A 136,033-nucleotide genomic window follows, 5' to 3' on the forward strand; every position below is an offset into this window, starting at 1 on the left:
CCACTTCTGATCCAGCTCCCTGCCAACGCACCTGGGAGAGCAGCAGAAAGTGGCCCAAGTCCTTGGGCCCCTGTACTCACATGGGAGACCCAGAAGCAGCTCCTGGCTTCAGACTGGCCCGATGTGGCTGTTGTGGCCATTTGGGGAGTAAACCAGTGGATGGAAGATCTCTGTCTCTAAATCTGCCTTTCAAATCATTAATTTAAAAAAAAAAAAAAGCCCACCAATGGTCATGAGCAGCAAGGAAGGAGCCAGGGGCCGCCCAGGCCGGGGCAGACGCTGGCGCCGTGGGTGCCTGGGACCGCCCAGGCCGGGGCAGACGCTGGCGCCGTGGGTGCCTGGGACCGCCCAGGCCGGGGCAGACGCTGGCGCCGTGGGTGCCTGGGGCCGCCCAGGCCGGGGCAGACGCTGGCGCCGTGGGTGCCTGGGGCCGCCCAGGCCGGGGCAGACGCTGGCGCCGTGGGTGCCTGGAAAGGACCCCTCAGGAACCAGGAGCTGTGCCATCAGAATAGCATCAGGAAGCTGGCACGAGTGAGCTGCCAACGTCATTGTCTGCTTGTGTGTGTGTGTGTGTTTAAATAAGGATTTACTTACTTGAATGGCAGAGTGACACAGTGAGAGTGAGAAAGAGGTCTCCCGTCTGCTGGGTCGATTCCCACATGGCCACAATGGCCAGGGCGGGGCCAGGCTGAAGCCAGGAGCCGGGAACATATCCGGGTCTCCCATGTGGGTGGCGGGGGCCCCAGCACGCAGGCCATTGCTGCTGCCTCCCAGGCACGCTGGCAGGGAGCGGGACTGGAAGTGTGCGAGCAGCCAGGGACTTGAACCCGGCACTGCACACAGGACGCCTGTGACTCCCCTAACGGTGACTTTCTAGTTGTGGTGAACGCGCCCCGATGAGGTTCACGCTCAGGGAGGCCGAGCCAGACCTCGGCTCAGGGGCCGCGTGGCAGAGGCCAGTACCGAACCACAGGCGCACGGTGAGCCACGCTCACCAGGAGCGGATACCCCAGAGGGTGGGAGAACACTAGAGCAGTGGCAGCATCCCAGAGGGGTTCTGAAGTTTGAAGAGGAGTTCATCCACCGGGTGTGACAGGGTGTGACAGGCCCTCCAGCTGTTTTATGAAGTTTTATTGGAAGACGGCCTTGCTCACCACTCTCACCTCCTTGGCCCATGGCTGCTTTGGCTGCAGCCTCAAGGCAGAGTGGGCACACCTGGACACAGAAAACCTGCGGTACTCATCACGCGGTCTTTTACGGAAAAGGCTCGCCCTTGGGGCTGGCACTGACACAGCAGGTCAGGCCGCCACCCTTGGGGCTGGGCTGTGGCACTGTGGCACAGGTCAGGCCGCCACCCTTGGGGCTGGCACTGGCACAGCAGGCCAGGCCGCCACCCTTGGGACTGTGGCACTGTGGCACAGCGGGTCAGGCTGCCACCTCTGGGGCTGGCACTGGCACAGCGGGCCAGGCCGCCACCCTTGGGACTGTGGCACTGTGGCACAGCGGGTCAGGCTGCCACCTCTGGGGCTGGCACTGGCACAGCGGGTCAGGCCGCCACCCGAGGAGTAGTTCAAGTCCCCGTGCTCCGCTTCCCACCCCGCTCCCTGCTCACACCTGGGAAAGCAGCAGATGATGGCCCAACTGCCGGGGGCTAGGGCCACCAGCAGCCAACAGGGTCTTTTTAGGATTTTGTGCTTTATTTATTATTTGAAAGGCAGATGTTGAGAGAGGGAGAGACAGAGAGACATTTCTTCCGTCCACTGGTTCACTCCCCCAAATGGCTGCAACAGCCAGGGCTGGGCCAGGCAAAATTAGGAGCCAGGAGCTCCACCCAGGTCTCTTGTGTGGGTGCAGGGGCCCCAGCACCTGAGCCATCTGCCGCTGCTTCCCCAGACACATTAGCGAGGAGCTGGATGGGAAGTGGAGCCGCCGGGACTCGACCCAGCGCCCACACGGAAAGCCTGCGCTGCAGGTCGCGGCTTTTACCGCCAATCCGGGCCGGCAGCACGGTTAGGAAGACCGGTAGGGGGTGGGGGGACCAGGAAGGAGAGAATGAAATGAGGGGGCCTATGCCGCGCACGTGCGCGGCGGGCAGTGAGGAGTGGGCGAGGTCGGCTGAGGCCTGCCCCTGTTCTGTCGGCATCACCGAGGCACTGTGGGATCCGTTTCCTTCCAACTTAGCAGATGCTGGGGCTTCGAACACTCGGAGGAAAATGGAACCCAGAGCCAAGTTTCTTTAGGTGCAAAAAAAAAAGAACTCCAGGGTCAAGTTCTCCCCACGCGTACGGCGTGCACTCGGCCGTGAACGGCGCCCTCCGTACTGAGCATGCGCAGGCTGCTCTGCGGGCCGGCCCTCCCAGGACAGGACAGCCCGGTGGCCAGGACGCGCGTGGACGCCGCCTCGGGCGTCGCGAGCCCTCGGGAGCGGGGGCGCGCGCTGAGGGTCCCGGGCTGGGCGCCGTGCAGCCGTGAGCGGCAGGCTGGTGCGCGGCGGCAGCACGCGGCAAGGTCACGGGGCCCGGGGTTCCGCGGCCGCTGGGCCCTTCTGCCCCCAGTTCCTTGTTCCCTGTTTTTCGGCCACGGTCCCGGGACACGGCAACCCGGTCTCACGTGAGGAATTGAGACCCACGCGGAGGCTGGAGCTCTCGCAGGGGATGAAACCCTTCCTTCGGCGCCGGGCCAGCACGGCCCCGCAGGGCTCCGCCAGGGAGGCGCCAGCCTGGCCGCTAAGGGCCCCGCCCAGATCCCACGGGAGGGGGGATCCACGAACACGCGAGGCGCCGACTCGGCAGGCAGCGAGGCGCCGCCCCGGCCGCCCGCGGAGACCGGGGCTCGCGCTGAGTCAGAGGGGACACAGGGACAGCGGCGGCCAGGGGCGCTGTGGCTCTCCCCCGGGGCTCCGACCCCCGCACAGTGCCGGGATCCAAAGGTGTACGTGGTGCCGGACGGGCCGCACAGACCTAGCGAGCCTGCCCCGAGGCGCAGCCCACGCGGACTGGGCGCAGACCTACTCAAAGCCTTGTGCAGCCCGAGGTGGAAGCGACCCACACGCCCAGCACAGAAGAGAAACAAAATGCGGTTCGCGCGCGGTGCAGCTTTACCCCGCCGTGACAAGGCACCGCCGGGCGGATGGACCTCGGACCGGTGCTCCAGGCTCGGTGGGAGAAGCCACACCTGTGTGACCATGGACAGGACATGTCCAGAACAGGCAATTCGGAGACCGGGAGCACAGGAGGGGCTCTCGGGGGCTTGGGAGTGGCTGCTGGTGGCAGCAGGGCCTCCTTGGAGGGTCGGAAGGTTCCGGAGTCAGAGGGACCTGGGGGTCCCACAGCACTGTGCATGCACTAAGTGCCACCGAGACGTACAGTTCAATGATGGATTTTATCGTAATCAAATCTGAGTCCATACTGTCTGATTTCATAGGAGGAGCCTCCAGAAATCTTACAGGAAAATGTTTTTTTTTTTTTTCTTGGACAGGCAGAGTTAGTGAGAGAGAGAGACGAGAAGAGAGTTATAGACAGTGAGAGAGACAGAGAGAGAAAGGTCTTCCTTCTGTTGGTTCGCTGCCCTAATGGCCGCTACGCCGATCCAAAGCCAGGAGCCAGGTGCTTCCTCCTGGTCTCCCATGCAGGTACAGGGCCCAAGCACCTGGGCCATCCTCCGCTGCCCTCCCGGGCCACAGCAGAGAGCTGGACTGGAAGAGGAGCAACCGGGACAGAATCCGGCACCCCAACCAGGACTAGAACCCGGGGTGCTGGCCGCTGCAGGCGGAAGATTAGCCTAGTGAGCCACGGTGCCTGCCGGAAAATGCGTATTAAAAAACAAAACATTGCACTTCAAAATTCTTTTGTGGCCATGGAAACTTCCATTTTTTCCCAGGATTCTTCTGCCATCGCCTTGTGCACATGAAATTCTAGAAAACGCAAACCAACCTGTAGGGACGGAAAGCTGGGCTGCGGAGGCTGCTTCAGGGTGGGGGCAGGGAGGGGTGACGAGGAGCCCTGGGAGACAGCTTCGGGTGGCAGCTGGGTCACCACCTCGGGCCCGGGGGTGGGCTCGTGGCTGTTTGCACACGGCCCAGCGTGGCCGACCGCACACTTCCAGCACTCTCCTGGGGTACTGCTTCAAGAAGCATGGGGAACACGGAAGGACCCATTTCCCGTTTATCTTTAGTAAGAATGACGGAGGGAGGGAGGGGGGAGGGAGGGGAGAGGGGGGAGGAAGGGGGGAGGGGGGAGGAAGGGGGAGGGGGGAGGGAGCGAGAGCGAGAGCGTGAGAGAGATCTCCCTCAAATGCCTGCACCAGCTGGGCCAAGCTAGGGCAGGAGCCAGGCACTCCCACGTGGGCGGCAGGGACCCAAGTACTTGAAGCGCCACTGCTGCCTCCCAGGGTGCATCAGTAAGGAGCTGGAGTGGGCAGCAGAGCCAGAACCTGACCCTGGACACTGATGGGGGCGCAGGCACCCTTGAGATGGCCTTAGCCGTGGTGCCAGGCGCCCCGCCCGGGAGCTGATCTCTCTAGGACGCCCTGCTCTGGTTTCCACAGGCTCACCCCTTGGCTCTGCAGACACCGCAGGGAGCGAGCGGCTGGGAACCCGCCGGTGTGCCAGGGACTCAGATGAGCCATGCGGTGCTCGCCGCTCACCTGCGGTCCCAGCGCACGGACATTCCCTGGCAGTGCCACCCGGCCACACGCCCATCACAGCCACACCCAGGACACACACGTCACCCTGGGGTGGCAGGTAAAGCCGCTGCCTGCAGTGCGGGCATCCCGTACGGGTGCTCACTTGTGTCCCAGCTGCTCCACTTCCAGCCCAGCTCCCCGCTGACGGCCTGGGAAAGCAGCGGAAGATGGCCCAGGTGCTTGGGCCCCTGTACCCTTGGTGGGAGACCCGGATGGAGCTCCTGGCTTCGGCCCAGCCTAGCCCCAGCCATCTGGGGAAGTGAACCAGCGGATGGAAGATCTCTGTCTCTCCTTCTCTTTAACCTTTCCTTTCAAACAAATAAAGAAATCTAAAGCACCCGTAGGTTTGGTGCACAAAAATCTTGAAACCCGTGCACACTGGCACGCTCACACATGTGTCTGCTCACACGTGCACACGGGCTCCCTCCCCCCACGAGCACACACACGACTTGTGGACCTGATGGCAGAGGCCCCCTTCAGCTTCCAGCCCGCAGGCCCTGGACTGTCTCCCACCCTGGCTGCCTGGACACACGAGCGGGGCTCCCACGGCGCACCGGCTTCCTCCCCCGCGGCAGACCAGCCCTGCCCTCGGCAGCTGGCCTCTGCTCCCACTGCCTACGCCACCCGCCCTGCAAGGGGCCAGCGGGCCATCGCCTGTTGGGCCCCGCAGGCTGAGGGTCGCTTCTGAGTGTCAGGTGCCCCGAGCCCTGCTGGGGACAGGGGCTCCCGGGTAGGGGAACAGACGCGCCCCTGAGGGATCAGGGCTGATGGGGACATTGAAGGACCGGCAGCACCGCCCCCCAGCCAAGAGGAAGTAGATAAGGCTTGCTCAAGGTGCCATCAGCCAAGACCAGGGCTGGCAGCAGGGAGGGGGGAGAGCTAAAGAGAAGGCCTGGTCCCCTCTCCCTGGCAGGGGTAGCCAGCAGCTGGGCCACTTACAGGCGTCCCCGCAGGTCTCACCTGACACCATGCACTGCGGAAGTGCCCCCCCTGCCCTCGAAGCCCCCCAGGCCCACCCTGAACTTGCCCCCACCAGGAGACACCGCCAAAGCTCTGCTGGTCCCACCTGCCGGCTGGATAGCCCACCTGGCCCCTCAGTCCTGGTCTGGGACTCCGCAGCCCTGGGGACCCAGTGCCTCTCTCCCTGACCCTGTGCAGGGACACCCCCCCCCCCCCCCGGCCTCCAGCCTCTGCTCACTCTGGAGCTGTCCCTGGAAACACCAGTGTGGGTACAGACGACCCTGGCACGGAGCCCCTTGTGGGTGCCCAGTGCCAACCCTGAATCCAGCCCTCCAGCCCTGTCCGCACGCCGCCCGGGAGAGGCCGTCCCCAAGCAATAGCCGCACTGGGGGGGAAGGGGGCAGACTTCTGACAACACACCTGGCACTGCTTTCCTTGCCCAATACCCCGACAGGCATGGAGGCCTGCCACCCCACGCCCATCCAAGGCGCGCGGTCGCCTCGTCTTGCACCAGGTGTGGACACTTGCGTGAGCCCCACAGATGCTCTCGGGCCAGTTCTGCTTCCACGCAGAACCTCAGGACGCACTGTCTCGCCGACAGCATAGGCCACAAACCGGTGTCCCCTGCCCCCACAGCCAGGGACACGCGTGCTGCGGTCCCTGGAATAGGATCTCCCCTGTGGTGGAGCCGGGAGCTGGGGCCCCGGCCCCCGCTAGCGGATCAGTACTTTCCTGTGGCCCAGGGTTAACGATTTTCCGTCTGCCACCCACGGCCGCTTTCCCCCGTGAGCTGAAACAGCACCACCCCGGACGGCCCGGGATCCAGAACCGCGAGCCCAAACGGACTTCTCGGCTTCAGAAACGACAGCTGGAGGCTGTTACAGCAACAGAAGGTGGCCTGCGGCTCCACCCTCAGGGCTGGGCCCCGTCCCCTGCTGGCCGAGAGAACCCCGCTCAGCTGTGTGTGAGACTGCCTCCCGGACGGGCCCCACCCCGGGGACAGGTGTCTCCCGGCCGGCGTCCTCGCCAGCACCGGGCATTCGCACTTCTCTCCATGATCTGCAGTCACCGGTGAAGATGAAAACGACCTCATCACTCGTGTTCCCTCCACTATCAGCCTGGGTTCTTTAAAAATACTACGAGCTGTTGAGCAACTGTTGCTGCTCTGGCACAAAACGCGGCTCACGTCCGCTGCGCCATTCTCCTCCTCCTGAACTCTGAGCGTTTATCTTACTTTTCCACAAAAGCTCTTCCCACAGGAAGGCAGCTCCTGCTGTGTCACTGCACTTTTTTTAAATTTAGGGGTGGGCCTTGTAGCTCAGCAGACTAAGCTGCCCCCTGAAGCACCCCCATCCCATAGCAGTGCGCCTGCGTCAAATCCCGGCTGTTCCACTTCTGGTCCAGCTCCCTGCTAACGCGCCTGGAAAGCAGCAGGAGCACAAGTGCTTGGGTCCCTGCATCCACGTGGGAGACCTGGTTGGAGCTCCTGGCTCCCGGTTCAGCCCTGCCCAGGCCCTGGCTGTTACAGCCATATTCAGAGAGTGAATCAGCAGATACATCTTTCTTTCTTTCTCCATAACACTATCTTTCAAATAAATATCTTAAAAAACAAAAAAAGATTTACTTATTTATCTGAAAGACAGAGTTACAGAGAGGCAGAGGCAGAGCGAGAGATGCAGAGAGAGACAGAGAGAGAGGGAGGTCTTCCTTCCGCTGGTTCACTCCCCAAATGGCTGCAAGGGCCAGAGCTGGGCTGATCCGAAGCCAGGAGCCAGGAGCTTCCTCTGGGTCTCCCACGTGGGTGCAGGGGCCCAAGGACTTGAGCCATCCTCCACTGCTTTCCCAGGCCATAGCAGGGCGCTAGATCGGAAGTAGAACAGCCGGGTCTCACACCAGCACCCATATGGGATGCCAGCTCTGCAGGCGGTGGCTTTACCTGCTATGTCACAATGCCAGCCCCACATATAAGTCTTAAAACAAACCAAGAAACAAACCGAGCTCCCTGCGCATCACCCTGGGAGGCAGCGGGTGATAGCTCAGGTGCTGGGGTCCCTGCCGCCCGCGTGGGAGCCCTGGGTGGAGCTCCTGGCTTTGGCCTGGCCCAGCCCTGAGCTGCCACAGCTTCAGACAATGTTCTCCGACCACGCCTTCCTCTCGGGCTTCCCCGGGCACACTCCTCATGGATCTCAACGAAGCCTGGACCTGGAAGTCGGTCACAATGCGGCTGAAGGTCCCTGGTGCAAGTGGACATGAAACCTGCAGCCGGGGAACCAACGGAAGCAGCGCAGCGGCCTGGGGTCCCTGACAAGAGGCCGTTGGGGGTCAGGGTGGCAGAGCCCGACGGTCGCCCCTCCACTGCCCGGCCCTGTGGCTTTGCCTGTCCTGGACGTGGAGTCGCACGTGGTGTGGCCTCTTGCGTCTGCTCTCACTCAGGGTCAGGTTTTCGAGGTCCACCCACGTGGTGGTAGCAGGTGTCGGAGCCTCACTCCTTTTCCTGGCTGAGTGATACTCCACAGGGAGGAGCGATGCGGCTCAGCAGGTTAAGCCGCCACGTGGGACGCCCGGATCATCTCACCCGCGCTCCCAGGGTACCCAGCACCTGGCTCAAACACAAACAGGAAGCAAGACGCAGCCCTACGCAGATAGGGCCGGCCATCGAGGATGTGGGTCCCCATGGTCCCCATGTCATGACGCTGGAAATCACAAACAAAAAAAAAACCCACCAACAAATCCTCACTGAAACACGGGAGGTGAAACAAAACATCCAGCTGGTGACTACAAGGCCCACCAGCCAGTGGGCATTTTTTTTCCTTAGGTTGTATTTATCTACTTGAAAAGCATAGTGACAGAAAAACAGACAAGAGACAAACAGAAGAGACATCTCTCGTTATTTGGGTTCACTCCCCAAATGCCCACAACCACTGAGGCTGGGCCGGGCTGAAGCCAGGAGCCAGGAGCTCCATCTGGGTCTCCCACGTGGGTGCAGGGCCCAGGCACTCGGGCCGTCACCTGCTGCCTCCCAGGAGCATTAGCAGGGAGCTGGGCTGGAAGCAGAGGTGAGACACAATCCTAGGCACTATGACATAGGACAAGGGCGTCACACGTGGCGGCTTAACCTGCCGAGCCGCATCGCGACTACCAATGGAGTATTACTCAGCCAGGAAAAGGAGTGAGGCTCCGACACCTGTTACACCACGTGGGTGGACCCTGAGTGAGAGCAGCCGGATGCAAGAGGCCACACCACGTGCGACTCCATGGACAGGACAGGCAAAGCCACAGGGCCGGGCAGTGGAGGAGGGGCCGCCAGGGGCTGGGGGAGGGGCACGGGGGTGGGGCGTGACGGCCGAGGGGAGGGGGTCCCTTCTGGGGCGACGAAGGCGTTCTGCAAACAGAGGGCATGGTTGCACAACACGGAGAGTGAGCTGCAGTTACGAGCGGTGAATTCTGCTCCGCGTGCATCTCGCCACAATATAAACGAACACTCGTAAAAAAAAAAAAAAGTCGCACCACGACAAACAAGAAGGCTATGCCAGAGCAGCTCTGGAATGCTCTCTGCGCTCTGAGAAGCCGTGGTTCCCCAGCTCTCACGCTCTTCTAGGGAGGGGGCACAAGGCAAAGAGGCAGCGCCAGGGGACAGCGTCGTGCCGCAACCGTTTAGGCTGCCGCTTCTGAAGCGGGCATCCCGTATCCGAGTGGTGGTTCGAGTCCCGGCTGCTCCACTTCCGGTCCAGCTCTCTGCTAGTGTGCCTGGGAGGCAGCAGAGGAAGACCCAAGCCTGGGGCCCCTGCCACTCATGTGGGAGACCCCGAAAGAAGCCCCTGGCTCTTGGCTTTTACCTGGCCTGGTAGCTCTGGCTGCTGCAAGCATTGGCGACTCCCAGGCCCGCCGGGGCCTCGTGCAGGCAGAGCGGGGCTGCCGCCTCAGTCTGGCAGGGGAGCCGGCGTAGGCCGGGGGTGATGCAGAGGGGCCTCCGGGAGCGCTGCGTGGCTGTTTCGTTTATATAAGGCCATAATTTGAAGCCGCATGTTTGGCGGATGAAATCATCCTCTAGCTGAGAGCAGGCGGAGGCTACGGCTGCAGCAGACGTGGGCCCGGGGCTTGGGTGGGAGCCGGCCTGTGTCCACGCTCACCTGCGTTTCCTTGCGCCTGCCGACGCTTTTTTTTTTTTTTTTTTTTTTTTAAGGGCGGAAGTTACAGGAAAGATGGGCGCGCTGATGGACAGGCACAGAGTCACAGTCGGCCAATCCGTGCAGCTCCGGGAGCCGACCTGGGGGACAAGCGACTCAGGAGCTGCCTGGTGCCCGCGTGGAGAAGGCCCTCGCTGGGGGGCGGGCCAGGAGGAAGAGGCCCCGCCCATGGCCCCGGAGCTTCGCCAAGGTGGGGCTGGCTGGAGTCCCCGCGCATGCAGGACAGGACTCCGTGGGAACTGGGCGCCCTGCAGAAGCACCGCGGCCCAGGGCACCATGAAGCTGCCTACAGCGCCCTCAGCGGCGCACAGATGGGTCGATGAGGGCCTCCCCACACCCGTGCGGGCCCAACCCTCGTAGCGTGGCCTTGGAAACAAGGATTTCCCAGACGTGAGGAGCTACGATGGGGTTGCCCAGGGTTAGACCGGGTCCCAAAGCCAATGACAGGTGTCCACACACGAGGAGAGGGACCCAGACCCACAAGGAGGGAAGTCGGCACAGGGAGACGGGGGCGGATACTAGAGTGAGGCGGCCTCCTGCCAAGGATCCCCAGGACCCCGAGGAGACGGGAGGACCCTCCCCCACAGCCCACCCACACCTTGGTGTGCAACCTCCTGCCAGAAAAAAATCCTGTTTTTTTTTTTTTAATGACTTTTTAAAAGTTTTTAAATTTATTTGAAAGGCAGAGAGACGGAGAGAGACCCATCTGAAGCCAACTTCCCGAATGCGCACAACAGCTGGAGCGGGGCCAGGCCGCAGCCAGGAGCCGCGTCCCAGTCTCCCACATCAGGGCAGCCGGGACCCTGCGGCCCAAGCCGTCCCAAGGCATGCGAGCAGGAAGCTGGCACCTGGGCGGCCCAGGGGGCAAGTGCAGCCTGCCCCACGTTCCTAGTGTGTCAGCACACCTGGAGCGTGGTCGCCCGCCACGGCAGGCCCAGCGCAGGGCTGCCGGCCATCAGCAGGCTGCAGGAGCCCTGGAGTGGCCGCAGCCTTCCTTGAACACCCCCAGGAAGTGCGCCCCAAGGCCCTCTCGCCATTGCTGCCAATTCCACGCCGGCAAGGCCTCTGACCGCTGCTGTCTGTCGAAATGCGTCTCCTTACTCCCCACCCACATCAGCCCCAGGACGTCCCATCACCATCCCCCACCCCCAGGCATATGCCGGGGTCACTGCTTCCAGAACATTCCAGCCACCAGCCTCTGGCCCCTGCTCAGTCCCCTGCCCCTCCAGGACGACCCCCATCAGCCTAGCGTTCCCCTCCTGTGACGTAGTGGGCGGGCCCAGCCTCAGAGAACACGGGACACGGGGAAAACCCACGGCCACGCGCATCCCGGGGCCGGCCTGCCCCAGGGGACACTTCTGGCCACCCCGGGGAGTGGGTGCTATTGGCATCTGGTGGGTGGAGGTGGCTCAGGATGCTGCCCGCTGTCCCATACTGCCTGGGACGGTCCCCAGGGCCAAGAATGAGCCAGGCCCTGGGCCGGGAAGCAGGGGCCGGGAGCCCCCGAGGGCCGGGCGGTAACTGCGGACCCGGAGGCAGGAAAGTGCCCAGAGGGGACAGTGGCTGGGGCCTGCGCAGCACCGGAGCGGTAGCACCGGGAGCGGGACGTGCCCAGGGCTTGGTGAGGGCGGACATGGAGCCTGGGAACAAGGAGCCCAGTGTGGCCTGCGGGCAGGGGGCGGGGCCGAGGGAGGGAAGGTCAGAGCCAGCAAACAAGGGACGGGGTGTAGATTTCCGCGCCAGCCCAACAGGGGAGCCCTGCGTGGGGGGGGGGGGGGGTACTGAGGCAGGGGCACCAGGACCCAAATGGGTGCACGTGGACCATGGGGGAGGGGAAGATGGTCCAGGTGGAAGTGGGGTCCCGGGCGGAGCTCACGGAGGCCTGGATCAGGCCCAGCAGGCAGGTAAGCTCTGGTTACAGGCAGGGAGAGCAGAGCCACAGGGCCCCGAGGGAGGCCAGGCCCTCATACCCTCCCAGTGACCTGTGGCTCAAGAAGAAAGACGCCACAGAGCCCCTGGGGTCCCGGGGGCTCCTTGGGCTGAGTGCCCAGCCTGGGGCGGCTGCTCTGGTCCTCAGAAAACCCTAAGGACGCAACCCCAGGGAACCCTGGCTTTCACAGGCCCCTAGGGACACCTCGCTCGGGGACCGGGTCTGCCCCACAGGCTGCTGGGGGGGCAGCAGCTCTCCCGCTGGCCTCTCTCCTGAACCCTCAGCGGGCCAGCGGCTACAACAGGCTGAGCGTCCCTTACCCAGAATGCCCAGGGCCACAAGTGATTCAGGCCTTTTGGGTTTGTGTGATACACCTCGGGGATGGGACCCACGACTGAACACAATTTACGCCTCATACAGCCCTCGTACACACAGCCCGCAGGCAATGTCCACACTAGCCTCAGTGTGCTCGTGGTTCAGAGAGAGGCAACCAGCTAAATCTTTTAAAAAACAACTATTTACCTATTTAAATGAGTGACACAAAGAGGGAGGGAGAGGCAGAGAGAGAGCGAAGCGAGAAGGAAAGACAGGAGCCTTCCACCTGCTGGCTGGCTCCCGCGATCTCTGACAGCTGAAGCCGGGAACCAGGAGCTCCATCTGGGTCTCCCACGTGGTCGGCAGGGGTACAGGGCCGTGGGCCAGCCCACTGCCCTCCCGGGAGCATTGGCAGGGAGCCGGAATCAGAAGCCGAGCACTGGGACCAGAACCGGCTCTCTGACACTGGGTGCTGCTGTCGCAAGTGGCAGCTCTACCCGTGCTGCCACGACCCCACCCTTGCGGTGTGTGTCCCGAGGTCAGGCGTGGGATTTTCTCCGTGGGGCACCGTGTTCTGTACTCAGAAAACGTCGCATTTCAGGGCATCACACGTTAGGGAAGTTCAACCTGCCTCCCTTCCAAATCTACTTGGAGACCTCGCACCAAGCCCCCCCGCCCCCGCTCTCCTCACCAGCGCTCCCCCTGGACTTCAGAACCTCTCGGGGCTCCACGCGCCCTGCCCGAGATGCACTCTTGCGCCCAACGCCCGCCCAACACTGCTGCAACGTGAGCAACTCATTCCACCTCTCGTGATGGGCAGCGGCTTGGGTCCGCAGGGCTTGCTCCGGGACCCCCGATACCAAAATCCGCGGATGCTCAGGTCCCCTCCAGCCCACGCCCGCGTCCTGTCCCAGGACTCAAACTCTCCCTACAGGGCCTGCAGTACCTAACGCGGTGCAGCTGTGACAGCCCCAGCGGCTGCACAGTGCTGTTCCGGGAGCCATGAAGAGGAACGGGAGTCCCCGCGACCGCCCCAGAGGTAGAGCGCCGACTGTATGCACAGGTGTGTGCACGGAGTACAACCTTAAAACGTTTTCACTGTCTTGAAAAGAAATGCGGTACCCTTAGCCAACGCACTGCTTTTCCCAGTCACACCGGACCCCCGTAACTGCTCTGTATGGGTTCCTGGTCCGCACCTGTGCCACTCTGCCTGGGCGGCCAACTCCAGCCCCGTCTGCCCAGCGCTTCCGGCCCCCGCGGGGCTGCCTGCTGCCACGAGCTCACCGCGACTCCTCTTCCAGACCTCCCCTTCCTAGAGTGATTGCCAAGGTCACCGCACATGGAAAAGCCAAGGGCTTGACACACAGTATCCCAACTGGCTTTTCCTGTCCCTGGAAAGCCTGGCACACTCTCAAAAAAAAAATTTTTTTTAACTTATTTATTTAAGAGGCAGAGAGACAATGAGAAATAGAGAGCAGCCATCCACTGGCTCACTTCCCAAATGCCTGCAACATTTGGGCAGGGCTGCGACCCAAGCCTGCAGCTGGGAACTCAACCCCAGCACTTGAGCCATCGCCCGCTGCCTCCCGGGGTGCGCACTCACAGGAAGCCGGCACTGGGAGCTGAGCCTGAACTGGTACCCGGGCATGATGGGGTGTGGGCGTCCTGACAGCCGAGCCACAGGCCAACCCCCCCCCAAGACTGACACTCGCACCCCCAGCAGTTGTCGCTGGCTTGGCAACGGCTGGGGAGGAGGAGGGGCTAGGCTGGGGCTGCTGGTCAGTGTTCAGGGGTGCACGGGACGCCCCCACACCCGACAAGCCAGCCCCAAATGTCAGCACTGCTGAGTGTGAGAAACGATGTTCAATTTCAACAAGAAGAAGGAAAAAAACAAAAACCAAACCAAGGGGCTGGCCTGGTGGTGCAGGGGGTGGGACACCTTGGGCCCCAGCCACCCATGGGGGAGATCGGGATGGAGCTCCTGCCTCCTGCCTTTGGCCTGATCCAGCCCTGGCCATTGTGGGCATCTGGGGAGTGAAGAGCTCTTCCATCCGCTGTCACTCTACCTTTCCAATAAATAAAAAGAAATAACCTTAAAAAAAAAAAAGATCCCTACCTCACACCTGAGGCTACCACATAAAGACCCCTACCTCACACCTGAGGCCAACCACCCTCGGGGGCAGCTACTTGAAAGGCAGAGAGCTCAGGCAGGCTGACGGAAGTCTCCCATCTGCTGGCTCGCCTCCAGACCTCTCCAACAGCTGGCACTGCTGGGCCTGGCTGACACCGGGAGCCAGGAGCTCAGCCCAGGTCTCCCGCGTGGGTGGCAGGGACCCCAGGCACTCGAGCACTTGCTGCCTCCCAGGGAGCGCGTTGGCCTGGCTCCCCTGGCCCTGGCACGGGACAGTCACCAAGAAGCCCGCCCCAACCCCTCAGAGGTCCCCCGCCTCCCGTCTCGTTCACTGCGGGACTGCTCCCGTGACGCCCACGGGCCATCCTCCTGGCCTGACCAGCGAGAGCTGCTCCCGCGCCTCCTCGGTTTCTGCACCTGGCTCCCGGCCATCACATCCTCCCTGCGGAATGAAGTGAAGGCCTCCCAGAACCTTTGCTCTTTCCAATCACCTGGGGCAGCAGAGGTCGCTGGTCCATTAACGGAGTGGCTCCCGGACGCCCCTCCCCCGGCCACGGCAGCGCTGAGGACAGAGCCCGCCCCCCACCTAGTCCTGTCTGCAAGCTCTGTCCACCGGGCACACAGGGGGTCCTCGGTCTGACCCTCAACACAGGCAGTCTCCAAAAAGCTCATGGGGGACCGAGGGCAGACTGGGTGTCTGCCCTGGTGGTCCAGACGCCCCCTGCCCCACATCAGAGCTGCTGGGTTTGACCCCTGACTCCAGCTTCCTGCCGGTGAGCACCCTGGGAGGCAGCAGTGGGCGCCAGCCACCCAGCCACCTACGTGGGAAACCTGGATGGAGCTCCTGGCTCCTCACTCTGCCTGGCCCAGCTCTGGGGCGTTGGGGAGTGAACCAGCAGACAGGCACTCTTTATCAAATAAAGAAACAAAATTTACCAAATGTTCAAGATGAAGAGAAAAAAAAAAAAAGAGGTAGGGATTTCAGAAAGTCTTTGCCCCCAAAATAAACTGATCTTTTAATTCCACTTTCCGTGAACTTTCTGAAGTCCCCTGGCAGACTCCCTTGTAAAATCCTAGCCCCGCTTCCAGTCACCTCTGAAGGTAGCCCAGGACCCGGAAGGCTCCCAAACAGAGAGACCCCAAAGCTGCCGTGGCCACTGGACCCGCCTGCCCCAGAAGTGCTTATTTCAACACGTGACGTGAAACAGATGAGCCTGCTCTGAGTGATGGCTTCCCACGAATCCCGCTTCTACCTCCAAGTGACCTGTGCCCCTCACCCAACTGACAGGCTGAACCGTGTCCCCGAAACACACCTGCCGGACTCCTAAATGCCAGTATGTTTTAAACAAAAGATTTATCTATTTGAAAGCCTGAGTGTCAGGAAGGGGTAAGGGGTAAGGGGTAGCGGGAGAGGGGGAGAGGGGGAGAGGGGGAGAGGAGGAGAGGAGGAGAGGAGGAGAGGAGGAGAGGAGGAGAGGAGGAGGGGGGAGGGGGGAGGGGGGCGGGGGGCGGGGAGGAGGAGGGAGGGGGAGAGTCCATCTGCTGGTTCACTCTCCAAATGCCTGCAACAGCCACAGCCAGGCCAGGCCAAAGACAGGAGCCAGGAGCACCACTGGGGTCTCTCATGGGGGTGGCAGGGGTCTGAGGGCGTGGGCCATCACTGTCTGTGTCCCCAGGCCCATCAGCAGGGAGCTGGATCAGATATGGGATGCGGGTGTCCCAGGTGGCGGCTTAACCGGCTGTGCCATGACACCAGCCCTGCGCGCTTTAGAAGGTGGCGGTATCTGGAGACGGGGTCTTTCGTGGTTCAAGTCCAAAGTGAGGTCCTGAGGGGGGATCCCCGTGGAAGGAGCCAGGCACAGAGGGAAGGGAAGGTGGCCTGAAGACAGAGGGAGCAGACAGCCTCATCCCAGCCAGGACAGAGGCCCCGACGGGACTGCACTTGCCAACACCTGGGGGCTGGCCGCCGGCACGGGACATAGCGTGTTCCTGGCACGTGGCCACCCAGTCTACAGTACCGCGTCACGGCTGCCCTGGCACGGTCCCACTCAGCCAGCGCAGCCATGAAACACCCGGGGCCGGGCTGTCCCCTCCACATGCGAGCCGGGAAGTAGGGCAGGGCCGGGAGCGGCGGGCTGACTCAGCCCGGGACAGCTCATTCCCTGCGCCGCTGAGCCCACGGGGCCTGCCCTGAATCACCCGCCCCAGCTCCCCTGGGCTCGGGCTCAGAGAGTCCCGCCTGGGAAGCGTGCGCCGGCCTGAGCCCAGAGGCTCCGTCTCGGGTGGGCTGTGCGGAGACAGGGCCCTTTGTTCTGCCCCGCCGGGGACAAGGGCCTGTCTTGCTCTGGGTGGGGGCTGCCTGGCACAGCTAGGGGGAGGGGCACTGGGCACACAGAGGGTGGTGGGCAGTGCCCACGGGCAGCACCCAGCAGGGGCCGACAGTCCTAAGGCCCCCCTAAGTGTGCCGTCGCCTCTCGCGGGGGTGAAGCCGCAATGCCACGGGCAGGGCAGCCACGGGCAGGGCAGCAGCAGGAGCCGTGATAAGGCAGCACGAAAAAGCTGCGTCTCCCCCCGGTGGGGGCTTCTGAGGACAGGACGGCCGCCTCTAATCTCGGGAGGGAGGCCAGGGCCTCGGGAGAGGCAGGTGAGTCCCTGCATGGAGACAAGAGACAAAGGCGCCCGCTGTGCCCGCGGCTTCCTCCTCCGCTGTCCAGCCCCGGGGGCCAGACGCGTGGTTCCTCCTTTTTATCTGACCCGTTCCCTCCCGATGAGAACCTGCCTGCATGGCAGAACCCGGGGCCGTGCGCCTCCCTGGGCCCCGCCTTTGTCGACAGAGACCCCAAAGGCCCGCTGGGGTGAGGGTGGGCCTGAGCAGGAAGCCGGGGTGCACAGCGCAGCGCGGGAAGGTGCTCTTGGCTGACATGACTCTGGGGAGGGGATACCATTGGCGCCTAATGCATGCGGGGGCCAAGGATGCTCCGCGCGTCCTAAAGCGCCCCAGACGCTGAGAGTGATTTGAGAGATGGCACTGTGGAGACGTCACCAAGAGGCTTCCAGGAGCCACCCGTGGAGCCGTCCCCTGCTGGGGCCTGTTTCTGTGTTGGGAACAAGGACCCTCTTGGTGGCAGCTGGGGCAGTTGGAGGGGCTGGACAAGGGGCCTGCGCTGTGGCGTAGTGGATAAAGCTGCCACCTGCAGTGCCGGCATCCCATGTGGGCGCTGGATCGGGTCCCAGCTGCTCCACTTCCGATCCAGCTCTCTGCTGCGGCCTGGGAAAGCAGTGGAAGATGGCCCAAGTCCTGGGGCCCCTGCACCTGTGCAGGAGACCTGGAAGAAGCTCCTGGCTCCTGGCTCCGGATTGGCCCAGCTCCGGCCATTGCGGCCATCTGGGGAGTGAACCAGCAGATGGAAGACCTCACTCTCTCTCTGCCTCTCCTTCTCTCTCTGTGTAACTCTTCAATTTCAAATAAACATATCTTTAAAAAGAAAAAAAAAAGAGGGGCCGGACGTGCCCGTGCCTCCACCGGGGACAACATGGAGCAGAAGCCTCGGCTCACGCCGTGACCCCCTGACCACAGGCTGGGGCCGTCGCCTGTGCCTGTCCAGGTGCGGTGTGCAGTCAGCCACCTCTTCCAGGGAGACCTGCTGGCGTCACCCTCCTCTCAAAGCTTGCACTGGCTGTCGCTGATTCTGCCCCCTCTGGCACGGCACCCACGGCTGCCCTGAACACCACTCTGTGCGTGTGTGCGTGCATGGGTGTGTATACGGGGGGGGGGGGGGCACTAGACTGTCCCTCCTCCAGGGCCGTGTCGCCCCGATCCATGGAGTCTCCAGGCTGGACCTGAGGGAGGGTCCGGCCCTGGGATTTCCCACCAGAGGGTGGAGCCTACGTTTTGGGAGCTGGTGCACCTGGTCACACGGAGACCCCAGGGAGGGGCCACGCCGGAGATACAGAGGTGAAGACCAGGGCTGGGCTCCATGCAGGGAAAGCACTGGGAGAGGGCTCTGTTCACTCTGCACCTGCAGAGAGACCTGGGCGGGGCCAGGACTCCCACCACAGTGGTCCCCCCAGGAAACCCTGAGAGGCGGCGGCAGTGGGCCGGGGCATGCCCCACAGACAAGGGGTGCAGCAGGCGGGGCTGTGCGTCCTGGGCCAGCCCGCCTCCCGTCAGGGCCACCACGCTCACATGCAACCTGTCCAGGTTCTCCCACAGAACGCGCTGTCCACCTGCCACCTGCTCCAGCAGACTCCAGGGAGGGGAGCAGAGAGAGACCCACCCTGATCATCAGACCACCGGCTTGGGGCCCTGGCCACAGCAGTCCGAGGACCGCCCATCAGGCGGTAAAACCACACTTCCAGTCGCCCAGGTCACTCCGGCTGCTCCAGGCCACCTTAGGATTGCAAGGATGACCTGGCCAGGAAAGGCCCTTGGGAAGACGGCAGGGGGTGGGAGCAAGAGGCACCTTCCCTCGAACACCCTGGGTTTTCGGGGCGCCCAGGAAGGAGCCCGGGCACGTGGCCGCCTCTGCTTCCCCAGGGCTGAGCTCACAGCCGCGGGGGAACACATTTCCTGTAGGGCGTTTTATCCATTTAAGTCCAGGGATGCGACTCAGGGGAGGTGGGGGCGGCACAGCTGCTGGCTCCCTTCCCAAACACAGTTCGGACCCCGCTGTGGACCCTGATTCTCATTCATCCCTCCCGGGGGGCCCCCCCCCAGTGCAGCCAGTCCTGGCTCAAGAGCAGTTTCCAAGACAACGGGTGTCGCATCCAGGGTGCAGGGACCCAGCCCCAGGCTGCGAAGTCAGGAAGGGGAAAGGGGGGGCGCCCGACTCTCCAGGGCTGCACCCCAGCATCAGCCCGGGGTGACTGCGCCTCCCGCATTCTCCCCCTCCCCACACCCACCCCGGGCCGCCCCCGGTTCCCGCGGGGTCTCCCACCCCCCTGTTCCTCCCATCCAGCCCCCACCGCGCCCCTTCCCCATAGCTGGCTGCCCCACAGTGGGCTCGGCACCGCACGCACCCACTGAGCGCCCACTGGGTGCCGGGTGCCAGGCGCCGCCATCGCGGGGGCGGACGCCCCCAGGCCGGCCGGCGGGGCGCCCCCTGCCCCCAGCCGCACCCCAGCTGTCCCCCCTCCCCCGGCAGGGGCCTCGCGAGCCCCGCCCCCTGCCTTCCTCCCTCCCACCCCGTTTCCTGCGACCCCCCAACTACCACCGAAGCCACGTCCTCTTCGGAGAAGTTGCTCCAAGCCACAAGACGAAAGCTCCCCCCGCCCCCAACGGTCGCGCACTCAGCCCCCCTCAAGCACCACCCCCTTTCTCCTTCTGCCCGTCGCTTCCACCCCGTCTCCTGCAACCTTTCCACGACCCCCGGCCCCGTTTCCGCCCCTCGACCCCAGCCGGCGCGGCCCCCACGACCCCCTCACCTCCGGCCCTCCTCCCGCCAGCCCCCGGCGCCCGCTTCGAGCCGGAGCGCCCAACCCGCGGCCGCCCGGAACCCACCTGGGCCTCGGCCGCCGCGCGCCGCCGGTCCCCGGCCGGGTCCCTGCCCGCACTCGCGCCGCCGGCCCGCTGCTCCTCGGGCCGCTCCGCCCCGCCGCGCCCGCCGCTCCCCCGCGCGCTCCCGCTTCCGGGTTCCGGAGGGGCGGAGCCGGGGCGTGACGCCAGCGCGCCTTAGGGGCGGGGAGCCACGAAAGCCCCGCCCCTTCCTGCCGCCCCGTGCCCCGCGGCTGCAGTCGCAGCTTCCCGGGGCGGGCGGGCCAGACCAAGTGTAAGGGGGGAAGGGGGAGGCGCGCGCGCAGGGAGCGCCCACCTCGCGCTCAGCCGGCGCTCGCGCCCTGCGGACACCCCTCTCGGGCTTCTCGACATGGCCCGACCCGCGGCGAGGGGCCGGGCCGGGCCGTGAGGAGCCGGCCTTTGAGTGGAAGGCGGGAAATGGATTCCTCAGGACGCGGCGGCGCCGGGTGAGTGGCGACGACGCGGGTCTGGATTCCTGGAAGCCCGAGAGGGCGGCCGTGGCCGAGGTGGCTGAATTGGAGGGCGGAGACCCTTGGGGCTGGGCCACAGCCGATTCCCTCGGGGCCGCGGCGCAGGCTTCTGCGCATGCTCGGGAGCGGACTGCTGCCGGGGCTGCGAGTTCGAAGCCCGCGGCGTCCGGGGGGACGCGGGGTGCCCCGGGGCGCGCGGCTCAGTCTCGGAGCGGGGCTGGCGCCGTGGGGAGCAAGAGCAGACGGGGCCCTGCCCAGGACCCTCAGGGCCGCAGCGTCGTCTCCCGCTCAGACCCGGCCCGGGCCCGGGGCCCCCGCGGGGCTCGGCCGTCCGCGTGTGGAGGAAGGCGGCACGGAGGCCTCTGACGTCTGGGGGCTGCGGCTGAGCGCCAGCGCTGGCCCGCACAGCTCCTGCCCCGTGGCCCCGTGGCGCTCGCTGTCCGTGACCCTGCGGGGCGGCCCAGCCTCGCCGCTGTCGCCCAGGGGCGGTGCTGGGCCCGGGCTCCCGCCGGGGGCTCCTCTGGGGCTCGGCTGTCCCCGCGGAGCCGTGACCCCGGCGTCTCTCTCTGTCTCCCAGGAAGCCCTCTGCGGCCGCGCCCGGCACTCCCGGTGCTGCCAAGCCCAGAGCAAGACGGGCACAAGGTGAGCCCCGCGGGCCGTGGAGGGCAGAGCTCGCGGCTGTCTCCCCTGGGCCAGGGAGGAGGGGCTGCGGCTTCCTCACCCGTCGCCCCGGGGTCCTGGGTCTGGTCCTCCAGCCCCGCGGCCGGGCAATGTCGGGGCGGTGCTGGGGGGTCCCGTTCAGCCCCGGGGGTCACAGGCTGGGTGCCGAGACCCAGAGCTGAATTCCGGATCCTAGATCAGAGTGCGCGCACCTGAAAGTCAGAGACAGAGCGATCTTCCCTGCAAACGCCTTCCACGGCCAAGGCCAGCCCGGTGGAGCCGGGAGCTGCATCCAGGCCTCCCAGGAGGGTGGCAGCGCCCGAGAACTTGAGCCCAGCGAACGGGTTACCCGGAAGCCGGGATCAGAAGTGGAGCTGGAACTTGAAGTCCAAATCCAGGCCTCCACGCCCAGGCCCTGCGCCCCAGGCTCCCCTGGCTCTGGGAGCGCAAACCCGGGGCTCCGGCCACGGTGCACAGCGCCCCCTGCCTGCGGGTGCTGGGTCTCGTCCCAGGGTCTCCCAGGTTGGGGGTCACACCCAGCACACGGGAGACCTTACCGTGGGCCTGTGGCTGTACTGGCGGGAAGTTAGTCCCGATGAGCCCCTGGCTTGTCGCCCTGGCCCAGGAAGGCTGTAGGCATGGCCATCACAGGAGCCGTGCGGGCGGGCGTGCAGCGGGGGGTCATGCCCCTTGGGTGCCCTCCTCCCCAGCTGGGGTCCCTGCGTCCAAGTCCCAGCTCCACTCCGTTCCAGCTTCCTGCGGCTGCACCCCGGGAGGCCGCGGTGACGGCTCGAGGACTTGGGCCCCTGCACCCACAGGGGAGACCCGGATGGAGCTCCTGGCTCCTGGCTTTGGCCTGGCCCGGCCCTGGCTGCAGCAGACATTTGGGAAGGGAACTAGCAGATGGGAGTTCTGCCTGTCCGTCTGTCTCCTGCCTTTCACGTGAAGTGGAGCAAACACAGCGGACACATTGACTTTCTGGGAACGCGAACCTACCTCGCTTCCCCACGGTCTGCGGCCGCAGGAGCCGCACGTCTGTCCTGTGGGTCACAGCCGTGGCTGACGGGGTCAGGGAGACCGCGAGCAGGGCGGCCCCTCCATTGCCATCCAGGGCGCACCTGACACCCCACTGGTCCTGCCGTGGCCTGGGGGGTCCCCGACCAGGCCTCTGCGCTCACCCTCCCCGCAGACACGGCTCCTCCCACTCCGGGTGCCCAGGGCGACTCCCCAGCCCCCTTGAGCTGTGGGTGTGGCCCGGGCTGCTGCTCCGGGCTGAGGGCGGGGGCAGCGCCGGAGGGGGCAGTGCCTGGACCCCAGCTCAGGGCAGGCTGGGAGAGGAGCAGCGGCAGCTCTGTGCCCGTGGCGGAGCGGGGAGGCCGACCGCACTTGCTCGGGCGGGGGCTGGGCACAGGGGGGTCTCCGTGGGCAGTGTCGCCGCCCTGTTGTGAACCCGCGTGTGGCCCGCGCAGGGGGAAGAGTGGTGGAGTCCCGGTACTTGCAGTATGAGAAGAAGGTGGCCAAGAAGGTAACGACCTCCTGTTCCCTGTGAAGCGGCTCGGGGAGACCCCGGGGTCTCTGCCCAGCGCCCCCCGAGGGTGTCAGCCCCTCCCGTGCGGGACGTTCTGCGGCTTCCGACCCAGCGCCCACCTGCTGGATGCCCAGGGTCCGCCCGAGCCCAGCTGAGTCTTGATGCACAGCTGGCATTAAAAAAAAAGAAAAGAAAAAGAAAAAGGCTTCGGTTCCTCCACCCGCGGGGAAGACCTGTGTGAATTCCACACTCGGCTTCGGCTTCGTCCAGCCCTGGCCACTGTGGCCATCTGGGGAGTGAGCCGAGGGTGGGAGACCTCTCTCTCTCTCTCTCTCTGCCTCTCTCTCCCCCCCTCTCCCTCTGCCTCCCTGTAACTCTGCCTTTCTAACAAGTAAATAAATCTTTAAACCCTGTCGGTATTGGAGACAGCACACAGGAGCTCAGGCTTGCCCTCCCCCCCCCAGTGTTAGGGGCAGAGTTCCGTCCCGGGGGGCAGGAGACAGTGGACGGTGAGAACGCGCCTTGTCCGAGGCTTAGAGGGAACAGTGCACGACCCAGCGCCGCGCTGTGTTGGTTTTAGTGTTATTTATTCATTTATTTACCTGAGCAACACAGGGACAGAGCAGAGAGCTCCCAAGCCCCTGGGGAATCCCCAGACACCCGCAGTGCCCGGAGCCGGGAGCTCACGCTGGAGCAGGGGCCCAGAGCCCGGAGCCGGGAGCTCACTCAGGTGTCCCCCAGGGAGCAGGGGCCCAGAGCCCGGAGCCGGGGGCTCACGCAGGTGTCCCCCAGGGAGCAGGGGCCCAGAGCCAGGAGCTCACGCAGGTGTCCCCCAGGGAGCAGGGGCCGGGAGCCAGGAGCTCACGCAGGTCTCCCCCAGAGAGCAGGGGCCCAGAGCCCGGAGCCGGGGGCTCACGCAGGTGTCCCCCAGGGAGCAGGGGCCCAGAGCTGGGAGCTGTCACCGCGGCCTCCCGGGGGCTGCTGGGGCAGGAGGTGGAGTTGGAGCTGTGCCAGGTGTGGAGCCCGGGCTCTCTGATGGGAGACGCGGGCGTCGGGACCCCCGGGCTCCACTCGGCGCCCCCACTGCCTGCTCTGTCCCAGGACGGAGCTGCTGGAAACAGATGCCGTGACGCTGGGATCGCTCGGTCGTCCCAGTCGTGTGTGGTACACGCACGGAGCTAAACGCTCATCTCTGCCTCTCTGAGGTTTTTTTAAGATGCATTTATTTACTAGGGAGAAAGAGAGGGAGAGCTTCCATCCACTGCTTCATTCCCCAAATCCCTGCGCCAGGCTGAAGCCAGGAGCCGGGAGCTCCATCCGGGTCTCCCACGGGGTGCAGGGGCCCGAGGCGCGGCCTTCCTCTGCAGCCTTCCCAGGCGCCTTCGCAGGGAGCTGGGAGCCAGGGTTCGAGCTGTGCGCTTGGCGCCAGGTCAGAAGCTCAGCTTAACCCCCTGTGCTCGGTGCCCGCCCTGACGGACTCCTGGGAGTAGATGTGAGGTCTCCTGAGGGAGGGGCCTCGCACCACTGTTTGCTTCCCATGCAAACAACTGTGGTGGAGGCCTTAGTGCTGCCTGGGAAGCATGGCGACAGCGCCCCCATGTGTCTGGCATGGGGCACAGTTGAGATCCTTGAAAGCCGTGTTTTGTTTTGTTTTGTTTTGTTTTGTTTTGTTTTGTTTTTTTGACAGGCAGAGTGGACAGTGAGAGAGAGAGAAAGGTCTTCCTTTTTGCCGTTGGTTCACCCTCCAGTGGCCGCTACGGCCGGCGCACCGCACCGATCCGATGGCAGGAGCCAGGTGCTTCTCCTGGTCTCCCATGGGGTGCAGGGCCCAAGCACTTGGGCCATCCTCCACTGCACTCCCGGGCCACAGCACAGAGCTGGCCTGGAAGAGGGGCAACCGGGACAGGATCGGTGCCCCGACCGGGACTAGAACCCTGTGTGCCGGCGCCGCAAGGCAGAGGATTAGCCTATTGAGCCACGGTGCCGGCCCGCCGTGTTTTCATTTTAAAATAATTTCTCATGAGTTTATTTTTAATAATTTCTTTAATTTTGTATTATTTATTGGAGAGGCAGAGAGACAGACACAGAGTGCTCCATCCACTGATTCGCTTCCCAAATGCCCTCTGCGGCCAGGACTGGACCAGGCCGGAGCCAGGAGCCAGGAGCCCAGTGTAGGTGCAGGGGCCCTCCTAGGGTCTACATTAGGAGGAAGGTGGAGCTGGGGCCCAGGACCGGGACTTGAACCTGGAGAGCAGGACGTGGGACGGGACCCCTTCATGCTGAGCCGTGCGCCCGCCTGTGTTTGAAGTCGCGGTGTGGTTTACACGGCTTGGGTCCCTGCAGCCTGGCGGGGACAGGGATGGAGCTCCTGGCTCCCAGCTTCAGCCTGGCCCAGCCCAAGCATGGCAGCCATGTCAGGGAGTGAACCCGCGGATGGAAGGTTCTCCCTGTCTCTCTCTCGCTCTGTGTCTCTCTCCTGTCAGAGAGGTAGGGAGATAAATCAGAGATAAATAAGAAAAGCCTAAATCTGGCCGGCGCCACGGCTCACTAGGCTAATCCTCCGCCGGCACACCTCCTTGCGGCGCCGGCACACCAGATTCTGTCCTGGTTGCCCCTCTTCCAGGCCAGCTCTCTGCTGTGGCCAGGGAGTGCAGTGGAGGATGGCCCAAGTGGTTGGGTCCTGCACCCCATGGGAGACCTGGCTCCTGCCATCAGATCAGTGCGGTGCGCCAGCCGCAGCGCGCCAGCCACTGCGGCCATTGGAGGGTAAATCAACGGCAAAAGGAAGACCTTTCTCTCTGTCTCTCTCTCACTGTCCACTCTGCCTGTCAAAAAAAAAAGAAAAGAAAAAGAAAAGCCTAAATCTTAAAAACAAGAGAAAAGTGCCCTGGGCGCCCTGTGGCCCTCGGGTGGACAGAGCGGACGCCGCGCCCGCTGCCCGTGCCGTGTCAGCGGCCTCCGGGAGATGTCCCAGGGTTTCCTGCGCGGACGGACGGTCGCGTCTGCAGAACGCAGGGTTCTGATGTTGCCTTTCGGCCTCTGGGCCTTTTCTGGCTTATTCTAGAAGGTCCCCTGGGAGGGGGAGGTGTGGGCGGGGCCTTGTTCTGGCTCCTTCCAGGGGTTCTCCTTGCTGTCAGTCATTGTAACTGTGGGCGGGGTCTCCTGCATCGCTCCCTTGCTTCTCTGTAAGTTTGGAAGGTGAATTCCTGTATAAACTGGCTGCTCCGAAAGCACGTGACAGCCAGGGCTGGGCCAGGCTGACGCCAGGAGCCCAACTCCATCCGGGTCCCCCACGGGGCGGCCGGGCCCTGCTGCGCCTCCCGAGGTGCCCATCGGCGGGAAGCTGGAGCGGAGAGCCAGGCTGGGACGTGAGCCCAGGCTCCCCGCTAGGGGCGTAGGCGTCCCCAGTGACCCTGACCCGCTCTGCCGATCGCCCGCCGTAGGCGTGCCGTCCCTGCGGAGGTGACCCGAAACCAGTCCCTTGGGATCGACACCCACAGGCATCTGGTGACTTCTGTCCTGTGCGCACGAGATAAAGTCTCAGAGCTCTAACTCTCCCTGCCCGAGAGCAAGGGCAGACTGCCCTGCGCCGCCCCCAGCAGGGCCCCCAGGAAGGACGCCGGTCGTCCCCTGACGGTCCCGTGTCCCCTCCCAGGCTCCTGCCGCAGACACCACGAAGACCAGCGGGAAGGCGCCCGAGGGCGGGAGGAAAGCGGGCCTGCCCCAGAGGAGCCGAGGTGCTGGGTTGGGGCTCCCTCCTCCTTCCTGGGAGGGGTCAGGAGGCTGGGGGGCAGGGCGTGGCAGGGATGCTGGGAGGGGTCACTGTTCCTGTGTGGCTGTGGAGGAGAGCCGGCTGCCACTGTGCGCCTCATTGGCATCGGGCCGATGGCCTGCGGTGGCGAGAGCATGAGATACCTCAGTGACACGGGAGGCCAGGGATCCGGGGCAGCCCGCGCCTTCCCATGACCCCTGTGGCAGGAGTTCACGTCCAAGTCCAGCGGTCATCCCTCCTGAGGGCGGCGCCCCCGTGATCCTCACCCTCCCCGGCCCCTCCCCTCGGCGCTGCCTCGCTGGGCCCCCACTCGTGAGCCCCCACCCACAGCCCTAGCTGGTGCACGAGGGGCACCCGCGGGGGGGCACCCACCTCACCCAGGGCTCCCTGGCGGGTCCTCAATGGCCGACAGATGACAGCGGCGTCGGGAAGAGGGACCTGCAGTCCACCATGCTGGAAGGGCACGGCGCGGCCCCACCCGACCTCGACCTCTCCGCCATCAACGGTAAGAGCTCAGCTGGCTCCCCTCTCTGCCGGGTGGCCGCAGACCGCGGCGGCTTCCGGCACAGCCGCTCCCCAGCCAGCCCCGGCGGCCGCGGCTCAGTTGACGAAGCTCGGAACGTAGCCGAGCGTCCAGCAGAAGCCGGCCTTGGAGACGTGGGCTTGGGTTTTGTTTTCCTGTTAGACGTATTCATTTAGTTGAAAGGTAGAGTGACGGGGTGGGGGACAGTTAGACACCTTCCATCGCTGGTTCACTCCCAGAACGGCCACAGCAGCTGGGACTGGGCCAGGCTGGAGTCCGGAGTCCGTCGGGGTCTCCCACGTGGGTGGCGGGTGCCCGCCCCTGCAGCTCTGTGGGCCCCTACAGGGAGCCGGAGCGGAAGCAGAGGAGCCAGGACTTGAACAGGCTCCCAGGGGAGGGGGTGTGGCCGCGGTGCCCGGGCCCCCTCGCGGATCTGTGCCTCTTCTGTGCCCCTCTCTCTCAGACCGAAGCACGCTCAGGAAGACCCCCCAGCTGGACAGGTCGCTGTCCAAGAGGGCGGAGTCGGCCTCCTTCTCAGCCCCGAGGAGGAAGGGCCCGGTGAGTGACGCGAGGCCATAGCCCACATCTGCTTGGCTCCTGCCCAGGGCCTGGGGCACCCGGGGGCCTGGGGCGCCCAGAGCCCAGTCAGCCGTGCCGTTAGCACAGCCGTCGGGACCTCAGCTGTTCTAGATCGTTCCGAGTTAGTTTCCCCGAGTGCACGTACGGTGGGGGGCCAACCTGGGGTCTTGGGTCCATCTCATGCCGGTGCTGTGTCGGGCAAGGGGTCACACAGGCGCCTGCCCTGGTGGGGCCGGGGCCCAGGGGACGCAGGACGCTGTCCTGGCACCAAGGTGGCGGCGGGGTGGGCCGGGGCCCCTCTGAACCTGGTGGACAGCTGCTGCTGCCCTGTCCCTCTGGAGGGGAGGGGCAGGCCCGCGTCATCGCCACTGAGGGGCCTCCTCCCCCCCAGGACCTCTGCGAGGAGATGGAGCTGATGGAGTCGCAGACGCTGCTGCTGACCCTGCTGGCCGTCAAGGTGACCGCGGCCTGGGCCGGGCGAGACGTGGGGGGCGGCCCCCCTGACCCGGGCCCGCGCCTCTGCCCCCTCTCAGATGGAGCACGGCCTGGCCCGGGCATGACGCGGGGGGCGGCCCCCCTGACCCGGGCCCGCGCCCCTGCCCCCCTCTCAGATGGAGCACGGCCTGGCCTGGGCGTGACGCGGGGGCGGCCCCCCCTGACCCGGGCCCGGGCCCCTGCCCCCTCTCAGATGGAGAATGGCCTGGCCCGGGCGTGACGCGGTGGGGGCGGCCCCCCTGACCCGGGCCCGCGCCTCTGCCCCCTCTCAGATGGAGCACGGCCTGGTCCGGGCGTGAGGCAGTGGGGCGGCCCCGCTGACCCGGGCCCGCACCCCTGCCCCCCTCTCAGATGGAGAACGGCCTGGCCCAGTTTGAGGAGCAGGCAGAGCGGGATTTGCTGCGCCTGGGCCGGGAGCGGGAGCGGCTGCGGGAGGCGGCCCACGGGCTGCGGCGCAGGCTCCTGGTCTCGCAGAAGAAGAGGGAGCTGGCGGGAGCACTCACCACCCAGGTCAGCCGAGGGCGCGGGGTCCCCGGCGGGCGGGAGGGGCTCTGTGCTGGGCTCTGCGGCCCCACGGGGTCTGGGCCATGAGTGGGTGCACCCCCACGGAGCACAGGGCGCTGAGGACCAGGGCGGGCCCCCTCTGTGTGTGCAGACACGACTGCCCCTCCCCTCCTCGGATCCCGGGGACAGGACTGGAGAGGTTTGGGGAGCCGGCGCTCGGCCAAGGCCAGGAGTGCCTGGGGTCGACTCCCGGCCCCGCCCCTGACCCCGGCTCCCTGCTGGGCCTGGATCCTTGGGCAGCAGGCCGGCTCCAGCACTGGGGTCCCTGCCGCCCACCTGGGAGTCAACTCCAGCCTGTGGGCATCTGGGGAGGGACCAGTGAGGGGAGATTCTCTCTCTCTCTCTCTCTCAAAAATGCAAATCAAGGCCGGCGCCGTGGCTCAACAGGCTAATCCTCCGCCTTGCGGCGCCGGCACACCGGGTTCTAGTCCCGGTTGGGGCACCGATCCTGTCCCGGTTGCCCCTCTTCCAGGCCAGCTCTCTGCTGTGGCCAGGGAGTGCAGTGGAGGATGGCCCAAGTGTTTGGGCCCTGCACCCCAGGGGAGACCAGGAGAAGCACCTGGCTCCTGCCATCGGAACAGCGCGCTGCGCCGGCCGCAGCGCGCTACCGCGGCGGCCATTGGAGGGTGAACCAACGGCAAAAGGAAGACCTTTCTCTCTGTCTCTCTCTCACTGTCCACTCTGCCTGTCAAAAATAAAAAAAAAAAAAAAAAAAAGAAAAAAAAATGCAAATCAAACCCACTTGTGTTGCAGAACTTTGTAATCCTTGTATCCTTTGGTTGGAATATGCATTTCCCACACTTTTCTAATGATGTATTTATGAACTTGAGAGGCAGAGTTACAGACGGAGAGGGAGGGACAGAGAGTCCCCCATCCACTGGGTCACTCCCTCCCTCCCCAAGTGGCCGCAGTGGCGGGAGCCAGGCCTGAGCCCTCCCCGCGGAGTCTGCGTTAGCCCAGGGCCCCCGCCCCACCCCCAGCCCTGGGCAGGAAGGGGGGGTTCAGCGTCTCCGTGAGCTCTGGAGACGCAGGGCTCGGAACAGGCCCCTGTCGCTCACCCACACGGCCATGGGGGCCCAGACCGCACGGGCGGCAGGGCAGGGCAGAGGTGGCCTCGTTAGCGCGCCGCGAAGGCACAGGCGTGTTTGCCAGGCGCAGCCTGGGCCGTGCCCGGGAGTGGGAGGTCCAGGGCGCCCAGCGCAGCCTCAGAGGCCCCCAGGGGCTGGCCGGGTCCGCCTTCTGGGGAGCCCGGGTGCTGGGAGCGCGGACAGTGACGTCCTGTCTCACGGCCCCTCCCTCCCGCGCACAGACGGAGCTGCTGTGGCCCTTCGAGGCGGCGGCCAGCCGCTTCAGGGACGGGTACACGGCGCTCGCTACGGCCCTGGACGGCACCCGGCACGAGCTGCCCGTGCGCTCCGTCCACCTGGAGGGCGGCGGCCGGCGCCTGCTTGGTAGGAGCGATGTCGCGGCCATGGGCGGCCTGGGACAGGGCGGGGGGCGGCGTGGGGGCCCCGGGTGCTGCGCTTCGCCTCTGTCGTCCTTGTCATCGCGGGCAGAGGGCGCTGCGGGCGGCCTGGGCCCCTCTCTCCGGCGCTGACGGCCCCCTCCCCTCCAGATGCCCTGCAGCCTGAGCTGAACACGGCCCAGCGCCTCCTGGGAGAGCTCGGGGTCGGCAGCGCAGAGCCCACGCAGGCACTGGCCTTGCTCAGTGAGCTCCGGGGCCTGGCCGTGGAGAAGGACCTGGAGCTCCGAAGGTATCCCGGGGGACCCTTCGCGCCCACGGGGTCTGCTGGGGCGGGCGGGGCCCTGTGCTCTTCCCACCGCAGTTCTCACCCAGGCCGGCTGCCCGCCCCGCCCCCACGTCCAGCTCCCTGCTCGGGCCCCTGTCTGGACGCCCAGCGCTCTGGGCCGCCCGCGGTGGGGGTCTCCACCCCACTGAGGGTCTCTGCCCGCTGTGGGGGTCTCCGCCCGCAGTGGGGGTCTCCGCCCCGCTGAGGGACTCTGCCCGCGGTGGGGGTCTCCTCCCGCAGTGGGGGTCTCCGCCCCGCTGAGGGTCTCTGCCCGCGGTGGGGGTCTCCGCCCGCAGTGGGGGTCTCCGCCCCGCTGAGGGTCTGCGCCCGTTCTCTCCCAGGAGCTTCGCCCAGGTGCTGGAACTGTCGGCCGAGGCGAGCAAAGAGGCCGCCCTGCTGAACCAGGGAGCCTGGGAGGAAGCCCAGGGCCCAGCGGCCCCCAGCCGCTGGTACTTCCGCGGGGACGGCGCCCACGGGGAGCGGCCCCTCTCCCAGGACGAGCCGGGGCCCCCGTGAGCCCGCCCAGCGCCGCCCCGCCCGGAGCCCTGGCCTCGCCTGGGGTGCCCCGGACAGTGAGCACTTTATCCGCTGCCGTCGGACCGTTCTGTTTGCCGCGTTGAAATAAAACTGTTCTGCACTGGAAACGCGGCTATTGTGCGTGAGCCCGGCTGGGCGGGGCGCTGCGTCCGAGTCCCCTGGGTCCCGACCCCCGGTCATCACGGGGCACAGCCTGCAGGTGAAGACTTTGTACGGTTAAAAAAGTTACATAGAAGGGCCAGCACCGCGGCTCACTAGGCTAATCCTCCGCCTTGCGGCACCGGCACACTGGGTTCTAGTCCCGGTCGGGGCTCCGGATTCTGTCCCGCTTGCCCCTCTTCCAGGCCAGCTCTCTGCTGTGGCCCGGGAAGGCAGTGGAGGATGGCCCAAGTGCTTGGGCCCTGCACCCCATGGGAGACCAGGAGAAGCACCTGGCTCCCGCCATCGGATCAGCACGGTGCGTCGGCCGCAGCACGCCAACCGCGGCGGCCATTGGAGGGTGAACCAACAGCAAAAGGAAGACCTTTCTCTCTGTCTCTCTCTCTCACTGTCCACTCTGCCTGTCAAAAAAAAAAAAAAAAAAAAAGGGCCGGCGCCGTGGCTCAACAGGCTAATCCTCTGCCTTGCGGCGCCGGCACACCGGGTTCTAGTCCCGGTCGGGGCACCGATCCTGTCCCGGTTGCCCCTCTTCCAGGCCAGCTCTCTGCTGTGGCCAGGGAGTGCAGTGGAGGATGGCCCAAGTGTTTGGGCTCTGCACCCCATGGGAGACCAGGAGAAGCACCTGGCTCCTGCCATCGGAACAACGCGGTGCGCCGGCCGCAGCGCGCTACCGCGGCGGCCATTAGAGGGTAAACCAACGGCAAAAGGAAGACCTTTCCCTCTGTCTCTCTCTCTCTCTCACTGTCCACTCTGCCTGTCAAAAAAAAAAAAAAGAATACATAGACCGATCTACCTAGGTAGAGCCACAGGAGACTGAGCGAGCTAGGGCTGTGGGTGGGGGCTCACGAGTGGGGGCCCAGCGAGGCAGCACCGAGGGGAGAGGCCAGGGAGGGTGAGGATCATGGGGGAGCCACCCTCAGGAGGGATGACCACTGGACTCGGATGTGAACTCCCGCCACAGGGGGTTATGGGAAGGCGCGGGCCGACCCGGATCCCTGGCCTCCCGTGTCACTGAGGGATCTCACGCTCTCGCCAATGCAGGCCATCGGCCCGGTGCCAACGAGGCGCACAGCGGCAGCTGGCTCTCCTCCACGGCCACACAGGAACAGTGACCCCTCCCAGCATCCCTGCCACGCCCTGCCCCCCAGCCTTCCATCCACTAGGCCTCTCCCCAGACTAGCGTGATGGCCTGGGCTGGGCCGCACTGAAGCCGGAGATGCGACCCAGGTCCCCACGCACGCGGGTGACGGGCACTGTGTTCGGGCCGTCTGCCGAAGCCGGGCGCCTGTGCCAGCCTCCTCATGGTCCCAGCACCGCTGGGCTGGGACCGGCCTTACCAAATGCTGCTCTGCTGGTCACAGGCCCCGGGCCCCGGAAGTGAGGGTCAGGCTGTCCCTGGGCCACCCCTAGACACAAGTGCTCATGGGGTGCGACAGCTCCGCTCAGAGAGGCTAACCCGCTGCCCCAGGTCACCCAGCAGCATAGTAGGGGGCCCAGGCCTTGAACTTGCAGCCGCAGGAGCCTGGGCTTGCCAGGGGGTGAGCAACAAGAAGCCAAAATGGGTCTTTGACACAGTGAGCTAGAACTTTCTAGTTCAGAGTGGGGGAGAGAAAACAGAACCACAGAGGGAGGAAGGGCGCTGGGCCGGACGCGTCGCCCTGGGAACACGGTCTCCACGCTCCTCTGTCCGTGAACGTGGCTGCTCTAGGGGCCGTGCGAGTGCCGTGGACAGCGTCCGTCCTCCGTCTGCCTCGCTCACATTCGCTCCCCGACGACCCTGCCTCTGTGCACAGAACATCCGATGAACCCCAGCGGTCCAGGCCCCCCGGGCCCCCACCCCGCTGGACACAGACATCCATGGCCACCAGCCCGGGCTCCCCTCCCTTCTTGTCCTGGACGCGACCTGTGCCCCTGGCTCACATCCATGTCCTCTGGAGTCTGGCTCTGAGCTTGAACTTGCTTTGTTTCAAGTCTGTCTCCACACAGTCGCGTGCTGAGGTCCCTGGGGGTGAGCTCCTAAATTTTGTGGGGACACAGCTCAGACCAGGATACCCCCACCCCCGCCCCGCACACGCTTGTTAACAAAGGAAACTGTGGAGGCTCGGGAAGGCAGATCACCTGCTCACGGCGAGGAGACACAGATGTTAAAGCTTTCCAGTGCTCACGGTCTTTAAAACATTTGCCTGTGGCGTAGCGGGTTAAGCCGCTGCCTGCAGCACCGGCATCCCATACGGATGCCAGTTCAAGTCCTGGCTGCTCCACTTCCGGTCCAGCTCTCTGCTGTGGCCTGGGAGAGCAGTGGAAGATGGCCCAAGTGCTTGGGCCCCTGCACCCGCGTGGGAGACCCGGATGGAGCTCCTGGCTTCAGATCGGCGCAGCCCGAGGTCATTTGGGGAGTGAACCAGCAAATAGAAGATCTCTCTCTCTCTCTCTCTCTCTCTCTCTCTCTCTCTCTCTGCCTCTGCCTCTCAAATAGGTAAATAAATCATTTTTTAGAAAAATCTGAGAAGCAGAGAGACAGAGCTGCCACCCACTGGCTCACTCCCCAGACGCTTGCAGCAGCCAGGGCTGAAGCTGGGAGCCAAGAACGAATCCAGGTCTCCCGTCTCCGCCATGGGGGCAGAGAGAGGAGAGGCAGAGAGAGAGAGAGATCTTCCATCCCCTGGTTCACTCCCCAGTTGGCTGCAACAGCCAGGGCTGGGCCAGGCTGAAGCCAGGAGCCAAGAAGGAGCTGCTTCCGAGTCTCCCACGCAGGTGCAGGGACCCAGGCACCTGGGCCATCTTCCACTGCTTTCCCAGGTGCATGAGCAGGGAGCTGGACCGGAAGTGGGGCAGCTGGGACTTGAACTGGTGCCTGTATAGGATGCTAGTTCCCCAGGCGGATGCTTAACCTGCCACGCCACAGCGCCGGCCCCTGCACCATTTCACAGAAGAGGCTCGAGCATCCGTGGATTCTGGTATCCATGGGGAGGGAGGGTCCAGAAACCAATCCCCTCCTCCAGGGGGGGTGGATGTGGAGGGCCAACTCTACCTACAGCTGAAGGGGGAGGAGGCCGCTGGCTGCATCTGGGAGCTGGGTGACCCAGCAGGGGCTGTAGGGAAAGGCTTTGTCGGTACAAGGGGGAGAGGGGCCCCGCTTCCTGTGGGGGTACCATCTGCTTGTTAGAATAACTCCTCAGATGGTAGGGAAGGTGCTGGCTGTGGACCGGGTTGAGTGGGGGGTGCGGGTGGTCTGGGTGACAGGGGCAGGAGCTGGGGGGAGGGGTCCTAGTGGGAGAGGGGCGAGAACAGGGGGACTGGCAGGTAGCTCTTAGGGGTCCCACGGGGCTCGTCCACACGGCTCTCAGACAAGGATGGCTGAGCTATCCCTGAGAGCAGGGGGCAGACGGCACCAGGGCGGGCATCTGTGTAGCCGGAGCACAGACACCCAAGTTTGAGTCCCTGCTCCGGCTCCTGACTCCAGCTTCCTGCTAATGCACCCTCTGCTGATGGCTCAGAGACCCACGTCGGGGACCCGGATGGAGCTCCTGGCTCCTGGCTTCGGCCCGGCCCAGACCTGGCTGTTGCGGCCATCTGGGAGGTGAGCCAACAGATGAAAGATCTCTTTCCATCTGTGTGTAACTCTACCTTTCGATTCGATGAAATAAATCTAAGGAAAGAAACTGGGGGTGCTGCCTGCTCAGAGCACTCCCCCTGCGGGCACACAGCTGCCACCATGTCCTCTGTCCCCTCCCGGCCGCAGCAAATCCTGCCTCTTCTGGGGGCCCTGGAGTGGCCAGAAGGCGCTCACAGGACTTGCCAATGCCTGGTGGGGGTGGGGACGAGAGGGGATGGGGAGGGGGTGGAGAGCAGGCTCAGGCCTGGGGCTGAGGGAGGACCAGGAGGGAGGCAACTGGGTCCAGGGAGGGGCCTGGGGGAGGGTCCACGGAGCGGGTGGACCCTGGCTGGGGACCAAGCGGGTCCCAGGGGGCCGCCAGCTCGGCCGGGTGGTGGCGGCTCAGACCCAGGCCCTGGTGCCAGCCTTGGACCCACCCGCCCTGGCCCCCCAGGCACCGCGCCCCCCCCAGAACTGAAAACTGCGGGTCGCTGCTGCTTCCCCATGGGACACAGGCCCCGTGAGTGGCCCCGGGCAGCGGGGGGTATAGCCTGGGTGTCCTCTGGGGTAGGGGTGTCGGGGGGAGGGGGGCTGGTCCAGAGAGCTTGCCGTGACTTGTTTAAGGCCACACAGCCTCTGCCAATGGCGGGGGACCTGGGGTCCTGTCCCCAGGACAGAACAGGAGAGGGGGCGCCCTCCACCCCACACCGCCTCCTCTTGGCGTGAGCCGGGCTCTGGTCTTGGGTGGTGGTCTCCGGCTGGGCCTGGGCTGGGAAATGCTTTGCCTATAGGCATGTTTCCGCCCACGTTTCTGGCAGGTGGAGTGAATTAAGCCGCCAGGAGAATTTCCCGTCAGCTGCCTTCATAGGGGGAGATTTGCAGGGCGGCCCGGGTGGGCTTCACCACCTGTTAGCTTGTGGAAGAGTTGAGAGCAAGCAGGAAACCAGCGCGTACTAGGTGGGCGTCCTCGCTTCTAGTGGGGTCAAAGGTGGGAAGGAAAGATGGCGGACGGTGCTGATTTTTCCCCTCCTGGACGTTGAAATCCTGCAAACTTGTGCACTCGTTTCCGGGCTGGTACCTGGGCTCCTGCACCTGCCACGCGTCTCTAACTTTAATCCAGCAATGTCCAGGGCGCAGTGCTGTTGGAGGCCACCAGGTGGCGCTCTGCCCTTACAAACCGTGACCTGGTCCTGCCTTTGGAGGCACATGTTCGTAGTCTCTGACTTTACAATGAGTGAAATGCAACCCACTTGTGTGTCCCAGGACGGAAGCCCGGTGTGGGCAGCGGGGTGAAGACTCTAACCTCGATCTGAGTTAGGGCTGTAAGAGGCGGTCCCCGCTCAGCCTGGGCTACGTACGTGTGAGCTCTGGGAGTCGGCTGAGGGCCAGGCACTAAGACCCTCGTCCCCTAACGAAGGCCACGTGTGTGACCCCAGGGCCCTGAATGGCTGCTCGAGCCGGACAGAGCTGAGCATGATCCTGGGGCCAGGGCCTTCTGTGGCCAGTGCTGTGGTGAGGCAGCGGGCACCCTGACCCCACCAAGCCTGCTCCCGCAAGCATTTCAATTGAAGTCCCGTTTAATGGTTTTGTTTATGCTTTTTTAAAATAAGATTAATTTATTTATTTGAAAGTCAGAGTTACACAGGGAGAGGAGAGGCAGAGAGAGAGAGAGACAGAGGTTTTCCATCCGCTGGTTCACTCCCCAGTTGGCCTCAATGGCTGGAGCTGTGCCAATCTGAAGCCAGGAGCTCCATCCGGGTCTCCCACGCAGGTGCAGGGCCCCCAGGACTTGGGCCATCTTCCACTGCTTTCCCAGGCCATAGCAGAGAGCTGGATCAGAAGTGGAGCAGCTGGGATTCGAACCAGCACCCATGTGAGATGCCGGCGACACAGACGGAGACTTAGCTTAGTACATCATAGTCTCCAGCAAAGCCATTTACCCTCCTATGGCCTCACTGTCCCGACTGTAGAGTGGGCATAGACCCCAGGATGTCAACTGTGGGGGCTGGTGTGGGATGGGGGCTGTGAATTCCATCTCAAAGTCCCGTCTGTCTCCCCCTCTGTGAGAAGGTGGCTGCACGCAGCGACCTCCAACATGGCTGTTCTCACGATGCCCCAGCTGTCCAGCTTCCGGGCAGACATCCAGAGCCTGGAGCAGGGGAGGCAGGTGCCGCCGGTGTTGGGCAGGGGCCTGCAGGCCCAAGCGGGGATCTCTGAATGGCAGGCAGGGCTCGGGCACCCGGGCTCCAGCCTTTTGTGAAATGTTGTCACCGTTTATTATTCGTATTGTAATTAGAGAAAGAGAGGTCTTCCATCTCCTGGTTCACTTCCCCAAATGAACCGGGCAGCCAGGGCTGCGCCAGGCCAAGCCAGGAGCTCCATCCGGGTCTCCCGCATAGGTGGCAGGGGCCCCAGCACTGGAGCCATCCCCTGCTGCCTCCCGGGTGACCCCGGGCGGGGTGCAGCATCCTGATTGCTGTGCTGTGTGTGGGACACCGGTCCCAGTTGTCGGGTTTTTGTTGGTTTTGCCTTTTTGGGCAAAGACGGACTGCCTGCCTGCAGAGGGGCGGGTAGGGGGTGTGAAGCTGGGTGTGACCAGCTTTGCTCTTCGTAAATGAGGCCGGTGTGGGGGCGCTCTGGGGTTCTCATCCCTGCTCTGTCACGGGGGGGGGGGGGGTACAGAGGAGGTAGCCCTGTCGCCCCCTGGGGGTGGGGATGGGCAGGGGGCCCAGGGCCCTGTTCTGGGCAGGGGATGCCCAGCTTTGAGCGCCCTCTCCTGGTAGGACCCGGGAGGTGTTCACCCTTAACCCATCCACCCCACTCAGACCCTAGACCCCAGGAACTGCCCCCAGGAGCCCTGTATCTCAGCTCCGCCACCCCCCAGGAGGCCAGGCCTGCCTGGGCAGAGGGCAGAGGGGCAGGGCTGACCCTGATTTGGGGCTTCCTCCCCCAGCGGCTCCTTGGCAGAGGTACGAGGTGGCCGAACACTGGGTCCCTCTTCTACTTTGACGGGGTACTGCTGGCCCCGGGGGCGACCGCGAGGCTGAGAACAGAGCACTGCCCGTGCCGGAGGTCCCCAGAGCGGTCAGATCCACAGGGCGGGCGTGGGGGGGTCTCCTTTCCCGGTGGGGGAATGTTTCAGAGGCGACAGCGGCTGCACGGTTTTAGGAATGGCCGCGCACACGCAGGCACAAATCCAAGCAGTGGCCCCTTTTCCCCAGCCAGGAGCCCCAGAATTGAACACGGGATGAGATCTCTGCCGGCCATCCCGAAATCAGCCAGCTCTGGGCTCTCGTTTTGGGGGCACCACAGAACACTGGAGGCTAGCTTAGCACCCCCGGGAGCCTGGTGCCGCCCGCTGTCCACGCACGCGGATCCCCAGCAGGTGCCTCCTGGGACCCAGGAGGGCGGGTGGGGGCGTGGCCGGGGCGTGGCCGGTGGGGGCGTGGCCGTGGAGGGCACGCCTGAGTGGTGTGGTTGGGGAGTGAACGTGACAGGGGCGTGGCCACGGAGGGGCGTGGCTGAGAGTGCTGAACAGGGGTGGGGTGGGGCTGAGGACGGGAGGGCGCGGGACTGAGTTGGGGGTGCAGAGAGGGCAGGGGGCGGGGCTGTTAATGTAGGGGGCGTGTCTTGGGAAATGCACTGGGGGACGTGGCTGGGGTGAACGTGCAGGGGGTGTGGCTGGGGGAGGTTGTGGGGAGTTGAGGTGGGGGCGCGGAGTGAGTAGGGTGGGGTGGGAGGGAAAGAGGGTGGAGTGAGTCTTCAGGGTGGGGTGTGAGTGCCGAGGGGGCGGGGTTTGCCGGGAGAAGGGGGCGGAGCGGACTTTCTCTGTATCCCAGAAGGGTCTAGGCTGAGACCCACGGAGGCCAAGGGCAGCGCAGTGCTGCGCGGGGGGGTGAGGGGGGGCGTTCCTTTTAAATTTTTTAAAAAGATTATTTATTTGAAAGGCAGAGTTACAGAGAAGTAGAGAGAGAGAGAGGTCTTCCATCCTCTGGTTCACTCCCCAAATGGTCACGATCGCTGGAGCTGAGCTGATCCGAAGCCAGGAGCCTCCTCCAGGTCTCCCACATGGGTGCAGGGGTCAGCCTGCCCGTGGGCGTGGCACCCCCCTGTCCACCGCCCCCTCCCCTCCTCCCCCCTCCCTCTCCTCTCCCTCCCCGCAGCCGAGGTCCCCCTTGCTTCCAGAGCAGCCGCCCCCAGCCTCAGGTCCTACACCTACGGCAATCACCTGGCCCCCTTGGATTTGGGGTGCCCAGAGGGGTGTGAACCTAGTGCGAGCCAGCCAGGAAGCCCGACGGAGAGACAGAGGACAGATGAGCCCCGAGGTGCCGGCCACCTCCTCCCCCACCTGCCCAGCGAGGCGACGCCTCCAATGAACAGGTCTTCTTCCAGTATTTGCAGGTGGGGTGCAGGGTGAGGCTGAGCCCTCCCAAGACTGGACTCTAGGACCCCAAAGACCTGCAACAGCTAGGCAGGGTTGGGCACAGAGCTCCATCTGTGCCTCCCACAGGGGTGCCAGGGACCCAAGTACCCACGGCTTCTGCCTTCCAGGGTCTGGATTGGAAACAGAGGAGCCAGGACTCAAACCCAGGCGCTCCGTGGGGTGGGGTGCTCTGGGGACACCCGCTGCCCCTCATCAGCGTGCCTGGGGCCAAGTCCCAGCTCTGCTTGAGTCCAGCTCCCTTCTAGGGCACAGCCCGGGAGGCGGCAGATGGTGGCTGAAGCACTTGAGGCCCCTGCCACCCACGTGGCGCATGGAGTTCCCGGCTCCTGGCTTTTCACTCTCCGGCCACGCCCCCTGCAGTTCGAGGCCCCCTCCACGGTCCTTCCCCAGCCACGCCCCCTGCAAGTTCATTATTCAGCCACACCCCCCATATTTATGCCCTAGCCACGCCTCCAGGCTTTGGCTTGGCTCAGCCCTGTGCACATTCCGGGAGTGAACCGGTGGGTGGGAGCATGTGAGTTTCCTCCCTCTCTCGCTCTCCCCTTTAAATAAAAGGTTTTTGGGGAACAAGGCTGGGGGCCTGGGCTACAGCACCTGAGCCCCCTGCACGCACTGTGCACGCTGATGGTGACATAAAACAAAGAGAACAGCGGGTTAAGGAGGAGGGAAGGGGCTGGTGTCCTGGGCTCCGGGTGGGGCTGCCCAGGCCACTCGGACCGCCCCCAGGAGGCGGGGCGGAGCCAGAGGCTGAGTGTGAGGACCTGGGCGTGGTGTCCAGCCCCATCTGCATCTCATTCCTCGTGGATTTCTCGCCCCCCCACGCCCCGGGGCCGCTGTAACGGAGTCCCTCAAACCAGGCCGCTGAGAACAGGACATTTATTGTTCCACGGGCCTGGAGGCCGCCGCTCCCAAAGCAGGGTGTGGGCAGGGGAGCCCCTCTCCGGCCTCCGGGGGAACCTCTCCTGCGCCTCGGCTCGCGGCTGCACAGCGCCAAGCCTGTTCCAGCGTCCACACGCGGCTTCCCTTCTCGGCTCTAGCTCCGCCCCTGGCGCCTTTAGCTCCTCCCCTGTGCATCGGTGCTCCGCCCATCGCGTCTCTCCCCGCCCCTGTGCCTCTAGCCACGCCCCTTGCCCCCACCCTGCGCGTCTCTAACCCCATCCCCTCACGTCTCTGGCTCCACCCCTCACGCAGACGTCAATCATAGCAGGTGCTCCAGGATAGCTCCATTTCCAAGGTTCCAGGAAGGGCGCGAATTTGTGAGGGAGGCCCCCCCCCAGTACTCTTGTCGCCCGCTCTTGACGGGGTGGGGGTGGGGTGGGGCGAGCAGGGGGGGGGCCCTCACAGCAGGGAGGAGGAGCGAGTGCCCGAGGCCGCCGGGCCGCTGCCCTCCCCGGAGGCCTTGGAGGCCGTGGCGCCCCCTGGCGGCCGGCGGGAGAGCCCCTCGCGCACCTTGTCCCTGAACTCGGCCGAGACGTAGTAGTACACGAAGGGGTCCACGCAGCTGTTGAGCGTGCTGACCGCCAGGCTGGGCACGTAGGCGCCGTACAGGTCGCCCCAGCCGCCGTGGCGCGGGCTGGCGTAGTGCAGCAGCAGCAGGACGTTGCTGGGCGTGAAGAAGCCCACGGCCGAGGCCAGCACCAGCGCGGTGAGCCGCAGCGCGTGGCCGTAGCGCTGCCCGCCGGCCGCCAGCGTGCGCAGCGTGGCCCCGTGGCACAGCAGCATGGCCAGCAGGGGCAGGAAGCAGCCGAGCAGCGCCAGGCAGCTGAAGGCCGGCCGCCAGTAGGCCAGCTGCGCGTCCTGGGGCAGCGCGTCGTGGCACAGCACGCGGTCCGAGCCGGCCAGCCGGAAGGTCTGGCGCTGCATGAGCAGGGGCGCCGCCAGGGCGGCGGCCGAGAGCCAGGCGGCGGCGCAGAGCCCGGCGGCCAGGCGCTGGCCGCGCAGGGCCCGCGCCCGCAGCGGGTGCACCAGGGCCAGGTAGCGGTCCAGGCTGACGGCGGCCAGCAGCAGCAGCGAGCCGTACATGTGGCCGTAGAGGGCGGCGGTGGCGGCGCGGCAGGCGGCCTCGCCGAAGGGCCAGCGCTGGCCCCGCAGGTGGTAGGCGAGGCGCGGCGGCAGCACCAGGGCCAGCAGCAGGTCGGCGGCCGCCAGGTTCATGAGCAGCAGGGTGGAGGGCAGGCGGGGCACGCGCGTGGCCAGCACCCACAGCGCCAGCCCGTTGGCGGGCAGCCCCACCACCAGCACCAGTCCGTAGAGGCCCGGCACCAGCCGGGTGGGCACCCAGCCCAGCAGCAGCTCCTGAGAGCGGTTGGACAGCCGCAGCGTGTGGCTGTCATTGAGGCACGGCTGGCCGGGGAAGCTGCGGGGGCGTGCTGGAGGGAGAGAGAGCGTGGAGCCCCCTGCTGGGGAGGGAGGGAGGGAGGGAGGGAGAGAGAGAGAGAGATGCAACTGTCAATCAGGGGGGTAGGGGCAGGGGTGGGGGAGGAGCTGTGGTCTCTCCAGCTGATGCAAGGGACGTAGTGTCTCCCCGGGGGACGTGGCCCAGCCCCCAGGACCACAGAGGGGTCCCCAGCTCCCTCTCCCCACACGCCCCACCCGCACCCCCCCCACAGCTCCATCTCTGCAGTCCACCGTGGCCCAGGCTGGGCTCGCTCACCGTCATCGCCCGTCGGGTTTTCTGTCTCGTCGTAGTCGCTGGGGGCCTGGGTGCTGCGCCCCAGGCTGCGCCCCAGCATCAGCGCCCACAGGAGCAGGAGCCGGAGCCCCCACATGCTGCCGGGCGGGCGGGCGGCCAGGGCTGCTATGGGCTGCGGCCTCTCTCCCCTTCACAGAGCTTCCTGCCCCCCTGACCCCCCCCCCGCCCCCAGCTTCCGGAGCCAGGGCGGAGGCACAGGCAGTGTCCCCACGGGGAGATAAACCCAGGAGGCGCAGCCCCTGCCCCCACAGGACCACCAGAGCGCCCCTGGTCCCCCAGGGGGAGCCCCGAGTGTGCACTGCCCGGCGGGGAGGAGGGGCGGTGCTCCAGGCCATGGGGCACCTGAGATGCCTCTGGCCGGTCCACCAGCCGGACCAGCAAGACGGGAGGGGGTCCCCAGCCACAGCCCCCATTCCAGGCCCCTGTCCAGCCCAGGATGTGTCTGTGGGCTGAGTACTCACTTCCTGCTGGCACAGCGGGTGTGGGGGGGGAGTGGCCATCAGGGGCTCTTGGCCCTTCCTGAAGCCCCCCCCCCCACTTCCTCCTCTCCCTGTCGGGCAGGGCAGGAGCCTGCCTTGTGGGGTCAGAGGTCCACAGCCAGATGAGGGCCTCTCCCCAGCACCCGTGACCCCTGAGGGGGCCCCGTCCCCTCTGGCTGCCCTAGAACCTTCCCCCTGGGGAGGAGCAGCAGAGGCACAAGTGCCTGGTGAGCCTGGGGTCTCATGGGAATAGCTGGGGGGGTGGGGGAGCATCTGGGTCCCTGGCGCTGCCCTGGGGGTCTCAGTGGACCTCAGCCGGTGCCCCCTTTGGGGCACAGCCGCTCAGCTCCTGGTCCTGGCTCGCCCCCAGCCTGGGGTCCCCGGGGGTGACTCCCAAAGGCAAGGACCAGGCCCCTCCCTCCTCCAGCTCCCCCATCCCTGCACCGGGGCACCCAATGGGCACAGTTCATGCACCCTGGGAAGATGGTAAACTGAGGCACAGGGTGGGGTGCCTTCCTGGGGCCTGTACACAACCCCACAGGGCCGCCCGGCCCACCGTGGGGGCCCCTGTTGGGGTCAGGGCTGGGCCACGCGGGGTGGTGGTGGGGAGATGGAATGGACTGGGGGGAGGGCCAGGCGTGGCCATTTCCTGCCCTTGGAGCCCTGGTCCGGTCACACACTCGGGGACTCCGGCACTGCAGCCAGGAAGTGACTGAGCAGAATGTGGGAAGGCAGGCAGCCCCCCTCTGGCAAGCAGGGGGCCGGGACTCAGCCAGCGGCAGCTCCCACACCCCCACACCGCGCAGGACAGGGTGCCCAGGGGGAACCCCGCCTGGGACACCCGCCCCGCCCTCCCCTGGGAAGCCCCGGCAGGTGCCTAGCAGGCCCCGATCCTGTGGCTTACACACTCCTGGACTCCAGGCTTCTGCGGGGCAGGGGCGGGGGACTGCGGCCGGACTCCTCTGTATCCAGGCTGGAGACTCCACCCCTCCCCACCCACCCCCGCCCGCCATCACGCTGCCTGGGAACCACCCAAGAGGACATCTGCCGCTGGGGACAGGAGCCAAATGCCCACCACCGCCACACACCCCTTCCCATGGCTGGAACTTTCCAGAGTGTGCAATGACACTCCCTGAAAAACTTTTTGGGGAGCAGGTGTGCAGCCAAGGGCCGGCGCTGTGGCGCAGCTGGGTCTCCCACGCAGGTGCAGGGACCCAAGCACTTGGGCCGTCTTCCACTGCCTTCCCAGGCCACAGCAGAGAGCTGGATGGGAAGAGGAGCAGCCGGGACTCGATCCAGCGCCTGTGTGGGATGCCGGCACCACAGGCCGGGGCTTTAACCCACTGTGCCACTTTAACATCCATGAGCCTTGCAGACTTGTGCTCACGGCGATGAGCCTGACGCAGAGGGACAGGTCCTGGTGCTTCCATTCCCAGGGTGGGGTGGAGCTGTCAGAGCCACAGACAGCAGTGGGCGAGCCACGGGAACACAGCGTCAGGGTGGGGAGGTGAGAAAGTTCGAGATGTTGGTGCCGCTGAACCATGCACTTAATGGCTAAGGTGGTGAACTTCATGTTGCCTCTTTTATCACATTTTAAGTGGTGTTTACAAATGGGGAGATGGCAAACTGATACGGGTTCATAGCTTGTCCTGGGTTTTCTTTTCAAAAAGTTTCAAGATTTATTTATTTGAAAGAACGGGAGAAAGAGGTCTTCCATCCGTTGGCTCCCTCCCCAGGTGGCTGCAGTGGCCAGGTGGGGCCAGGCGCTTCCGCTGGGTCTCCCACACGGGTGCAGGGGCCCAAGGACTTGGGCCATCTTCTGCCGCTTTGCACATGAGCAGGGAGCTAGACCGGAAGTGGAGCAGCTGGGACTCGATCCGGCGCCGGGACCAGCCTCTACCCCGCGGTCCTGGCTACCCTGTGGGGTTGGACGGCCGTGCGGGGACAGGGGTTGCCATGCCGGTGACCACATGGCCATTTCCTGTCCCACACACCACCCCCCGCCACCATCTGTCGCCGTCCCTCACTGGCTCCCTGTGCTCAGCAGTGGGCATTTGCAATCCTCCGCGTCCCTTGGTGCCCTGGACACGTGTTGTATTCTACCGTGGGCTGCTGTCTGCGTGTGGTGCGGGTGGGCGCTCACCGACCTGCGGGCATCTGCGTGGCAGCCGTGTGCGGGTGTGGGTGTGGCTGCCCGCAGCTCCCATGGCGGCGCTCGGGGAGGCAGACAGCCCTCCAGCCCCAGTCCCAGCCCCGGGTGTGGGAGGCGCACCTGCCCTGGGGGCACGAGGGAGACGCCGGGCTGCGAGCACGCGGGCTGCCCTTGTGTCGCTGTGACCCATCGGCAGATTCAGCACCCACGCAGCCCCCCGAGGCTCCCACGCAGGCTTGGTCCAACGCTCAGGGTCTCACAAGACAGGGATCCGGGGGCCCCCGGGGATGCACCATCACCCAGCACAGCCAGGGTGCCTTTGGGGACGGCAGGTGTCCCGCCCCGCCCCCCCCATCACTGGTCTCAGGACGTCACTGGAGGTCACCCAGGAAACCTGCACCTCTTCTATCTGGGCCCAGGTGTCCCTCTCGGGGGCTGTAGGCTGGTGGCACCCCCTAAGGTGGGCCGGGGCCATCCTTGGGAAGCCCTGAGAGGCAGCAAGTACTTGGGGCTGGGGGTGGGGGCAGCGCCTGGGGCAGGGTGGGCAGGGCCACACCGAGAAGGGGCTCCGTGGCAGGGGTGTGGGAGCAGCTGTGGCTCTGGGGTGCGCGGCGGGCTTCCGTGCGGCCAGTGTGGTCTTTATGTTCAGCTTTGCGTGCCCAGCGCTCGGCTGAGGGAAACCTTCCCGGGAATCCCAGGCCCGCGGGAGAATGTTCTAGAAAGCACACCGTGTTGCAGCCAGGGTGGCTCCCTGGGAACCGGGCCAGGGGCGGGCTGTCTGTGATGGATGGGGGAGCGCGCGAGGACCCTCGGCCTGGACCCTCTGGGAAAGGGGCCAATGGAGGCTTGGCGTCCGCGTTTAACCTTTAACTTTAATGTGCAAATAAATAGAAAAGGAGAACTACATTCAAAACAGCGGCAGAGGACGGACAGGCCCAGAACAGAAAGGTCTCCGGGGCGCATGCGGCAGGGCAGGGGCGGGCACAGGGGGCCTCCTCGGGGCGCAGCGCCTCCGGGTCCCCAGGAACTTCCAGCAGCGCGGCTCTGCCTCCAGGAACCGGGGGGGTCAGCGCCCCTGTCCCGGCGGCTGGCTCCGGGGGTCGGGCTTGGGCCCCGTCCGCAGCCACTGGGGCTCCTTGGCACGGCAAAGGCGGCAGGAGTGGGGGCTCCCTGGGGCGACCTCACCCCCGAGGAGCCCTGGGCCGTGGCAGGAGGGGAGAATCGCCCAGTGCACGGCCCCCCGCCGGCACCAGGCCCCCGGGGGGCCCGCCCGCCCGCAGCGCCAGCTCCCAGGGTGCTCCGCGTCTCTTGGAGGCGGACCCTCCCCGGGGCGCTCAAGGCGAGGCGGGGCGGCGGCCATACTGCACGCGGTAGCGCGTGACTGGCAGGCCATGCACGTGCGCCGTCTCGCACAGCGTCTGGCAGGGCACCATGTCCTCGTCCTCCTCGCCCATCAGCCAGTCCTGCACCAGGCCGGCCGCCTCCCCCGTCACGTGGTCCTCCAGCCAGCGGCTGTGCCACTCCTCGAAGTGCTGGTGGTGCCGCAGCAGCACGAGCGGCTGCACCTGCGGCGGGGTGGGGCGGATCAGGGGCGGGGCCGAGTGGGGCTGGTCAGGGGGCGGAGCCGGGGCAGCAGGGCGGGTCAGAGGCGGATCAGGACCCGGTCAGGGGGCTGGGGCGGGGCGCGCGCGGCAGGGCCGGTCAGGGGCGGGGCCCGGCTGGGGCCTCACCTGCTTGGCGCGGCAGAGGGTCCCGCGGCGGTACATGTAGTCCTCGGAGTTGACCACGAACACCATCTTGTGCGTGCCCAGCTTGAAGCGGCAGTCCACGCCGCACGCGCTCTCCACGCCCGTCAGCCGCTTCCACGCGCTCTTGGCCTCGCCGCGCAGGGCCCGCACCTGCTCGCACTGCCAGCGCCGGAACTTCTTCAGGTTCCTGGGGGTGGGGGCGACAGGAGCTGGGATGCCCTGGGGTTCGGGCGCACACAGGCACCGATGTGCACCCAGAACCTTCCAGAACCACCCGCTGTTGTTCGGGCCGCCTCCCCCCCCGGCCGGCCTGGTACTGCCTGTCCCCGCAGCTTTTCCCAGGCTGGGGCTCACGGCCCGGCTCACCTCCCCATCCCGGGTCTGAATGCTGCTCTGCTCACGCCGGGGCTGTGTATACAGCAGGCGCTCCCTACGGGCCCCCTCACCTCTGCAGGAACACAGGCTTGAGCAGGAAGCCCTCTGAGGGTGAGCTTGACGCTCCCTCGGTCCCCACGTACTGCTCCACGTAGCGTGCCAGGTGCTGTGGGTGGAGACGCGGTGAGCCCCTGCCCTGGCGCTCACCCGGGGGCGTGGCCTCCCGTGTCCTTGGGGGTGGGGCCGAGGAGGCCGGCAGCCCTGAACAGATGGGGGAGGGGGTCCCGAGTGACCTCCCTCCCGCTTGCCAGCCTGCGGGGCCAGGCTTCTCCAGATTTGGGAATCAAACTTTCTGGAAATTTCTAGAAGGGCCGGGGGTCGCACGCACGCCCTCCTGTGGCAAGCCTTCCTTGAGGTGGGGAGGTAGCCTGGCGGCTGGCGTGGACAGCAGGGGGCGCTCTGACAGCGCACAGGAGGGAGTCACTGGGGCAGGGCAGGGACCCCAGGGGAATGAGAGCCCAGGCAGGTGCACCCTCTCCTAGTGACCGGGGGGGGGGGGGGGGGGGGGCGCCCTCACCTGCACCTCCACGGGGTCCTCCGTCTGGGCCTCCTCAGTGTCCAGGAGCTCGATGGTCATGATGACCTGGCCTTTGCGCTGGAGGAACATCACCTGGGGGCGGGGCGGGGCTGAGGCCGCGGGCACCGCCCCGCCCCGCCCCTCCCCAGGACAGCCCCGCCCCTCACCTTGAAGCAGTTCTCGTCGGCCATGCAGCGCTCGGCCTTCCACTGGTAGCTGGTCTCGCGGGCGGCGCGCACGCAGCGGGAGGACAGGTTCCCGCCGGCCGCGCCGCGCCGCTTCTCGCTCAGGTAGAGCTCCACCACCTTCAGGCACACGTCGTCGCTCACCAGGTGGTGCAGCTGCCGGGACGGAGAGCGGGTGCTGCCGCCGGGAGCCCCCGCCGCGCCCCGGCCCCGGCCAGCCAGCATCAAACCCCAGCTAGACCAGGGGCGACCAAGCCCGGGCCGAAACAGGACCACTGCGGGGGAGGCTCCCCTATGGGCCCCGGCTGCTCGGCTTCTGAGCCAGCTCCCCGCTGATGGCCTGGGAAAGCAGCGGAGGACGGTCCAAGCCCTGCGCCCACGTGGGGGACCAGGATGGAGCTCCCGGCCGCCACGGGGCCCAGCCTGAGCCTTTGCAGCCATCTGGGCAGGGAACCAGCAGATGGAGGACCTCTCTCTCTCCCTCTCTCCTCCCCGGTCTAACTCTGCCTTCCAAATGAGTACATCAGTCTTTAAGAAACACAACAAAAACCCAGGTCAGACCAAATTGGATCATTTCCAAAACCAACCAGGCCAGACCACACAGAAACAAGACCACGCCAGCCGCAGCCAGACTGGACCACATCAAACCTGACAGCAGATCCAACCGGACCAGCAAAGCATCCTGGGTGGAAACGCACGCTCAGAGGAGACGGGAGGGGGCAGCGAGCGGGACCCAGCACCGGCCCCTGCAGTGGCCACGCCCCGCATGCCCAGCAGGGAGTGTTTTGTTTTATTTTATTTTTCGACAAGCAGAGTGGGCAGTAGGAGAGACAGAAAGGTCTTCCTTTGCCGTTGGTTCACCCTCCAATGGCCGCCGTGGCTGGTGCGCTGCGGCCGGCGCATTGCGCTGATCCGAAGCCAGAAGCCAGGTGCTTCTCCTGGTCTCCCATGGGGTGCAGGGCCCAAGCACTTGGGCCATCCTCCACTGCCTTCCCTGGCCACAGCAGAGAGCTGGCCTGGAAGAGGGGCAACCGGGACAGAATCCGGTGCCCCGACCGGGACTAGAATCTGGTGTACCGGCACCGCAAGGTGGAGGATTAGCAAATTGAGCTGTGGCGCCGGCCCAACAGCCGAGAGTGTTTACGCTGCTTTCCCCACCGTGAACTCCATGGACACGGCCAGGGCGCTGGCCTGTGGGGTGGGGACACGGAGACTGGGAGCGTCTTCCTCTGGACATCGGGCAGGCGCGAGCCACGCGGGGTTTGACACACGCGGGCACCCGTCAACTGCCGCTGCTACCATTATTATCTCAAGGGCACAAACCGGGGCCTGCCTCGCTCTGCCATCAGTTCAGGCTGCACCGGGAACCGGGCTCTCCATCTGGGTCTCCTATGTGGAGAGCAGGGATCACCTGCTGCTGCCCAGGAGCCAGAGCTGGGGCTTGAACCCCGGGCACCCCCGTGTGGGCCGTTCATCTCCACGAGACCTGCAGCTGGAATGGGCTGGGTCATGGCCACCTGTGCTCCTGGCCCGGGGCAGGGAGAGTCCCGGACTCTCCTGCTGTCACTCAGGACCCCAGCACTGGGGCGCACTGGCAGGGAGCCGGATGGGAAGTGGAGCAGCCGGGACTCGAACTGGTGCTTTTTTTTTTTTTTTTTTTTTTAGTATTAGGCAGGTATTTGTCACAGTGGATCAGGCGCCGCTTGGGACGTCCACAGTCTGCCAGAGTCCCCGGGTTCAAGGCCCAGTTCCCGACTCCAGGCTCCTGCTTATGCACATTCCGGAAGGCAGCAGTGTGGGCTCAAAGACTCGGGCCCCTGCCACCCACAGGGGAGACCCGGATGGAGCTCCGGCTCTGGCTGTCGCAGGCATTGGGGGAGTGACCCAGCGGAGGAAGACCTGCCTTCCCCTCTGCTTTTCAAGTAAACCTTATAAGAAGGGAGGCAACACGCCTTCTAGAATGTTCCTGCGGCCGTGTCAGTTTTTCCCCAGCTTCACGGTGAACAGCCGGACTCAACAACCAGCAAAATGAAACACAGGGGGCAGGAACTGGGCAGAGCCCACGTCCTGGGGCCGCCCGCGGGGTCTGGACCCCGCAGCTGACGCTCCTGTGAGCACAGCCCTCCCCAGCCAGCTTCCCAAAAGCAGGGAAACCAGCGCTGACCACCGCCGCGCACGTCCCCACCACGGGTGCAGGCCACGCACGCAGGAACAGCCCAGGCCCCCCGCCCTACCCTGCCTGGCCACTGGGCCCGCTCGCCGCGGTGCATCCGCACAGAGAACCGTCACTCCGCCCCGAGACCGAGCGAGGCATCCGCAGCCGCGACCACCACGCAGCTGAAACTCCAACGCCCGACGCACAAGGCCGCAGGGCGTGCGACTCTGTGGCCAGCGCACGTCCAGAGCTGGCACCGCCAGGGACGGGAAGCCCGGGGCCGGGGGAGGGGAAGGGGGGGGCGGCTGCTGAGGACCGGGGTCTCCATGTCCGGGAGCGGGGGTGGGTGGGTGATGAGAACGTTCTGGAACCAGACGGGGGTGCTAGTTACACACTGCGCCAATGCAGGGTGAGCGCCCCCGCCCGCGATGCTCCAGGCCGGAAGCGCATGTGCTGTGCACACTGAGGAGCTGTGGCCGTGGGCCCGGAATATAAACAGGAAACTCACCTTCTGTCCACACCGCCTCACCCGGGGCACTGTGTGCGAAGCAGCCCCCCACCCCCCAGCCCCGTAGCGCTCACAAAGTCCCGGATGCCCGTCCTGAATGCCAGGGACCTCCCCGACTCCGCCCGCTGCCGCCTCGGGGTGAGGCTTTGCAGCCAGCAGGGGGCGCTCACCTGCCGGGCGATGTTCTGCACCAGCTTGTCCATGGTGAAGCCGATGTAGGCGTGGATGGTGAACATCTCGCGCAGCGTGTCCTCGTACTGCGTGGGGTCGATGCTGCCCTCCAGCAGGCTGCGCACCATGTCCAGGAAGGCCGGGTAGTACTCCTCCAGCTCCACCTCACCTGCGGGCCGGGACCCCAGACAGCGGGAAGCCCGCATGCAGGCGGCCGCCAGCTGCCTGGCCCCAGGCGGCCCCCGTACTCCACGGGGCACAGCGCGCCGCGGGGGCTGCCTGGGGGGTGCAGGGGTCCAGGCCCTCGGGCCACCCTCCAGCGCTTCCCCAGGCGCACCAGCAGGGAGCTGGGTCGGAAGTGGAGCAGCAGGGCCTCCCAGCGCCGCCCGCCCCGCCCGCGGCCCCCGGCTCACTGGGCTGCTTGAGCCGCAGCTCCATGGCGGGGTCGCTGCCCCTCTCGCGGCGGCCGTCGCACAGCAGCTTCTCGCGCTCCTTCTCGCGCCGGAACTCCAGCAGCTGCTTCTGCGCCTGCCGGTAGATGCGCAGCAGGCGCGCGCACAGCGTCTGGTGCAGCCGCAGGAAGAAGTACCAGTTGTTGTTGGCGAAGAGCAGGCTGTACACGTCGTCCAGCGCCGCCGCCGCCGCCGCCCTCTCCTCCGCCGGCCCCGGCCCTGGCCCCGACCCCGGCCCCGGCTTCCTGCGCTCGGCCGCGTCCCCGCCCGCGCCCTGCCCGGCGCCCGGCGCCCCGTCGCGCTCCTCGTCGGCGGACTCCTCGTCGGCGCCCAGCTCGAGCTGCTGCGAGAAGAAGAGGCTGGGCAGGAAGTGGTGCAGCAGCTGGCGGATGGTGCCCTGGTCCTCCTTCTGGATGGCCGGCTGCCGCTGCACGTAGTAGCTGATGAGCGCCGCCGCGTCCTCCAGGATCTGCCGGTCCTCGTACACGAAGACCAGGTGCGGCTCGCTGGGCGGCGCGCTGCGGCCCTCCGAGTGCTGCTCCTGGTGCTGCGGCGACAGGGCACGGCCCGTTTGAGGCGCCTCCCCAGCAGATCAGCGCCCCCGCCACCCCGCCCCCAGCCCAGCACGGCTGCACCGGAAGCCACACCTCCTCCCGGCTCCGGCCCCGGCCCACTCCCGGGGTCCAGGCGGACTTGGCCACCTGGCGGCTTCCCCGCCGAGCACCCCCCAGACCTGGCCCAGGACTCTGCGCACCCCGCGCACTCTCCTGCTGGGTGCGGTGCCCAGGGCCTTCGCACGTGCCAGCTGCCCTTCCTCCCTCCAAAGCCACAGTCCGGGCGCGCTCCTCCCTGGATCCTCCCAACCCAGACAGCGCTACTTGCTCCAGCCCCGCCCCCCTCCTGGCACCTGGAGGCTCTCCTGGGGGGCCCCAGCCCCCAGGTACCGGGCAGAGAGACACACAGGGCAGGGCCGTGTCTCCCTCTAGCTCTCAGCGGCCCGGCCAGCCCGGGCTTGCCAAGAGGAGGAGCCCCGGGCCCGCCCTACCACAGGGGCTGTTCCCGCTGTCCAGGGCCCTGAGACCCCGGGGCCCAGCTCAGCCTCCCGACTGGGGCCCGGGGCACCTGCGACTGACCTGGGCAGGGAGTAACCTCTGTGCCTGTTTCCCCACTGCTAAAACCACAGAGGAAGGTTCCCGAGTGAGGGCAGATGGTGCGCTGCCGGCCCAGGTCTGCGACAAGGAGGTGACCCTGGCAGCCGCCGCCCGGTCCCCGCAGACACACCGCGCGCCCCCGCGCACCTCGTCGTAGACGCTCTCAATCTCGTTGAGCAGGCTCTTGGAGCGCAGGGCCTTGGTGTCGTTCTGCTTGAAGTTCACGGCCTGGTGGTCCAGGGACTTGAGGTACGCCTTCTCATACTGCTCCCGCCACACCTTGTTGAAGCCCTGCTGCGCCTCCCGCCACTCCTCCTCCTTGGCCTTCAGCCTGCCCGGGGCACAGCGGGGGCGGGGGCTCAGCGCCTAGAGGATGCGGGGTGCCCGGCCAGGGAGCCACCGAGGGCAGCCCCGACGGCCCCCGGCTGGAGCAGTGCCCGGAGCAGTGCGGGGGCGCCCACCAGGCAGCACCTGCGCATGCTCCGAGAGCGGGGCCGGGGTGGGGGCAGGGCCGGGGCACCTTTTGAGCACCACGGGCACGGCGGTGACCGGGTTCTTCTTGAGGCTCTCCACGATGTCGGGGGCCTTGTCCCCGTAGATGCGGTGGATGGCGCGCCGCTGGATCACCTCGGACGTGCCGCCCAGCGAGTCGTCCAGCCGGAACTTCTCCTGGTCCTCGGGCGCCATCCGCGACAGCTTCTTCTGCACGCTCTCCAGCACACGGATGGTGGCCAGGTTGGTCTCCAGGACGACGTCCAGCTAAGGAGAGCGGGGGGGGGGGGGGCGGGGGGGCGGGGTCGCAGGTCGGGACCCCGCCCCCGCCTCTCCCAAGCTGTGCCACCCGCAGGTGCCGCGGCATGTGACGGGACAGCAATGACGCCAATTCAAGTTCCCATTAAAAGTCCAGTTCTAATGGGGGGGGACCCCACCCAACGTGCCGCCGGCTCTGCGGGCAGGCAAGGCGGCCCCGGGGAGCGCCCCCTGCTGGCCGCTCCTGGCCCCGGGGCGAGCCGCACCTCGAAGCGCTCATCCTCACAGCGGTGCAGCTGCTCCTCGTAGGGTGTCTTCTTAGAGCTGACAAAGGTGGAGTCCTCCGACCACGAGGGAAAGGACACCCAGGTGTCGTTCAGCACCTGCGACCGGGGCGAGAGGGAGAGGGAAGGGGGTACTGGGGCCGCTCGGGCGCCCTCGTCTCAGGCGCTCCACCCGGCCGCTCTCCCTAGCAGGCGGCCACCGGCGGCGCTGAGCCCTGGGCTCCAGCACGGCGCCCCGGCAGGGACCCTGCACCTGCGCCACCCGCTGGTGCTGCGGGGGATCCCGGGAGCCTGCACAGGCGTCCACGCGGCCCCACCTCCTTGCAGATGGCTGTGCGCCCGCTGCAGCGCGGCTGCTGGTAGGTCTTGGGCAGCGCCCGGTAGCTGGAGCCGATGCGTTTGCAGGAGGCGTAGTCAATCTCGCGGCTCATCCCGTCCCCGGACCGCTCGCTCATGGGCGGCGCGAACGAGAGCTCCTTCACCCCCAGGAAGGACTTGAACTGTGCAAAGAGTTCCGGGAACTTCCTGCCACGAGCAAGACACGGGGCGAGCCGGCCTGAGGCTGGAGGCCCCCGTGGTGTAGCGTTCAAGGCCAGGGACATGGGGGGGGGGTGCGGGCGGAGATGGCTGCAGGGCCCCGGGAACACAAGTGCACCTGCCCCCACCCCGTCACTACCTGGGCCCCTTCCCACGGACCTAAGGTGGCCAGAGCCTGGGTGCGGACGCCGGCCCATCTACCCGCCGCCGGCTCTTGTTAATCAAGTTTTATCAGCGACCCCTGCAGACGCCCGCCTGTGGCTGCTCTGCCCGAGGGCAGAGTCGAGAAGTTTCCACAGGGCCCATCGAGTCCTTCCCAGGCCGACCCACAGTCTCCCCTCTGCGAGCTGCGTGGCCACCACACACGTGCACCGAAGATTTTAACACCCGCGACCCCCGCCCCGGCATTTCTGACGCAGCATCAAATACGCTCACACCTATGTTCCTAAGACGCTTACAAGACAAACCAAGGGCGACCTCAGGGAGCAGGCCGTCTGCCTGGGACCCAGCGCGGGAACAAACCCGGCCTGCTGACCCCTGGCCAGGCGGCTCCAGCCGTCTCCCACGTGGGTGCAGGGGCCCGAGGACTGGAGCCGCCCCCTGTCGCCTCCCAGGGTGCGCATGCGCAGCGAGCCCGGGCCGCAGGTGCCCTGACACAACCCCAAGGCGCCACGTTAGGGCCTGCGGGAGCGGGTGCTCTTGGAGCTCCCGGAAACTGCGGGGAGGGAACATTTCACGACCCCCACTGGGGAGGCAGCCACTGCACGCCACAGGTGCGTGGGACCCAGGACCGCGGGCATGAGCGTGAAGCACGCATGCGCAGTCAGCACCCGGTGTCGCCAGCCCCTGGGCTCCACAGGGGGTGTTGGACGCTGCTGTGGGGGCATGCGAGGTTTCAGGGGGCCAGGGCACCTGAGGGGCTATTGGGGGGCTCTCTAGAGTTGCACTACATCCTGTGAGGCTTCCGAGGCGCAGACCTCGGTAAGGGCCTGGCCCGGGCACAGCAGGTGCAAGGGTCCTGTGTCCCAACGGGGGCGCGAGCACTCAGGCCTTGAGGGTGCCAAGGCTGGGCACAGCTCCACGGCGGCCTGACTCCCGGCTCCGCGCCGACCCCCAGCTCCCCGCTAACCACGCGCACCTGGGAGGCGGCAGGGCCGGCTCAAGCACGTGGAGCCCCAGAGATGGGAGCTCTGGCTCTGGAACTACCCCTGCAGGGCGGGGCTGCGTCCCGCCGGCTCCGCCTCCCGCACATGGGGCGCGCACAGCACGGGACCAGGGGCGGAGCGCGGTGGGGAAGGCCGCGGGGCGGGCGCTCACCCTAGGAAGGGGCTGACCAGCTGCAGGAGCTCGGAGCCCGACACCAGCTCCTGGTTGAAGAGCGCGATGCAGCGCAGGAAGTTCTCGTACACCTCCTGGCTCTTGAGCACGCGGCGCACCTGCGGGGGCGGGGGGGGGGGGCTCAGCTCCGGCGGGGCGGGGCCGGGGGCTCAGCCCCCCTCACGGGGCCCCAGCCGCCCCGCCGACCTTGTCGAAGAAGGAGAACTCCTGCAGGGTCCCGTACTTCCCCACGGCCGCGATGGACAGGTCCTTGTTCCCACGCAGCTTCATCTTCTTCTGCGGAGACGAGCGCGCCGCTCAGGCCCGCCGCCCACCTCCGGGCCCGGGGACCCTGGCGCCCCGCAGCCCTCGCCCGTTACCTTGGCAGGCGCCGACACGGGCCGGAGCAGCGAGGGCCGTGAGCGCTTTTTGCTGTGCTCCAAGCCCCTCTCGTGTCCGGCCTTGGGGACGCTGCTCGTCTCGCACGTCCCGTTTCCTGTGAACTGAGGACAGGGGCACGGGGGCGGTCAGCGACGGGGCTGGGATCCCGGAGCCCCGCAGGGAGGCGCCTGTGAAGCCAGAAGCTGCTGGAGGTGCTCCCCGCTGGGCCCACCCCCGCCTGCGCGTGAGCGCCCCGGAAATGGGGGGAGGGGCTGCTGTGCACCAGGCCACCCATGGGAGCCTGGACACCAAGGCTTGGGCTCTTTCCTTTAAAAAAAAAAAAAAAGTTCTCTACTTCTATTTGTACTTATTTCAAAAGTGACAGAGCACGCCAGCCGTCCACAACGGCCAGGGCTGGGCCGGGCTGGGCTGGAGCCAGGAGCTCCATCCGGGTCTCCCACGTGGGGGCGGGGCCCAGTCCCTGCCGCCTGCCCAGGTGCATTTGCAGGGAGCTGGGTGGGAAGTGGAGCGAGGATGTGCAGCCAGGTGCTCTGCCGTGGGATGCGGGCGTCTCACCCACCGCACCCAACACGGCCGGGGTCTCTCCTCTGTGGGACAAAAGGGGGCCGGGGGCGGGAGCCGGTGGGGGGCCTGGGCTGGCCGCCAGCCCTTGCTTCTCCCCAGCAGGGCACCCGGGCCTACACAAGCGGCTCTGAACGGCCGACTCAGGATCAGGATCTTCACCCGCAGTGCGGGCCACACAGCGGCAGCATGGCCCAGTGGGGAAGCCGCCTGCGGCGCCGGCAGGCATCCCATATGGGCGCCGCTTCGAGTCCCGGCTGCTCCACTTCTGATCCAGCCCCCTGCCATGGCCTGGGAAAGCAGTGGTTGGGCTCCTGCACCCGCGTGGGAGACCCGGATGGTTGCTGGCTTTGGACAGGTCCAGCTCTTTCTCAATGCACAAGGGCGCTCTGGTGCCCGAGTCACTAACGATGCTACACTGACTTTGTTCCCGGGGGCCATGGAAAGGACCCATGTCGGCAGGGCCGCCTGGCGAAGGCTGAGTTGCGCCCACCAAAGGGCGCTGTGGCCACGGCCGCCAGAGAACCAGAGTGCCCCCCACCCCCACACAGACACCCACTGGGCAGGTACAGATGGGCCGGCCTGTTTCTCCCATAGCAGTGTCCACTGTGCACGCCCTACAGCCCAGTAGACAGAGCCCCACGTGCAACACTGACCCCAGGACACGGCGGGGGGGGGGGGGTTCACCCCGGCCTGGGCTTCCCTAAGCAAACTTTTCTGTCTCCTCCCCACGGCCCACAGGGGGCGCTGACACCCCCCCACCCCCCACCCCGCCGCGGGCTCCTACACCAGCGCCTCCTCTCTGGGAGGCAGCCACAGGACCTCCCAGACCGCCCCGCCCGCTCCGTGCTGCAGCGGCGGCTCGGAGAGCCCAGCGTGGGCGCCACTGGTCCCATCCGGGGGCAGGGTGCTCAGGCGGAACACTGCAGATGTGGGACACAGCGGTGACACCCAGGCCCAGGGGGGCCACCCACAAACAAGCCACCCAGCGGCCCCGGTGACAGCGGGGGGACACGGGGGCCCACATGGCCCACCATGCGGCTGCGCCACACGGGCAGGCCTTGAGACCTGTCTGCTCCGCGCGAACCAAGTCCCTGGAGCCGGAGCGAGGAGGGCATCTGAGGAGCGGGCAGGCACCAGGGCCCCAGGAAGAGGGAGGGGACGTGGCAGATTTTGAACTTGAGAGCAGGCAGGGCCCGGACTTCAGGGAAAAGTGCACTGGAGGGCAGGGGGCCGGGACACAGGCTTGCGGAAGAGGGCCGTCCTCGTCCCTGGGGGGCTCCCGCAGCCTCTCCTCCAGTACTCCCAGGGGTCTCCCCCAGGCCAGGCAGGGCGAGGCCTGGAAGCTCCAGCCCACACCTGCTTCTGCACGAGGGCCCAGCGTCTACACCTGCTTCTCCATCACAAATGCCCAGAGTCTACACCTGCCTCTCCTGCAGATGCCCCTCCTGCACGAGTGCCCGTGTCTACACCTGCTTCTCCGGCAAGAACGCAGCTGCCCCGCTAGGTCCCCGCGTGACAGGGAGCTGACACGCGGCCTGGGGGTCAGGAGGGCTGGGGCTCCCAGGGTCCAGGCCCCAGCGGGCACCCAGCTCAAGGCACTAGGGTGGGGCCAGAGAAGAGACGGAGGTTGTCCAGCCCTGTGGGTGCCCCAAGCGCCACTTGGAGATGGGAATTTTATTGCCTGGATTCCACATCAATAAAAGGAAAAAAACCAAATTGCAGGCTCACTGGAAAGAGGGTGAGAAAAGAGGAAGTGGATGAGACAGCACCGGCAGGCACAGGGCCACAGGTGGGCCAGAGAGGCGGTGGGTGCGGCCTGCCCCCTCCCCTCCCCCGCACTCCCGTCCACCCCTGGGCCGGCCCCCAGCCCCACCCAGCACCTGAGAGACAGGTGGTGGCCACCCCCGCCCCCAGCGCCAGTTTAAGAACCACTGCCGGTGGGGTGGCCACACGGTGCAGCCGGCGCGGGCTCTGGGGGCAGCCCACGGGTCCAGGCGGTGCACTAGCCTGGCGCGGGCCCGGGCACTCACCAGGGAGCGCTTGGCTTCAGGCAGGAACTGGCCGAACTCGGAGAGCAGGTCCTCCTGGCCGCGGAAGAGGCTGGCCACCTCAGCGAACACCTCCTCCTCCGACATGCCGCGGAACGGCCGGCCCTTGGCACCCAGCTGCTCCTTCTGCCACCCGGCGGAGGCAAGGGGACGGGGAGGGGGCGTCAGCCAGGGGGCAGGACCCCCTGGGGCCTGCACAAGGCGGAAGCCGCCGGTGAATGGCCGGTGCACAGCCGTATGAGCCCCGGCCATGGACGGGCACCTGGGGGCTGGGGAACCACAAGGTCAGAGTCGGGCGCACGGCCACTCCCATGACAGAAGGCGTGGGGAGCCAGCAGCGGGCCACGCTGGGCAGGTGGCTTGACCAGATCAAGGCAGTGACCAGCCCTGGGAGGCCTCGGCCAGAGGACGGGAACCAGCCAGCTGCACTCAAGTCAGCAGTCGGAACACGAGAGGACTTCCAACAGGCAACTCAGAAAGCAAATTAAAATGTTGTACGGGGCTGGCACTGAGGCACCCCATATGGGCGCTGGTTCCAGTCCCGGCGGCTCCACTTCTGATCCAGCTCCGTGCCGTGGCCCGGGAGGGCAGTGGAGGACGGCCCAAGTGCTTGGGCCCCTGTACCCACGCGGGAGACCTGGATAGAGCTCCTGGCTCTGGCCTGGCCCAGCTCTGGCCATTACGGCCAACTGGGGAGTGAACCAGTGGATGGAAGCGCTCTGTGTCTCCCTCTCATGTATTTGGAAGTCACTTACACAATCCTGCTTCTTTGACTTTAGTACAAAAGAAAACTGACACGCGGTGAGGGTGACGCCTGGCGGGGAGTCTGTCCTGCCTGGGCAGGAGGTTGACAGCCTGCAGCCCCAGGCCTCCCGGGAGGGGCCCCACACCCTGACTGCTGGCAGGCGGGGGGGCCCCAGGCACTTTTCCCCACTGGGCTCCCTGTTAAGAGAGCCTTGTAATGGCCAATCGGGCAGACAGCTCCCGGGTGTGGCCAGGCCCATCAGGGCCACCTGGAGAGCCAGCCAAGCTCTGTGACCTTCGAGCTGATTGGAGAAGCAGAGCGGCGCCCACATCGGTTCTCTCCTATAGGGTAAGCACTGCCCTGAATTAGCCACACCCCCTCTGCCTGCGTGGTCATTAACTTGTCTCTGGTGCTTCTCGTGGAAGAACGCCGTGGCCCCACCATCCCAGCAGTGCCCGGCCTCGCCGGTCGAGCCCGCAATCTGGGCGCAGCAGGCACAGCCGCCACCTGCAGCACAGGCATCTCATACGGGCGCCGGTTAGAGTCCCGGCTGCTGCACTTCTGCTCAGCGTGGTGACTTTTACATCCCATACGCCTGAGCACGGTGCCAAGAAAGACGGCACGGGAGCCGCCCGGAGCCGGCGTACCTGGTAGGTGTGCAAGATCTCCAGGAAGGAGCGGTAGATCTCGGGGTGGTCCAGGAAGCGGGTCTTGATCTTGTTCACGTAGCTGATGGCGTTGTTGAACTCCACCGAGTCGGACTCCAGCGCCGCCTGTGGTCGGTCCTCCTTGTATGGCGCAGGCTGCTTGACGTCCCCAGCGCAGTCCCCGTGGCCGTGGCCGTGCGCATCCTCCTGCAGCGACAGGCAAGGAGACGGGGAGTTACCCCTGGCCGACCCCTGGCACACAGCCCAGAACTTTCTACGGGACACCGAGGTTACTCCTGGGGGCCTCGAAGGGGGCACCCACGGAACAGGCTCACGGCCAGCAGAGACTGCCCCTCCACGCTTCCCAGCCCTGCCCTGGGAACCCCGCAAGGACTTCGCACGTGTGGGAGAAATGTCCAGTCCTCTGCTGAGTGTTGGGCCATCAGGGAAGACAGCCTTCTAGTACCTTCTGAGACGGGAAGGGGAGGGACCCCTCTGCTGTCGGCACTGCCGGACACCAAACCTGCTACCGACCTCCACCTAGAGAATCCCGGGGCAGGCAAGGCCAGGTGCACCGCCCCCGCCAATCCCCCGTGGAGTTGTCCTGGCAACAGGGGCAGTGATGGGGGTGGGGTGTCCTTGGCTGCAGCAGTTTCACAGGTGGGAGGCGGGGCCGAAGCAGCACGAAGCCGTTCTCCCAGCCACTCTGAGGGCGTGGGCAGCCCGGGGGTTCCCGCGTGGCCGCTCAGTCTCCCCCCTGCGCGCATGCGTCTGCGTCCCTACGCCCTCTGCTGCCACGGACGCCAGCCACGCTGGGGTAGGGCCGCCCCCCAGCAGCCATGAGCGGGAGCTCTGGCAAGGCCTCCTGCGGGCTCCAACACCTGCCGAGGCACGGTGCCCCCTAAGGAAGGGGCGTGGCCTTGGCGTAGACGGGCGTGGGGGCGTCTCGGGACGACCTGCAGGCGCTGAGGCGCGCACGACCGTCCCGTCCCGCCGCGAGGTTCTGGTCAGGTGTGGCCTTTCCCCTAGCGCATTTCCACCGGCAGCCGGCTGGCTCAGTCGACGTGGACACATGGGGGAGGGGGTGGGGGCTGTGAGCCTCGGTCCTGTGCCCGCCGCTGCTGTCCCCCCGCCCCGCATCCCCAGAGAGGATGAGACGAGGTCCAAGTTCACGGCCCCAAGGTCGGCGTCCACTGAACGCGGATCGCTTCCGCGGCGTGACCGAGAAAAACCATAACCCAGAGCGCCCAAGGTGCAGGCCCGCTGCCTGCGAGGAACGAGAAACAGCTGCTCAGACAGCCCACGCCAGTGTTCTCAACGCGCAACAACAAGTTCCGGGAACACCCTCAGCCTCCCTCCGGCCGCGGATGAACAGGCAAACAAGAGGTGGCCCAGCCGCCCCCAGAACACCACTGGGCCACAGGAGGGGCCAGCGCTAGCGCCTCGGGCCTGGAAACCGCCCACGGCCTGGGGCTCCACGGACGGAACGTCCAGAACACGCAAATCCACGGGGACCGGGAGCCGTGGCGGGGCTGCAGGGGCGAGAGTGGGGTGGCAGGAATGTTCTGGAATCAGGGGCAAGGATGCAAAAACCCCACGGCACGGGGCACACCCCACGGTCGGGTGGGCCAGTTTCGCGCCAGGCGGCCTCAACATGGGCCTTGGAAAACGCAGATTCACAGGGGCTGAGGCCCTCAGGCCACAGGAAGTTCCGGAACAAGCCGGCACTCCCCTCCCTGGGTCAGGAGCTGCCTGAGGACCACGCGTCCACCCCAGCCCTGTCGGGATTGCAGGAGGCAGCTCAGGCCCACCTGGCTCACACACAGGCCTAGTGCACACGCTACCACCACCTTGCACACACGCACACACCACAGCGCCGGCCCCAGTGAACTCTTAAAACCTTCTTCCCACGCGTGAGCCCTGGAGGAGGGGACACCCGGAGCACCTGCTTCTCGGTGCGGCTGTCTAGATTCGGGCATAGAAACGGGAAGTTGCGGAGCCGATCGTGCCGGGTCACGGCATCCACCCAGCGCACACGCAAGTGCCACAGTGCACACACCACCTAGAGCACGTACTACCAGCACCTAGCCGAACGCCACCTAGCAGAGTGGCCTTCGGGCCAGCCTCACTGCACATCGGCAGACCTCGACCTCGCCCAGAGGAACAGGCACCGCGCAGCCACCGCAAGTCTCGGCACCGACTGCCACACCTGCTGTCCTTGCTGACACTGTCCCCATCACACAGGGCCTCCGTGGGGCTCATGACCGACGCCTCAGACCACAGGAGGCCCCCGGCACCCCTCCGTCCACGGTCGGCGTAGCACCTGCTCCCCCGCCCCGGCGGCTCCACCCACCACGCCCCCTCCTTGGTCTGTCCCAGCCGATCTCCGCTCCACCGAAGCCGGCACAGACGCCCCGCCCATGGCCTGTGCGTGCGTGAGGCCGCGCAGGCCCAAGAGCTCGGCTTGAGAACCTGGGCCTGGCTCAGAGGAAGCGGCCGCCACCCGCTGGGAACCTCTGCAGCCCGGGTCCCGGCTGCACTGCACGTCACAGGTCTGCGCCGGCCGTGGGCTCCACCCACACCGAGTCCCCACGCCTGGCCTGGACGCCGCCCCCAGGGGCCGTGGCGGGAAGTGGTGCCGGCGAGGGTCCCACTTCACCCTGAGGACTCACGGCTGGCCGGGCAGGCAAAGCGAGCAGCAGCGCACCTGTCAGGCCTCTTCCCACCTGAGCGGGTCTGAAGACGCGGGACCCAGCGTGAGAGGGCTTGTGGAGGGAGGGTCCTCTGAGCAAATGGGGTGGGCATCCGGCCTAGAGGTTAAGACCCCTGTGCCACGTATTGGAGTGCCTGGGGTCACGTCCTGCTCCGGCCCCACCTCCCAGCCTCCTGCAGACGCCCACCCTGAGAGGCTCAAGACCCCTGCCCCCATGAGAGAGGTGAGACCGAGCTCCTGGCTCCCAGCCCAGTGTTCTTGCCCTGGAGGGGGGTGGTGTGTGCGCCCAGGGGCACCTAGGCTGTGTGGCTGGCGCAGCACCCCCCAACCTGGCCGCCCCGTGGCTGCCAGGCTCCGGTACGCCGATGAGAAATGAAAGCGACACAAAGCAAAGCTTGTCTGTGTTTTGGGAGGCTGACAACCCAATCAGAAATGACCAGCGCCAGGGCACAGGCGGGGGCAGCTGCTCGCGGGGAACTCCAGGGCTCACGTCGCCTGCGTCTGTCGTAAGCCACCGGAGGTCACGGCCTGGACTACTGAGGAGCAGGAGGCTGAAAGGGCTCGGCCCCCGGGCGCCCCTGCGGGGGGGACACCTGTCCAGGTGAGAGAGGAGGCGGCTCAGCGGCTTCCGGCTGCAGTAGGAGGCACCCCCGTCACATAGCTACACAAGGCAAAGTCCTGGCCTCACAGCCTGGGGGCGCCCTGGTCACCTCCACCCTGGACAGCAGCCCTGGGGGACAGCGGGGCCCTGGGACTACTGCCAGGAGGCACCCACTCCCAGTAACCCTCACGGTGCGGCTCCTGCCGGGACCTGGCTGGGGAAGTGGGGTGACCCCTCCCACACGGCTAGGGGTGGCTGAGAGCTGTGAGCAGGCAAGGGTGGGGACATCTGGGGATCCCTGGTGTGTACAGGGCATGCAGACATGGGCGGCACTGCTGCCCCACCACTGGGGAGCTGAACCCGCTAAGGCTCTGGGGGTTGAAGCCCCGGCCCCGCCTCCAAGCCGCTCCCCATGGAGACACACAGCCTTGGCTCGCGAGAAGTCCTCAGTGGCGAGGTGGCGGTGCTGCTGCGTGGGAAAGCCGGGTTTACACGTGCGCCGTGCACGCACGGGGAGGGGCTGTCCCCGCGAGCTGGTCTCTTCCCAGGTCCTGATTCCCGGACACATCGACCCCTTGGCAGTCTCCACCCGGTGCTTCCAGACGTGGGGCTTTCAGTCCCCTCGCTGACAGGGCGGGGCGTGGGCTGGAGGCGGAGCCGGCTCCCTCACACCAGCAGGGAGACACGGCCAGTACTGGCGGCCACGGCTGGGGATGGCCTGGGGAGGGGGGCACGGATGCTGCCAGCCATGCCGCAGGTGGCAACAGCAGTGAGGTGCAGGCAGAGCCCTCGGTCACCTCCTGCACCTGCAGCTCAGGAGGCCCCTCATGTCCCAGGGGCCGGGAGACCGGGCAGCTGTCACCCGAGACAGGAGGAGCCGTGGCCAACCAGCCCGAGCTGAGCCAGTGCCCCTAGGAGCAATTACACGAAGCAAAGCTGCTTGCACGCGCGTGTGCACACACACCCTCGAGCGCACGGGCTGGCCTGCCTGGCACGCTTGGGGAAGCCGCACGGCACGGCTGCACGTGGCGTTTCCGACTCTGACGTGCGATTCCGTGTGACAGGACGCCGCCCCGAGATCTTCCACACAGACCAGTCAGGAGCCCAGGGATGCGCGTGGAGGTGACCCCCGCCTACTCTGATCGGGCGCTGGGAGCCGCGCCTGGGCAGCAGCAGGTCAAGGCCCCGCCCACCCCGCCCCCGCCCCGCCCTCCCGCCCGTACCTGGCCCGGCGGGGGCGACTGCACATTCAGCTTGCCATTCTTGGGGATGTCGATCCTGTACCCCAGCGGCAGGAAGGCGTTGAACCCCACGATGAGGTCGGGGTGCTCGTGGAAGAGCTGCGACACGCGCCTGATGACTCCGGGGGTGTCGATGCTGCGGGAGGGGCAGACACGGCGGCCGGTGGGCCGGGGAAGAGCCCCGCCCCTCCGCTCCCCTGCAAGCCCGCCCCTCGGGCGACCAGGGAGAGGGGTCTCGGGGCGCAGCTCCCCCAGACGCTGCGGGCCACGCGCTCTGTGAACAGCAGAAGGGCCCGCCGCCTGGCTGGGGACACCACGTGCTCAACCCCACGGTGCCGGATTGTGACACAGGCTCCCATCAGAGCAACGGGATTGCGACAAAGCATGGGAGGCGCGGGAAGAACGCCAGGGCAGAGGCCGCCCCCCCCCCCCAGGGCCCCCGCAGGAGCGGCCCAGAGAGGAAACCTGTCCAGCCGGGTTTCTGCGAGTCGCGGGAACGGGACCCGCGGGCCACGGCCTGCGCCGCCTGCATCCCACACGGCAGCCCCACTCCAGGTCCCGGTGCAGCGAAGGAAGACTTGGGCTCGAGCCGCTTGGGCCCCTGCACCCATGTGGGAGACCCGGATGGAGCTCCCGAATCCTGGCTCCGGCCTGGCCCAGCCCTGGCTGTTGCAGCCATTTGGGGAGTGACCCAGCGGATGGACGCTCTCTCTCTCTCTCTCTCTCTCTCTCTCTCCAATAAACAAGAGAACAGGACACACCTGAGGGTCTGGGCCCCTCTACCTCCTGCTTTCCCGCCTGACTCCCGCTTACCAAGACAGCGTTCCCACCAGTCTGCGTGTGGCAGGTCCCTCCCCAAGCCTTCAGTACCCCCTAACTTCTGGGCAGCCCCGGGGCTAGCGGGAGCCAACGGGGACCAAACTGAACTTTTCAAAACCAGCATTTTAAAGTAGGAGACCCCAACCCCGCACCCCCTCCCCAAATCGTGCCTACAACTCCTTCCCCAATTTTTTCCTTTTTTTGGGGGGGGGGCGTTGGAGGGGCCGAAGCCCCGGGAGGGTGAACCTCCTGTGCAAGGTCACCCCGCTGGGAGGCGGCCCGGGGAGCGCGGTCCCCCAGTCTGCTTGGCCCGATTCCAGCCCGCGGCGGGGGGTGGGATGGGGACGGGGGGTCCCGGGTACCTCTGGCTTTTGAACTCCTTCATGATCTCCAGGAAGCCGTTGTAGGTAGCGGGGTCGCTGCCGAAACGGATCTTCACCTGGTCCAGGTAAGTCAGAGCGTCCTCGACCTGCGGGAACGGGGAGGGTCCCGGTGGGCAGGGGCCGCGGGGGCGGGCAAGGCACGGGACGGCGGGGTCCGGGGCAGCAAGGCCCGCGGGCTGCGCCTCCGAGGAGTCGGTCTGGGGTCCGGAGTCCCGGGCTGCGCAGAGGGGAGGCCGAAGCGGGGCCGGGTGGGGCCGGGGTGAGGGGGCGCAGGCCGCGGGGCCCGCGCGACGGGGGTCCCCGAAGGCGGGCAGGGGGCGCCACTCACATGCACCGGCAGCTTCTCGTGGCCCACGGAGCCCGAGCGACCCCAGCGGGCGCCGCTCAGCCCTCGGCCCGCGGAGCCCCCGACGCCGCTGCCGCCACCCGCGTGCGCCATGTTGGAAGTCAGAGCCGAAGCCCGCCCCGCCTCCGCTGAGTCCCCGGTCGCGCACGCGCGGCTCCTCCCCGGGGCGGGGCCGATGACGTCGCGGAGTGGGCGGGGCCCTGGCGGCAGGTGTAGCTCTGGCGATCCTGGCTGCTGACAGAGCAGGGGCTAAGCGTTTGTCAGGCCCCGCATGATGGAAGAAAAGTCTGTGTTTGTGAATAAAGTTTTATTGAAACACAGGCCCGAGCACTGGCTGCTTTTGCCCAGTAACAGCAGAGCAGCCGCGACCCCTGCCCACGGGGACCCCCTCCTTGCTGGCTCTGTATGGAAGATGTGTGTGGATCCCCTACTGTGCAGGGCTTGAGTCACCGTGGGGTACAGGCCTGAAGCACCCCGGGGCCTGCTCGGGGCCGTTTTTGCTACAAGGTCCTTGACTTTGCCCCTTTCCTCTCTCCACTTCCCCTGTCTCCTCATCATTTTGGGGCTGGACCCGCTCCAGAGCCGCCTAACCAGAGTTCCCGAACTCGGTGCTGTTGTGGACTTGGCGTCAGGAGTGGGCATTTGGGGAGTGAGCCAGCAGATGGAAGACACCTCCCTCCCTCCCTCTCCCTCTCTCTCTCTCTTCCCCCTGCCCCCACCCTGTCATTTTGGCTTTCAAATAATTCTTTAAAAAAAAATAGCCTGGTCCCCTCATCATCTAGAAAACACAACCCAAACTAGACTCGTCTTTTTATTTTTATTAAAGATTTATTTATTTATTTGAAAGTCAGAGTTACACAGAGAGAGGAGAGGGGGAGAGAGAGAGCGAGATCTTCCATCCACTGGTTCACTCCCCAATTGGCTGCAATGGCCGGAGCTGCGCCGATCTGAAGCCAGGAGCCAGGAGCTCCATCCGGGTCTCCCATGTGGGTGCAGGGGCCCAAGGACCTGGGCCATCTTCTACTGCTTTCTCAGGCCATAGCAGAGAGCTGAATCGGAAGAGGAGTAGCTGGGACTAGAACCGGCGCCCATATGGGATGCTGGCGCGTCGGCCAGGGCTTTAACCCAGTGAGCCACAGCGCTGGCCCCTTTATTTTTACTTTTCAGTATTTCTATTTGAAAGACAGAGATCTTGCATCCACTGGTTCACTCCCCCCAACCCCCCAGCCCAGGTTGGGCCAGGTCAAAGCCAGGAGGGAGACTCCACTCAGGTCTCCCATGAGGGTGGCAGGGACCCACACACCCCTCCAGGCTGCGCATCGGTGGGGAGGGAAGCTGGGGCTGGAAGTAGGCGCTCTGATGGGCCATGCTGGCGTCCTCAGCGGCGGCGTAACCACCGCACCCCAATACCTGCCATAACAAACGTGGTGCTGCCGTGAGCTCTCTGGAGTCCCAGCCCCTGCGTGGGAGCTGCGGGAAAGCGGAGGCTGTGTCAGCTTGGAGCACACCCTGGGCCGCTGCAGCGCAGGGAGGACAAACCCGGGCATTGTCCTGGGGGGTGCGGGGCGGGCGGAAGGGGCGACAGATAACAACCCATCACACTCACGCCCCAACTGTCACAGATACGGCCCAAAGAAGCTGCAACAGTTTCTAAATGCTTTTTTCCAAGGCTATGGGGACAAACCAGCCCAAGGTTGTGGAGCTTAAAGTGACCAGAACAGGAGCAGGTGTTCGGCCAAGTGGTTAAGAGGCCCACGGCGCACTCCAGACCGCCAGGGGCTCCAGCCCCAGCTGCAGGCCCCGACTCCAGCTTCCTGCTAACACAGACACTGGGGGGGCAGCGCCGATGCCTCGAGCAGGTGCGGTGGGAAAACCGGGCTTGAGTTTCAAGCTCCCGGTTCCGGCACTGACCCAGTGTCTGCTTTTGTGGGCATTCAGGGAGTGACCAGCACGTGGGACTCTCTCTCACTCTATTTCTCTCTGCTTTTTTTAAATTTTATTTTACTTGACAGAGTTACACAGAGAAGAAGAGGCAGAGAGAGAAAGAGAGAGAGAGAGAGAGAGAGAGAGAGAGAGAGAGAGAGGTCTTCCATCCGCTGGTTCACTCCCCAAATGGCCACAATGGCCGGAACTGCACCTATCCAAAGCCAGGAGCCAGGAGCTCCATCCAGGTCTCCCAGGTTGGTGCAGGGGCCCAAGGACTTGGACCATCTTCTACTGCTTTCCCAGGCCATAGCAGAGAGCTGGATCAGAATAGGAGCAGCTGGGGCTCAAACCAGCGCCCATATAGGATGCCAGCACTGCAGGCGGTGGCTTTACCTGCTACGCCACAGCGCCGGCCCCTGTCTGCCTCTTGAATAATAATAATTTTTTAAAAAGCCAGTGCCATGCTTGTATTGTCCAATCTGCACTACTGGGAGACACTGGCAGGGAGAAGCCATTGCCAGGCTCCAAGGTGGAGGCCAGGGAATCTTCCGAACATAGGCTCCCCGCTCCCCTCCGCCGGTCGCTCGCCCCTGGCTGGGAGCTGAGAGCCCGTGCTGGGGCTGTCACCGGGAACACCTGCCTGGGGCCTCCGCGCGCTCTCAGCTCGCTCACAGCCTGGCCACTGACTTCCCCAGCTGGTCTGAGAGTGAGTGCCGGAGCCAGCCGAGCGGAGGCCACAGCGCCTTCCTGCTCCCAACTGGGAAGCCACACAGGTGGGGCCAGATGTTTGGCTGAGCGATTAAAGATACTGGCACCACCGGCTGCCGTGGTGCAGAGGGTGAAGCCGCCGCCTGTGATGCCAGCATCCCATGTGAGCAGTAGTTCGAGTCCTGGCTGCTCCGCTTCCTAACCAGCTCCCTGCTAATGCGCCTGGGAAAGCAGCAGAAGATGGCTGGAGTCCTCAGGCCCCTGCCACTCACGTGGGAGACCCAGATGGAGCGCCGGGCTCCTGGCTGTGGCCTGGCCCAGCCCTGGCTGTTGTGGCCATCTGGGGAGTGAACCAGTGGATGGAAGACCTCTCTCTCTCTAACTGTGCTCGTCAAAATGCCTACATACCATAGGGGAGTGCCTGACTCCACATTCCTGCTAACAGTAGTAGAGGAGAGCTGAGAGACACGTCAGAAGGCAGAGCTGTGCAAAGGCCCTGAGGTGGGAGGGCGCCCTTGGGAAACTTGAAAGAAAGCCCAGGGTCCCCAGCCAGAGGGCACAGACCACCCAACGCCTTATGAGGGCACTGGGAGAAACAGGAGCTCCATCCAGGTCTCCCATGTGGGTGGCAGGGGCCCAGGCCCCAGAGCCACCACCTCTGCCTCCCAGGCTGCACCAGGCAGCCTGATGTGGGACGCGGGGGTCCCAGAGGCACTGTAACCCGGGCACGGCGGCTGCAGACAGAGGTGCCGCAGGGTGAGCAGAGCCGCAGGAGGAGGCAGGGAGGGTGCGCCGGCTGGGACAGCAGGGTCTTAGCACAGGGAGGGAGCGGCGGCTGGCGGCCGTGGGAAGAAGGGGCGGGAGGCAGAGAGGGGGAGGAAGGAGGGAGCGTGGCGTGGACGTGGCTCCCCCGCAGTTTCAGAACCTCCCCCCTCCCCAAGTGCGCAGCAGCGAAGGCAGGCGGAAGAGGTATCAGCCACTGCAGGCTATCGGGACCGTTCTACGCCTCCTGGCAGCCTGTCCCCAAGGCCCAAGGACACCTGTTCGACCCAGACAAGCCGACAGGGGCCGGCGTGGGCCTGCATCCCATATCAGAGCGCCTGGGTTTGAGTCCTGGCTCTGCTCCCTGCTAATGTGCCTGGGAAAGCAGTGGAAGATGGCCCAAGTGTTTGGGCCCCTGCACCCACACATGGGAGACCCAGATGGAGCTCCTGGCTCCTGGCTCCTGGCTGTGGCCTGGCCCAGCCCTGGCCATTGCAGGCATTTGAGGAATGGAAGTTATCTTTGTGTCTCTCTGCATTCCAAAGAAAAAAGCTATTTAAAAAATAAAAAGAAAAGCCGGCAAGGGTGGGACTTTTGCCTAGTGATTAAGATACCAGGGAACATGCAGGTGCCTGGGGCTGTCCTTGGGGCACAGCGGGTTAAGCCACTGCTTGGAAGGAACACCAGCGTCCCATGGGAATGCCAGGGGCGTCCCGGCTGCTCCACTTCCCACCCAGCTCTCTGCTGTGGCCTGGGAAAGCAGTGGAAGACGGCCCAAGTCCCTGGGCCCCTGCACCCTCGTGGGAGACCCGGATGGAGCTCCTGGCTCCTGGCTTCAGCTTAGCTGAGCCTTGGCTGTGGAGGCCATTTGGGGAATGAACCAGTGGATGAAAGATTTCTCTCTCTTAAGTAAATAAATAAAAGTAATTTTAACATTCATTTCATTTATTTGAAAGCCAAAGGGGAGAGACAGGGAGAGGTCTTCCATCCACCGGTTCACTCCCTGGATGGCTGCATTGGCCGGAGCTGGGCCGATCTGAAGCCAGGAACCAGGAGCTTCCTCTGGGTCTCCCACGGGGGGTGTAGGGGCCCAAGCACTCAGGCCATCTTCCACTGCTTTCCCAGGTACACTAGCGGGGAGCTGGATGGGAAGTGGAGCAGCCTGGCCTCGAACCGGCGCCCATATGGGATGCCAGCACTGCAGGCATCAGCTTAACCCGCTATGCCACAGCGCGGGCCCCAATAAACTAACTCCTAAAACCTCATTCCCATGCGTGAGACCTGTGTACGTGGACACCCGGGGCACCGATGCTCGGTGAGGCTGTCCTGCTTCAGGCAAAGACATTTTAAACAGGAAGTTGTGGAGAGGATCGCGCGGGGTCTCGGCACCCACTTATGTCAGCTTCGGGTGGAGCCCCGAGGGTGAGCCCCTGTGCTCACGGGCTCCCCTCTGGAGTAGGTCAGGCGCAGGGTGCGCGCACACCTCGGACTCCCCGACACCTGCCGCCCGGCACGCGGGCGCGGAGCTGGAAAGCGGAATTGGAGGCTGAGGGTCGCAGGTCCCCCTGGGAACCCTGGTTTGGGAACCGAATGCGTGAGGTCGCAGGTTTCCGAGACGCTGGGCTGGAATGCAGCGGGAGGGCGGACAGCCGCCTGCAAGTGTGGATGTCCCGGTCGGTTCTGGCAGAAGGCCCAGAGCCGAGCGTGCAGGATGGAAGGTGCCGGAACACTGACCTTGCACACGGCACATGACCCCCAAGCAAAAGGGCAGATGTGAGCGGCTCCTTCCGCGCTTCCAAGAGCGCCCCCCAGCCCCGTGCCTAGGGTTTTTTTTTTTTTTTTTTTAAAGCATCTTTATTGCAATGCTTGGGAGCCAGGGACTAGGGATGGACAGCGGCTTGAATCAGGAAGCCAGCTCACCCAGGAGACAGGCAGGCCAAGGTGCCCACGTGAGCCCGCACGACAGTGGGTCCCTGGCTTTGCTTACACAGGGAGGCCCCGCGGGCTCTGGGCTAGAGTCTGCACGTTCCCGCCGGCTCCCCACTCCCTGCTCTGGCCCACTGGGGTGCCTGGAGTCCACCTTGATGGCTGCTGGCCCCCGGCCGTGGGCATCCGCGCCTGCTACCCGCCGCGCCGTGGCCCCGATTCTAAGACTACAGTGGGGGGGAGGGGACCCCACCCGGGCCGGGACACACGAGGCTCCTGGCTCTCGGAGCTCTTCCACGCCTTGAACTTGTGCCCTGGAGCAGATCACAGCTACGTGTGCAAAAGGCTGTTTGCTCGACTGTAAAATGGACACAACAGACTCCTGCCCCTCTGGGGCCCACATCAGCGGTCTGGGCAGTGTCGCCCTCACCCAGCGCCAAGCCAGCACCCCCATCTCCCTCCCGGGGACACCCACTTCCTTTCTCAGACCACGTGGTTCTGTCATCTCCGCCATCTTAGCCGCAGAGAGGCGGGCATTGGATCAGCCCAACCAATCAGAGTGACGCATTCTTCCGAAGACAGTAATTGGATGGGCGCGGGAGCCAATCAGAGCCACAGCAGTGCAGTCAGGGTCGGGACTTCCGCGGGAACTTCCGGTCTTGGGCCTCGATCTTAGCGACGCCGCCATATTGGCCATCCTGTTGCTACCCTGGGGATGGAGGGAATCGCGGGAGGAGGCAGGGCCCGGGATGCGCGATTGTGGGGCCTCGAGGCTGGGTATGCACCCGCAAACACGCTTCCTCGGCCTGGGCCGGGTTGGCGGCGGCTGGCTCACGGGGTGGCTACACTATCACGCAGACTTGTGAGCGCCTGTTGGGCGTGGGCTCCTTCCCCGGGGCCCGCTCCGACCCCGAGGCCTCCGGAGCTCCCGCGGCCGCCGCCCGCTGCTCTCTCTGCCTGGCTCTGACCATCCACGCTGCCTTCTGGAAGGCGTGCAGCGGCTCCTGCTGCGCGGTTCTCGCCGCGGGGCGCTGGAAACGCTCGCGGATGAGATACCCGTGCCTGCTGGGGGCCAGGAAGCCCCCGGCCGTGGGGATGATTCTGTCCACCACGGCGTGGACGAACTGGACGGCCAGCAGGGTGCCTGCGGGAGGCGAGGACACAGCACAGATGAGAGAAGGCGAGGGAGGGCGACGGCCCAGCCCCGCGCAGCGTGAGCTGGCCAAGGCCCCTCCTCGGCTCCCATTGAAACTTCGCCACTGCGGCTGCAAAACTCCATCTGCAGTACAGAACCTGGCTATGCAGGGGAATCCTGCAGGTGGTGGAGGGGCCGGCGCTGCGGCACAGCGGGTAAAGCCGCGGCCTGCAAGGCTGGCATCCCATAGGGGCGCCGGTTCGAGTCCCGGCTGCTCCACTTCTGATCCAGCTCTCTGCTGTGGCCTGGGAAAGCAGTGGAGGGTGGCCCAAGTGCTTGGGCCCCTGCACCCACGTGGGAGACCTGGAAGAAGCTCCTGGCTTCGGCCTGGCCCAGTTCTGGCCATTTGGGGAGTGAACCAGCGGATGGATGACCCCCTCTGTAACTCTTTCAAATTAATAAATATATATATATATATAAAGCTCTCTGTGGCCTGAACCCCCTCTCTTCCCACCCCTAGGGGCCTCTCGTGTGAGATCCTGGCTCGCAGCTCAACACCCAAACCCCGCCTCTCCCACCCTGGCAGTGCGCACAGTAGGCGGCACAGTCACCTGGGTCGAGGGGCGGGGTCGCGCAGGGCGGGTGTTCTGGAGGTGCACCGGGTGGTGGGGGCCCAGAAGCAGGGTCGTGGGCTCATAAACAGCTCCCGAGACTGAGACACTCGGGCAGAGGGGCCCGAGCAAGGGTCCCAGGCAGGGCCGGGCTGTGCAGAGCGAAGCCCCCCGCCGGCCCGGCAGCCGCCGCTCACCGTCCAGCGCGCTCCACACCGTCAGGGAGCGGTCCTTCATGCCCGCGTACACGTACTCGTCGTCCTTGGAGAAGCGGGCGCACTGGACACCCCCGCAGTAGGAACTCTGCGGGACAGACAGACGGAGGCTGCAGGAGGCCGGGGGACCGACCCCGGGGTGGGGTGGCTAATCCCAGGGGGACCGCATGGGGGTGCAGAGGGGTGAGGGCGGGGCTTGGAAGCATCGGGGAGCAGGATTGGTTGTTTCCGTCCCTTTAGTTCTACGGTCGCTGTGGGAAGCGCTCTGGAATGATGGGGCTGCCGGTTCGAGTCCCGGCTGCTCCACTTCCCATCCAGCCCCCTGCTGATGCGCCTGGGAGAGTCCTGGAGGATGGCCCGAGTGCTCGGACCCCTGCACCCGCGTGGGAGACCCGGATGGAGCCTGCTCTGCCCCGGCGCCGCCCCCTGCTTATCAGCTTTCTCACGCACCGTGCAGCTCATCTGGAACTTCCACCTGCGCACCTGCAGGTCCCAGAGGCAGAGCAGGGCTTCCCCGGACCCGCTCACGGCCAGCTGCTCCCCGTGGCTGACGTCCACACAGCCCACATGGCTCCCGTGGGCCTCCAGCGGGAACCCCCGGGAACTGGCACACTCGTGGAGGAAGAGGCCGCCGGCGGCCGTGCCATAGAGCACGCGGGAGTCGGCCAGCACGGCCACGCTGGCGATGGGCTCGGGCAGCCCGGGGGAGACGGTGTACGTGGGGCCCTCGATGACCGGGCACGGCTCCCCGGGGCCGATGGCCAGCACCAGCACGACACTGTCGTAGGCGACGGCTAGCCACTTCTCACTCTTGCTCAAGGCCATGCAGTTGACGGCTCTGCGGGCTTCGGGAGGGGGGATGCACAGGACGTCCTGCCTGGAGTGCAGGGGGAACACGAGGACCACCCCCGAAGCAAGCCCCGTGAACAGCAGCTTGGCCTCCTCGGCCACCTCCAGGCACCGGACCTCGCTGGATGTGTCCAGGGCGTCTTGTTCTTCACCTGCGGGGGGGGGGGGGTGGCATGGACAGAGGGGGGGGAGGGGGAGGGAGAGAGAGAGAGAGGGAGGGAGGGAGGGAGAGGGAGGGGGGAGGGAGGGAGGGAGGCAGGGAGGGAGGTCTTCCATCCGCTGATTCACTCCCCAGATGCTCACAACGGCTACAGCTGGACCAGGCTGAAGCCAGGAGCCAGGAGCTCCATCCGGGTCTCCCACGTGGGTGGCGGGGGGCCCAGCACTGGAGCCACCCCCTGCTGCCTCCCAGGGCATTGCATTAGTGGGGTGAGCTGGAGTCAGGAGCCGGAGCCGAGACTCGAACCCAGGCCCTCCAGTGCGGGATGTGGGCATCTGAAGCCCAAGGCTGACTGTGGCCCCCTGGTACCCAGGTGGGAGCCCCGGATGGAGCCCCAGGCTTCAGTCTGACCCCAGCCCTGGCTGTTGCAGGCATGTAGGGGAGTGAACCAATGGATGGAAGACCTCTCCCTTTCGCTCTCTCTCTCTCCGCCTTCTCAAGTCACTACAGATTTTTAAAAGCCGCCCAGCGGGCTGCGACCTCACTCCGCCAAGTAATTTGTCAGCGCTGAGATCCCCGGGTGGGTCGTGCAGCCTGGGACAGGGGCCCTCGCTTCTCACCCACACCCCCGACCCCACGTGCGTCTCACAGACCTTCCGCCACGTCCCAGACGCTGACGGCGTGCCGCTCCCCGACCTTGGGGAAGTACACGAAGCTGCCGTCGTGGGACACGGCGGTGAGCCCCGTGCGGCCGGGGAAGGTGGCCGCAGCCCGGGGTCTCTGAGCGGCCCGGAGGTCCCAGACTTGGCAGGAGGACGAGAGTGGGGAGGCAGATGCCACCAAAGCCCCAGCGCGGGCCAGCAGGCTCACGGGGGCCCCAATGCCCTGGAGGACGTCCAGAAGTCTCCCCTGTTCCGAAAGACTCCACACCTGGAAGACGGGGGGGGGGGGGACCCGCCCAGCTCAGGAGGCCATCGGGGCCCACGTGGCCCCCAAGGCGGGTGTTCGGGCTGTGGCCCGAGGCTTTCACATCTTTGCACCTTCTTCACCCCGAGCCACAGCCAATGCACAGCGGTTCTCAAAGTGTGTCCCCGGGGAACCCCAGGAGGGTACCCCGCCCCTCCTAGGTCCTTCCAGGGGATCTGCACGATCAAAACTGCTTTCATAAACCTTCCTAAGTTGGGGCTGGTGCTGTGGCGCAGCGGGTAAAGCCCCCGCCTGAAGCGCCAGCATCCCACATGGGTGCGGGTTTGAGTCCCAGCTACTCCACTTCCGACCCAGCTCTCTGCTGTGGCCTGGGAAAGCAGTAGAAAGTGGCCCAGGTCCTTGGGCCCCTGCACCCGCGTGGGAGACCTGGAAGAAGCTCCTGGCTCCTGGTTTTGGATCGGCACAGCTCCGGCCTTTGCAGGCATTTAGGGAGTGAACCAGGGGATGGAAGACCTCTCTCTCTCTCTCTCTCTCTCTCTCTCTCTCTCTGCCTCTGTGTAATTCTCTGCTTTTGAGATAAATTAAAAAAAAAATTAAATGTTTTCTGATACAGAGGTGGGGAGGCAGGGCCTGGGTCTCCCCATACCTGGATGAGCGCGTCCCGGGACCCCGTGACGAGCAGGTTGTTCTGGGGGCCGAACACCGCCGTCTCCACCACGTCCTCGTGCTTCAGGTCGGTGGCCAGGAACCGGTGAAAGCCGCGCCCGTCAGCCAGGAGGATGCGCACCCACCTGCCGAAGCCTGGAACGGCACCGGGGTTGCCGACTCCACTCCTGCCTGCCACAGACTCCTGGAGCGCTGGCTATGACGCAGTGGGGGGGGGGGGGAGGGCAAAAGCCCTGGACACCAGGCTGGGAGTGGGGTCCCTGGCTGTCACTCATCGCTGAGGCTGGTGTTGGGCTGGGCGGTTACGACACCTGCGTCTCGCGTGGGGCCACCCGGGTTCCAGTGCCCCCTCGGGCACTGCTAACGTAGGCTCTAGGAGTCAGCGCTCAGGCCCCTGCACCCACGTGGGAGACCCTCATGGAGCTCCCAGCCCCTGGCTCCCGCCCGGCCCCGCCCCAGCAGTTGGAGGCACTTGGGGAGTGGACCGTGGGTGGGAGTTCTTGTCTCTGGCTTTAAGCCTGATTTTAATTTTGTGCCTCAAGCCTTATTTTTCTTCTTTTGTGCTTATGTCCCCTGTGAGATGTTAAAAATTATTGGAGAGGCAGTGGGGTCAGAGGGAAAAGAGAGAGAGGGAGAGAGAGAGAGAGCGAGCGAGCAAGCGCTCCCATCCGCAGGTTCACTCTCCAAATATCCACAATGGCCGGGGCTGGGCCAGAGCCAGAGCCAGGAGCCGGGAGCTCCACCCAGGTCTCCCGAATGGGTGACAGGGACCCAACTGCTGCCTCCCAGGGCCTGCAGGAGCAGGAAGCTGGGGTCAGGAGCCAGCGCTGGGGCTCCGAGGTGTGACACCCCCAGCCCAGTCTGCACCCTCCCCACACCCCGCGCCCTGAGCCTGGGGCGCTCGCACCTGCGGCGAGAAGGGACTCGTCCTCCGAGAGCACCAGGAACCCCACGACGTCCGGAAGCTTCTCCAGTAGCCTGTCCTCCTCAGCCGAGACCTGCGCACAGGCCGGGCGCCCGTCAGCCCGTCCTTCTGCGACCCGGTCAGCCCTCCCCAGTGGCGGCTCCTCCGTTATTGGCGGCATCGCTGTGGCTGTGAGCACTCAGGGGCCAGGGACCTCCCAGCCCTTGGGCTCTGCAGCTGGCACGGAGGACGGACAGGCAGCCGGCACGGAGGACGGACAGGCAGCAGCTCTGGCGCAGGTGTGGGTTGAGTGAATGCCCAGGGTGCAGGGTGGGGGAAGCTTGGTCCCCAGAGTTAGTGTAGCTTTTTTTTTTTTTTTTTTTAAGATTTATTTATTTGAAAGGTGAAATTACAGAGAGAGAGAAGGAGAGGTAGAGAGAGGTCTTCCATCCGCTGGTTCACTCCCCAGTTGGCTGCAACGGCCAGAGCTGCGTCAATCCGAAGCCAGGAGCCAGTAACTCCATCTGGGTCTCCCACGCGGGTGCAGGGGCCCAAGCACTTGGGCCATCTTCTACTGCTTTCCCAGGCCACAGCAGAGAGCTGGGTCAGAAGTGGAGCAGCCAGGACTCGAACTGGCGCCCATATGGGATGCTGGCGCTGCAGGCGGCGGCTTTACCCGCTGTGCCACAGCGCCGGCCCCAACTGCTTCTGATCCAGTTTCCTGCTGATGTGCACCCTGGGAGGCACCAGGTGATGGCTCAATGCTTGGATCCTTGGTGCCCACATAGAAGCCCAACACGGATGGAGCTCCAGGCTCCCGGCTCAGCACCGGCTGTTGCAGTCATCTGGGCCGTGAACCAGCAGCGGATGGAAGCTCGCGCGCTCTCTCTCTCTCTCTTTCTCTCTCTGATTTTCAAAATAAATAAATCCTTAAAAAAAATAAAAAGCTGCTGATTAAGACGCCCACGTCGCACACTGGATCCCGGGTTCCAGTCCCAGCTCAGACTCCAGCTCCCTGCCGACGCTGACCCCGGCAGGCGGCGGGGGACTGGTCCTTGACACTCACGCGGGAGACGGGATTGAGTCCCGGGTGCCTGGCTCTGACCTGACATTTGAGAACTGAACAATTGGATGGGAGTGCCTTCCCTCTCTGCATCTCAAGTCAATAAATTAGGATCACACGCCCCGGCTCCTAGGACCCCCTGCGCCCCGGCTCCTAGGACCCCCTGTGCCCCGGCTCCTAGGACCCCCTGCGCCCCAGTTCCTAGGAGCCCCTGCGCCCCGGCTCCTAGGACCCCCTGCGCCCCAGTTCCTAGGGGCCCCTGTGCACCATGGAGCTGACTTCCTGTTGGTGCCGTAGCCCTAAGCGCCAGAGCTGCTTACCAAGGAGACGGAGCCGTCGCTGAACCCGGTAACCACCTTCCCTTGCTTCTGCGCCAAGATCGCACAGGTGGGGGTCTCTTCTTCTGCGATCCCGGACACACGATGCTCCCCCTGCAGGCTCCCCGTGGCTGAGTGCCACAGACGGACCACGCCTCCCCTGGACACCGCCAGCAGCCTGGTCGGGGAAGCCAGCACGGCCGTGCACAGCCAGGGGTCCGCGGGGTCGCCCAGGACACGGAAAACCAGCTCGGCAGATTCCAGGTCCCAAGCACTGATCTAAGGGGGTCAGGAGGAGGGAGCGACATCTCAGCAGGAGACCCCGGTAAATGCGAGATCCACTCGTTTTCTTACGGTTTCCAGGTTTTATATTAGAAAGCCATAGAGGCAGACGGCAAAGCTGCCGGCAACATCCCCATATCAGAGCGCTGGTTCGAGTCCCGGGTGCTCCACTTCTGATTCAGCTCTCTGCTAATGTTCCTGGGAAAGCAGTGGAGGATGGCCCAAGTTCTTAGGCCCCTGCACCCACGTGGGAGACCTGGATGAGGCTCCTGGCTGCTGGCTTCCACCTGTCCCATCTCCAGCCTTTGTGGCCTTTTTGGGAGTGAACCAGCAGATGGAAGATATCTCTCTCTCTCTCTCTCTCTCTCCCTCTCTCCCTCTCTCTTTTTCTCTCTCGGCTCTCTGTGACTCTGCCTTTCAAATAAATAAATAAAAACACTTGGGGGGGGGAGATCTTAAACTTTATACCAGGGTCACTCATCCAACACGAGGTTTGAAACCCCCATGGCTCCGTGCGCCCGTCTCACTCCCACCCCCATATCCGTAGCCCCCTGGTGGCGCCGGCCCTGGCTTCTCTTCCCAGCCGAGCAGGCAGCTGTTACCTGGGAGCCAGGGGCCGAGTACAGGACCCCACCGGCTTCGTCCACGTGCAGGCTCCAGGCGCAGGGTGCTGGGGCCGGCGGGCTTCCCTCCTGAAGCGTGGACTTCTCCCAGCCACTGCGCAGGTCCCACAGGCGCAGCGTGCGGTCACTGGAGGCGGACACGGCGCTCCGGCCCGCGCAGAACACCCGCAGGCCCCTCACCTCTCCTGCGGAGACAGGCAGTGGGCAGGGTAGGCGAGCCGGCCCCATCCCCAACGCCAGCCGCTCATCCAAGAACCCAGGGCAGCGTTCGAATGTGTTCAAGGGAGACAGCGGGAGGTGGGGCCGGCATGCTGGCGCCGTGGGTTAGGCAGCCACCTGCGATGCCCGACACAGGTTCGAGTCCCAACTGCTCCACTTCCATCCAGCTCCCTGCTAATGCCCCTGGGAAAGCAGTGGAAGATGGTCCGAGTGCTTGCGCTCCTGCACCTGCGTGAGAGACCCAGATGGAGCTCCTGGCTCCTGGCTTTGGCCTGGCCCAGCCCGGGCTGTTGCAGCCATTTGGGGAGTGAACCAGCGGATGGAAGACCTTTCTCTCCCTTTCCCTCTCTGTAATTCTGCCTTTCAAACAAATAAATACATTTTTTTAAAGAAAAAGTTACAACATTCAAGGAATATGTATGTTCAATAAACATGTAGAAACAGTATAATCCTAGAAAAACTACAGGATTTTTTCCTATAATTTTTTTTAACTCTTGTTTTTTTTAAAGATTTGTTTATTTACCTGAAAGTCAGAGTTACATACACACACACACACACAGAGACAGAGAGAGAGAGAGAGAGAGAGAGAGAGAGAGAGAGAGGTCTTCCATCTGTTGGGTCCCTCCCCAGATGGCCACAATGGCCAGAGCCGGGCTGATTTGAAGCCAGGAGCCAGGAGCTTCTTCCAGGTCTCCCATGTGGGTGCAGGGGCCCAAGGACCTGGGCCATCTTCTACTGCTTTCCCAGGCCACAGCAGAGAGCCGGATGGGAAGTGGAGCAGCTGGGACTCGAACCAGTGCCCATAGGGGATGCTGGCACTGCAGGCAGCGGCTTTACCTGCTATGCCACAGTGCCGCCCCTTTTGCCTAAAATTTTTACAATCTTGAAGGCATAGCATAAAATGTGGAAGATTTAAGTGGGAAAAACTGGCCACTTGGACCACGTAAAAATGTGAAGCCGGCTGCTGTGGCACTGTGGGCTAAGCCACCGCTTGGGATGCCCGAGGGAACCAGGACACAAGCCGGGCCATTTTAGGTTCCTGTTAGCCCTGCTCTGTCCCAAGTCCTATCCCTCTCCCACCCCCACCCCTGTCCCTGCATTCCTCCCTAGGTTTGGAAGCCTACGGCCAAACCTGAAGAACCAGTACTGGGAAGCTCGCTGCCTGCCACACCCACCCAGCCCATCTAAGCTGTAAAAGGGTCCAGCCTGCTGGGGTCGGGGCCTCTGGCCTCTGCCACCCGCTTCCTGCTTCTGGTGCCCGTGTGGGGGGCGCTGATCTGGCCCCTTCTCCCCACAGCACCAGTTCCCGACCCCGCTGCTCTGCTTTTGCTGAGCTCCCTGCTAACACATCCCAGGAGGCAGTGAGCGACGGCCCCACCACCCACGTGGGAGACCCGGATGGAGCTCCAGACCCAGGCTCAGCTGTTGTGAGCATTTGGGGAGTGAACCAGCGGGTGGTGGTCTGTCTGTCTGTCTGTCTCCATCTCTGTCTGTCTGTTCCTCTTCCTTTCAAATATATGGAAATAAATAAATATTTTTAAAAATTTAAAAATCATGAAACCAGGGCCGGTGCTGTGGCATAGCGGTTAAAGCCATCTCCTGCAGCGTCGGCATCCCCTATGGGTGCTGGTTCGAGTCCCAGCTGCTCCACTTTCCATCCAGCTCTCTGCTGTGGCCTGGGAAAGCAGTGGAGGATGGCCCAGGTGCTTGAGCCCCTGCACCCATGTGGGAGACCCAGAAGAAGCTCCCGGCTCCTGGCTTCGGATGGGCCTTGATCTGGCTGTTGTGGCCAACTGGGGAGTGAACCTCTGCCTCTCTGTAACTCTGCCTTTCAAATAAATAAATAAATCTTTTTTTAAAAAATGCAGTTGGAAGACAGATTGGGGGAAAATATTTGCACCAGATAAAGCACAAACGGAGACTCTCCTTAATAAACAAAGAGTTCTTATGAACAAACAAGAACATTACAAATAAGCTACTCACTAACTGGACAAAGAATGTAAGCACAGAATTTATAGGTACAGGACCAGTGAACAATGAACTTTACTCCCATGGCCCTGGGTTCTCTGTCTTTGGCTCCTGGAGCCAGGCCTGATACCCAGCAGTCAGCAGTCCCCGTGGAAGGGATTCTGCACGGGACCGGCCAGGGCTGGAATGTGTTCCCCCAGGCTGCAGCATGCAGAGGAGGGGTACTTCCAAGCTGTGGTCTTTGCCATGGAGGCTCTGCCCTCGGGGGTGGCTCGAGGCCATTGTCAGGGCAGTGGGTCAGAAGAACCGCCCTGCCTTGCAGAAGTGAGCTACAGGGACGGCCTGTGGGGAGCTGGTGCGGCCGGGGAAAATGTGTTTTCTGTTTCGTTTTGGCAGCTCGAGCTGACAGACACAGGGTCTCAGTGGACGGGCTCCAGGAGACACGGCCACCGACCCCACTCGGCAAGCCTCACCCGAGTGTCCGCTTAGGAAGTGCGCCACTTGCTGCTCCTCCGTGTCCCACACGACCACAGCGCCGTCCTGCGTGCCGACCACCAGCAGCTCCTCGTCCGGGCTCCACGCCAGGGCGGTGATGCCTGCAGCCACGAAGAAATGGCCACGGCGACGTCAGCAGCCACGTGCGTGCGAGGGCTCAGCCACAGGGGTGGGGGGGGGCCTCGGCGAGGGCTCAGTGCAAGATAAGAAAACTGAGTCCAGGCATGTGCACACAGCCCGGCGGCTGAGACACAAGATTTCCATGTCCCCAGGGCGGGTGTGTGAGGCAGCGGGGTAAGCTGCCGTTTGCAACACCACGTCCCGTGCTGGGAGGCCGGTCTGCATCCTGGATGCCCCACTTCCCATCCAGCCCCCTGCCGAGGCACCCGGGGGGGCGGCAGTGACGGCCCCAGCGCTGGGGCCCCTGCGCCTGTGGGAGACCCAGATGGAGCTCCTGGCTCCTGGCTTCTGCCTGGCCCAGCCCTGGCTGTTGCAACCCTTTGGGTAATAAACCAGCAAGTGAAATTCTCTCTCTGATTCTGAAATAAATAAATACATCCTTTTTTAAAAAGCAAAAGCTTGGCCAGTGCCACAGCTCACTAGGCTAATCCTCCACCTGTGGCGCCGGCACCCCTGGTTCTAATCCCAGTTGGGGTGCGGGATACTAGTCCCGGCTGCTCCTCTTCCAGTCCAGCTCTCTGCTGTGGCCCGGGAGGGCAGTGGAGGATGGCCCAAGTGCTTGAGCCCTGCACCCGCATGGGAGACCAGGAGGAAGCACCTGGCTCCTGGCTTCGGATTGGCGTAGCTCTGGCCATAGTGGCTGTTTGGGGGGTGAACCACTGGAAGGAAGACCTTTCTCTCTGACTGTCTCTCACTGTCTAACTCTGCCTGTCCAAAAAAGAAGAAGAAGAAGAAGAAGAAGAAGAAGAAGAAGAATGAATAATGGAACATGAAAACACGGATGGGTGGGGGGATGGGAGGGTGGATGGACAGGAGAGAGGGATGGGGGAGGGAGGTATGGGTGGGGGGATGGGGGGATGGGGGGATGGATGGGGGATGGGGGGATGGATGGGGGATGGGTGGGGGGGATGGGGGATGGGAGGGTGGATGGATGGGGGATGGGGGGATGGATGGGTGGATGGATGGGGGATGGGGGATGGGAGGGGGGATGGACAGGAGAGAGGGATGGGGGGATGGGAGGGGGGATGGACAGCAGAGAGGGATGGGGGGATGGGGGGATGGATGGGGGATGGGGGGATGGATGGGGGATGGGTGGGGGATGGGGGGATGGATGGGGGTGGGGGGATGGGGGATGGGGGGATGGGGGATGGGAGGGTGGATGGATGGGGGATGGGTGGGGTGGGGGATGGGAGGGGGGATGGACAGGAGAGAGGGATGGGGGGATGGGAGGGGGGATGGACAGCAGAGAGGGATGGGGGAGGGAGGGATGTGTGGGCTGAGCGGGCACAGCAACAGGTTAACTTGTGCTTGGGGACACCTGAGGGACTGGGACGCTGAGACGTCGGGTCAGGAAAGCTGAAGGCAGATTGTCCCAGCCCTTGCAAAACTGAGACGCTGGAGCTTGGACAAACAACGATAAGGTCAGCGGCCGCTCTCTGGCGACATTCCATCCGCGCCAAGCGCCCGAATCAGCCTCCCTGAGCTCCAGACGTCCCTCCCTCGGGCACATGAGAGCTCTGGGCGCTGGGTGACTTCACCCCCTTCAGTCCCGCACCCTGCTCTGTGTCGTCACTCCTCCCCCGGGGTAGGACGGATGGACGGAAGGGGGGGAGGATGGGTGGATGGTGGAAGGCAGGTTGAGAGGTTGGGTGGGAAGTTAGATGGACAGATGGGACGCAAATTGGAAGACAAACAGATGCCAAAAACGGAACCCACTTTCCCCCACACTGTGTGGTCCCAGCAGCCTCTCTGGTGCCAGCCGGGCATTGAACCCCGGCTTCCAGGCTTCTTAACACGAGCCTGTGCATTGCAACAAGTGCCCGTAAGATGGCGCTAAGCTCCTTGAGGGGCAGCCTTGGGGGGCGTCCCCTAGCTGTGCGCTCATTGGCTGTACTGATGCTGGGGGAAGGACAGAGGGCGCCGACCCCGGGGTGGCCTCCTGATGGGCAGAGGGGAGCCCCAGAGAGCAGGCGCTGGCCGCAGGTGGCTCGGGGCCCCAGGGGGACTTCTGCTCCACTCACCTTTGTGACAGCCGGTGAGGGTGGCGCGGAGGGGACCTCCCGGGGGCTGCAGGAACCCTGCCAGGGGCACCAGCACGGGGTGTGGGCATGCCCGGAACCAGCTCTGGGCCTGCTGGCACAGCTGCCCCACCAGCGCTGGGTGCGAGGTGGAGAAGAAATGGAGCCTGGCCAGGAGTTCTGTGTATAGGATGCTTCTCGCTACAACACAGGGAAATGTGGGTTAGGGCACCTGTGTGCAGCCCCCCTTGCCCCCCAACACCGAGTCTCCACTGCCTGCAGGGTCTGCGGGAGGAAGAGGAGAGGCGTCTACCCATCAGCTATGCAGACGCGCCTGCCCCGGCTTCAAGGGCACCACACGGTTTCCAGCCCCAGGACCTTTGCACCTGCTGTGCCCGCTGCCTGGACAGCGTCCCCTCCCTCCCCCTTTCTGGTGCCAATCATCTCTTCCCCCACTGAAAGCATTCCTAAGGGGGTGGGCATTTGACTTCCAGTGCCCCCGGCCTCATAGCACAGTGCCTGGGTTCGAGTCCCAGCTCCACTTCTGATTCCAGGTTCCTGCCGATGCCCGGCCTGGGAGGCAGCAGGGGGTGGCTCAAGTCCTTGGGCCCCTGCCATCCACGTGGGAGACCCGGATGGAGCTCCTGGCTCCTGGCTTCAGCCTGGCCCAGCCCCCGCTGTTGTGGGCATTTGAGGAGTGATCCAGTTGTCTCTCTCTTTCTCTATCGCCCTTTTAAAAAATTAAATAAATCCCTTTTTAAGGGAAAAATGCATGGATTTCAAAAATACATATTTATTTGCATCAATATAAAATTCTTTAAAATTCCATTTCCCCAGGAAGTACTCCGCGGGGACTGCGTGGTTGTTCCGCAGCGCCCTCAGGTGGAGACATTCGTTCCTGCAACTCCTCCAAGCGCTAGAACCAGCCAGGAGCTCAATCAAGGTGTTTTTGCAAAGAGCGATCTGAGATTTGGGTTTTTTAAATTAAAGTTTGCATTCATTTATTTTATTTGAAAAAGAGACAGAGAGCACTCCTATGCACTGTTTCATGCCCCAAATTCCCACAGCAGCCAGGGCTGGGCCAGGCCGAAGCCAGGAGCCAGGAGCCAGGAGCCAGGAGCTTCTTCTGGGTCTCCCATGTGGGTGCAGGGGCCCAAGCACTTGGGCCATCTTTCACTGATTTCCCAGGCCATAGCAGAGAGCTGGATCGGAAGTGGAGCAGCCGAGACTCGAACCGGCACCCACATGGGATGCCAGTGCTGCAGGTGGGGGATTAACCCACTATGCCACAGTGCCGGCCACCCAAGTAACATCTTAACCACTGTACCAAATGCCCACCCCGAGAGGTGAGGTTTTAAATCTTCCCTTAAGCCGGGCACTCCTGCCCAAGGCCACTTCCAGGGAAGCCTGCCTGGTTCTGTGCTGCAGCGGGTGGAGGTGCTACTGTGACGCCAGCATCCCACATGGGAGCGCAGGTTCGAGTCCCGGCTGCTCCCCTTCCAATCCAGCTCCCTGCTACTGCACCTGGGAAAGCAGCGGGGGATGGCCCAAGTGCTGGGCCCCCTGAACCCCTGTAGGAGACCCGGATGGAGCTTCAGGCTCCTGCCTCTGGCCTTTGGGGAGTGGACCAGCAGATAGAAGAGCTCTCTCTGGCTCTCTCTGGCGCTCTCTCTCTCTCTCTCTGTCACTCTGCCTTCCAAGTAAACAAATCTAAAAAGAAAGAAAAGAGTCCATGTTCCCAGGAGTGGCATTTGCCCGAGCAGTTACGCCCCAGTTTGATTCCTGGCTCCAGCCTCAGAGCCTGGGGGGGGGGGGCAGCAGCCATTGTCTCAAGCGCTTGGGTCCTCGCCACTCACTCACGTTGATGGAGTTCCTGGCTCCTGGCTTTGGTGCCTCCCAGGCCCTGCCGCAGCTGGGGGGTGGGGGGTGGGGTCCGGGACTCTGCTGTGGGCATGATAACCTCTAGGGGCTGAACAGCTGCCCTGATGATTTTTTTTTTTTTTTTTGGTGCGAAAAAAATTTTGAAATCCGTGCACACCTTTCTTCCACAACACCCGTGTCACACGAGCTTTTGGAAGACCCGTCTGATAAGTGCAGATTTCAATGGCGCCACCTTCTAGCCCTTTGTAGGAGGCTCTGGTCCCTGGGAGGACACTGCTTTTTGCTGGGGCTTGCTTTCCAACCCCACCCCCCCAGGCTCCATGCAAAATTCTAGAAGCCGGTGCTGCGAGGAAACCCAAAGGCATAGCAGGAAGAGCGGTGAGGGTGCAAAAGAACACCCGGCTTCTAGGCAGCCGTGCTAGGTGCAGCCTCGCAGCCCGGCTCACCTGCGCCCCGGAGCTCCACGGCGGGGCGGCAGAGCTGCAGGGCCCCGCGGATCAGGTCGGCCTCGGGACAGCCCAGGGCAGGGGCGCACAGGTCGAAGTCGTCCAGCAGACTCTCGATGCCCCCCGACTCCGCCCGGCAGGAAATCCAGCTCAGGTTCCCTGCAGCAGACCAGGGGTTGGGAAGCGCTCGCCTCCCCCCTGCCCCGCCACAGCCCCGGGGCCTCCTGGGGCTCGCAAGGGCGGCCAGCCTCTGGACATCAAGGGGTTGGATCATCCTCGGGGGGTGAGGGCTGAGCTGCCACATGGCAGGAAGTGGCCTCCGCCCACCAGACGCCCGCCAATCAAAAATGTGGGCAGGCATTGCCAAGGATCTCCTGGGACAGGATCCCCTCGGGCTGCAAATCCCAGGGGCGCACACGGGTGGGGGAGAGACGGGTGATGGGTGGGTGACGCGAGGACGGATGGACGATGGGTGGGTGGGTGATGGGTGGGTGGGTGACACGAGGACAGATGGACAATGGACGGATGGGCGATGGATGGGTGGGTGACGCGAGGACGGATGGACGATGGGTGGGTGGGTGATGGGTGGACGGATGGACGATGGATGAGTGGGTGGACACGTGGATGGATGGACAATGGATGGATGGACGATGGATGGGTGGATGGATGGGTGAGTTGACGCGTGGACGGATGGACGATGGGTGGGTGGGTGACACGTGGATGGATGGACGATGGGTGGGTGGATGTATGGGTGAGTCAACGCGAGGACGGATGGACAATGGACAGATGGATGATGGATGGGTGGGTGGACACGTGGACGGATGGACGATGGACGGATGGATGATGGATGGATGGATGATGGATGGGTGGGTAGATGGGTGGGTGGGTGATGGGTGGACGGATGGACGATGGATGAGTGGGTGGACACGTGGATGGATGGACAATGGACGGATGGATGATGGACGGATGGACGATGGGTGGGTGGGTGGATGGGTGGACGGATGGACGATGGATGAGTGGGTGGACACGTGGATGGATGGACAATGGATGGATGGACGATGGATGGGTGGATGGATGGGTGAGTCAACGCGAGGACGGATGGACAATGGACGGATGGATGATGGATGGGTGGGTGGACACGTGGACGGATGGACGATGGACGATGGATGGGTGGGTGGATGGGTGATGCGTGGACGGATGGACAATGGACGGATGGATGATGGATGGGTGGGTAGATGGGTGGGTGGGTCAACGTGGACGGACGGATGACAGATGGGTGGGTGGGTGTATGATAGATGATATATAGATGATGATGATGGATATAGACAGGTACATCGATGATAAATATGATAGATACATGATAATGAGGTAAACATGATAGATGACAAACGGATATATGGCAAATGGATGGATGACAGAGACGCTGTCCTGGTACAGCGCCCCCTCCTGGGCACCGTCAGCATCCTGAGGCTGATCGCTCTCTGGGGTGGGCGTGTCTCGGGGCTGACCCCTCTCTGGGGTGGGCGTGTCCCCCCGGGGCTGATCCCTCTCTGGGGTGGGCGTGTCCCCCCGGGGCTGATCCCTCTCTGGGGTGGGCATGTCCCCCCCCCCCGGGGCTGATCCCTCTCTGGGGTGGGCGTGTCCCGGGGCTGATCCCTCTCTGGGGTGGGCGTGTCCCGGGGCTGACCCCTCTCTGGGGTGGGCGTGTCCCCCCGGGGCTGATCCCTCTCTGGGGTGGGCGTGTCCCGGGGCTGATCCCTCTCTGGGGTGGGCGTGTCCCGGGGCTGACCCCTCTCTGGGGTGGGCGTGTCCCCCCGGGGCTGATCCCTCTCTGGGGTGGGCATGTCCCCCCCCCCCCCCGGGGCTGATCCCTCTCTGGGGTGGGCGTGTCCCGGGGCTGATCCCTCTCTGGGGTGGGCGTGTCCCGGGGCTGACCCCTCTCTGGGGTGGGCGTGTCCCGGGGCTGATCCCTCTCTGGGGTGGGCGTGTCCTGCACACAGAAGTTTGAGTGGCACCGCCCCCGACCCTGAAGATGCCTGCAGGCAGAGCGGCTCCTGTGGGAGCAGCCACGGTTCCCACGTGAACTCTGTGTGCTCCCAGGCTCCGCAGGCAGGGGCTGGGGTGGGGGCACCCACGGGACCCGCCCCCTCCCCTTCCTTACCCAGCACCTCCTGCTTCAGCTCCGCCAGGCGCCCCGCGTGCAGCAGGTGCCAGGGCAGCTCATGCAGCTTCCGCAGGTTTGCCACGGAGTCCGAGAACCACAGGGGCTGCGGGGCGGCCTGTGGGGGGGAGGGAGGGGAGGCTCACCCACTCACGCCCACTCCACAGGGGCAGGGGGTGGCCTGCGGGGGGGAGGGGAGGGGAGGCTCACCCACACACGCCCACTCCACAGGGGCAGGGGGCGGCCTGCGGGGGGGAGGGGAGGGGAGGCTCACCCACTCACGCCCACTCCACAGGGGCAGGGGGTGGCCTGCGGGGGGGAGGGGAGGGGAGGCTCACCCACACACGCCCACTCCACAGGGGCAGGGGGAGGCCTGTGGGGGGAGGGGAGGGGAGGGGAGGGGAGGCTCACCCACACACGCCCACTCCACAGGGGCTGCGGGGCGGCCTGTGGGGGGGAGGGAGGGGAGGCTCACCCACTCACGCCCACTCCACAGGGGCAGGGGGCAGCCTGTGGGGGGGAGAGGAGGGGAGGCTCACCCACACACGCCCACTCCACAGGGGCAGGGGGCAGCCTGTGGGGGGGAGGGAGGGGAGGCTCGCCCCACACATGCCCACTCCACAGGGGCAGGGGGTGGCCTGCGGGGGGGAGGGGAGGGGAGGCTCACCCACACACGCCCACTCCACAGGGGCAGGGGGCGGCCTGTGTGGGGGAGGGAGGGGAGGCTCGCCCACACACGCCCACTCCACAGGGGCAGGGGGCAGCCTGTGTGGGGGAGGGAGGGGAGGCTCGCCCCACACATGCCCACTCCACAGGGGCAGGGGGCGGCCTGTGGGGGGGAGGGAGGGGAGGCTCGCCCCACACATGCCCACTCCACAGGGGCAGGGGGCGGCCTGTGGGGGGGAGGGGAGGGGAGGCTCACCCCACTCACGCCCACTCCACAGGGGCAGGGGGCGGCCTGTGGGGGGAGGGGAGGGGAGGCTGGCCCCACACACGCCCACTCCACACACAGAGGCCCGGTCCGGCCCCAGGCACTCCTGGACAGCACAGGGAGACACACAGGCAGAGTTGCATCTCAAGCAGCGGATGGCGAGGGCTGGGGCACGCGAAGGGCTTGGGGAACCCACGGCAAGGCACAGGGGCACCGGGCATTGGGGGAGAAGCAGGAGAGCCTGCAGCATGAGGAGGCCAAGAGTCCCGGCATTCCTGGGCAGGGACCGGCAGGGACAAGGGCCCAGAGGGCATCACTGCCTCTTAGTTTTTTTATTCACTTATCTGAGAGACAGAGAGACAGACAGAAGGTGGCCCGTCCGGCGGTTCACTCTTCAAATGCCCTCAATGGCCAGGGCTGAAGCGAGGAGCCAGGAGCTCCAGCTGGGTCTCCCACGTGATTGGCAGGGACCCAAGGACTTGGGCCATCACCTGCTGCCTCCCAGGCTGTGCAGTAACAAGGAGCCGGAGCTGGGAATCGAACCTGTGTACTCTGATAGGAGTTGCAGCTGTCTCACCTGCTATGCTAAATGCTCATTCCCAGGCTGTAGGTTTGAGGGAGCAGGCAGAGGACCGAGACAGAGGACCTGGGGAGCTATGGGAGGTGTCAGAGGAGAGGCATGGGCAGGTGGACTTGGATAGGAGGCCCTGAGACTGGGAGAGCAGAGAGGGGTCAGACCGGTCCTGGGCGGGGGGATGAGGCTCTGGGCACAGGGACTGGGATATAGAATATGGGTCTGGGGGTTGCTGGGGAGGAGAAGGGGCGGAGCAAAGGAAGAATCATGCTGATCCTGCCTCCCAACCACCCCACCCCCGCCCAGCACCACAGATGAAAAAACAAAGAGCTCACACTGTAACAGAAGAAATCAAAGTGCAGATATCATACAATAGAAGATAGGTGGATGGAAAGACAGAAGATTGACAGATGATGGAGGGGTGGATGGGTAGACGGACGGAGAGATACAGACGATAGGTAGGTAGATGACTGATAGATGGATAGATGATAGGTAATTATATATGGATAGGGCCGGCGCCGTGGCTTAACAGGTTAATCCTCCACCTTGCGGCGCCGGCACACCAGATTCTAGTCCCGGTCAGGGCGCCGGATTCTATCCCGGTTGCCCCTCTTCCAGGCCAGCTCTCTGCTATGGCCCAGGAAGGCAGTGGAGGATGGCCCAAGTGCTTGGGCCCTGCACCGGCATGGGAGACCAGGAGAAGCACCTGGCTCCTGGCTTCAGATCAGCGAGATGCGCCGGCCGTAGCGGCCATTGGAGGGTGAACCAACGGCAAAAAGGAAGACCTTTCTCTCTGTCTCTCTCTCTTACTATCCACTCTGCCTGTCAAAAAAAAATTATATATGGATAGATGATGGATGGACAGATAGACACATGGATGGATGGATAGTAGAGGGACAGAAGACAGAGATTAGATGATAGATAGTGCATGGATGGATGGATAGATGATGGATGGGTAGGTAGATGTTATATACAGATAGTTGATAGATTATTGATAGATGATAGATGGAAAGATACAGAGATGACAGGTGAGATGATGGACAGACAGGTAGATGATTGATAGATGAGATATTGATAGATACGTAGATGGTAGACACATTGATAGATGAGATGGATAGATGACAGGTACATAGGTGATTGGTAAATGATGGATGGATGACAGAAGAGATGGATGGATAGACAGATGATAAGTACACAGACAGATGACTGACAGATGACAATGGATACATAGATGATGGATGGAGAGATATAGAATGATCAATAGATGGATAGCTATGTAGATAGACGACAGGTAGATGATAGATGCATGGACAGATGATTGATAGATGAAATATTGATAGATACATAGATGACTGGCAGAGGACTGATAGATGGCCTGGTTCCTCGGTGTCTGTGGGGGACCGGTCCGGGGACCTCCATCCACACCAGAGCCCTGATGATGAAAAGCCTGCCTGTGTCCAGCCCGGGTGCAGTGTCCTCACCACCCAGCGTCCTCACCGCCCAGCGTCCTCACCGCCCAGCGTCCTCACCACCCAGCGTCCTCACCACCCAGCATCCTCACCGCCCAGCGTCCTCACCACCCAGCGTCCTCACCGCCCAGCGTCCTCACCGCCCAGCGTCCTCACCACCCAGCGTCCTCACCGCCCAGCGTCCTCACCCGTGGCCTCGGGGCGGGAGCGCCCACTGTGGCTGCACGGGCTCAGGATCTCACCCTGGGGTGGGAGGTGGGTCTGATACCCCTGCAGATGCTGTGTGTGCAGGTGCCGGGCGGAGGGAGTCACACTCGCCTCACCTGCCACCCCGACCCCCAGTTACGCCCAGGGTCTGAGAAGCGAGCATGGAGAAGACGGCCCCGCGTGGTGCAGGATGGTGCGGGCGGGGGCGGCAGGTGCACGGGTGTGGAGGCCCTGAGCTTCCTCACCTGGCGGTCCAAGTTCAGGGGCCTCCCCACGAGCGGCAGGGTGATGAGTTTCTTGGTGCCCTGGCTCCAGGCGCCCGAGAAGAAGTCGGCTAGGACGCTGTGCCGCCTGGCTCCCTCCGGCCCTGACAGGTAGCGCTGGCGGATCACCTGGGCTAGCTGTCTGCGGAGAAGGGAGAGCGGCCGATGCGTCCCCCTGCCCCACCCTGGGGCTCCCGGGAGCTCGGACGGAGCCCACGGGATGCCTTGCGGGATCTCTGCCCTGTTGCATCTCTCAGTTAGCTCATCCGTTCCTTAACTCACTCAACACAATGAAAACACATTCATCTATTCAAGAAGTTAAAAACAGGGCCGGTGCTGTGGCTCAATAGCCTAAGCCTCCACCTGCAGCACCAGCATCCTATATGGACACTGGTCGAGTCCCGGCTGCTCCACTTCTGATCCAGCTCCCGGCTAATGCGCCTGGGAAAGCCAGAGAGGATGGCCCGAGTGCTGGGGCCCCTGCAGCCACGTGGGAGACTTGGAAGGAGCTCCTGGCTCCTGTCTCCAGCCTGGCTCAGCCCCGGCCATTGCAGGCATGTACCAAGTCCCAGCCAGACACTGCAACAGGGGCTCACCTGTGGGCGATGGCCAGGAGCGTGCAGCCGTCCCCCGGCTGTCGGGCCAAGCAGTGACCCAGATCCCGCCGCAGCCGCACCCACAGCAGAGGCGGGAAGCGCAGCAGCTCCTTGCTGGGCGGGGTCCACTCCCGGTACACGGCCTGCAGCACCTCATCGTCCAGGGACAGGATGTCCTTGAGCTCCGCCTCCGAGAGACCGTGCCTGGGGGGGCGGGGGGCACTTGGGACCACGTCTGGGTCTTGTGCATTTGAGAGAGGGAGAGAGAGAGAGAGAGAGAGAGAGAGAGAGAGAGAGAGAGAGAGACGCAGCCACCCGCAGAGTGTCCTGCCCGAACATCAGTACTTGGACAGCGCCCGGCCGGTCCCCACACCTGCTCAGGGTCTCCCGCCCCCACAGAGCCATGAACCACCCACCTCCCAAGCTCCGGGGAGCCCAGGCAGGCAGCTGTACTCAAAAGGTTTGCTGAGCTCAGACCCAGAGGGGGGAGTCCTGTGAGCTCTCAACGTCCTCCCCACTGCACGACGGACCACTGAGCCGCCAGCCTGCGACACCCCAGGGGCGGACAGCAGCCACACGGCAGCGGGAGTGAAGTGCCAGGGCGGGCCTGGGGGAGGGGGCGATGCAAGGGGAGGAAACTCAGAAAGCACAACCCCCGCCCCCTGTTCTGCCCCGGGCTCTGCACTGCTGAGCGGCAGCAGGGCCGGCAGGGCACCTCCGTCCATGCCCACAGCTGCACGCCTGCGTTTGGGTTCTGGCTCTGGGTCCTGGCTCCAGCTTCCTGCTCACCCGCACCCCGGCAGGCAGCAGGTGCCAGCTCAAGTCCTTGGGTCCCTGCACCCACATGGGAGACCTCAGCTTCTAGTCTTGGCTCGACCCAGCTGTTGTGTATTGGGGGGTGGGGCAGGGGAACAGCAGATAAAAGATCTCTTTCTCTCTCCTTCTCTCAAATTAATAATTTTTTAAAAAATTGGCCGGCACTGTGGCTCACTAGGCTAATCCTCCGCTTGTGGCGCCGGCACACTGGGTTCTAGTCCCGGTCAAGGCGCCGGATTCTGTCCCGGTTGCCCCTCTTCCAGGCCAGCTCTCTGCTGTGGCCCGGGAAGGCAGTGGAGGATGGCCCACGTGCTTGGGCCCTGCACCCCATGGGAGACCAGGAGAAGCACCTGGCTCCTGGCTTCGGATCAGCGCTGTGCGCCAGCCGCAGCGGCCATTGGGGGGGTGAATCAATGGAATAGGAAGACCTTTCTCTCTGTCTCTCTCTCTCACTGTCCACTCTGCCTGTCAAAAAATCAAGGGTTGGGGGATGTCCCTGTGGCATAGGGGGTGGTGCCACCGCCAGCAATGAAGGCATCCCACATGGGCGCCAGTTCAAGTCCTGGCTGCTCCACTTCCGATCCAGCTTTCTCTGCTATGGCCTGGGGAAGCAGTGGAGGATGGCCCAAGTGCTTGGGCCCCTGCACCTGCATGGGAGACTCGGAGGAAGCTCCTGGCTCCTGACTTCAGCCTGGCCTAGCTCCGGCCATTACAGCCAGCTGGGGAGTGAACCAGCGGATGGAAAACCTCTCTCTGTCTGTCTGTCTCTCTCTGTAATCCTAACTTTCAGACAAAACAAATACATCATAATAAACATAAAAGACAGAGACTGACCGCGAGCACACGATGTAGCCCAGCACGTGGGCCACCAGCAGCCGCCCGTGCGTCTGCTCCAGCCGGGCACAGAGCTGGTGCGTGGCTTCCTCGGGCGTGGCAGCCAGAGGGGCCGGCGTGGTGAAAGACGCCCACTGGCGGGCCTCCTCAAAGGCCAGCCTCAGGCGCCCCGGGTGCCCGCACTCAGGGAGGCTGGCCCAAAGCAGGTCCCTCTGCGGCCGGCTCAGCGTCCTGTTCGCCGTGGCCAGCAGGAGCTCCATCATCTCCCGCCCCTGGTTCCCAGACAGGGGCTGCACCTCCCAGTAGGCGTCTGGGTCACCGAGGGTCTCCCGCAGGCTCTCCAAACAGCCCCCTGGCCCCGAACAGGCCGAGAGGACCAGGTGCACCCTCGGCGGGCACCGGGCCGGCAGCCAGGGCATCTTGCGTGGCCAGCGGCCGGGGTCAAGGTCATCCACAGAATCCAGCAGGAGCACCAGCGACTCGAAGTTTCTGCGGGACACGGTGTGGAGCAGGGTGTGGAAAAACTGGACCACCCTGCAGTGGGCGGCCAGGACCTGGGCCGGGGGCGGCGGCAGCCCGTAGGCCAGGCACACCTGGAAACACAGGCTGGGGAGGAGGCCGCGGGCGTCCCGGCTCAGCGGAGACGTCCCCAGCATTCTCAACACGGTCACCGTCCTGGAGGGCATCAGCCCCGGCGAGGACGAGATCTGCTGGGCCAGCCGGCACATCAGGGCGCTGCTGCCCACGCCCGGGGGCCCCCAGAGCACCAGCGGCGGGTGCGGGCGGCCGTCGTCGTGGCTGAGCCGCCGCCCGAGCTGGGCCAGGAGCTCCCGGCGCCCGCAGAAGGTGCGGGTGAGCTCGGCGCTCTGCCGCAGGTGGTGGCAAATCTCCCGGTAGAGCCAGGCCGAGCCGTGCGCGGCGGGCGCCTCCAGCTCGCGGAGCTGCCGGAGCACCTGGTGGGTGGCCCTGGCCACGAACTGCTCGCTCAGCTGCTGCAGGTAGGGGGCGTGGGCTCGGCTCTTGCGCGTGCCCAGGTCCCGGCTCCAGGGCAGGCGGTGGGATCTGAGCGCGTCGGGGTGCGCCTCGGCGACGCGACCCTTGAGGCTGCCGAGAAGGGCCTGGGCGCCGAGGTCCGGGCAGCCGTCGGGGAGCCGGTCCGCCGTCGGCACGGCGCAGTCTTCCAGCAGGTGCCGCTGCAGGTCCGCGATCTCCCGCACGAACACCGTGGCTCCCTGGGCTCCCGCCGCCGAGCGCAGCAGGCCCAACTCCAGCTCCCACGCCGTGACTGCAGGAGAAGGGAGGGGAGACGCGGTGGGGGGGGGGCTGGGTCCTCAACTTCCTGGGCACCCCCAGGCCACCTGGGGGGGAGCTTGATTCCGCTCAGCTCACACCGCTTCCCAGAGGCCGCCTGGACAGAGCGGGCGTGGGAGCCTTGGAATCTGCATTCCACCAGACTCCAGGGACTGCGGAGGGGACCAGTCCCAGGCCACTGGCTGCTCTGTTATTAGAGAATCCTGGGCTGAGCTTGTTAAGCCTCCATGTAGGATACCAGCATCCCGTAGGGGCACCGGTTCGAGTCCCGGCTGCTCCACTTCTGATCCAGCTCCCTGCTGTGGCCTGGGAAAGCAGTGCGAAGATGGCCCAAGTCCTTGGGCCCCTGCACCTGTGTGGGAGACCCGGATGGAGCTCCTGGCTCCTGGCTTCAGTCTGGTCCAACCCTGACTGTTGCAGGCATTTGGGGAGTGAACCAGCACATGGAAGACCTCTCTCTCTCTCTCTCTCTCTCTCTCTCTCTCTCTCTCCAATAAATAAATAATATTTTAAAGCAAAGACAGTACTCTCAATTGGGAATGCTTCCCTCACATATTGGCTATTGTTTTTGAGATTATTTACTTGAGAGGTAGAGTCAGAGACAGAGAGAGAGAGAGAGAGAGAGAGAGAGAGAGAGAGAGAGAGCGCGCTTCCATCTGCTGTTTCATTCCCAATTGGCCGCAATGGCCAGAGCTGCGCCGATCGGAAGCCAGGAGCCCGGAGCCTCCTCTGGGTCTCCCATGCAGGTGCAGGGACCCAAGGACTTGGGCCATCTTCTACTGCTTTCCCAGGCCACAGCAGAGAGCTGGATTGGAAGTGGAGCAGCTGGGACTCAAACCAGTGCCCATACGGGATGCTGGCACGGCAGGCGGCGGCTTTACCCGCTATGCCACAGCGCTGACCCCTCATTCGTATTTTAAAAGAAGGCTTATTTAGTTGAAAGATACAGTGAGAGAGAGAGAGAGAGAGAGAGAGAGGGATCTTCCACTGGTTCATTCCCAAAAAGGCCACAGTGGCTAGGGCTGAGTCAGGCCAAAAGCCAGGAGCCAGGAGCTCCATCCAGGCCTCTCACGTGGCTGCAGGGACCCGAGTCTGAGCCTCCATCTGCTGCCTCCCAGGCGCCTCAGCAGGCAGCTGGATGGGAAGTGGAGCAGCCGGGACTTGAACTGGTGCTCTGGTGTGGGACGGTCAATGTCCCTGGCTGTGGCGTCACCCCATTCAACATTTAGAGTCCCCAGGGGGCCAACCCTTGCTTCCCGCGGTGCAGATCCTGCAGTGAGCACGGCACAGAAATGTGCGCTGCCTGGTGGACTGCCTAGTGGAGGGGGCGTTCTGTCCGGCTGGATGATGGAAGGACAAGCAGGGCTGTCCTGGGCGCACGGGGTGGGTGGGCATTGCCGGCCGCAGAGAAACCTTTGCTTGGACATGGAGGCAGGAAAGAGCCAAGAATGAACTTGGAGGCCCAGATCCCAGGGAGATGGAGACCAATGCCCCCCCCCCTCTCTTTCTCGATTTATTTATTTGAAAGGTGGAATTAGAGAGAGAGAGAGAGGTCTTCCATCCACTAGTTTTCTCCCCAGATGGCCGCAATGGCTGGGGCTGGACAAGGCTGAAACCAGGAGCACCATCCGGGTCTCCCACGTGGGTGCAGGGGCCCCAGCACTTGGGCCATCAGCCGCTGCCTTCCCAGGCGCCTTAGCAGGGAGCTGGAAGGGAAGTGGAGCAGCCGGGGCTTGAACCAGGGCCTGTATGTGATGCTGGTGTCACAGGCAATGGCTTAACCCCCACCAGGACGCTGGCCCTGAACTCAGGTGCTTCTGAGAATGGGGTTGGCATGGTTACAAGCGGCCAGAGCGGAAATGCTTCTCCTGGCCCGAGGATCTGTGTTACAACGACCCGGCTTTGCTCCCGCAGCCTGACAGCCAACACACAAACCCACGCCCTTGAGTGTGTTCCAATAAAACTTTATTGACAAAAGCAAGCCGTGGGCCGAAACTGGCTGCTGGATGAGACTGCCAAGCCCCGCTCCCAGCACACTTTCCAGAGCCGCAGGCCCACGCCAACCTCTCCTTGGAGGCTGCCGGTTGGAAGCCACAGCTTGCGGGAGTTATTTTCTGCACCTGTGCTGGCTTGTGGGTGGCGCCCAGCTCCCTGCGGCTGAGCGAGCCTGAGTGAGTCACAAACAGGCGTCAGACTCCTCCCCGCTCAGCCGAGGGGCCACGATGCCCACGTCCCACAGTGGGGGCTGGGTTCCAGTCCCAGCTCCCTGCTGTGGCCTGGGAAAGCAGTGGGGGATGGCCCAAGTCCTTGGGCCTCTGCACCTGTATGGGAGACTTGGAAGAAGCTCCTGGCTCCTGGCTTCAGATTGGCACAGCTCCGGCCATTGCAGCCAATTGGGGACTGAGCCAACGGATGGAAGACCTCTCTCTCTCTCTGCCTCTCAAATAAATAAATCAATTTTAAAAAAACACACACAGAACACCTGTTCCTAAGCACCATATTGGTTCCACCAGCACAGCCAAGTGGGCTATGTACCGAAACGCAGGCTATGGCAGGGTTCTTTGGCCATAGGGCACCTGCATGTCTGCAATCAAGGTCAAGTTCATGTGCACCTCCCCCCTCCCAGGAGTCCCCACAACCTCACCTGACCAGTGGTAGCGGTGCCACTGCTCCTTGCTGATTCGGCCCCGCCTCCAGGCCTCCTGGGCTCCCTCGTGCAGGACAGAGGCCAAGGTGGCCTCCTCCGGCCCCGGGGTCTCCTCTGCGCTGGGCGCCTGCAGGACGTAGGAGGCGGGGACCGCGTTCTCGTCCTTTTGGAAGTGGCGAGCTAGCAGCTCCAGCTCCCGCGGCCTGGGGGCCAGCTGGGACCGCAGGGCTTCCCACTCCTTCTCCTCCATGCACTGGGGGATGGGACGGGGGCCGTACTGGTTGCCTAGGAGGGCCTGGCACAGCCGGAGCACAGCGTCAGGTCTGGACTCAGCTCTGTGACCGCGCACGGGAGGCAGCAGTGGCCGGGGACGGTGGCAGTGAGACCTGGACCTGCACATGACCACGCCACCGAGAGCACAGGGCGTCGGACGGCCATCACGCCCCAAACAGCCTACGACCCCCGGCAGCCACTGAGTAACAGCCCGCAAAGCTGTCAGGCCCTGTGTCCCTGTCTGATCCCGCCCCCTGCTGGTGCACCTGGGAAAGCAGAGGGAGATGGCCCGAGTGCTGGGGCCCCTGCACCCAGATCCGGATGGAGCTCCTGGCTCCTGGCTTCAGCTTGGCCCAGCCGTGGCTGTTGCGGGCAGGCATTTGGGGAGTGAACCAGCAGATGGAAGACCCTCTTTTTCTCTCTCTCTCCCTCCTCTCTAACCCCCTCCTCCTGTTGTTCTGACTTTGAAATAAATATATTTTTCCCCCTGATGCTCTGGTTTGCAGAATGGAGAAACTGAAGCCGTTCCCAGCAGGTGCAGCCCTGCGTATGCCAGAATTGCTGGTGGCCCAAGGGACCGGAGCCTAGAAGAGGCAGCCCCTGGGGCGCCGTCCCCAGCCCCCGAGCTGCCTAATGACTTATTTTCCGCAGACGGGGACTTATTTACCGCAGGGAGGGACTTATTTACCACGGAGTGGGACTTAGTACCGCAGACAGGGACTTCTGTACCGCAGAGGGGCCTCCATGGACACCCCCCGCCCAGTGCATCTCGGCTTTTCACGGTCACTCCCCTGCCTCAGAGCCACGGAGGACAGCAAGGCGGTGGCTGCTTGGCCTAGAGGGGTGATGCCTGGTTTAAGAGGGAAACAGGAAGTGGAGGGGTCAGCCATTCTTGGGGCCCTTCTGGAAGGTTCCCCAGGGCTGGGGACTGGGGGAGGCTGCGGGATCCTCTCCCTGCCCGGCGCCTAATGGAAGCCTGGTTGCGCTTTTCGCTGCCATGCCACTCGGGCTGCAAAACCGAAATTCCTCCCGGAGTTCTTCCTCTGCCCTGGCTCCTTGCTTCTTTCTCTTTCACTTCCGGTTCTTTTTTTAATTTCCCTTTCTTGGAAACTCAAGGAAGTGATCACCAGGTTTCTTGGGAAAATGAAGCTGAGAAGACCGGAAATCATGTCAGAGGCTTAGGAGTGGGGGTGCAGAGGCTCACGAACCTCAGAGTGAAAGAGATAGAAGGGGGAGAATCGTGCACCTGCTGGTTCACTCCTCAGAGGGTCACAGCGGCCAGGTCTGGGCTCAGGACGAAGCCAGGAGCTCCCTCCGGGTCTCCCCCACAGGTGCAGGGGCCCAAGTCCTCGGGCACTCCTTCACTGCTTTCCCAGGTACATTAGCAGGGAGCTGGATCGGAAGTGGAGCCGCCGGGACTCGAACCTGCTGCTCATGTACAAGATGCTGGCACCAGAAGTGACAGCTTAACCCATTGTGCCACAATGCCCACCGTCAAATTTAAATGTCCTACAAATTTTTTGAAGTACCCCCCAAAAGGGGAGCACCCTCCCCTACTCCCAGCTCCACTCCAGGAGGGGGTGCAAGGGAGTCCTCAGGGTGGAGCTGCTTGGAGCCTCGTGGGCAAAGCTGTTGCTTTTCCATCCTTTGCCTTCCTGGATCAAGGCCTTGCTCACCTCCTGTTTGACTATTCATGTCTGGACCCCTGCTAGCTTTGTGGGAAAGGCATGTTGTGATCGATTAGCAATGTCTGCCATGGGCAGGCTGCAGGCATAGGTTTGTTAGCAGAAATACCACCCAGTTCTCTCTGCTGACCCATGTGGCTGTGGGCGGGCAGGGGGTGAGGACAGGGCAGGGCAGGGCCCACATCCGGGTGCTGGGAAGAGGCATAAGAGCTGACCCACCCCTCCCAAGAGGCTCACCACGAACGCTGGGCCTGTGGATGTTTGCTGGCATCGGCCGAGCTCCTCCAAGCAGAGGTCGAGGGTCAGGAGAGCCGTGGCCTCTGGGTTGCGGATGCCCCACCGCAGATCAACGGCCTGGAGGCGACAGGCAGGGACTGGTCAGGGGACCGCATGATGGGCGAGTGTCCCTCTGCTCCCGCCCACACAGCATAGCTTTGTCTTGTTGCTCCGGTGTGGTGTCTCCACACATTGTGCAGCCTCGAACCCAGGGCCGGGCAGGTGCCTCCTGGGTGAGGACGTCCTCGTCCCACATCAGGGGGCCCGGGTTCGAGCCCCGGCTCCTGTGCACCCCGGGAGGCGGTGTCATGGCTGTGGGACCTGAGGCTCTGCCACCCACAGCAGTGGGGGGAGGGACCTGGATCGGGACCACCCATCCCCTAGCTTAGGCCTGGCCCCCAAGGCTGCTCCACTTCCCATCCAGCTCTCTGCTGTGGCCTGGGAAGGCAGTAGAAGATGGCCCGAGTCCTTGGGCTCCTACACCTGTGTGGGAGACCCGGAGGGAGCTCCCGGCTCCTGGCTCTGTGTGTCTGTCTCTCTCAAACAAACACTCCAAAACCCGGCATGAATTTCAAGCCGCGATGAGCAATCACAGAACCGAGCCTGGCGCCCCTCTCGGCCCAGGCGCCCCGCGGACCCCCGGCGGGCGGCGCCGACCCTTACCTCGAACACCAGGCCGTGTTTCTGACAGAAGGTCCGCAGCTCCGGGTAGGCGCTGCACTGCAGGAACTCCCTCTCGGCCTCCATGTCTGCAGGCGAGGGCGCAGCGGTCAGGGAGAACCCGGCGCGCACCAGCTCAGCCAGGGGTGCCCCGTACCCCACTTCCTGCGCTATGCGGCATATACCCACGCTGAAGGAGAAATCCTTACACTAAAGGATTAGTCACGGTCTAGTGGACACGCAACAAAACCCAGACAGCCCGCCCATGCAGGGTCGCCTGGTGTTAGCCCTAATAGAAAAATCCCACACCCTGGGCAGGTGCGTAAGATGCCTGAGTCCCCGGTGCTGTGGCTCAGTGGATAAAGCTGCTGCTTGCAGCGTCGGCAGCCCATATGGGCACTGGTTCGAGTCCCGGCTGCTCCACTTCCCATCCAGCTCTCTGCTGTGGCCTGGGAAAGCAGTGGAAGATTGCTTAGATGCTTGGGCTCCTGCACCCATATGGGAGACCCGGATGGAGCTCCAGGCTCCTGGCTTGGCCCTGGCCCAGCCCCAGCGGTTGTAGTCATTTGGGGAGAGAGCCAGTATATGGGCAAGCTCTCTTTCTCTGTCTCCCATTCCTCTGCCTTTTGAATAAATAAAAATAATTTTAAATGTTTAATTAAAATTAAAATTGAATTTACATTGGAACACAGGACACAAAAACAGGGCTTCCAAATTATTTTACAACATGTGATTGTTCACTGTGTTCTTGAGGCTGTTTACAAATATTAACCCCTTTTTACATTTTTTCAGAAGATGTATATATTTGAAGGGCAGAGGGAGAGGGAGAGAAAGAGAATCTTCCATCTGCTGGTTCATTTCCCCAAATGGCTACACCAGGCAGTGCTGGGCCAGGCCGAAGCCAGGAGCCAGGAGCTCCATGCGGGTCTGGGTGGCAGGGGCCCAAGGACTTGGGCCGTCACCTGCTGCTTTGCCAGGTGCATTAGCCGGGAGCTAGGTCGGAAGTGGAGGAGCCAGGACTCTAACCAGTGCTCTGATACGGGATGCCGGTGCGGCATGCTGCAGATTGAATAGCTGGGGCACAATGTTAGCCCCGTTCTTTTGATTTTTAGTTGCTTTAGGGTTGTATTTCTTGAGAGGCAGAGAGAGAGAGAGAGAACGCGCGCTTCCATCCACTGGTTCACTCCCCCATTGCCTGCAACGGCCAGGGCTGGACCCGGTGTTCAGGTCGGGGAAGAAGAGACACAAGTTCAGAGTGGCTCCCTGTCCCCAGTGCCCTTGTGGGTCACCAGCTGACCTGCACTCGCATCTGGGACTCGCAGGGGTCCCTGGGCACCGTGCGCACTGTGGGGGGTGCTGAGCCCCCAGCCCTGCCCTGCCGCTTACCTGACAGCACGGAGCTGATGAAGATGGCCACACCGCTGGGCGGAGGCGCTGGCAGGGGGCCTGGCCGGCCCTGGAGGAGCCGCCGGCGGGTGTGGGGACTGAGCATGCCGGTGCTCACCAGCCAGCCCGCGGGGGCCTGGCGCGGACAGATCTCAGGCGGCTGCCCTGGGTGACCAGCGGGGCGGGGCCCTGTGCCAGTGGAGCACCCTGTCACACGCCCGCCGCTCCCTGCTTCTGGCTTTAATTGAACAGCCAGAGACGAGGGGGACAGATGCGGGACAGTGGCTTCCCAGCCGATGCCCCTCGGCGCAGGCACTGGGGAACTTTCTCTCCAGCGCCATGCCCTGGCAGCTCCGTGGTCGCCATAGCAACCGCGGTTTCCCTGGGCCCCGACGCCCAGGGACCAGTCAGCATCTCCAGCATCTGGGTACCCTGGGGCCTCCATGTAAGCTGAGCCCGGGGCCCAGGTGTGCACGAGGAGGCCGTGGGGGCGCTGGGAGCCACGCGCAGCCCCAGCAGGGCAGGCAAGGGGCATACAGAGGGGGCCAACCCTGCCCCATATAGGGAGGCCAGTCCTCCAGGGGCCAGGTACCATGTGTTCTATTCAAACCCGGGACTTTCAGCCCAAGAGCCATCCTGCCCCCCAACCCCATCCACCCAGGGGACATTTTTTTTTAAAGTCATATACATATAAGCTACAATTTTGTGTGCTTTTTAAAAACAGATTTATTTATTTATTTGAAAGGCAGAGTTACACAGAGAGAGGAGAAGCAGAGAGAGAGGTCTTCCATCCTCTGGTTCGCTCCTCAGATGGCCACAACAGCCAGAGCTGCGCCAATCCAAAGCCAGGAACCAGGAGCTTTCTCTGGGTCTCCTACATGGGTGAGGGGCCCAAGGGATTGGGCCATCTTCTACTGCTTTCCCAGGCCACAGTAGAGAGCTGGATTGGAAGTGGAGCAGCTGGGACTCAAACTGGTGCCCCTATGGGATGCTGGTACTGCAGGCAGCTGCTTAACCTGCGGTGCCATAGTGCTGGCCCCAAAACTGTGAATTTTTTGCATCATGGATTTTGTCTGTATTCATTTTGATCTTTTAAAAACTTCTGGGCCGGCGCTGTGGTGCAGCGGTAAGCCACTGCCCGGGACGTCTGCACCCAGGCTGGGCTGTCTGGGTTTGGGCTGTGGTTCTTCTGCACTGTTCCAGCTCCCTGCAACGCAGACCCTGGGAGCCTGCAGTGGTGGCCAAGGACTGGGTCCCGGCCGCCCACGTTGGAGACACAGGTTAATTTCCAGGCCTCTGGCTTCAGCCTGGCCCAAGCCTGGGCTCCTGCTAGCATCTGGGGAATGGGCTAGTGCTAGAAAAATCTCTCTCTCCAACTCTGATTTTCAAATACATAAATAATTAAAAAAAAAAACCAAAAAACAGTTTTCAAAAGCAGAGAGAGGTCTTCCATCTGCTGGTTCACTCCCCCTGATGGTTGCAACGGCCACTGCTGATTCAGGCTGAAGCCAGGAGCCAGAAGCTCCATCCGGGTCTCCCATGCAGGTGCAGGGGCCCAAGCTCTAGGGCCATCTTCCACTGCTTTCCCAGGCCACAGCAGGGAGCTGGACCGGAAGTGGAGCAGCTGGAGGGGGTGGGGACTCTGCTCCTGACTCCAGCTTCCTGCCAGGGGAGGCAGCAGGTGACGGCTCAGGTAATCCGGCTCCTGTCCCCCCCCCACCCTTTGCGGGAGACCTGGAAGGAGCTCCAGGCTCCTAGCTTTGGCCTGGCCCAGCCCTGACCATTACATTTGAGGACTGAACTAGTGATGGGAGCCCTCTCCCAATCTGCCCATCTCTGCCTTTCAAATTAAAAAAAATTAATAATAAAGAGAGAGTCACCCAGCCCCGAGGTTGTGGAAGTCTGTGTTTCCAGCCCTGGGGTTGTGGCAGTCTGTGTTTCCAGCCCTGAGGTCGTGGCAGTCTGTGTTTCCAGCCCTGAGGTTGTGGCAGTCTGTGTTTCCAGCCCTGGGGTCGTGGCAGTCTGTGTTTCCAGCCCTGAGGTCGTGGCAGTCTGTGTTTCCAGCCCTGAGGTTGTGGCAGTCTGTGTTTCCAGCCCTGAGGTCGTGGCAGTCTGTGTTTCCAGCCCTGAGGTCGTGGCAGTCTGTGTTTCCAGCCCTGAGGTCGTGGCAGTCTGTGTTTCCAGCCCTGAGGTCGTGGCAGTCTGTGTTTCCAGCCCTGAGGTCGTGGCAGTCTGTGTTTCCAGCCCTGAGGTCGTGGCAGTCTGTGTTTCCAGCCCTGAGGTTGTGGCAGTCTGTGTTTCCAGCCCTGAGGTTGTGGCAGTCTGTGTTTCCAGCCCTGAGGTTGTGGCAGTCTGTGTTTCCAGCCCTGAGGTTGTGGCAGTCTGTGTTTCCAGCCCTGAGGTTGTGGCAGTCTGTGTTTCCAGCCCTGGGCAGGTCTGTTGCAATGACTCAGCTCCCGGATGTAGCACCAGGACAATTACAGACAATTACGGGAACAAATGCTGTGGCTGTGTGCCAATAAACTTTTATTTACAAACACAGCTGGGGGGCCACAGCCGACCTGCCCTTGACCTCCTCCTCCATTCTTCCCTTGGGGAATGGTCTGTCTGCCCCAGGGTCACGGGGTGGGGGTGAGCAGCCAGGCCAGGACTCACCAGCACCTGTGGTCGCCCTCACCAGCCCCTGGGGGTTCCTGCACTGGCTGAGCTGGGCCTCTTCCCAGATGCCTCCAGGCAGGTCCCAGGAAGCCGGGTTCTCTCCACCCACGTCTGCGGTGGCTGCTGGCTGGGGGCCCGGGAACTGAATTTACCTAAAGCCTGCTCTGTGCCAGGGACCACGCTCTTCTTACGATTGAACTCTGCTTGTTACCATTTTATGATTATTATTTGAGAGGCGGAAATGCACCCTTCCTGTGTCCTCCACCCGCTGCCTCGTTCTCCAAACGCCAGGCCACAGACGGGAGCCAGGAACCGCACGCGAGTCTCCCCGGTGTGGGCGGCAGGACCCAGGTCCTTGAGCCGGCAGGAAGCGGAGCCAGGCCGGCATCCAGGGCGTGCAGTGTAACCGCTGGGCCAATCGCCTGGCCCGGGGCTGCGTTTTGTGCTAAGCTGTCTCCCCTGGCCCTGGCTGTGGCAGCCATTTGGGAAGTGAACCAGTAGATGGAAGACCTCTGTCTCTTTCTCTGTAACTCTGGGTTTCAAACAGATAAATACATTTTTTTTTAATGTGATGTTTTAGCTACCTGGTGATCTGAGCACAAGTAGTTTTTAATTACTAAATACTTCCAGCAGAAGCCAGGAGCTTCTTCTGGGTCTCCCACGTGGGCGCAGGGGCCCAAAGACTTGGTCCATCTTCCGCTGCTTTCCCAGGTGCGTTAGCTGGGAGCTGGGTCAGAAGTGGAGCAGCCGGGACTAGAACCGACGCCCATGAACCTCCAATTTTATAGCCAGCCTAAGGGATGTCCCTGTAAGGTCTCCGGGAGTGCGGTCACTCAGAGATCTTGTTGGCAAGCACCTCTGGAGGAAGCACCCAGACGAGCTAAGCACCCACAGGGTTCAAGACCAAGGGAACAGCCCCGCCCCTTGGGTCAGCATTGGCTGGGCATCTTTTTCCACCAAGAGGCCCAAGATAATCCACAGCGCCGAGACGGAGAGCAGAGGTCACTGCCAAGATGGAGCACGGAGCAGACCTAGGCAGGAACCGGCAACGTAGCCGAAGAACTGGGCAGAACCGCTAACCACACAGGTGCACTCTGCCAAGCGACTGTTCCTGTTCTGCCCTCGGCTCCTGGCTGGTGTGGAACACCCCATCTGGGGGAGTGGGGCAGGGCTGCTGGGAAGGCTCGGGTGCCCCCCACTTCTGCAGAGAGCGCTGGAGCTCCGCCCAAGCGCCTACCCAGAGACAAGATCCCCCCACCTCCAGCTCACGGGGTGAGGGGGAAGGCCCACCATGGAGGCCGGCTCTGAGCTCGCTCCATCCTCTTGCCCCCATCCCAGGTCAGGTCCCCGTCCCCGCGCGCGTGGGGTACCTGCGAGGGGCGGCGCTCTAGAGCCGCGGGGCTCCGACCCGGGGGCTGCTCCCCTGCTCCCCTGCGCGCTGGCGTGCCGGTTGCCATGGACGCAGGCCGGCCCGCGGGCCCTGCCCACCTGGCAGCCAATCAACAGTGCATGGATGGGCGTGGCTCTGGCGGCCTGGGGCGGGGCTACTAGGGACGGGGCGTTCTGCCATGGCTTGCGCTTAGGGATTTCTTGCTCTGAACCTGGCACCGCCTCTGACCCTCACCTGTTGTACCGAGGAGGGAGGCTCTAAGCTCCTCCCTCTCTCCTTGCACTTTGTAACGCTCAGAATTCGGCGTAGGCGTCGCGAGCCCCAACTCCGAGGGGCGGAGCTGCACGCCCGAGTCCCACAGCGCGAGTGGGAGCAGCACGGGTTAGAACCCCCGACTGCCTGACTCCAAAGTCTGGGCTCCTGCAGACTCCCCGCGCTGATGTGAAAGACCCCGGGCCTGGGCTCCTGCAGACTTCCCGCGCTGATGCGAAAGACCCCAGCCCACCCCAGCCCAGCCCAGCCCGGAGCTGCGGCGCAGGCGAGGCTGCCTGCAGGGCACAGGGGCAGGCTTCACGGAGGCGGTGACAGGAGCTGGTTGTTGGGGTTTGCCAGGCAGCGAAGCCAGAGAGGGGCTGCCAGGGAGAGGGCCCAGCAGGTGCAAAGGCACAGAGGGCTGGGAGCGCGGGGCGAGCCCAGAGAAGGGATGGGGGCAGGCCCGAGAGGACGGGCAGGCACGGGGACCCCCGGGGAACCGCGGCCTGTAGCAGGGGAGGAGCCCCCCTCGGCTGTCAGGGCACTGCTCCAGAGCCTGGGAGCGGAGTGCCCACCCACAGAGAACTGAAGCTGTAGGGCAGCTCCAAGTCCACAGGCAGCAGTGCTTGCCTGGGGCCGAGATGCCGGGAGGGCAGGGGGAGCTCACACACTGGATTTCCCAGGCGGACCCGCAACTCTGCTGCCACACTAAGAACTACTACAAAGAAACTTGATTTTTGTCCACTCTGTCTGCTGTCAATTCTTATTTTGAAGATGTATTTATTTGAGAGGCAGTTACAGAGAGGAGAGGCAGAGAGAGAGGTCTTCCATCTGCTGGTTCACTCCCCAAATGGCCGCGATGGCCGGAGTTGGACTGATCCGAAGCCAGGAGCCAGGAGCTTCCTCTGGGTCTCCCACGTGGGTGCAGGGGCCCAAGGACTTGGGCCATCTTCCACTGCTTTCCCAGGCCACAGCAGAGGGCTGGATCAGAATAGGAGCTGCTGGGACCAGAACCAGCGCCCATATGGGATGCTGGTGCTGCAGGCCAGGGCTTTAACCCACTGCACCACAGCGCCAGCCCCTGTAACTCTTTCATATAAATAAAATTATATATATATATATATATATATTTTAGAAGCAGAATGAAGAACAGAAAAACACGAGTGAAACCGCTGCCTTGGCCAGAAGGCACTTCCACAGGAGACGAGCTCAGATACAAGCCATCCCCACGCCACGCCGGATGCCAGACTCCTGGAGTCAACACAGGGCGTGGCAGCGGGCACGCGGCCTGGTTCAGATGCCATTCCCGGCTCTGGCTCCCGACTCGGGCTTTCTGCTCACGGAGGCCACGGGAAACAGCGGTGACGTCTCAGGTAGCTGGGTGCCCGACACCCACATGGGAGACCTGGAACGCCCTCGTGGCTTCAACATCCGGGCCTGGTCAGCCATCGTGGGCCTTTGGGGAGCAACCCAGGGGACAGGCGCCAGTGTTCTCTGCCTCTCGGGTAATAAATTCAGGGTGCATTTTCCAAGGATTTTGCGAACACCCACTCTGTGTAGACGTTGTATAAAATTTCCCCGTTCGTAGTTTGGGTTTCCTATGCAGGAGGAGGGAGCAGAGCGGAGGGCTGCAGTGGGGTGGGGGTGGGCCCGTTCCCCTTCCTCTCAGCCCCAGCGGGGAAGATGACTGACAAGGCACGGAGAAGTGCACCGACCTCAGCTCCGGCACTCAGGAAGGGGTCTTGTCCACAGTGGCCACTCGAGAGCAGGGTCCTCCTCAGGTCTCCTGACAGGCAGGATGGGGCGTGGGGCTCTTGGACCCTGGTGCTCCCTCCCTGAGCCCCCACCCCGTGCCTCCTCCTGCAGCCTGGACACGGGCCCACAGCCACAGTCAAGGCCAACAAAGACCCCGGGAGCTGGCCGGCGCCGCGGCTCAATAGGCTAATCCTCCTCCTTGCGGCGCCGGCACACTGGGTTCTAGTCCCGGTCGGGGCACCAATTCTGTCCCGGTTGCCCCTCTTCCAGGCCAGCTCTCTACTGTGGCCAGGGAGTGCAGTGGAGGATGGCCCAAGTGCTTGGGCTCTGCACCCCATGGGAGACCAGGATAAGCACCTGGTTCCTGCCATCGGATCAGCGCGGTGCGCCGGTCGCAGCGCACTGGCCTCGGCGGCCATTGGATGGTGAACCAACGGCAAAGGAAGACCTTTCTCTCTGTCTCTCTCTCTCTCACTATCCACTCTGCCTGTAAAAAATTAAAAAAAAAAAAAAAAAAAAAAGACCCCGGGAGCATCTGGAGTCTGTGGCTCCCGCGGGGGGGCCTGGCATCCTCAGAGGTAGGAGAGCAGCTGGCTGAGGTTGGCACCTGCTGGGGGGGGGGCAGGCCAGCCCCTGCCCCTAGGGAGCGGCAGCCTTGGGTTGTCCACTCTGGGGTCTGGGGGCAGCAGTTGGGATCTGGATGTCCCCCTGGAGCTGGTGCATTGTCTGTAACCCCACACCTGCTCCCACCACTAGGGAGTGGGCCAAGTCCCAGGCGCACCAGCTGGGGGACCCCAGACGCTGTCCTCGCCCTGGCACGGGTCTGAGTCACTCCACGCCCCAGCGCGAGGGTCATGTTCATGGGCCCTCTGCTGTGGGCAGTCACCGTGCACAGGGTTGGATGACACCCAGTGCCCGGCGCTCCCAGGGGTCTCTGTCTGACCCCTTCCCACACAGCACCCCACCAGCAGGGCACCCCAAGTCTGCTCTGCTGTGTGGGCGTCTTAGCCTCCGTGTGCTGTCCACCGTCCCGCTCCCCACCCAGCCCAGAGGCTCGAGAAAGCAGCCGCACGTGGGACTCACTCACTGCCCACCCACACTTTAAATGGGGTGTATCCCCGAGCTCACACACGGTGACGCCAAAATCATACAGAATGGCACGAAGGGAGCTGACATGTGGCACCACCTGGGATTCTGGCATCAGTGTCACAGTGCCGATTCACGACCAAACCGCTCCACTTCCGGTCCAGCTCCCTGCTATGGCCTGGGAGAGCAGTGGAGGATGGGCCAGACGCCTGGGCCCCTGCACCCATGGGGGAGGCCTGGATGGAGCTCCTGGCTCCTGGGTTAGGCCTGGCTGCTGCAGCCCTTTGGGGAATGAACCAGCAATAGGAACCTCTCTCTGTTTGTCCCCTGGCCTTTCCTATAAAATTTCCTATTAAAAATTTTAAAGCTACGATCGAAAGCCCGCCTGCAGGCTGTTGGGTGCACACTGAACAATGGAACTCCACGGTTACACTCGCTCCACCCCCAGATGTCTCCAGCCATAACCCAACTATCGGGAAATCTGAGGAAGTCTAAAATCTGGGGCGCCCCGGTCTCCAGCACTCTGGGTACGCGGCACTGCCCGGGATGACCTTGGGGGGGAGACCCCCACCGCGGGCGGCCCAGAACACTGGGCGTCCAGGCAGGGCCGAGTCCTCACAGCTGCTCCCCAGGGGGCCCAGCAGGGAGCTGGACGTGGGGGCGGGGTGGGCACCCAAGCCCAGCCCCTCCCCGTACACTGGGGATCTGATCCGGTTGAAGCTGCGGTGGCAGAGCCAAGGACACGGAGGCCGCCCGCACTTTACTGCGCGGGAACCTTCCAGAAACAAGTGGACTCTCAGGCCATGGGCCCCGGGGGGGGCAGCAGTGTCGGCTCAGGGGGTGGGGGCCCGGATGCGGTTCCCACGGGGCTCATGTACTGTCCGGCCCAGTCCTGGTGCTGTGGGCATTTGGGGCTGGCCCGGCAGGCAGGAGCTCTCGGGCTCAGATAACCAAACGAGCAGATCAGGACAGGATGGCGACCCGCTAGGATGGGCCAGGGCTGCTGCCCTCCCTCAGCGGCGCGGGGTGTGTCTGCCCAACCCCCTCCCGGCTCAGCTCCCACGAGCTGGGAACCCAGGGCCTGGCTCTGATCTCCGCGGCACCCCGCGTCCCCACAACCTCAGAACCCACGCCAGAGCCGGCCAGAGACTGAATGAGCCGACCCCCAAGCCCCTGTGTATGGACGGAGTGCTGTCTGGGCTCGGACGACGGCGACACCTGCTGGCTACTCCCTTACCTGCAGCTGGCCTGGGCCCCTGCAAATGCCCCGCACGCCCCAGCGGACCCCGTGGGCGGGAAGGGTCCCTCGGATACCTTCGGAGCTCCAGGTCCTTCTCCACGGCCAGGCCCCGGAGCTCGCTGAGCAAGGCCAGCGCCTGCGTGGGCTCTGCGCTGCCGACCCCGAGCTCTCCCAGGAGGCGCTGGGCCGTGTTCAGCTCAGGCTGCAGGGCATCTGGAGGGGAGGGGGCCGTCAGCGCCCGAGAGAGGGGCCCAGGCCGCCCGCAGCGCCCTCTGCCCGCGATGACAAGGACGACAGAGACGAAGCGCAGCACCCGGGGCCCCCACGCCGCCCCCCGCCCTGTCCCAGGCCGCCCATGGCCGCGACATTGCTCCTACCTAGCAGGCGCCGGCCGCCGCCCTCCAGGTGGACGGAGCGCACGGGCAGCTCGTGCCGGGTGCCGTCCAGGGCCGTGGCGAGCACCGTGTACCCGTCCCTGAAGCGGCCGGCCGCCGCCTCGAAGGGCCACAGCAGCTCCGTCTGTGCGCGGGAGGGAGGGGCCGTGAGACAGGACATCACCGTCCACACTCCCAGCACCTGGGCTCCCCAGAAGGCGGACCCGGCCAGGCCCCCGGGGGCCTCTGAGGCTGCGCTGGGCGCCCTGGGCGCCCCGGACCTCCCACTCCTGGGCACGGCCCAGGCTGCGCCTGACAAACACGCCTGTGCCTCCGCGGCGCGCTCACGGGGCCACCTCTGCCCTGCCCTGCCGCCCGTGCGGTCTGGGCCCCCATGGCCGTGTGGGTGAGCGACAGGGGCCTGTTCCGAGCCCTGCGTCCCCAGAGCTCACGGAGACGCTGAATCCCCACTTCCTGCCCAGGGCTGGGGGTGGGGCGGGGGCCCTGGGCTAACGCAGACTCCGCGGGGAGGGCTCAGGCCTGGCTCCGCCACTGCGGCCACTTGGGGAGGGAGGGAGTGACCCAGTGGATGGGGGACTCTCTGTCCCTCCCTCTCCGTCTGTAACTCTGCCTCTCAAGTTCATAAATACATCATTAGAAAAAGTGTGGGAAATGCATATTCCAACCAAAGGATACAAGGATTACAAAGTTCTGCAACACAGGTGGGTTTGATTTGTATTTTTGAGAGAGAGAGAGAGAGAGAGAGAGAGAGAGAATCTCCCCTCACTGGTCCCTCCCCAGATGCCCACAGGCTGGAGTTGACTCCCAGGTGGGCGGCAGGGACCCCAGTGCTGGAGCCGGCCTGCTGCCCAAGGATCCAGGCCCAGCAGGGAGCCGGGTCAGGGGCGGGGCCGGGAGTCGACCCTGGGCACTCCTGGCCTTGGCCGAGCGCCGGCTCCCCAAACCTCTCCAGTCCTGTCCCCGGGATCCGAGGAGGGGAGGGGCAGTCGTGTCTGCACACACAGAGGGGGCCCGCCCTGGTCCTCAGCGCCCTGTGCTCCGCGGGGGCGCACCCACTCATGGCCCAGACCCCGTGGGGCCGCAGAGCCCAGCACAGAGCCCCTCCCGCCCGCCGGGGACCCCGCGCCCACAGCTGACCTGGGCGGTGAGCACTCCCGCCAGCTCCCTCTTCCTCTGCGAGACCAGGAGCCTGCGCTGCAGCCCGTGGGCCTCCCGCAGCCGCTCCCGCTCCCGGCCCAGGCACAGCAAATCCCGCTCTGCCTGCTCCTCAAACAAGGCCAGGCCGGTCTCCATCTGAGAGGGGGGCAGGGGCGCGGGCCCGGGTCAGGGGGGCCACCCCCCGCGTCACGCCCGGGCCAGGCCGTGCTCCATCTGAGAGGGGGCAGGGGCGCGGGCCCGGGTCAGGGGGGCCACCCCCCGCGTCACGCCCGGGCCAGGCCGTGCTCCATCTGAGAGGGGGCAGGGGCGCGGGCCCGGGTCGGGGGGCCGCCCCCCCGCGTCACGCCCGGGCCAGGCCGTGCTCCATCTGAGAGGGGGCAGGGGCGCGGGCCCGGGTCAGGGGGAACGCCCCCCACGTCTCGCCCGGGCCAGGTCGCGGTCACCTTGACGGCCAGCAGGGTCAGCAGCAGCGTCTGCGACTCCATCAGCTCCATCTCCTCGCAGAGGTCCTGGGGGGGAGGAGGCCCCTCAGTGGCGATGACGCGGGCCTGCCCCTCCCCTCCAGAGGGACAGGGCAGCAGCAGCTGTCCACCAGGTTCAGAGGGGCCCCGGCCCACCCCGCCGCCACCTTGGTGCCAGGACAGTGTCCTGCGTCCCCTGGGCCCCGGCCCCACCAGGGCAGGCGCCTGTGTGACCCCTTGCCCGGCACAGCACTGGCTTGAGATGGACCCGAGACCCCAGGTTGGCCCCCCACCGTACGTGCACTCGGGGAAACTTTAACTCGGAATGATCTAGAACAGCTGAGGTCCCGAAGGCTGTGCTAACGGCACGGCTGACTGGGCTCTGGGCGCCCCAGGTCCCCGGTTGTCCCGGGCCCCGGGCAGGAGCCAAGCAGATGTGGGCTATGGCCTCGCGTCACTCACCGGGCCCTTCCTCCGCGGGGCAGAGAAGGAGGCCGACTCCGCCCTCTTGGACAGCGACCTGTCCAGCTGGGGGGTCTTCCTGAGCGTGCTTCGGTCTGAGAGAGAGGGGCACAGAAGAGGCACAGATCCGCGAGGGGGCCCGGGCACCGCGGCCACACCCCCTCCCCTGGGAGCCTGTTCAAGTCTTAGCTCCTCTGCTTCCGCTCCGGCTCCCTGTAGGGGCCCACAGAGCTGCAGGGGCGGGCACCCGCCAGCCACGTGGGAGACCCCGACGGACTCCGGACTCCAGCCTGGCCCAGTCCCAGCTGCTGTGGCCGTTCTGGGAGTGAACCAGCGATGGAAGGTGTCTAACTGTCCCCCACCCCGTCACTCTACCTTTCAACTAAATGAATACGTCTAACAGGAAAACAAAACCCAAGCCCACGTCTCCAAGGCTGGCTTCTGCTGGACACTCGGCCACGTTCCGAGCTTCGTCAACTGAGCCGCGGCCGCCGGGGCTGGCTGGGGAGCGGCTGTGCCGGAAGCCGCCGTGGTCTGCGGCCACCCGGCAGCGAGGGGAGCCAGCTGAGCTCTTACCATTGATGGCGGAGAGGTCGAGGTCGGGCGGGGCCGCGCCGTGCCCTTCCAGCATGGTGGACTGCAGGTCCCCCTTCACGACGCCGCTGTCATCTGTCGGCCATTGAGGACCCGCCAGGGAGCCCTGGGTGAGGTGGGTGCCCCCCCGCGGGTGCCCCTCGTGCACCAGCTAGGGCTGTGGGTGGGGGCTCACGAGTGGGGGCCCAGCGAGGCAGCGCCGAGGGGAGGGGCCGGGGAGGGTGAGGATCACGGGGGCGCCGCCCTCAGGAGGGATGACCGCTGGACTTGGACATGAACTCCCGCCACAGGGGGTCATGGGAAGGCGCGGGCCGACCCGGATCCCTGGCCTCCTGTGTCACTGAGGGATCTCATGCTCTCGCCACCGCAGGTCATCGGCCCGATGCCAATGAGGCGCACAGTGGCAGCCGGCTCTCCTCCACAGCCACACAGGAACAGTGACCCCTCCCAGCATCCCTGCCACGCCCTGCCCCCCCAGCCTCCTGACCCCTCCCAGGAAGGAGGAGGGAGCCCCAACCCAGCACCTCGGCTCCTCTGGGGCAGGCCCGCTTTCCTCCCGCCCTCGGGCGCCTTCCCGCTGGTCTTCGTGGTGTCTGCGGCAGGAGCCTGGGAGGGGACACGGGACCGTCAGGGGACGACCGGCGTCCTTCCTGGGGGCCCTGCTGGGGGCAGCGCAGGGCAGTCTGCCCTTGCTCTCAGGCAGGGAGAGTTAGAGCTCTGAGACTTTATCTCGTGCGCACAGGACAGAAGTCACCAGACGCCTGTGTGGTGTCGATCCCAAGGGACTGATTTCGGGTCACCTCCACAAGGACGGCACGCCTACGGCAGGCGATCGGCAGAGCGGGTCAGGGTCACTGGGGACGCCTACGCCCCTAGCGGGGAGCCTGGGCTCACGTCCCAGCCCGGCTCTCCGCTCCAGCTTCTCGCCGATGGGCACCTCGGGAGGTGCAGCAGAGCCCTGCCGCCCCGTGGGGGACCCGGATGGAGTTGGGCTCCTGGCGTCGGCCTGGCCCAGCCCTGGCTGTCACGTGCTGTCGGAGCAGCCAGTTTATACAGGAATTCACCTTCCAAACTTACAGAGAAGCAAGGGGGCGATGCAGGAGACCCCGCCCACAGTTACAATAACTAACAGCAAGGAGAATCCCTGGAAGGAGCCAGAACAAGGCCCCGCCCACACCCCCCCCTCCCAGGGGACCTTCTAGAATAAGCCAGAAAAGGCCCAGAGGCCAGAAGGGAACATCAGAACCCTGCGTTCTGTAGACGCGCAGGAAACCCTAGGACGTCTCCCGGAGGCCGTCGACACAGCACGGGCAGTGGGCGTGGCGTCCGCTCTGTCCACCCGAGGGCCACAGGGCGCCCAGGGCACTTTTCTCTTTTGTTTTTAAGATTTAGGCTTTTCTGCCGGCACCATGGCTCAACAGGCTAATCCTTCGCCTTGTGGCGCCGGCACACAGGGTTCTAGTCCTGGTCGGGGCACCGATCCTGTCCCGGTTGCCCCTCTTCCAGGCCAGCTCTCTGCTGTGGCCAGGAAGTGCAGTGGAGGATGGCCCAAATGTTTGGGCTCTGCACCCCATGGGAGACCAGGAGAAGCACCCGGCTCCTGCCATCGGATAAGCGCGGTGCGCCGGCTGCAGCGCGCCTACCGTGGCGGCCATTGGAGGGTGAACCAACGGCAAAAGGAAGACCTTTCTCTCTGTCTCTCTCTCTCACTGTCCACTCTGCCTGTCAAAAAAAAAAAAAAAGATTTAGGCTTTTCTTATTTATCTCTGATTTATCTCCCTACCTCTCTGACAGGAGAGAGACACAGAGCGAGAGAGAGACAGGGAGAACCTTCCATCCGCGGGTTCACCCCCGACATGGCTGCCATGCTGGGGCTGGGCCAGGCTGAAGCCGGCAGCCAGGAGCCCCATCCCTGTCCCCGCCCGGCTGCAGGGACCCAAGCCATGTAAACTACACCGCGGCTTCAAACACAGGCGTGCGCACGGTCAGCGTGAAGGCGTCCCGTCCCACGTCCCGCTCCCTGGGTTCGAGTCCCAGTCCTGGGTCCCGGCTCCAGCTTCCTCCTAATGCAGACCCTAGGAGGGCCCCTGCACCCCGTGGGAGACCCGGATGGAGCTCCCAGCTCCTGGCTTCAGCCTGGCGCAGGCATTTGGGGAGCCCAGCAGTGGATGGAAGAGCTCTCTCTCTCTCTCTCCATAGTAAATAAATGCATCTTAAAAAAACCTCAGAGAGGCAGAGATGAGCGTTTAGCTCCGTGCGTGTACCGCACACGACTGGGACAACCAAGCGATCCCAGCGTCACGGCATCTGTTTCCAGCAGCTCCGTCCTGGGACAGAGCAGGCAGTGGGGGCGCCGAGTGGAGCCCGGGGGTCCCGATGCCCGTGTCTCCCATCAGAGAGCCCGGGCTCCACACCTGGCACAGCTCCTCCAACTCCACCTCCTGCCCCAGCAGCCCCCGGGAGGCCGCGGTGACAGCTCCCGGCTCTGGGCCCCTGCTCCCTGGGGGAGACCTGCGTGAGCCCCCAGCTCCGGGCTCTGGGCCCCTGCTCTCTGGGGGAGACCTGCGTGAGCCCCCAGCTCCGGGCTCTGGGCCCCTGCTCTCTGGGGGAGACCTGCGTGAGCCCCCGGCTCCGGGCTCTGGGCCCCTGCTCTCTGGGGGAGACCTGCGTGAGCTCCCGGCTCCCGGCCCCTGCTCTCTGGGGGAGACCTGTGTGAGCCCCCAGCTCCGGGCCCCTGCTCCCTGGGGGACACCTGCGTGAGCTCCCGGCTCCGGGCTCTGGGCCCCTGCTCCCTGGGGGACACCTGCGTGAGCTCCCGGCTCCGGGCTCTGGGCCCCTGCTCCCTGGGGGACACCTGGGTGAGCTCCCGGCTCCCGGCTCTGGGCCCCTGCTCCCTGGGGGACACCTGGGTGAGCTCCCGGCTCCGGGCTCTGGGCCCCTGCTCCCTGGGGGACACCTGCGTGAGCCCCCGGCTCCCGGCTCTGGGCCCCTGCTCCCTGGGGGACACCTGCGTGAGCTCCCGGCTCCGGGCTCTGGGCCCCTGCTCCCTGGGGGACACCTGGGTGAGCTCCCGGCTCCCGGCTCTGGGCCCCTGCTCCCTGGGGGACACCTGAGTGAGCCCCCGGCTCCCGGCTCTGGGCCCCTGCTCCCTGGGGGACACCTGCGTGAGCTCCCGGCTCCGGGCTCTGGGCCCCTGCTCCCTGGGGGACACCTGCGTGAGCCCCCGGCTCCGGGCTCTGGGCCCCTGCTCCCTGGGGGACACCTGAGTGAGCTCCCGGCTCCGGGCTCTGGGCCCCTGCTCCAGCGTGAGCTCCCGGCTCCGGGCACTGCGGGTGTCTGGGGATTCCCCAGCGGCTCGGGAGCTCTCTGCTCTGTCCCTGTGTTGCTCAGGTAAATAAATGAATAAATAACACTAAAACCAACACAGCGCGGCGCTGGGTCGTGCACTGTTCCCTCTAAGCCTCGGACAAGGCGCGTTCTCACCGTCCACTGTCTCCTGCCCCCCGGGACGGAACTCTGCCCCTAACACTGGGGGGGGAGGGCAAACCTGAGCTCCTGTGTGCTGTCTCCAATACCGACAGGGTTTAAAGATTTATTTACTTGTTAGAAAGGCAGAGTTACAGGGAGGCAGAGGGAAGGGGGGGAGAGAGAGGCAGAGAGAGAGAGAGAGGTCTCCCACCCTCGGCTCACTCCCCAGATGGCCACAGTGGCCAGGGCTGGACGAAGCCGAAGCCGAGTCTGGAATTCACACGGGTCTTCCCCGCGGGTGGAGGAACCGAAGCCTTTTTCTTTTTCTTTTCTTTTTTTTAATGCCAGCTGTGCATCAAGACTCAGCTGGGCTCGGGCGGACCCTCGGCATCCAGCAGGTGGGCGCTGGGTCGGAAGCCGCAGAACGTCCCGCACGGGAGGGGCTGACACCCTCGGGGGCGCTGGGCAGAGACCCCGGGGTCTCCCCGAGCCGCTTCACAGGGAACAGGAGGTCGTTACCTTCTTGGCCACCTTCTTCTCATACTGCAAGTACCGGGACTCCACCACTCTTCCCCCTGCGCGGGCCACACGCGGGTTCACAACAGGGCGGCGACACTGCCCACGGAGACCCCCCTGTGCCCAGCCCCCGCCCGAGCAAGTGCGGCCGGCCTCCCCGCTCCGCCACGGGCACAGAGCTGCCGCTGCTCCTCTCCCAGCCTGCCCTGAGCTGGGGTCCAGGCACTGCCCCCGCCCTAGCCCGGAGCAGCAGCCCCGGGCCACACCCACAGCTCACGGGGGCTGGGGAGTCGCCCTGGGCACCCGGAGTGGGAGGAGCCGTGTCTGCGGGGAGGGTGAGCGCAGGGGTGTCAGGTGCGCCCTGGATGGCAACCGAGGGGGCCCCCGCGGCTCCCGAAAGCCACGAGGGGAGACAGCCGCGAGCTCTGCCCTCCACGGCCCGCGGGGCTCACCTTGTGCCCGTCTTGCTCTGGGCTTGGCAGCACCGGGAGTGCCGGGCGCGGCCGCAGAGGGCTTCCTGGGAGACAGAGAGAGGCCGGGGTCACGGCTCCGCGGGGACAGCCGAGCCCCAGAGGAGCCCCCGGCGGGAGCCCGGGCCCAGCACCGCCCCAGGGCGACAGCGGCGAGGCTGGGCCGCCCCGCAGGGTCAGGGACAGCGAGCGCCACGGGGCCACGGGGCAGGAGCTGTGCGGGCCAGCGCTGGCGCTCAGCCGCAGCCCCCAGACGTCAGAGGCCTCCGTGCCGCCTTCCTCCACGCGCGGACGGCCGAGCCCCGCGGGGGCCCCGGGCCGGGTCTGAGCGGGAGATGACGCTGCGGCCCTGAGGGTCCTGGGCAGGGCCCCGTCTGCTCTTGCTCCCCACGGCGCCAGCCCCGCTCCGAGACTGAGCCGCGCGCCCCGGGGCACCCCGCGTCCCCCCGGACGCCGCGGGCTTCGAACTCGCAGCCCCGGCAGGAGTCCGCTCCCGAGCATGCGCAGAAGCCTGCGCCGCGGCCCCGAGGGAATCGGCTGTGGCCCAGCCCCAAGGGTCTCCGCCCTCCAATTCAGCCACCTCGGCCACGGCCGCCCTCTCGGGCTTCCAGGAATCCAGACCCGCGTCGTCGCCACTCACCCGGCGCCGCCGCGTCCTGAGGAATCCATTTCCCGCCTTCCACTCAAAGGCCGGCTCCTCACGGCCCGGCCCGGCCCCTCGCCGCGGGTCGGGCCATGTCGAGAAGCCCGAGAGGGGTGTCCGCAGGGCGCGAGCGCCGGCTGAGCGCGAGGTGGGCGCTCCCTGCGCGCGCGCCTCCCCCTTCCCCCCTTACACTTGGTCTGGCCCGCCCGCGGCAAGGGATCGGAGGCAAAGGAAGGGGAGGGGCTTCTCCTTTCCCGCCCTCGAGGCGTGCAGTCCTCGCGCTGCGGACCGCGCGCTCGCTCGCAGGTGCAGAGTCCGGGAGCCCGAGGAGCGGCGGGCCGGCGGCGCGAGTGCGGGCAGGGACCCGGCCGGGGACCGGCGGCGCGCGGCGGCCGAGGCCCAGGTGGGTTCCGGGCGGCCGCGGGTTGGGCGCTCCGGCTCGAAGCGGGCGCAGGGGGCTGGCGGGAGGAGGGCCGGAGGTGAGGGGGTCGTGGGGGCCGCGCCGGCTGGGGTCGAGGGGCGGAAACGGGGCCGGGGGTCGTGGAAAGGTTGCAGGAGACGGGGTGGAAGCGACGGGCAGAAGGAGAAAGGGGGTGGTGCTTGAGGGGGGCTGAGTGCGCGACCGTTGGGGGCGGGGGAGCTTTCGTCTTGTGGCTTGGAGCAACTTCTCCGAAGAGGACGTGGCTTCGGTGGTAGTTGGGGGTCGCAGGAAACGGGGTGGGAGGGAGGAAGGCAGGGGGCGGGGCTCGGGAGGCTCCGGCCCGGGGAGGGGGGACTGCTGGGGTGCGGCTGGGGGCAGGGGGCGCCCCGCCGGCCGGCCTGGGGGCGTCCGCCCCCGCGATGGCGGCGCCTGGCACCCGGCACCCAGTGGGCGCTCAGTGGGTGCGTGCGGTGCCGAGCCCACTGTGGGGCAGCCAGCTCTGGGGAAGGGGCGTGGTGGGGGCTGGATGGGAGGAACAGGGGGGTGGGAGACCCCGCGGGAACCGGGGGGCGGCCCGGGGTGGGTGTGGGGAGCAGAGAGAGAGTAGGGACGGACCGACTGCCTTTCGCTTCTGTACTCTGTAGCTTGCCTAATAGCCAGATCCACAGCACCCTTGCCTTTCTAACAAGTAAATAAATCTTTAAACCCTGTCGGTATTAGAGACAGCCTGTAGGAGCTCAGGCTGGCCCCCCACCCACCCAGTGTTAGGGGTAGAGTTCCGTTGGGGGACAGGAGAGAGAGCCGATGCCGGCTTCACTTCAGGTGGGAAGAGCCAGGCCCCGGTCTAGCGCCGCTGTGCGTGTGGGTGAAGGCCCGGCCGGCTGGACTAGACCCTCTGCTGCTGGTATCCGTGACGGCCGTTCGTGTGTTATTTGGGGCTCAGGACGCAGCATCTGGGGGCTCATCCCGGATCGGTCCCCGTGATCTCCCGGATCACAGAACAGGAGGAGTCACTGCTCTTCGTGAAGCCGCCGGGACTTGAGCTCCGTCTGCACCGTAGCCTGGAACCGCCTGGGTCCGCACCAGCAGGTGAGTCTTGGCAGCGGGGTTGAGGCAGCAGGCAGACGTGCTGGAGAGCCCATCCTGATCGACAGGGAGACGGCCCTCGGTCCAGTTATAAAGATCACTACGGAGAAGGGCCAGTACTGCCGGTGCTGTTGTCCCGCCGGCCCTATGGCCCTCAGCGGAAAAGCCTGGACCGTCCAGGAGGGGCTCTCCGCCCTCTGCGCGTGCCCTCGCTGAGACCTGGTACTGAAGGCTGGGCCCCTCCTGGGGCCGACACCTCCGGTCCTCCGGGCCACTTGTGGAGGAGGGGCATAAGGTGGCCGGTTTTACCCCTTCCTGCGCCACTAAAACTTTCATTTCTCCCCTTGAGGGCACAAAATTTCATTTTATTTTATTTTATTATTTTTGACAGGCAGAGTGGATAGTGAGAGAGAGAGAGACAGAGAGAAAGGTCTTCTTTTTTGCCGTTGGTTCACCCTCCAATGGCCGCTGCGGCCGGCACACTGCGGCCGGCGCACCGCGCTGATCCGAAGCCAGGAGCCAGGTGCTTCTCCTGGTCTCCCATGCAGGTGCAGGGCCCAAGCACTTGGGCCATCCTCCACTGCCTTCCCTGGCCACAGCAGAGAGCTGGCCTGGAAGAGGGGCAACCGGGGCAGAATCCGGCGCCCCAGCCAGGACTAGAATCCGGTGTGCCGGTGCCGCAAGGTGGAGGATTAGCCTGTTAAGCCATGGCGCCGGCCTATTTTATTTTATTTTTAATTTATTTATTTGACAAGTAGAGTTAAAGACAGTTAGAGGGACAGAGAGAAAGGTCTTCCTTCCGTTGGTTCACCCCTCAAGTGGCTGCTATGGCTGGCACTGTACTGATCCGAAGCCAGAAGCCAGGTGCTTCCTCCTGGTCTCCCATGCGGGTGCAGGGCCCAAGCACTTGGGCCATCCTCCACTGCCTTCCTGGGCCACAGCAGAGAGCTGGCCTGGAAGAGGAGCACCAGGACTAGAACCTGGTGCCCACATGGGATGCTGGCACCGCAGGCAGAGGATTAACCAAGTGAGCCACGGCGCTGGCCCTATGTAACTTCTTTTTAATATGTGGTACCAGAGTCGGGTTCTAGTCCTGGCTGCTCCTCTTCCTATCCAACCCTCTGCTGTGGCCCGGGAGGCCAGTGGAGGATGGCCCAAGTCCTTGGGCCCTGCACCCGCATGGGAGACCAGGAGGAAACACCTGGCTCCTGGCTTCGGATCGGCGCAGTGCACCGGCCGTAGCGGCCATTTGGGGAGTAAACCAACAGAAGGAAGACCTTTCTCTCTGTCTCTCTCTCTGTCTATACCTGTCAAAAAAAAAAAAAAGAAAAAAAAGTAAGGCTGACATCCTCGCCCTCTTACAGGCCGTAGACAAGCCCCAGGAGGTGGCAGTAGTGCACACTCCGGGACATCAGGAAGGGAGGGACCTGGTGTCTCAGGGAAACCAGTTGGCCGACAGAGTGGCCAGAGAGGCAGCCGTGCTGCCCGGGACCCCGTGTCCTGAGGCGGCACTGCAGATAGACAAGGGCCTAGGCCTTGGGGGTGCTTGTGCGCTTGCTCTGCCTGCTTCGGCACCCTGATATGGCACAGAGGAACTTCCCCCCGAGCCACTCTACACCCAGGAGGACCTACAATGGGTTAAGTCGAGAAACTGCCTGATCCGCACGGACAGGTGGGCAGGGGACTTTCCCCTCGTCCTACCTCAGCATCTGGGCCAACCCATCAGTCATGGCCTTCCCCGAACCACCCACTTGGGGGAAAATACATTGAAACTCCTCCTCACTGCAGCCTGGCTGAAGTTCCACCACCAAATTCATGCACCCTGAGGGATTGTAGGAGATGGCTGAGCAGGTTAGGGATGGAGACCGGGGCGGTTCTGGAGGCGGACTTGACTGAGGTGGGACCAGACAAGTACGGGTACTCCTCGGTGTTTGTAGACACGTTTTCGGGCTGGGTGGAGGCTGTCCCCACAATGAGACAGTGGAGACGGTGGCTAAGACTAGGTTAGAACGAATAACTCCAGGGTATGGGACTCCCAAAATAATCGGCTCTGATAGCGGACCGGCATTTGTCAGTAAGCTAATCCCGCAGCTAGCTCAGGTCCTGGGCACCCACTGGAAACTACGTTGTGAATGTAATCCCCAAGGTTCCGGTCAGGTGGAATGTATGAACCGGACGCGAAAGGAGACACTAACTAGACTGGCGAGAATTGGGTGACGCTTCTTCCAAACGCCATGTTCCGAGTTCGGAACACCCCCTGGAAGCTGTCTGACTCCCTTTGAAATTACGTACGGGTCCCCTGCCCCAGTGTACGCAGACCACCCAAAGCGGGGGCGCGAGCCCTGCGGTCTGGAACTGCCCAGAGGGCTGAAGGTCCCCGTAAAAGTTCACAAGGAGCTGTGGCCGGTACTTGCTGCTCTGACCGAGAAGAAGGTCCGGCCCCCGGCCCCTCTCACCAATTGGAACCCGGAGACTGGGTTTGGCTAACAAGGCATAGCCCCAAGATGTTAGCGCCAAGGTAGAAAGGGCCTAACGCTGTCATGCTTGTCACCCCTGCCGCGGTTAAGGTGGACGGAATAGTGCCTCGGCCGCATCGTGCCCGCGTGAGGGAGGCGTCAGGACCCGAGTCTGCAGCAGCCAGTCGCGAGTGGACAGTTGGCCAAGACCCCATCAACCCCACAAAGTTGCGGCTGGTCAGGAGCCAAGGAGCAGAGCGTTTCCCCGAGTCACAGCCGGCCACGGACCGCATCCCACACGCCGGTGCCCCACCGTAAGCCGGCCTCCCACCCAGCCTTCTGAAAACTCAGGACCTGCCACCTAGAAGTGACGACAGCGGGTAGCTTGCTGGACGCACGGCTGGGACTCGTAGGGAACGCTGAGCCTGTTGGTTATGAATGGTTGCTTAGTTGCTACCTGTTGTGATAGTACTTGATGTTACTTTAACTTTGTTGTGTTTTCCGAGGTAATAGCGTTGATTGCTTGGGACATAGCCACTTACGTAAAGCTAGAAGATTAGGTAAGTAAGTAGATAAGTAGTTATAGTAGACTATACATTTAGATCCAGCGGTTAGAGTACAGAAAACTGTTAGAAAAATAACAGCCAGAATGAGCCTGCTCGCCGTCAGCACGGTTATATGGCTCTCGGGAGTGCCGACGGCCACAAGCCAGGGGAACTACAGATGGGTGCTAAGCAGGCGGGGCGAGGTTGTTAAGGCACAAACAGGACCGCTTGGGGATCCAGCGGCTGCCTCCTTTACGACGACCCTCTGTGACCTGGTCCCCGTGTGCGACCTGATCTCTGCGAGGGCTGACAGCGTCCCGTTCTACGTGTGCCCAGACGAGGGACCGTCGTACTGCAACAACTCAGCTCAGTACTATTGTCCCTACTGGGGCTGCGAAACGATCGCGCCCCTGTGGATACAGGGGGCAGGGAATGATCCCGACATTAAAATGGAGTACTACCCGCCAGGCTGTGTCCCTCCACGCCCCTGTGGCACATGGAGGGCCGTGGGCTACGGGCGGCTCTCAGACTGCAGGGTGGAACCCCGCACGCTTTGCAAGCAAGTCCAAATTAACGTCACCTCTCCTAATAACACTAAATGGAACTACGGGAAGAGCTGGGGATTAAGGTACTACCTAGACGGGACCGATCTGGGAGGGATATTTTCCATCCAGAGATTCCCGGTGGAGGCTCCGAGTGCAGTAGGCCCCAGTAAAGTCCTGGCCCCCCAAAAAAGGAATAAAAACCATAAGCCGGTTTCTTGGACGACCGGGAGGCAGCTTGTGTCGGGCCCTTCGGCTCTAAGCCATGGTCCGCCCCTGAGCTACTCCTCACCTGTTTTCCCAGCTAACGCCTCGGATTCCTTACCACCTGCGGGGACCCCCGATTTAGGTCTCGACAGCCACCCTTTATGGACACTGCTCTCCGCAACGTACCAGGTCCTCAACATGACCAATCCTAACGAGACACGGTCCTGCTGGCTCTGTTACGAGACGCGGCTGCCTTTCTATGAGGCTGTGGGGATCACAGGAAACTATAGCGTCTCTCCGAACTCCCAAGGGTGCCGACGGGAGCAGAAGGCGCAGGCAGGACTAACCGTGCGGTCAGTCACCGGGAAGGGGTTGTGCGTTGGTCAGGTAAACGACTCGAACCCCCTCTGTAGCCAGTCTGAGCCTATCCGAGAGGGGTATTATCTACCTCCCAACGACAGCTGGTGGGCCTGCTCAGAGACGGGACTTACGCCCTGTTTCAGTGGCCAGCTGGCCAGTCAGGCCGAGGAATATTGTATAATGGTCCAGGTGCTCCCTAGGATCCTCTATCACCCAGGGGATCAACTCTTAAATGACATAGAAAGTGACCACCAGCTCAGGCGCAAGAGGGAGCCCATGACAGCAACCACGGTAGCGGCTCTCTTAGGCCCACGGCTGGCACGGTCGGGCACAGGAATCGCCTCCCTAGCCCATCCATTTTCCAATCTAAGATCGGCTACAGACGGGGAGAGAGAGAGATTAGACACCGCTGTCTCCCGCCTAGAAAGGTCTCTCTCCTCCCTCGCAGAGGTAGCTTGGCAACACAGACAGGGATCGGATCCCCCGTATCCCGAGCACGGGGCCCTCTGTGCTGCACTGGGGGAGGAGTGTTGCTTTTACGCCGACCATACTGGGGTGGTGCGGGACTCGATGAAGAAATTGCGGGAGCGTCTGGCCGAACGACAAAGAGAAATAGAGCAGCAGGGCTGGTTTGCGGCGCAGTTCGGTCTCTCCCCTTGGCTCGCCACCTTGGTGTGCTCCTTAATCGGGCTTCTGATCGTCCTGTTCCTGCTGCTCACTGTCAGGCAGTGCGTCGTTAACCGGGTCACGGCGTCTGCTAGAGACAGGGTCCACGTGGTCCAGCTTAGGGTCTTATGACGGAACTGTACGCCCCTCACGTGAGCAGGATTCCTCCTGTTAAAAAGAAAAAGGGGGGGTGTAGAGAGAGAGTAGGGACGGACCGGCTGCCTTTCGCTTCTGTACTCTGTAGCTTGCCTAATAGCCAGATCCACAGCACCCGGAGAGAGAGCCGATGCCGGCTTCATTTCAGGTGGGAAGAGCCAGGCCCCGGTCTAGCGCCGCTGTGCGTGTGGGTGAAGGCCCGGCCGGCTGGAACAGACCCTCTGCTGCTTGTATCCGTGACTGCCGTTCGTGTGTTATTTGGGGCTCAGGACGCAACGGGGAAAATGCGGGCCGCGCGGTCACCCCGGGCTGATGCTGGGTGCAGCCCTGGAGAGTCGGGCGCCCCCCCACCCCCTCCCTGGCTTCACAGCCGGGGCCTGGGAGGCTGTCTGGGGAGTGAACCCATACATGGAAGCTCTCTCTGTAACTCTGACTTATTAAATAAATCTCAACAATGGCCAGGGCTGTCCATCCTGGGTCGCCCACGTGGTTGCAGGGGCCCAGGCAGTGACGTCAGCGCCGCACCCCACCCACCTGCTTTTGGAAGACCCTCCAGGTGCACGTATTTCAAACAGTTTTGCCCCAAACTGAACTTGTCTTCGGCTTCTGCGTTCTGAGGAACTGTAGACGTGCGCAGGTGTTAAGTAGGCGCTGAGCCCTAGATGGGGGGATTTCTCCACCTCAGTCCCTCTCCCTGAGAGGCTGACATCATCACCCCAAGTTCCATAGCTGACGTCATCGTCATCCCCAACTTCCAGGTGCTCCTGAACGCTTGACCCCTCAGGAGTGGGGATGCCGCGCCCTCTGGAGGCCGACGCTGGAACTGCCGCGCGAGTGGGCAGAAGCAGCTTGAGGGTTCAATTGCGTCGTTCTGGGGGGGCGCCCCCTGCCCCTAAGAAACCAGTGAGAAAGATAAACAGTATTTTTAAAAATTTTTTCATTTTGGCCAAAGTATAAATAATATTGCGGTTAAATCCTCCTTTTTTAATTTTGAGAGGCAGCTACATCAAATGCCTGGGAAACTGGAACTCCATCCAGGTCTCCCACGCAGGTGGCAAGGGCCCAAGTACCTGAGCATCACCTGCTGCCTCCCAGGGGGCTGGAATCCGGAGCTGAGCCAGCATGGGAACCCAGGCAACGTGATTTGGGGTGTGCGTATGGCAGGAGCCATCTGAACGTGTGCCCCAAACCCACCCATCCCATGCAAATACTTTTAAAAAGCATAGTGAGGGCCAGCATTGGCCACAGCGCCAGCAGCCCGTAGGAGCGCCAGTTCGAGTCCCAGCAGCACCTCCCACCGCCCTGCTGATGTGCCTGGGAAGGCAGCAGTTGGTACCACATGGGCGGAGCAGCGGCCTCCCAGGAATAGATGCCCGCGTCCTTAACCTTGGGAGCCCATGGTCGTCTTAGTGCATGTGACTGACTGCAGCATGGGCGGCTTTTGTTGTGTTTGGAGAGGCTCAGACTTCCATCCGCTGGTTCGCTCTCTGGCACGGGCGAGAATTCTAGAAGGGGTGGAGGTCTGTTAAAGCGGGGTGGGCCCACTCAAGCCAGAGCTGCACTCTTGGGGAGCTGCTGGGCCATCGCTTCCTGGGATCCGGACACCCAGGGTGTGATGTCTGGGGCGAGGTCAATTGAAAATTCCAAAAGGGTGGGGGTAGGGGGCTGGATTTGAGTACCACCTATTTCCTTTTTTTTTTTTTTTTTTTAATTTGTTTATTTGAAAGTCAGAGTTATAGAGAGAAAGAGAGACACCCCAGATGGCCACAGTGGCCAGTGCTGGGCCAGGCCAAAGCCAGGAGCTTCATCAGGGTCCCCCACTTGGGTGACAGGGGCTCAAGGACTTGGACCATGTTCCACTGCTTTACCCAGGCCGTTAGCAGGGAGCGGGATCAGAAGTAGAGCAGCCGGGACTCCAACCAGCACTTGTATGGGATGCTGGCATCACAGGTGGTGGCTTAACCCCCTGTGCCACAATGCTGGCCTCTCTCCCTCCAAAATTGTTTATAAGAAGCAAAATAGGTGCTGGTGCTGTGGCATAGCAGGTAAAGCCACCGCCTGCCGTGCCAGCATCCCATATGGGTGCCAGTTCGAGACCTGGCTGCTCCACTTCTGATCCAGCTCTCTGCTGTGGCCTGGGAAGGCAGTGGAGGATGGCCCAAGCGCTTGGGCCCCTGCACCTGCGTGGGAGACCCGGATGGAGCTCCTGGCTCCTGGCTTCAGATCAACAGCTGCAGCCATTTGGGGGGGTGAACCAGCGGATGGCAGACCTTTCTGTCTCTCCCTCTCACTGTCTATAACTCTACCTCTCAAATAAATGAAAAAAAATGAAATCTTAAAAAGTGAGAGATTAGGTTATAAAAACTGGGGCTTGGGTTGGGCATTTGGTCCAGCCACTCTTTAGGACGCCCACATGCCCTGTGAGACAGCTCAGGCTCAAGTCCTGGGCCCAGCCAGCTTCCTGCTAGTGAACACCTTGGTGGGGGTGAAGTGGGGGAGGCCCTGCCACCCAGGTGCGAGACCCAGTTGGAGTTCTTGGCCCCGGGCTTTGGCCTGACCCAGCTGCAGCCATTGTGGGCTTTTGGGGAGAGCGAGCCAACAAATAGGGGAAAAATATCAAGAAAAATGCAAATACATAAATTTTAAAATCCGTGTTGGGATCCTAACCCCTAATATGATGGTATTGGAGGCGGGGCGTTTGGGTGCCATGACGTCATGATGGGAGAGACTCCCCCAGGGAGAAGGGCTAATGTCTTCCAGAAAGAGGAGGAGACCTGGCTCCTCTGCCCTCCGCCACGCAGGGGGGCGGCCCACATCTATCCTGGCCTTTCCAGCCCCCAGAGAGAACTGTGAGACACAAGTGTTGGTTTGCACCTCCTAAGAGAACCAACAGGCCAGACGTGGGTTAGAAGGGAGACCTGGATGGAGCTCCAGGCTCCTAGCTTTGGCCTGGCCCAGCCCTGACCATTACATTTGAGGACTGAACTAGAGATGGGAGCCCTCTCCCAATCTGTGCATCTCTGCCTTTCAAATTAAAAAATAATAAAGAGAGAGTCACCCAGCCCCGAGGTTGTGGAAGTCTGTGTTTCCAGCCCTGGGCAGGTCTGTTGCAATAGCACCAGGACAATTACAGACAATTACGGGAACAAATGCTGTGGCTGTGTGCCAATAAACTTTTATTTACAAACACAGCTGGGGGGCCACAGCCGACCTGCCCTTGACCTCCTCCTCCATTCTTCCCTTGGGGAGTGGTCTGTCTGCCCCAGGGTCACGGGGTGAGGGGGTGGGGGTGAGCGGCCAGGCCAGGACTCACCAGCCCCTCGGGGTTCCTGCACTGGCTGAGCTGGGCCTCTTCCCAGATGCCTCCAGGCAGGTCCCAGGAAGCCGGGTTCTCTCCACCCACATCTGCGGTGGCTGCTGGCTGGGGGCCCGGGAACTGAATTTACCTAAAGCCTGCTCTGTGCCAGGGACCACGCTCTTCTTATGATTGAACTCTGCTTGTTACTATTTGATTATTATTATTATTATTTTTATTTTTTGACAGAGTGGACAGTGAGAAGGAGACAGAGAGAAAGGTCTTCCTTTTGCCGTTGGTTCACCCTCCAATGGCCACCGCGGTAGGCGCGCTGCGGCCGGCGCACCGCGCTGTTCCGATGGCACGAGCCAGGTGCTTCTCCTGGTCTCCCATGGGGTGCAGGGCCCAAGGACTTTGGGCCATCCTCCACTGCACTCCCTGGCCACAGCAGAGAGCTGGCCTGGAAGAGGGGCAACCGGGACAGGATCGGTGCCCCTACCGGGACTAGAACCCGGTGTGCCGGTGCCGCAAGGCGGAGGATTAGCCTAGTGAGCCGCGGCGCCGGCCTGATGATTATTATTTGAGAGGCGAAGATGTGCCCTTCCTGTGTCCTCCATCCGCTGCCTCGTTCTCCAAACGCCAGGCCACAGACGGGAGCCAGGAACCCCAGACAAGTCTCCCCCGTGTGGGCGGCAGGACCCAGGTCCTTGAGCCGGCAGGAAGCGGAGCCAGGACACTGCTTCTTGTTTTTGTGTTATGTGCCCGGGAGCAGGTGCCGGGTCTCCACACTCAAGGGTAGGGGTCGCACAGGGGTGAGCTGGGATGGGACTGGCAGCATCCCAGAGTGCAGTGCCCATGGGAGTCCCAGCCGCTCCTGTTAATGCCAAGGTGGGAGGTGGGAGGTGGGAGGTGACAGCCCAAGTGCCTGGGTGCCTGCCTTCCACATGGGCGACCTTCATGGAGTTCTGGGCTCCTGGCTTCAGTCTGACCCAGCCCTGGCCACCATTGTGGCCATTTGGGTCATGAACCCGTGGCTGAAGATTCTCTCTGTCGCTGCGGGGACAGCCGTACCCCCCATCAGGGTGCGGAGGTGCAAGCCCTGGCTCCGCTGCCATCCCCAGCTTCCCGCAAGTGCGCACCCTGGGAGGCAGAGGCTGCCGGCTCCATACCTGGGTCCCTCCCTCCCTCTCTCCCTATGTGGTGGAGCTGCTGCCGGCTGCAGCCTGGCCTGGCCCTGGCTGTTGTGGCCATCTGGGGAATGACCCAGCAGATGGAATTTCTCTGTCTCCCCCACCCCCTAACTCTGCCTTTCAAATATAATAAATCCTTTTTTAAAAAAGTAAATTTTGTATTGTAGCAACATTGTTTACAAATAGAGAAAAAAAAAAACAAAACCGACCTTTCTCTTAATGCAAGGCCAAGGTCTCTGAGCTGGACTTCTGCTAATTTTAGCCCGGGCTTGAGAGCAGCCCCAGGGCCAGCTTGCCCGGTCAATCATCCCCAGAATAGCCTGGGCGGCTGCCTGAGCACCATCTCTTCCCCCCAGGAAATCAGAGCCCAGATGGTTGGGCTGGGGGGCGGACTGATCTCCCCCAGCCTGTCTCTGGCAGGCACGCGGCTGGCTGTGGTCCCGGCCCCTGCAGACCCCTCCCGCGAGCTGTCCTGGGGGAACTGAGGTTCCCTGCGCAGCCGGGAAGTCCCGGGGCCCCGTCTAGGGTTTCTGTTTCTTTACAGATCCAGGCAGGACTTCGGCGTCCAGTGCTGCAGCTTTTGAGGATCCGCTGCCATCGCAGTCCACCCCGCCTCCCCCAGCACCTGTGGCCGCTCGGTAGAAAACGTCTGTCCCACCCGAGCCTCTTGTAGCCGTTCACTTGGTTTCTGTCCCTTACATCAAATGCATAGGGAGAGCATGTGGGACAGTGGGTAGACGCCGCCGCGGTCCCCCGCCTCCCACATCTGAGTCCTGGGTTCAAGTTCTGGCTGTGTGTCTAACAATCCCGGCTTCCCACTAATGCACACCCCAGGCGGCCACTCAAGCACTTGGGTCCCTGCCACCCACGTGGGCGACCCGGATGGCGTTCTGGGCTCCTGGCTTCATGCATGGCTGTTGCAGGTGTCGGGGGAGGGGGGGTGAACCAACATATGGAAGAACTCTGTTTATGTCTCTCTCTCTGATGCTCTGTCTTTTAAATAAATAAAATCTTAACAGAATAAAAGCGTACAAATGGGGGCCGGCGCTGTGGCGTAGTGGGTAAAGCCTCCACTTGAAGCGCCGGCATCCCATATGGACGCTGGTTCGAGCCCTGCTGCTCCACTTCCGATCCAGCTCTCTGCTATAGCCTGGGAAAGCAGTAGGAGATGGCCCAAGTCCTTGGGCCCCTGCACCCCCAAGGGAGACCTGGATGGAGCTCCTGGCTTCAGATCGATGTAGCTGCGGCCATCTGGGGAGTGAACCAGGGGATGGAAGACCTCTCTCTGCCTGTCTGTAACTCTGCCTTCGAAATAAATAAATAAATCTTTAAAAAAAAAGGGCCGGCGCCGTGGCTCAACAGGCTAATCCTCTGCCTAGCAGCGCCGGCACTCCGGGTTCTAGTCCCGGTCGGGGCGCCGGATTCTGTCCCGGTTGCCCCTCTTCCAGGCCAGCTCTCTGCTGTGGCCCGGGAGTGCAGTGGAGGATGGCCCAAGTGCTTGGGCCCTGCACCCGCATGGGAGACCAGGAGAAGCACCTGGCTCCTGGCTTCGGATCAGCGTGGTGCGCCGGCCACAGCGGCCATTGGAGGGTGAACCAACGGCAAAAGAAGACCTTTCTCTATGTCTCTCTCTCTCTCTCACTGTCCACTCAGCCTGTCAAAAATAAATAAATAAATAAAAATTCTAAAAAAAGCCTACAGATGAATCGGACGAGCCACGAGGGTTCATTCGTGACGGTTTTATTGGCTGAGCCCTCTACCCGAGCTCCAGTGGACGTGCAGGGCTGACACTGGGGAACTCACAGTCTTGGGGCCCACCCAACTTCCAGGTGTTACCCAAAAAAAGGCACTCTCCAATAGCCAGGCAACACCTGGGGCTCCCCCTCCCCCACCTGGTGTGGGTGGGGCTACGTCTCCCTTGAGAGACTGGCCACGCCCACACCAGGACCTGGGATGAGTTTGGGGAGGCCGAGAAGGACCCTGAAGCTATCACCCCCCACCCCCGCCCCCAGCCCAGCCCAGTGGCAGCACAAGGCTGAACACAGCATAGGCATCTGTGTGTTTGTTGAATGAATGAATGAGCAAGACTCTGGCATGAGGGAGGCCTGACGCTTCCAGGGCCTAACCGTGAGAGTTCAGCTGGATCTGGGACCCCCACCCCGACCCCACTGCACACCAGCCGGCTACATTGCTTTGGTTCAGGGGTGACCTGAAGCCAAGGAGCAGAATCGCGCACCCTCTCAGTTCTTAGCCCCCCCGCCCCAGGCAAGCGTGGTGGAGGCCTTCCTCGTGCCACGTACTGTGGAAGTGCCTGTGGCCCACAAACACAGACGACCTAAAAGTCAACCGGGATCTCCCAGTCTCGCCTGCAGGGCTGTTCCTGAGCTCAGCGGGCTTTTTCCAAGTCCAGCCTTAAAGAGACGAGGGGCCGGGGGGTCTCCGTTCTGCAGATGGGGACACACAGGGCTGAGGCTCAGGGAAGGGGGGCAGCTGGCCTAGGGAGACAGCACAGCCTGGGCATCGGCGGGTCGGAGAGGGGGGAAGTCTAACCACGGAGCGGCCTGGCTAAGGAGCGACTTGGAAACCACAGCACCTGGCCGGCTGCAGGTGCACAGGAAATACCCATGAAAGGAACGAGCCTCATTCCTTTTGTTGGAGGCAAAGGGGCAAGGAGGAAGGAACAGTTAGGGTTTCGGGCAGGGGTGGCTCCCAAGGGGTTCTGTGTGCCCCTCCCAAAAGCCGAGAACGGGGAAGAGGACCTGGTGGGGTGCAACCCTCCAATCCTAACAAAATCCTCCAGCCCCAGGTCTCCTGACTCCTCCCCACCACCCCTGGAGGGTGGGATGATGGCCCCGGTGGGCAGACGGGAGGATCTGAGCCCAGGCTGCTCCCCAGCTCCGAGGGTCCTGGGGTCGGGTCCTCTCCTCCGTGGCCCCCCACACCCACCCTCTAATCCGCCTTCTTGGTCTTCTTCTTCCTGGAGCCCTCGCTCAGCTCCTCCTTGGACTTGGTGGCCAGGGCCCCAGAGGGGGGCCCGCCGGGCCAGGCGCCATGGTTGTCCTGGGGGTGGTCACCCCCGGAGCCCGTCCCGAACAGCACAGGGCACACGTAGGCCTCCAGGACGTCAAACGGGGAGCTGTGGGAGTGCGTGGCTGTCAGGAACACCTGCAAGGAAACAGCAGGAGCCCGAGGGGAGGGGCAGGGGGGAAAGAAGAACCAAGGGTGAGGTCATGGCAGGAGGTGGCCCAGGCCCACGCTCTGCCCGCAGGCACCTCCGGGAGCAGGAGCGACAATCCTGGTTGTCTAGGGGCTGGAACAGCTGGTCACCCACCTCGCAGGAGCCTCCCAACACCTGGGCTCAGAGGAGCTCGCTGTGCTGGCTGCTAGGGTCTGCATGTCTGTGTCCCACCACCCGAAATTCAGATAAGGAGGCGGGGCTGGGCACTGTGTCACCGTGGGTTAAGCCACAGCTGAAGGATGCCTGCCTCCCGTATTGGAGAGCTGGTTCAAGTCCCAGCTGCTCCACTTCTGATCTGGCTCCCTGCTAGTGCGCACCCTGGGAGGCAGCAGGTGATGGCCCAAGTGCTTGGGTCCCTGCCTCCCACCTGGGAGACCTGGATGGGGCTCCTGGCTTTGGCCTGGGCCAGCTCTGGCTGTTGCAGGCATTGGGCAAACACACCAGTGGATAGATTCTCACTCTCTCTCTCTCAAACTCAAAAACTCTCCCTCTGCCTTTGAAATAAAATTTTTTTTTGAGATCCCTCCCTCTCAAGATTTATTTATTCATTTATTCATTTACTTAAAAGGCAGAGTGACAGAGATTTTTCCATCCGCTGGGTCACTCCCCAAATGGCTGCAACAGCCAGGACTGGGCCAGGCCAGAGCCAGGAGCTCCATCCGGGTCTCCTACATAGGTGGCAGGGGCCCAAGCACGTGGGCCATCTTCCATTGCTTTCCCAGGTGCATCAGCAGGGAACTGGATCAGAAGTGGGACTCGAACCGGCGCCCACATGGAATGCCGGCATTGCAAGCGGTGGCTGTACCCACTACGTCACTGTGCTGGTCCCAATAAAAAATAAAATGTTTAAAGCAAAATAAATAAAAAATAAAAGCAGCCCTGGAGAGCTAGCCAGTCCTTCCCACCGTGTGAGGGTACAGAGAGAAGTTAGCCATCTGCAACCAGAGAGAGGCCCTCGGCAGAACCCCTCCGCTCTGGGACCCCGATCTCCACCCTCCAGCCTCCAGCTTCCCTTGTTGCTAAGCCGTGTGGCCCGTGGGCGTCTTTGAAAGTAACTCAAATGGCGGTCAGCTCCCCGACCCCTCTGTCCTGACACAGGCAGGCTCTGGCTCATTCTCTGTTGCTGGCCCTATAATCCCCTCCCAAGGAAAGTGCATGGGCTGGGGTCTTCCAGGAAGGGGAGGTGGGGGGGGCAGTGGCAGAGCTCCCACTTCCACGGGAAGGAAGATGACACAGATCTGGGGACCCCCCCAGGTGGGGTGACCCTGACTCAAGGCCAGACCAGCGCCACCCCTGTCCGGCTCAGCCGCCTGCTCCTTGGGGATGAGTTTCTGGCTTCCGGTCCCCCAGGCCTCCGTGCCCCAGGCACCAGGACTGCGCTGGTCTTTGCTCAAAAGCCCTGGAGAACACCGCTCTTTAACAGATCCGGTGTTGTGTGTAGCAAGTGAAGCCAGCGCTTGCTACGCCAGCATCCCAAACGAGCGCTTGTTCGAGTCCAGGCTGCTCCACTTCTGATCCAGCTCCCTGCTAATGCACCATGGAAAGCAGCAGTGATGGCCCCAGTGCTGGGGCCCCTGCACCCACGTGGGAGACCCGGATGGAGCTGCAGGCTCCTGGCTTTGGCCTGGCCCAGCCGTTTAGAGAAAGAACCAGCAGATGGAAGATTCTCTCTCTCTCTCTCTCTCTCTCTCTCTCTCTTCAACTCTGTTTTCAAATACATACAATAAAATAAAAAATCTAAAAAAATAAAATAAAGACTCTCTTCCAAGGAACCTCCAGGCAAGCTTCCCCCATAAACTGAGAGCATCCAGGTTCCGGGCTCCCAGCCTCAGAGGTGCAGGGCGGGCCCTGGGGAAGACAGGGAGAGGCTTACCTTGCAGGAAACCATGAACAGGGTGAAGATGAAGATGAGGCTGGCCTTGGACACGGGCAGCCAGCGCGTCTGCTGGAGGGTGAAGAGGATGGCCCCGTACAGGCTGGCCTTGGTGGGGCTGCGAGAGAAGGCGCCAGAAGGTCTCTACAGCTCTCACCCAGACCCCGGCTCCCACCCCGGCTTCTCCCGCGCATGAAGAGCGGATGGGGTGAGGTCTCCCTGTGCAATGAGGGGTTAACCTGGCCCAAAGAGAGGTCTAGCCTCGGCCCCGCTCCTGGAAGCTGCCCTGCTCACGGTATCCCTGCCTGCCTGGGGTGATCTGTGTCATCCATGGTCGGGGCCCGGCAGCCTCCATGGACATCTGGGGGAAGGGGCCAAGGCCAAGTACACAGAGACAGTTAGCTCCCGACAGGAACTTCCATGGATGGCAGGACACCCTGTGTGCTGTCACACAGCACTGCTGGGAGAATTAGGCTCCGTCCATGCGACTCCAGCTGCATGCTCACGCCTGCTCTCTCCTGGACTCTGGTTTTCACCTGCGTCCGTTTGCAGCCCCAAACCCTTAACACAGAGGGCCAGCGCCATGGCGCAGCGGCTTAAGCTGCCACCCGCGACACTGGCATCCCCCGTGAATGCAGGTTTGAGTCTGGGCTGCTCTGCTTCCGGTCCAGCTCCCTGCCAAGGCACCTGGGAAACCAAGGGGAGATGGCTCAAGTGCTTGCGCCCTGGCCACCACATGGGAGACGGGGATGGAGCTCCAGGCTCCGACCTGGCCCAGCCCTGGTCATTGTGGCCATCTGGGGAGTGAACCAGTGGACGGAAAATCTCTTTCTTGCTCTGAGTGTGTGTAGAGGGGCCAGCACTGTGGTGCGGCAGGTTAAAGCCCCAGCCTGCAGCACAGGCATCCCATATGGGCGCCCATTCAAGTCCCAGCTGCTCCACTTCCAATCCAGCTCCCTACTAATGTGCCTGGGAAAGCAGTGGAAGATGGCCCGAGTGCTTGGGCCCCTGCACCCAGGTGGGAGACCCAGAGGAAGCTCCTGGCTCCTGGCTTCAGATCGGCTCAACTCTGGCTGTTGTGGCCATTTGAGGAGTGAACCAACAGATGGAACACATTTCTCTCTCTCTCTCTCTCTGTCTACTTCCTTCTGTAACTCTGTCAAATAAGTAAAAATAAATCTTAAAAAAAAAAAAGAGTCTGAGAGAGGAAGTCTGTGCCCTCTGTGTAGCAAGCAACATAACCGCTCTGGGCCCCCACGTCCTCACTGCTGAAATCAGGGTGGGAAGAGATGTTCCGTGGGATGAAATGACCTAACATCAAGTTTTCCAAAGTGTGGAGCAGGGGGTGATTTTCACTGGCGTCGGGGTATAATTCTGTTACATTCCCACCGCTGTGGCTTTACTTATTGGAGACGGGAAGAATGTTTAACTAGCTCAAACCTGTGAAGTCTTTTACAAATTGTTTAGGCTTAATGCAGCCACTGGGTCCTGCGTCGGATCCTGACTGCTGACATCTGGCCTGCCCATGACTCCCCACCCACGTTCCCCAGCTCGCGCCTGGCACCCCACCCACACGCTCTGTCCTGACCCTGTGCACCTGTCAGTGTCAAAGCTCCCTCCTGTCTTGATAGCTGGCACAGGAGCCTCTGTCTGCAAGTGCTTTCTTTAGCTGGAAAACTCCTACTCACTCTTCAAAACCCAAATCAGATGTCACTTCCTCCTTGCGGCTCTCTCTGTACCCTGTTCCTCCCCTAGGCAAGAGCTGTGGCTCCTGCTCTGGGCTTCCCCAGCCGTAGCCTCCGGAAGGTCCAGCTAGGGGCTAATGCATCTCCAAGTTATCGGCGTTACCCAACCCTGGGGCAGCCGCCTGTACCAAGCAGTGGCCGGGTGTGGTACTCACAAGGACATGTGCAGGATCTCGTTGGTCTCCGGCTTCCAGACCCCTCGGAGCAGCTGCTCGACGTTGGACAGGAGGGCAACGCCAGAGCCTGGGGGACAGGGCACTTCTGAGTAAGCCTGCCACCTGCCACGGCCCCTTCTGGGCCCCCAAGGCAGCAGCTTGAGTCCTCTGTAATGGGACACTGAGCCTGGGGGTGGGTGACTGCCAGATGCAGGTGGGGGGGGGCACCGGAGGCTTGGGGAGGGCAGAGCCTGGAGGTGAGACTTGAGGCTGGCGTTGTAGCTCAGTGGGTAAAGCTGCC

At 63.9% G+C, this 136,033-nt stretch overlaps 5 protein-coding genes across 6 annotated transcripts in view; 1 reads left to right on the plus strand and 4 right to left on the minus strand.

The window, feature by feature from the left end:
• The first annotated feature begins 19,954 nt into the window (after positions 1-19,954).
• Positions 19,955-30,747, plus strand: HAUS8 (HAUS augmin like complex subunit 8). Of its 2 annotated transcripts, XM_062179127.1 has the most exons (12): positions 19,955-20,167; positions 20,769-20,833; positions 22,321-22,376; positions 26,035-26,116; positions 26,564-26,656; positions 27,138-27,232; positions 27,645-27,710; positions 27,942-27,962; positions 28,121-28,258; positions 29,622-29,763; positions 29,928-30,066; positions 30,444-30,747. In XM_062179127.1, exons 1-12 carry the CDS (start codon positions 20,139-20,141, stop codon positions 30,616-30,618), a joined length of 1,101 nt encoding a protein of 366 aa, XP_062035111.1. In that variant the 5' UTR covers positions 19,955-20,138; the 3' UTR covers positions 30,619-30,747. The 2 variants fall into 2 exon arrangements, with proteins under 2 accessions (XP_062035111.1, XP_062035110.1); XM_062179126.1 differs by lacking the exon at positions 27,942-27,962 and having other exon boundaries at positions 19,956-20,167; positions 28,100-28,258.
• Positions 30,748-40,175: 9,428 nt separating this feature from the next.
• F2RL3 (F2R like thrombin or trypsin receptor 3) lies at positions 40,176-41,605 on the minus strand. The gene is made up of 2 exons (XM_062179452.1): positions 41,491-41,605; positions 40,176-41,233 (listed from the first exon to the last, which is right to left on the minus strand). Exons 1-2 carry the CDS (start codon positions 41,603-41,605, stop codon positions 40,176-40,178), a joined length of 1,173 nt encoding a protein of 390 aa, XP_062035436.1.
• A 3,407-nt stretch (positions 41,606-45,012) lies between these two features.
• Positions 45,013-64,991, minus strand: SIN3B (SIN3 transcription regulator family member B). Its single transcript, XM_062178092.1, has 19 exons — positions 64,862-64,991; positions 64,513-64,619; positions 63,314-63,467; positions 58,777-58,983; positions 57,367-57,510; positions 54,751-54,873; positions 54,578-54,667; positions 54,371-54,489; positions 52,834-53,041; positions 52,499-52,615; positions 52,003-52,241; positions 51,630-51,813; positions 50,293-50,878; positions 49,879-50,048; positions 47,028-47,201; positions 46,861-46,953; positions 46,355-46,449; positions 45,891-46,095; positions 45,013-45,725 (listed from the first exon to the last, which is right to left on the minus strand). Exons 1-19 carry the CDS (start codon positions 64,970-64,972, stop codon positions 45,495-45,497), a joined length of 3,357 nt encoding a protein of 1,118 aa, XP_062034076.1. The 5' UTR covers positions 64,973-64,991; the 3' UTR covers positions 45,013-45,494.
• Positions 64,992-71,043: 6,052 nt separating this feature from the next.
• Positions 71,044-109,776, minus strand: NWD1 (NACHT and WD repeat domain containing 1). Its single transcript, XM_062178334.1, has 19 exons — positions 109,705-109,776; positions 99,867-99,952; positions 99,165-99,281; positions 96,967-97,264; positions 93,012-94,296; positions 91,362-91,565; positions 90,748-90,907; positions 87,322-87,439; positions 85,161-85,319; positions 82,837-83,034; positions 80,614-80,736; positions 77,933-78,138; positions 77,052-77,327; positions 75,672-75,762; positions 74,745-74,899; positions 73,825-74,101; positions 72,613-73,163; positions 72,145-72,250; positions 71,044-71,345 (listed from the first exon to the last, which is right to left on the minus strand). Exons 2-19 carry the CDS (start codon positions 99,948-99,950, stop codon positions 71,044-71,046), a joined length of 4,710 nt encoding a protein of 1,569 aa, XP_062034318.1. The 5' UTR covers positions 99,951-99,952; positions 109,705-109,776.
• A 20,585-nt stretch (positions 109,777-130,361) lies between these two features.
• Positions 130,362-136,033, minus strand: part of TMEM38A (transmembrane protein 38A) — a 16,787-nt gene continuing 11,115 nt past the window's right edge. Inside the window, exons 4-6 of the mRNA XM_062178672.1 lie at positions 135,733-135,820; positions 133,833-133,950; positions 130,362-131,886 (exon numbers count right to left, since the gene is read on the minus strand). Of these exons, the coding sequence (XP_062034656.1) occupies positions 131,671-131,886; positions 133,833-133,950; positions 135,733-135,820 (422 nt within the window). The 3' untranslated portion in view covers positions 130,362-131,670. The remainder of the gene's footprint in view (positions 131,887-133,832; positions 133,951-135,732; positions 135,821-136,033) is intronic.

The sequence above is a fragment of the Lepus europaeus genome, chromosome 20 (assembly GCF_033115175.1).
Source record: "Lepus europaeus isolate LE1 chromosome 20, mLepTim1.pri, whole genome shotgun sequence".
NCBI lineage: Eukaryota > Metazoa > Chordata > Mammalia > Lagomorpha > Leporidae > Lepus > Lepus europaeus.

What these genes read in the sequence shown, in the direction of transcription:
- HAUS8 (XM_062179127.1), top strand. Translation starts at nt 20,139, where the DNA reads ATGGATTCCTCAGGACGCGGCGGCGCCGG. An exon ending in TCAGGACGCGGCGGCGCCGG is followed by an intron (nt 20,168 to 20,768) that starts GTGAGTGGCGAC and finishes TCTGTCTCCCAG; the next exon opens with GAAGCCCTCTGCGGCCGCGC. An exon ending in AGAAGAAGGTGGCCAAGAAG is followed by an intron (nt 22,377 to 26,034) that starts GTAACGACCTCC and finishes GTCCCCTCCCAG; the next exon opens with GCTCCTGCCGCAGACACCAC.
- SIN3B (XM_062178092.1), bottom strand. Translation starts at nt 64,972, where the DNA reads ATGGCGCACGCGGGTGGCGGCAGCGGCGTCGGGGGCTCCGCGGGCCGA. An exon ending in TGCAGAACATCGCCCGGCAG is followed by an intron (nt 47,202 to 49,878) that starts GTGAGCGCCCCC and finishes CCGTCCCGGCAG; the next exon opens with CTGCACCACCTGGTGAGCGA. An exon ending in AAGCCTGTGTTCCTGCAGAG is followed by an intron (nt 46,096 to 46,354) that starts GTGAGGGGGCCC and finishes CCCCACCCCCAG; the next exon opens with GAACCTGAAGAAGTTCCGGC.
- F2RL3 (XM_062179452.1), bottom strand. Translation starts at nt 41,605, where the DNA reads ATGTGGGGGCTCCGGCTCCTGCTCCTGTGGGCGCTGATGCTGGGGCGC. An exon ending in AAACCCGACGGGCGATGACG is followed by an intron (nt 41,234 to 41,490) that starts GTGAGCGAGCCC and finishes CCTCCCCAGCAG; the next exon opens with GGGGCTCCACGCTCTCTCTC.
- NWD1 (XM_062178334.1), bottom strand. Translation starts at nt 99,950, where the DNA reads ATGGAGGCCGAGAGGGAGTTCCTGCAGTGCAGCGCCTACCCGGAGCTG. An exon ending in CGAGTCCCTTCTCGCCGCAG is followed by an intron (nt 74,900 to 75,671) that starts GTGCGAGCGCCC and finishes GTGCCGTTCCAG; the next exon opens with GCTTCGGCAGGTGGGTGCGC. An exon ending in AGTTCCAGATGAGCTGCACG is followed by an intron (nt 72,251 to 72,612) that starts GTGCGTGAGAAA and finishes TCTGTCCCGCAG; the next exon opens with AGTTCCTACTGCGGGGGTGT.